Source organism: Meriones unguiculatus, chromosome 12 (assembly GCF_030254825.1).
Source record: "Meriones unguiculatus strain TT.TT164.6M chromosome 12, Bangor_MerUng_6.1, whole genome shotgun sequence".
Classification (NCBI taxonomy): domain Eukaryota; kingdom Metazoa; phylum Chordata; class Mammalia; order Rodentia; family Muridae; genus Meriones; species Meriones unguiculatus.
This window is the reverse complement of record NC_083360.1, coordinates 83222460-83341625: the sequence shown is the minus strand read 5'-3', so window position 1 is coordinate 83341625 and position 119166 is coordinate 83222460. Positions and strand designations below refer to the sequence as shown.

The 119166-nt window shown below is 43.3% G+C and overlaps 1 protein-coding gene across 1 annotated transcript; it reads right to left on the bottom strand.

Moving 5' to 3' along the window:
• Positions 1–7192: 7192 nt before the first annotated feature.
• On the bottom strand, positions 7193–113235 carry Fyb2 (FYN binding protein 2). The gene is made up of 20 exons (XM_060366064.1): positions 113094–113235; positions 75015–75708; positions 72207–72365; positions 70462–70495; positions 42178–42278; positions 35423–35457; positions 33491–33522; positions 32532–32628; positions 31291–31450; positions 25128–25242; positions 24997–25037; positions 21527–21590; positions 20400–20498; positions 18883–18914; positions 17101–17161; positions 14140–14229; positions 10909–11002; positions 8315–8471; positions 8193–8226; positions 7193–7923 (listed from the first exon to the last, which is right to left on the bottom strand). Exons 1-20 carry the CDS (start codon positions 113100–113102, stop codon positions 7911–7913), a joined length of 2121 nt encoding a protein of 706 aa, XP_060222047.1. The 5' UTR covers positions 113103–113235; the 3' UTR covers positions 7193–7910.
• Between the last annotated feature and the right edge of the window lie 5931 nt (positions 113236–119166).

Below are 119166 nucleotides of genomic sequence, written 5' to 3'. Positions count from 1 at the left end.
ATATATTACACTTACCGATTTGCATACTTTATGAACTGTGTAAATTCAATTTCATCATAGTGAATTATTTTTTTTTATATGTACTGAATTTGGCTTGCCAGTATTTTATCGAAAAATTTGCATGTGCATTCATTAAGGAGATTGGCCTATAATTATTTTGTTGTGTCTTTATTTGGTTCTCGTACCAGGGTAATACTGGCTTCATAAAATGAGTTTGATAGCATTTCTGTCTTTTTGCTTTCCAGAATGGTCTGAGGATCACAGGTGTTCTTTAAAATCTTAGTAGAATTCAGTAAGGAATCCTTTGGGCCTGTGTTTTTAAATTTTGCCTCATTGCTTGTCATGTTTCTGTTTTAAGTAGTTTATTTCTCTTGGTTTCATTTTGCTAGGTTATAGCTGTATGGAAACCTTAGTTTCCTCTAGATTTTTCAGTTTTTTTTTTCTGTGTTAGTTGTCAAAGTATGTTCTGATGATCTGAATTTCTTTGGTATCTGTTGTAATGTTTTCTCTATTTTAATTTTACCTTAATTAGCATACAGAAAAACTTATGTGTCATTTTCAAGCAAAACTTTAGTCATCTTTCCTAGCCCCCTGTTGTGCTTATAGCTCCTAGCAGCTTTCCTGCTACATACGTCCTGTGTCTATCCTCACCATTTCTTTTTACCTTCTCTTGGTTATTTTCCTGATTCTTTTATTGTTTTATTTGGCTTTAACCATATTTTCAGCCATTTATTTGCAGACATATGTTCAATATAAGCTAGGATCTACATATGAGAGAGAACATGTGGGTTTGTCTAAATTTATCACTTCTTTTAATATAATACTTCTAGACGCGTCTGTATTCCTGTAAATTTCATTTTTTTCATTTGTAATGGATTAAAATTCTGTTATGTGTAAGTACCACATTTTTATTATTCATCAGTTGGTGGGCATCTGAGCTGGCTTTTGCCCTTGCTATTGTGTGTAGTGTAGCAGTATGCATGGATGTACAGGTCTCTTCATGGGTAGGATATGGAGGAGGCCTTTGGGTATATGCTCAGGGGTCGTACATGTGGGTCCTGTGTTTAATTTTTTTGAGAAACTGCCACACTGATTTCCATAATGGCTGCACTAGTTTGCATACTCCACAGCAACGTCTTCTCCACAAACAAAGGAGTGTTTGGCGGAGTCCTGTGGCTTGTTTGTTTGTTTGTTTAACAACAACTAATATGAGATGGTATGTCAAAGTAGTTTTAATTTGTGTAACCCTGGTGGCTAGCAATGTTGAATGCTTTTTTAAAGTCTTATGAATAAATTCCTAGTAATTATTTCTGGAATAAATTGAGTGGGTGCTGTAGGAGTCCTCTTAGACATAGTTTACTTATCCATAAAGTGGACACAGCAATCTATAAACTCAAAAGGTCTATGTTTTTCTCTTAATGACACATATAAAATCCTGTCAGGTAGCTGGCCAGTGGATTAATGAGTATCACTGCCCTTAAAAAAAATGAAAGTGCTTATTGGCTATGTGTGTTCCTTTTGGGAACTGACCATTTTATTATCCCTGTGTGTTTGATTGTTTTGATTTTTGAGTGTTTAATTTTGACAGTTCTTTTTCAGTTCTGGATATTAGCTCTTGATGTGACGCATAGGTAACAGAAATCTTATTATATAGACTGTTCACCCTATGTGATAGTTTGCTCTTGAGGAAAAAAAAATTTACTTTCACATAGTTCCATGTGTTATTGCTGGGGGTGTTTCCTGTGGTACTGGAGCCCTGCTTTGAGAGTTCTTTTCCTATCCCTGTATTTTGAAGTGTTTTCTCCCAGCAGATTCAGCATTTTAGGTTTTATATCAGAGGCTTTGTTTGATCCACTTTAAATTGCTTCTTGTTCAGGGTGAAATGATGCGGCTCTGACTCCATCTGCAAGTACAGGGCTGGTTTTTCCCATCACCAGTTTTTGAGCAGGCTGCCCCTTTTCTCCCCTCTCACTGTGATTTTAAAACGTTTGTCAACAATTAGGTCGTCATAATTACTTGGTTCATTTCTGAGACCACTATTGTGTTCCACTGGCCTGTGTCTGTTTTTGTCCCCTTACTAAGCTACCTTTGTCCCAACAGCTCTGTAGTGTTTTCACTCCAGGTAGTGTGATGCCACTTTCTGTGTTCTTGCTCTTCAGGCTTGTTTTCTGGAAGGCTATTTGTGTTCCATATAAATTCTTTTATTCTTGTATCTAGTTCTGTGAAGAATGATATTAGAATTTTGATGGGAATTGCATTGAATCTGTAGATTACTTCTGGCAATGCAACTACTATAACAATATTCTGCCATTCCAGTAGCATGGAAGATATTTTGTCTATCATTTTCTATCAGTGTCTTAAAGATGTCGTTTAGAAATCTTTCATGTCTTTGGTTAAGTTTATTCCTAGGTACTTTTTTTTTTTTTTTCTGGAGCTATTGTGAATAGGATTTTTTCCCTAATTTTTTTCTCTGCAATTTTATTGCTGGTATGTAAGGAAGCTACATACATACCAGTATGTATGTTGCTTTGTATACTGCAGCCTTCTGAAAATTCTTATTAGCTGACTTTTCTGATACACTCTAAAAGGTTTTGAAATATAGACTAATATAGAATGTCATCCGGAAATGGATAATTTGATTTCTTCCTTTCCTGTTCTTATCCCTTGTATAGCTTTCACTTGTATTACTGATCTAGGTAAGATCTCAGAAATTATTTTGAGTATGAGTGGAGAACGCAGATACTATTGTTCCACAATTTGTAAGAAATGTTGTTTATAGTTTGTCATATGTAGTCTTTATTAGTTTGCAGCATGTTCTGTTCCTAAATTCTCTAAGACTTTTATTATAAAAACATGTTAAAATTTGCCAAGTCTTTTCCGCATGTATGGAAATGATCTTGCGATTTCTGTCCTTAAGATGATTTAGTTCAGTGAACGTCTACACTGTTAAAATGTCCATTTGGAAGCAATGGAGCTTCAGTGTGAGTTCTCAGCTTTCACCATGAGTTACATTTCTGTTCATTTATTATAGTGTTTTTTTTTTTTCATGTATTACAGCGGCATCAGTCCACTCTCCATAGGTTCAGATAGTTGAACGCTTGTCCCTGAATTGGTGGCCCTGTTTGGGGAGACTTGGGGTGACTTGCTGAAGGACGCACGTCCTAGAGGACAGGCCTTGAGACGTATAGCTTTGCCTGCTGTATAGGTTTGCGTTCTCCGCTCCATGCTTGCAGATCAAGATGTGAACTCTCGATTTCCTGCTCCTGCAGCTGTGCCTGCTGCTCGCCTCTGTGCCACCATGATGGCCTCTTGACCCTCTGGAACGGTAAACCCAAATAAACTTTTCCTTCTGTAAGTTGCTTCTAGTTGTGGTGTTTTATCAGCAACAGAAAAGTCATTGGTACAGAAGTTGGTACCAGGAATGGGATGTTGCTTTGAAGAGCCTGGTCATGTGGAGTCTTTTTGAAGATTGGTTGTAAGTTATCCTGGACATGATTTTTTTTTTTCTTCACAGCAATAGAAAAGTAACCAATATGCTTATCCATACCAAAAAGAAAAAAAAAAAACAAAAAACTATGGTGGAGTTGAAACTAGAAAAAAAAAAAAAAACAGCTTGATATCTTCTTTCATGTTTTATATGTCCTTTTGCCCACATTCTGCCTTTCCTCATCAGGAATCGCTGAATGTTACCTCATTTGGTCTCCTTTCTAAACTTTATTTTATACCCATACTTGGTGTGGACCGCATGGCGACCACTGTTGCTTGGCTGACTTCCAGCATGTCAACGTCACTGATAACAATTCTCCAGCATCCTCTTCACTTTCATTTTTGATGATTCTTGTTATGTTTTATGGGAGTTTCTCTGTGCTTTTTGGCTTTGGGAAATTTTGTGTGGGTTTCGGTAGAGGATGTGAATGTATACAATAGCACTCTTCCTAAACAAGATGATTCTTTAGAGAAAAATATCCACCACCATGGAACTGTACAGGGTGATAACTCTGCCTCCTCCCACACGGGAATCCCCATTAGGCGCCCCTGTTGGCACCAAGAATAGAAAAGTTAGAGATTTAGTAACTGAAAGATGGTGTCAGGAACTCTTGGGCACACCTGGTTCCAAGGAGGAAGGCACAGAATCAAGGGAAACAACGAACCCAGACCCAGAACCCGAGTCCTTAGTTGAGGGCAAGAGTTCAGTTCATAAGTCCAGGATAGTGCCCACGACTGATTCCCTGGGTGTGTGACTTATATAATGAATGGCAAGATCTGTAGTCCCCACAAGGAGCAGATTCTGTTAAGTTGTTAGACTGGGTGGTCCCCCTCTGCCGTATACAGGAATTAGGATGGTGTGGCAGAGTAGAAAAAGAGTAAGATACTAGGATCTTCTCTTTGGGGAGCATATGAGGAGAGCAGGCCCATATTGTAAGGCTAAGGCACAAAAGAACACATACACGAGTGTACCTTATAATGTGTATGCTACCCATAAGCTAACAGGCAGTATTTGAGTGTCTTAAGTTAGTTACATGTTCTTATTTGTGAGTTAATTAGGATAAAGTGACTGTCTAAATGGATTATTTAGAATATTAAATTCATATAGATTTGAGCATATTTCACCAATCTTGCGTCACTGGGACAAGGCTCCCTTGGTCATGATATATATAGTTATCTTGCTGTGTTCTTGGACTTGCTTTGCAAAGTAGTTGTTGTGGTTTTTTTTTTTTTTTAACTTAAATTTTATATGTATGAGTATTTTTTTTCTTCATGTATGTTTATGCACCACTCTCATGTCTGGTGCCAATGGAAGCCGGAAGAATGTGTTGTATCCCCTGAGCCTGGAGTTACAGATGATTGTGAGCCTCTGTGTGGGTGACTAAGAATCAAAGCCTGGTTCTCTGGAAGAGGAGCCAGTGTTTTTAACTACTGAGCCATCTCCCTAGCATCAATCTGATGACAGAGAGCTTAAAACACAGTGAGTGAGTTAATAATGTGCAAAATTGAGTAGCCTTATGTACACACACACACACACATATATATATATATATATATACACACACACACATATATATATAAAACTAAAATATTAACAAAACAGAAAACACAGCAAAACACAAAAAGACACAGGATGAAAACATGTACTAACCAATAGAGCAAAACAAAGAAAAGGGGGATAACTCTTAATCCTTTTTAGTCTGCACTGGAAAATGTTTCCAGTCCATATTTCGGTCACGGCTGCTGAGGATTGCGTCCTTCATTTCTAACACTACATCTGCATGAAATCCTGCTATGGAGACTAGACAACAGGTGCTTATTCACGGGTGAATGGCTACAGTGATGTGGCCTCGCTTAGGGCAACAGCAGGACTATGGGCACAGCTTACGCCGTGTTGAGTGCGATGAACTCTGGAGTACTGGGGACTGGAGGAAGCCTTGGCAGCACATGCTGACCTCCATGGTGATTGAAGCCTCAGTAAATGTTCACTGGCTTCTGGAGTGGTATGGCCAAAACGTTGGGGTGCTCATTGTGGACCGTGAGATGATGGGTGGGACCACCATCTTGGGCTAAATTTGTTTTATGGCTGCGCTCTTCCCACTGTAGGAAGATTTTTCAGAATAAAGCACAGGTGCTGGCATGTGTTTTCATTATGACTGGGTTCTAAAAGCCCTGACATTTTCCTCTTTTCACAGAAGTGACCCACTCATTATTCAATAATGTGTTATTTTCATGAGTTAAAATACTCTCATTCTTCTGCTATTAATTTCTAGTTTAGTCACTGTGTTGATATAGAATGAGAAAATTTTTAAGCTTGCTTTTTAGATCTGCTACGGCATGCTTTGTGTTAAAAAAAATATGGTCTATTTTTAGGCTGCTGAAATGTTATGTAGTCTGTACTCTGCAGATGTCTGGCCAGTTCATTTGCCGTGTACTTGCTGATGTGCCAGGATGAGTGTTGGTGAGAGCAGGGTGTTGAGGTGGCCTACCAACGTTAACATATGGAGCTCAGTCTCTGCCTCTGTATCCAGCGGGGTCAGTTTAATGACATTAGGTGCACTGACGGTTGCTGGGTGTATGCTTAGAATTGTCCCTGTAACCAAAATGAAGTGACGCTGGCTACCTCCTGTGACCGGCTTCAGTGTGAGTCTGTGTCAGGCATCAATATGGCTATACCTGCTTGTTTCTAGTTCCATCTACGTGTGATGCCATGCAAGCCTGCATTTGTCTTTGCCCGTTGAGGTTCATTTCCAAAGGCAACAAATAGATGAGCCATGTTTTTTGTTGTTGTTTTGTTCTTGTTTTTGTTTTTTGTTTTTTTTTGAGAATTCCATATGTGAATAGTGTAACTGGTATCATTTCTGCCATTCTTCCTTTCCCAGTTCAGGACCTCTTCTATAACTACTGCTCTCACACGCATGTGTGTGCATACAACGTAAGCCTGTTGACATTTTTTTCTAAGTTCATGTGTTTTGGGCTGACCCCTTGGGATTGTGTAACCTGAGTCTCCCTCTCTCAGCAGCCATTGATTGCCAATGTTCTTCATCTTTCCCTTATTGAATATTGCAAAGAAGTATTTTTTTTTGCTCTGAAATCTGTAGCCCTATTTACCCTGGTTTTCCCCCAAACATTGGCATTTCCTTTTAGCCTAATCCTCGAATTGGGTCCCCAGTCTTTAGAGGAAGTCATCCTACGGCTTTCCCACCAGGCTCACTGCATACCCTCAGCCTGAATTCCTCACAGCCTCCAGGAAGAACCCAGATTTTCCTACTTTATGTCTTTATTTCAACACCAGCCCTTCAGTGCCTCTTCAAGCTCTGTGACACCTCTCCTCATCCTTAAGCCAGGCCATTTATGATGTGATTAATCTACCAATTTTATTCTCTATGCTTTGAACTCCATAAATACCTTTGATTCGTCTGATTTAGAATGAAAATGCCCTTTACTGGCAAGTGCCGTCTGGACCACTTAAAGGAAGATCGAAGAATACAGAAGCTTAAGAAGTAGCTTCGATAGGACCCACCACTTAACTTGCTGAGTCAGGCTCTTACTGTAGACCTGCGTGAGCATATGCCATGCGAATGCCGGTGCCCTGGAGCTCAGAGGAGGATGTGTCATCCTGGAGGAACAGGTATTGTGAGCTACTGCATGCGGGTGCTGGGAGCTGAACAGGGGTCCTCTGGAAGATGAGGACATAATCTTAAAATTTAGTAGCTGCAAGCATATATAGAATTTATTAACATACATATCAGGCAGAACTTGAATGTTATTTACAACACTGAAATTTTACTATCATGCCAGTGAAATACATTTGGATATGCTTTCTGCATAGACAAATAATTTTCCGTATTTTAATACGATACAGCGTGTATGTATTTTCACATTTTTGTTAAACATAAACACTTCTACACAATACTTCTGGTTGAATTTAGAAAAGAACCCCTCCCCCAAACTGTTTCCCTCAGTGGCACTTATCTTCTATTTTTTACTTTGGTTAAAAAACAAACCAATAATTATGGTTCGGGTGGTTTTTGTTTTGTTTAAAGTGTCATGGTCACTGTTTTTCTACCTTGAATTGATATGAAATGTACATGTACACCGAGAAGTTACATACACTGTGGACTAACATTAGAAGCTCATTGACTGCTCCCTGGAGCGGGAGCCAAGGTTTCTAACTTGGGCTGTGGCTAATTTGGCAAATGCTTGCATACTAACGGACCGTTTCACATTCTTCTGAACCAGCGGTGAAAGAGACACTTTCATGGAGTAAAACCAACCAGCGTTGATTTGTTGAGGGTTTTCTTCTGAGTTCCCGACAGAAGTTTCCATCGCCCATCTCATGTTGAGGCAGGAACTGAAAGTGCTGTGAGCCTGACCTCACGCCTTGGGTACATCCTGACTTTATGCAGCTCTTTCTAATGGGATCAGCCCTGATGCCTGGGACAGGAAAGAAAACATGCAGGCGTTATGAAATACAATGTAATGGGACAGTTAGGAGATTTCCGAAAACTGGGAGATGGGCCCTGCATATTAGTTTGGTTAAGTATACTTGGAAGTCCAATGATAAGGCCTCCTCCTATACAATCCCAGACAGCGCACTGCATAGCTAGTTTTCAAATAAGCTCAGTAGTCTCTTAAGACTAGTAGACACAATATTACACTAAGGACTTGGAACTCATGATTAGATATAAAATTAAACAACTTACTTGAAATGTAGATGGTCAATGAGCACATATCCATCTGTAGAAACAAAAGTTACTTTATTAACCTGGGATTTCTAGAAAAAAAAATTCTTGAACATAAAAAAAAAAGTTCAGCATAAACTCACATTTGCCTTTGGAATTGCGACATATCACCAGGTTCTGCTCTGTGGTGTCGATGACTTCGAGCTGTTCTCCGGGAGTTATTGGCAGATCGAAAATTCCATTCCGTGAATTACTGGAGCATGCAACTGCTCTGTTAATGACTGAGATCTCTTTCCCATACTAAAATGAGAGATTCCTAGTAAGGGCTTGAGTGGCTATTTTAACAATTAATGAAGGATACAGGATAGCAGCTTCAAAATACAGGATGCTAGAGACTGAACTGACAAAATAAGTGGTTAGGGCATCACAGTGAAACTGCCCTAAAATAACAGCAAAATCCAAATTAAAACACTATCTAATGTGATTGTGTATTGAAACTGTTTTCACATATCCGAACAAGTCCTGGTGGGTGAGGCTGTACCATAGTTGGTACACTGTAACAAAGGTGTTTTCTAACTCAGGAGAGGAGACATTTAAACAAAGTTCTAGAGTTGACTTCCTGTTGCTGGATGATGCTTCATCCTCACCCTTGCAAAGCACATTTACTTTAAAATGGCAGTAGTTCGTGTGTGTGGTCCGTGTAGAATGAAAGACAGGCATTTGTGAAGGCGCAGTCCCTGACGGGAAATTCAGCTCCTGAACCCACAGGATGTTTTCTTTGTGATGAGCTGGCTTCTACAGGCCCTTTACCTTCTTTTGCGCTGACCGGGAAAACACAGAACTAGGAAAGGTAGCTTAGGTCATAGATGTGCGCTTCCCAGCCTAGATTGGAAGGCTTCCACTTAGAGCTGCTTGCTACCCTCAGAAATGCCCAGCAGCATTGTTTCCTCGCTCCAGGCCACTATGGGGTTTACTGTGAATCCTCAGTGGTTCCTTCAAATACAGATCTTAAGTAGGTCACCTTCCTAGCTACAAAGTTCTGAAAACTCTTGTCTTTAGGATGAGATTCATGTTTTTTAGCTTGATATCCCTGTCATTCCCTCTCCCTCCATCTCCCTTACTAAAACCCTAGGAAGCTCCATGGTACTTTGCTGCATAGTACTCGTGCTTCTCATCTCCCCAAGCCTTTATTCATGCACACTTTTTTTTTCCTGCTTGAAATACTCATCTGTCAACAACCTCATATCTTACCGCTGTAACTGTACTGAACAGATTTCTGTTGTAGAACTTAACACACTGGCTTTTACAAAGAAAGTAGAAGCTAGTGCTCCTCATCTTAGTACCTGCAATTTCTGTCACCATGAGGTACATATGAATTTTTTTTTTAATTTGAGCTGGATTGAAATGGCTTTTTTTTTTTTCTAAAGGTAACTGGAAGCCCACCCTTGAGTGATTAAGGATACACTTATATGCATACAGGGATGTGATTTGTATCCATTGTGGGATAGTCAAGGGAGAAAGCGCCAGATGGATTATAAGGGTCTTTTCAACCAGAGATTGCTATATTATTGTTTTTGATCTGATCAAATAAACAGCATTGGGTCAAGTAGATGATGTCAGTGGTTAATGTTTTATGCATATAGTCCTATTTTTTAAAAATATTTATTATGTACGTAGTATTCTGCCTGCATGTACGCCTGCACACCAAAAGAAGGCACCGGATCTCATTATAGATGTTTGCGAACACAGGACCTTTGGAAGAGCAGCGTGCTCTTAACCTCTAAGCCATGTCTAACAGCCTGTATATAGTCCTTCACTTTCAAAATAGTTTGGGATATTTATGAAGTGTGAGGTAGTGGTTCTCTGCTGGGCCGATGGATGTGCAGATAAGTACGTTAATCTGCCTCCTAGAAGCCCAGTTTAGTGTGATAAACCACACCAGAAGGTATAGGTATTTAGGGAAGCAGAACACTTTATCTTTAATCAGAAGGTTCAAGCAGGTCTTTCTGGAATGAGAAGATGCCTCAATTGAGCCTTGATAAGTGAACACACCAAATGGAGGAAGTAGCAGGGGCATGTCAGATGTAGAGTAGACCAAGCCAGTGCCTGAAGGAAGCGGAATTTGTTGCCAAAGCAGAAAGAGCAGAGTCAGAAAGGATGCAAAGAAACAGAGATGAGCTGTGCTCATCACCTGAGGAAGCTGTCAGGAGACATTGCTGGTAGAGCTCTGACTTTACAGCTTCCTCTTTACAGAGTTTGCCTCTCTTAACCCACTGTCTAGCGCATGGATCATGTTTAAAATGCTTCCTGGATTCAGAAGTTCTTACTTTGGACATCAGGAAGGACCAGTAATGGGAAATCACGTCTAATGGGAGACGTGAGTTTGAGATGCTGCCACCCTCGAATGGATGAGCCACTACTGCTCCAACACAATGTGTCCTGTACTTTGGGAACTGAAATGTGAAAGGCTCTCCTTCCAAACAGCGCGGTGCAAATGTGGTGAGGGGGTGAGGTTTGGATGCCGCCTTAAGCAACACTTTAGAACTTTTACCAGTTGGAAAAGCGATGTGCACATGCATGCCAACATAGGAACATATCAGATTGCTATAAAAAAGACCATGTCTTTATCTCAGAGTCGCTAAGACACAGCAAACCAATGGCGCCTTAGAGTGGAAGTGTGTAATTGTCAGCAGCGTTCATTTCCTGTTAATTTCCATTTTCAGAAAAGAGAACATACCTGAAATCTTTCTCTGAAAAGCTTTTCTTCTTTTTCCATTCTGTTCTTTATAAAGTTTTGCTTCTTAGTTCTGAAGAAATTTCTGGGAGAAAAACTGGCAAGAAATAGCATGGGTTAGATTAACTGTAGCATAGCAAGCCCTCAATTTGTGAGTTTATGAACTCATCCTGCTTCAGGATAAACTGGGGTACAAGTTCATGAGCGTATAATTTTTCATTATATATATTAATCACACCTATATTCACCTACCTGTATACACATAAACCTGTCTGTCTACACATAAACCCTCCTACTAAAGCAGATTGCCGTAACTACTGAAAAAGGTAATGCCGATTATTTTTCTGTTTAATACATACATATGTGTTGTTTTTCCCAGTGCTGAAGATCAAACCCAGGGCTTCAGATATACTAAGTGAGCATTCCACCACTGAGCTATATCTCTTTAAGAATATTTTTGATAGCAAGCAAGGATGGGATACAATCTTGATATATAGAGATTGATTGTGTGCAGGAGCAGTGGGATAGGAGAAAATAGCATGTTTTATAGAATAGGAGGTGTATCACTTGCTTTTATGAGTTGCTTTTCTTTTCCCATTGCAGTGAGAAAGCACCATGATTAAGGCATCTTCTAGGAGGAAGCGTTCATTTAGGCTTAATGATTCCTGGGGGATTAAAGTCTGTCATGGCAGGGAACCGGGAGGCATGGTGGCTAGAACAGCAGGCACCAGGTTGAGAACAAACTAGAAACGACGTGAGTCTTTACACTCTCAAAGTCTATCTCCAAGCGGCATACTTCCTTCAGCAATTGCCTCCTCTTCTAAATGTACCAAAATGGTGCCATCAACTGGAACTGGGTATTCACCTGCCTGAGATTATGGGGGACATTTATCATAAAACACAGCAATAAGGGAGCTAACTGGCTTTTGACAATTAGCTCTGGGTTTTGTGTGCTTTCAATGTAAAGAAACAAGATCTGGGGTGATGGACTGTACCCTTGAACTATGAGCCAAAATAAATGCTTTCTTTCTTAAGTTGGTTTTTTTTTTTGGGGGGGGGGATATTTTATCAACAGCAACAGGAAAAGTAAGGAATAGGGACAGAATGAAGACAATACAGCAGAATGCAGCAAAGGTGGGTGAGGTTTTAAGTACACAGAATAGACTAGCTTACACCAGAAGCTGACTGGAGACCCTTCCCTTGTCCTGCCTCCTGCTTTACAAATGGAGTTTGGTTCTATTTAACACATTTCATACATGGACAGAAGGGGTAATATCACCCAAGTTTTAGTCACTTTTAATGAGCAGTACCTCCTGTATTGGGGTATGCCTTCCCAAGATTCTAGTCACAGCCACATTCGTTGCAGATTATTTTGGTAGGCAAGCATATGGCATAGTTTAGCAACTTGAGACCCTACTTCATTTGGGCTGTATTACACTTGACAGCTTGAGATTCTTATCACACACACATATCTCTGAACAAATCCGCATCATACTGTGTATACCCCCACTGTGAATGACCATCAAACTTAGACTGTATTCAGTTATACTTTGCGTATGTCCCGCTACAGAAATAGGAAAGCAGATCTGGCCTGAACTGGCTTTGGGTACATGTGTGATAAAGATAGCCATGTCCCCGAGTGAACGGTTAGGGAGAATCCCTTATTTCCCATTGTATACTTATCCCATAGCTAGGCACACACATGATTAAAATCAGATGCTTTAGAGGATAGGACATGCACAGGAGACACATTATATAACCTCATCTAAGAAAGCTGCTCAAGCTACACCTGTGAGCAGCTGGCCACTCTTCTCTTGAATTTCATTAAAAAGAAAAGTCTTGAACAATAACTTGGGTCCCTTAAGATCTGCTGCTCACTTTCTGGCTCTTTGCGTTGAATAGAGTTTCCTCAGTACTTCCTCAGTAAAACAGGTGTTGGGTTTTATTTCTTTATTGAATAAGAAGCCAAGGACCTGGAAATGTCCCTCCCAGACCCTTGACCACCCTTCAGGTCTAAACTACCTCCAGCAAAATGCCAGCTCCATTAGCATCATATACATTCCCCCAACATTACAGTGTCTGTCTGAGTCATGCATGTCTTTATAGTCACCCAGACTTTGTACTTAATGGTAGAATAAGCGGCCAGTTAACTAAAGCAGGAAACACTTGAGTTATTGCTAGAGTAAGTTGCCCCAGAATCCATTATGAAAGGATCTAAGCATTGATCCATTGCTCTTCAGAAACAATGATAGCCTCATTATTGCATTTTCATGGTGAGAATGTATTAAGTCAGCTTAAGAAAAAAGTACTAGAAAATTGTTTCTCCCAAAGACAGATGTATATTGATGGCAGATAAAACTGCGTTGGACAAGGATTTAAAAGCCTTCCTGACATTGCACTTCTTGGACTTCTCTTTAGCTTTGCAAGCAAGTATGATGTGTAATGTGAGAAGAAGAAGAAAAAGAAAAAACAAACAAACAAAAAAAACTCTTCTGGTCTGAATACCTCTTTCTAAAATTGGGAAAAATAAACTCAAGGGAAGAGCTGCTTTTGCCCCTCTTGAGTTTCAGTTTGCCAAAAACAAATGTCTGACTACTCTTGGGATACCATAGGAAATCAGGCAGATACAGGCAAATCACTATTTACCAGGAGTTTCCCCAAGAAGTGTGTCAAAGTCCCCCAGATCCTGCCTCACACACTGGCTTCTGGGAAGGGGAGCACATAGCTAAGTGAGCTCTGAGGCGGTAGAGTCCGTGCCCTCCCCAGCAGCTGGCGCAGTCTGGATGGCATGAGTGAAGGTTAGCTCCCCAGCTGGTGGAGTGTTGTAATTACAGTTTAACACTAACTGCCATCATAAGTAAACTTATATTTTAGCAAAGTCAGTCCTAGCTGATATTCTACTTAAGCTCTGTCCTACTGGAGAGATGCTCCTGTGTCCTAAAAGACAAGAAGGCTGGAGGTCCTTCGTTGTTTGCTAGGGGCTACCTCCCATGCTTCCTTGTTCCTCGTCATCGACGGAGAATATGGAGGAAGTTGGGTATAAGTGTACGGAACTGTGTATTTCTGCCTTTGTCTCTTTCGGTCCTCTCAGCTATACTTGCTGTGACGCAAGCTGCTCGTTCTCACTTGCACTTGAGGAACCTGAAAATCAAAGTTATGGACTCCCCTCGGGTCAGACAGGTGGCAAGAGAAGAAACTGCAGCAGCCGAGTTTTAAGTGCATTCGTGTCCTTACCTTTTGGATCCATCACTGCCTTTCTTCCCCTTTATCCCCCTTTTTGTTGTAAAAAACTTGGCCTTCCAGGTTTTTGACTGATCTTCATCTCTGAGGAGAGAAATGTTTGAGAACATTGAGGTTGAACCAGTCAACATTTATAGACCACCTATGCTTTCTAGGCCACTGACCAGTGTATTCTAAATACCAGCTAGAAGTCTACCTCCATACTCACAGCAGGGCCATACAGGGAACACCTTCGGCTTTACAGGCTACATTCTCTATAGCAACTATTAACTCTACTGTTGTGACTTCATTTGCAAAAACAAATGGCAGATCACACTGGCCCAAAGGCCAGAATGTGCTGACTTCTCAGAGGCCCAAATTTGAAACCAGAAATGAAATTAGTCTCATATATAATATGAGTCTCTAAATGTGACTCTTACTAGTAACTGTGCTATTCCCCAATGGCTAAGGATGCACCTCACCCTGGCAGGAGTGGCTGAGGGTACTCTTCACCCCAGTAGGAATGGCTAAGGATGCTCTTTACCCTGGTAGGAATGGGTAATATAACCAAAACTGAATTCTTGTGAGTGCAAATTAGCATAACCACTCTAGAAATAAGTATGGAGGTTTCTAAAAACACTTAAAAATGAAATTGCCACACGACCAGGCTCTTAGGCATATCCCCAAAGGACTCCCGTCTGCTACAGTGACATTTGCACATTGTATTCATGGGTGCAGCATTCACAATAACAAGGAGTTGGAACCAGCCTATCAGCAGATGAGTGGAAAATGAAAATGTGGCACAGGGGCTGGAGGGAAGCTAACTGGCCAAGAGCGTGTGCCACTCTTACACAGAACCCAGTGCGGCTCCCATCCCTCAACTGCCTGTAACTCCAGCTGCATGGGATCCAGCACTTCTGGTCTCTGAGGTCACCTGAATGATCTACTGTAAGTTAGGATCAAACACCTCTCTGTGCTTACTGGGACTCAGAAAAAAAAAATCTGACCTCAAAATATAAACTGAGATCATCTCTATCATGATTATAATTGAAGTCTCAGCCATGGATGAGAGAACACCATAAAACTATAAGGAAACGAAGCCCGGGGTATCACACCTGTAATTTGAGCAGCTTGGGAATCTAAGGCAATTAATCCCAAGTTCAAGTTCAGCTTGGGCAATTTGGCAAAACCCTGAATAAAGTAAAATAACATAAAATAATGAAGGCTGTGTAGAATGCTTCCCACACACCTATATATATTTTTAAATATTCTGCTTCAACACGACCAAATTCCAATCCATAACTGTAGATTTATTTTTTTTACTCATTTATTGGACAAAAATTGTTCCTCCCCCAAACCAAGTACTATTTCTTGTCTGTGAATTACCTTATACCCAATATCTGGCACAGATTACGTGATCAGTAAGTATTTGTTAAATGAATTAGTGGTGTTGAATGCTTGAAGGTTTGAAATGTTGGACAGTTTTGGAGTTCAAGAAGCCCCAGTAGTGTGGAATGGAAGAGTATAAGTGAGGCTGAGGAGTTGCCCGGGCCAATGTGTACTGTATCTTGAGAATGATGCATAAGCACTAAATGTTAAAAGCAGGTAGATTATGGCTTTTGTGGCATAGCTATATTTGTAACTTTAAAACTTTAGAAAAAAACTGAAATGGAAGTAAAATGGCCACACAGGGACATTTGCAGGAGTCTATTTGAGAAGCAAGAAAGGACGGGGTTGTGTCTGTGTGGTGGGAGAGGAGAAGTGAGAACAGTTGCAGAGACATTAGAACAAAAATGTGAGAGGGCAGGCAGGAGAATTGAGGAAATCAGGAATAAGGCCTAAGGGCAACTATGCTTCTAATCACTACCATGGAGATTAGAAGAGAAATGTGGATAATAAAAAATTATATTCTGCATTATTACAAACCTCCTGAGCTTAGGTTGTGCTGCCCTCCAGGCTTACTGGAACTCAGAAAAAAAAAATCTAACCTTAAAATATAAATTTTGATATTTTGGTTATAATTGAAGTCTGGGGTGTAGATGAGAGAACACTAAAAAAATATACAGGAAGGAAGACTGGGATTCAGTTCAAGCCACTTGGGAATCTAAGGCAGGAATATCCCAAGTTCAAGGCCAGCTTGGTCAACTTAGCAAAACCCTGAAGAAAATGAAAGGATGAAGGCTGTAGAGAGGGCTTGCCTAGCATACATGAGGCCTCACAGCAATCCTCAGTCCTGCAGAGAGGGAAAACAAGGGAGAATAGAACTGTTGTAGGGCCATCTTAAGAACAGTTGATATTTAAGGCATGGGTGGGAGAGCCAGAACTCACACACAAGGCCTCAGACAAGCCAAGAGGAGGATGTGAAATCATTCCAGGGAAACATGAGAAGAACAAGGTGCTTTTTTCTTCTAGGGATGGCATGGCCAAGATGTGAAAACACTGTCAAAAAAATGTATGGTATGATCTTAAGAATGCCTCTTGGGTTTAACAAGGGCTTGTTAGTAGCTTTACCAAGATGCAGCATGAATCCAGGTACAGTGGGCAGAGACAGGCGAGTGAAAACGAGAGGCCTCTGTCACCAGCTGCTCGGTGGAGATGGAGCGGAAGACAGCCAGAAGCTGTGAGGGGCTGAGTCTGACGGTGGTGGCATTAATAATAGTGATTTAGTTTTGAAAACTATTCCATCAAACAGCCCTTGCTTTCCTGTGTTTTACAGTATAGGCAAAAGGTTACTATTTAAATGTGTAGAAAATTTCAATACTCAAAGAAAAGAAACAGAGACCCCAAAGCTCCAGTGCCTTTGGCTTGGCACCATTGTTGGATCAACAGTGGGTGTGTTCATTGTTTTCTCTTCAGAACGGAGGGAATAGCACCTTTTGTCCAGTCTCTCAGGAGCTGGGTCTCTGACTGTATTTAGCAAAGCATCAGGCAGTGGCTGGCCCCAGCAAGGACGGCCAGTAACGTAAACTGACTTACTTCAGTTCTTTCTCACTTGTGTCCACATCATCATAGATGATAACTTCCTGAGACCTAGGTCCTAGGGCACAGACAAGATAAAAAAATAAAAAATTAAGTATTCATCATACAGGCCGGGTTTTCCAAATTACACGCAATGACCTAATTATCCAGATGTATCCTCAAGCCTTTTATCTGATTACAGAGACAGGCTGGAGTAAAATGAGTCTCTTTGGGGCGGGGGGGGGGGGCGTTGGGGGAGCAGCCAGCTCTCTGAATATCTGACCTGCATATGCATTTACATCAAATTGATTTCATTGAATTGTAAGTTGTCCCTATTTTCTGAAACTGAAAAATGATTTATATTGCTAGAGTATTGAGGGGACTTTTCTTAATACCCAGTGGGCTGTGGGAATATATTTGCTGATTTCCCCCCACAACACACGCATGCGCACGCGCACACACACACACATTCATATTTCAAACCATTTCCTTGTTTCTTTGCAATACTGTTGCATTACATTGAGTCTGAATTAGTGCATAATGATAATTAGACATTTCCAGCTTGTAATGTTCACACTTCCACGCAATATAGAATTCCATTATTCTCAGATGATTCACTATTTCAAAAAAGCTTGGGACATTTTGATATATTCACTATTCATGTCCAATTATTCGTAATCTTTCTTAAGTTTTACTAATTTCCCTCAGGACATTTAAGCTTTAGGTGGATGTATAAGCTCAAAATTCCTTATTTTAAGCGCTTGGAGACAGAAAATATCAGACGTCAAATATTTTTGGATTTTAGAGTATTTGCATATTTACAGTGAGAAATATAGAGATGATATCATGGAAATAGAAGTCAAATATAAACTTGAAATTAGTTAATGTTTCATATACACCTACTATACATATTCTAATGGTAATTTCATACAATATTTTACTGTGCCTTGACATGTGACACACCGGTCGTATGAAGCCAGGTGTAGAAGTTTTCAGTTATGGTAGCAATAAAGTTTCAGATTGTGGAGCAAGTTTGGTTTGTGGCTTTGGAGACTAGGGCTAACCCATCTGTAAAATGAATTAATATTCCAAGTTGCCTTTTAAGTTTTTTATGACAATATTTGCGAGAGCCACAATTTCATCAGGTCAGTATAACCTTTGTTATTTAATTTGGCAGCTTCTATTTCTGAAGTATATGTTTGAATCACTGAGTCACAGTTAAAAATGAAAGTCACTAAATAGCTAGTGCCTGTGAACAAAAACCAATGAACAAAAACCACACAGTCCTCGTTTATTGACAAATTCCATGTACTGGACACGTCCTGAGAGCATCCCATATGTCAGGCACTGTGATGACTTACACATGGTTGTTTTATAGTGAAGCAAACTGTTGCAGTGACCCATCCTTAATCGGTTGGTGTGTGGACCACAACACGTTCATACTCAGTTTATCGTGTCTTAATCTGGCTATCAAATCCATCAGAGGAGTGTGGATCAGTACGGAATGCCTAATCATCATACTCAGAGAGACTTGGGTTCAAATCCCAATCACAAAGCATGGTCTGTGGGTCTTAGCGCCTCCTATACAGAGAGTAACGTCTGCTTATGGAAATGCCAGGAAAATGTCCCTCACTTCTCCAAAGGAGGAAGTGTCATTGTTTGAGATATCTTCTTTCATTCTGATGCGTCCATTTTCATTGGAAAAGCAGGACAGATTACTAATGCTCTTCCCATGCTCCTTAGTACACCAATCCTGAAGACAGCAATACTGGTGGACAACAGCAAGCGAATGTCACTTACCTAGGTCAGGCAGTGACACGGAAAATCCATTCCTAATGAAGAAAAGACAGAAAGGGTCAAGGAAAAAAAAAGCCATGCTCATTAGCAGATATATCCAAAACGCCATTCTGATGGCAGGTGTGCTGGTCCAGATGGTTACATCTAGGCAAGGATGCAAAGTGAGACTCCTGTAGCCCTGTTGTGATTACCCCTACCCCATTCCAAATGAGCTCATTTGTCCCCGTGGAATCCCCGTAACTCACTTCTTTACTAGATCAGTCAGGCTGCCCTGCGTCCATGGGATCCGGGACTAAATGACCACGAGCAATGATGAGAAGGAACAGTGTACAGAAAACACCACGGGGACTGCATACACCTCAGTCTGGGTATGTATTTTAAGCCAAAGGAAGACTTTCACAGAGAAACCCAGGTCAGACAGAAATGTAAGATGGCAAACGGCTAAGTGGAAGAGAACAGGAAGTCCAGCGTGATTTGGTTCCGTTCTTTCATTGCTAAGGAGGTCACATAGAAAGAGTTGTGTGATAGGAAAAGGGGGGAAAAAAAGAAAAACCTGTGTATTTGAAGTCTTTAATTTCAACTCAATACTACAGGTGTTTTTGTAGTGGCCACGAGACAGGCCCTTATGCTGGATGAGTAAGGTAGTTTCTGTCCTGAAGGGAGACAGAAAGTAAAGTAACAGAGTCCCTTCTGGTATAATGGGAACTACAGTAACCACACTCAGGTCTACTTGGAACTCTTGGGAAGATCTTGCTCCAGCAGACAAGTAGGATTAAAATCACAAAACTTCAAGGCTTTATAACTGGGAAAGACTTGACAAGAGAATAGCTTCATACCATCTCAATGCAGATGATGATCATGGCAAATTGCCCTCACAAAGAACAGCTCTAGACCTGCCTATCTGTATCGATGTTGCAGAACGAGAGAAATGTCTCCAAAGACCGCACAGCTCCCCCTTTCACTGCATCCATGAGGGAACCAAGTCCCATGAGTACACATGGAAGAAACTCCTGTCTCTTTCACTGCTGGTGATCTTGGAAACTTCCCAAAGTCTAAGAGTGGAGGTTACGTGAGGCGGGCTGGGGTTAAGGGTGGTGGTGGTGGTGGTTGGCTTTTTAAGTCCAAGACTGTGAGCTTCACAGACCATTCAGGACACTCACGTCTACGTCACTCACACATTGCTGCTTTCAAGGGAGACAAAGTAATGTGGTGTGCACAAGTAAGACCCCTGGAACCTGTGTAGCCAAGAGACCATGAAAGGACCTAACTACTAATATAAAATGTTTAGTGATAATGACCCGAGGTGTCAAGGATGACGACAAATTTTCCATTCTGGATTTTGCCTGCTTATTCTGGTAATGTTTTTTCTTCTCACTAGTTTCTTACGGCGTCATGTAACCGGGGTCTTTGATAATTCTTGTCACTGGTGCTGAGAACTGGATGGAAAGTAGCAACCCATGTGTCCACGAGGCCAGTGTTGCTGAAACTCTATGGGAAGAAAGGCTAAAGGGACTGTTTACCTGACATTTTCTTTTGGCTTGTTTTTTTTCATTCTGAATATACCCCTTTCTTTTCTGAAGAGCTGCTGCAGTCTTCTCAGTGCTGCTCGTCCATCTACACTAAGAGGAATGAAAAGAGAAAACAACAGGGTGTTTGAGAGAGTACTGGAATAGGGATAGAGCGCTGTTGGGTTATCAAGGATCAGAGACATCAGCCTCACGCCCAAAACAGACTCCCTCAAGGAAGGACAAGGAAATGCCTCCATAGCTAACTAAGAGTGAAGTCTGCCGAGATCCTGATAGAAAGCATATCTGAGGCAACTGTGGATAGAATAATTACAGTGTGTACAAACATTCATCTACCACAAATAGCAAACATTTTTGTAGAGCTTATGAAGCAAAATCTTCCTTTCCCAAAGAGAAAATAACTTAGGGAAACTCTCTAAATGGTACTGGAGACAGCATCAGAGGCATTACTGGCTCTGGAAATTGCCATCACTGATGTTTAACGGACTCTTCGGTAACTGAGTATACAGCAGGTGCCATATGGATGGGCCAGCTGATATCCTTTTGGTTAGGGGGATGGAGACAAAAGGGAGTTCATTCACATAACCAGCCCAGGATCACTGTACCCTTTTCCCCCAGACTCCTCACCATTGAGTATGCTGTTTTCTCTCTCTCTTTATAATTAAGCTTGACCAATGTTGGTCATTTGAACAAATGTCACCTGCAGCACCAGTGCTAAATCTCAGAGTCTTTCTGACCAGCTCACAAAGATAAGGGCTAAGTTACAGTTACTGTTTTGTCCCTGGGAAACCAGCTATAACGTCAAGGCAAAGTCTACTGTTACTTACTTTCCCTGTCTCAACTACTTAACACATGATATAAAAGTTCTCTAGTCTAGAAAATGGACATTTTTTTTTCCTCAAAGGAGAAAGCAAAGAATCTTCACTCTTATGGTGTGCGATCCTAAACAGTAACGAATACGTTGCCAATTGACAATGCCAATTGACAACAGCTTAACAGCACTTTATATCATCTTCCCTCCACAATGGTGGTGTAGGATGGGGCCATGTCTTAAGACCCGGCTTACTAGATAAACAGGAAACACCTTCAGCCTACAATCCAAATTTAAGAGAGACACTCACTCTGTTTTCAGGTCATTGTTCTTTGCTTTGTAGATGTCTTCATAAATTTCCTCACTGTTTTCTTCTGAAATTAAGGAACACACACACACACAAATGAATGAATACTTAGAGGCCGCGAAGCACTTCCAACTTTATTTAGTTAAAGTGGGTTTTGTGAAATTATGTATGTTTTCATAAGCACATGGTAAAAATCCATAAACATATATAAAGACTTGTACAAATGAGAAGAATTAGGCCTGTCTCCTGCCTGATTCCATGTGTGATCTGGTTCAGCGAAGGAAAGCTATTTCTCAACAGATCCCTTCCTTTCACCATACCTCCTTCCCACAGTTTGTACAGAACAGCTGTAGTCTTGTATGCTATTTCAGCATACTAAATGCTGGGGAAACAAAGGAAGCCCACGCATAGTGAAGAATGTTTTCCTTTGTTCCAACCTAACACGTAAGCTTAATACACACAGATGGACACTGCCTGTAACCTGGAAGCTGAGTCTAAAGGAAATAGTACTGGATTCAAGGAATGAATGTTAAGGTTTCAAACTCGACGGGAACACAGAGTTATTCAACTTCTCTGTACCTCTGTTCTCTCTTTAAAAGGTGAGTATTGGACTTAACGTTCTCTAAGACTGTTTCTTAAGGCTGTTTCTACACGTCAAATTTGTGCATTCTAAGGAGGCAGCCCAGAATAGTATCTGATTAGCTCGTGTGTGTTGTGTGTGTATGTGATCTATTACGAAGAAAGAAATTGTCTCAATCTTAAGCCCAGATTCTCCTGGAACTCACTATGTAGGTCTAAGCAGGAAATAGGAAAGAAGACAGGAGAAAAGGGAGAAAGGCAAGAGGTAACCAAAAAAATATGGAAATCTAAATATATATATATATATATATGAAAACCTGTTATTTTATAAGTTATTAGGAAATACTGCCTGAAAAACTAGCTGGAAGGTAGGTATCCTCTGTAGTTGTTTAAGAAGAGTCCCAGAGGCTCATATATTCGAATGTTTAGTCAGCAGGGAGTGGAAGGAGGTGTGGCCTTGTTGGAGGAGCTATGTCACTTGGAATGGACTTTGAAACTTCAAAACTCCATGAAAGTCTCATCTTCTCTCTTCTTCTTCTCTCTCTCTATCTCTCTGTCTGCTTGTTTCTCTCTCTCTTTCTGTACATACATTAGTCTTTTTCTTTCTCTCAGTTTCTTTCTCTCAGTTTCTTCCTCGCTGCTTCCCTTTTCTCCTTCCTACTGCCTTTGGATCCAGGATGGGAAGCTGCTGCCTCAGTGCCATGCCTGTCTGCTTCCTGCCATGATGATCAAGGACTAACCCTCTAAAACTATAAGCAAGCTTCCAGGTAAATGCTTTCTTTTATGAGCCTTGGATATGGTGTTTCTTCACAGCAACAGATCAGTAACTAACACACCCTCTATGGGTGGATAATACTTTTCCCAGAAGCCATGGTTTATTAAATGAAAATCTTATAAGTGTGGGTCATGGGAACCTCAGCGTCTTCCAGTACAATATGAGCAATTTCCATTGTTTTTGGTTGTCAAATGGAACTTGGTGATAAGACTATTCCTGAAGACAACACACGTTTTGGTCCTAGGACAAAGAAGAATCAAGCTAGAGCTGAGAGGGATGCTTTCCCCTCACTGTATAGCTTTCATGGTGCCAGAATGTGCTTTGTAGCCTATTGAGGGAGAAAAAAAAAAAGGTTTTATCTGCCTGTGAATCCTGCAAGCTACCATAATGGCCTGCCAGGCCTGACATTACTGGCATTACTGGAATAGTGGTAACTAACCACTTTCTAATTGGCTTTGATGCCCACTTCTCAGGAATAAACTCATGCTTGGTTCTATAAACCTGGTAAAGGGTAGATGTCTGGGGGCTGGGGGTCATTAGCCCTAGGGGAAACTACTGTTACTTTTTTTTTTTAAAATATTCTCTTATGTGCCCTTTCCTTTATATATTCTGTGTACTACATGTGTGCCTAGTGCCCATGAAAGACAGAAGAGGGCATGGGATAGCCTGGAATTAGAGTTACAGATGGTTGTGAGCTGCCATATGGGTGCTGGGAATTGAACCTCAGTTCTCTGGAAGAACAAGATATTTTAACCACCGAGCCATCTTCTAGCCCTACTATTTATTGTTGTGGTTCTCAAACTGCTGTCTAGATACTTGAGCTTATATCTGTAGACGAGGGCAGCACCCAGCCTTCATCAGATAAACTTCTTATAGCAACAAGTAGCTTGTAGTGTAAAACTGCGTAACTGGCCAAAGCACCAAGGTTTAGTGGTGGTGGAGGGCTTGGCCCTAAATGAGACAGCTGGATCACCATCTACAAGGCTTACAGAACACTGTGGGAAAGGGAGCTGAAACACTGCAAGAGGTGTGCCCCCAAAAGACATCTTCTGGTCACGACATGCACAAAGTAACCACAGCTGTGATCTTCACACATCTGCGTAAGATTGGGCCCATCAGTGTTTCATTGAGGAGAGGGAGGACCTGCAGGACACTCCACTTCCTAGGTGGACTGCTAGCCCATTTTGCAAGGAAGGTATGTCATGTCATAGCTACTGATAAGTCAACTTTGCTCCAGTAAATAACTCACTCAAGCTCCCGGAAGAAACTCAAACTCAGTGGTCCACACACAAAAAGAAGGCATGAAAGTAGGAGAAGGGACTTGTTGGGGAGAAAAATTTCAGTGGGGGAGGGAGGAGGAGAAAAGGGCACAGAAGCAAGTAAAATTCTTTATGCAAATGTCTGAGAGTGTCAAGAATAAAAACAAAATAAGGAAGATAAGGGCCACTTAAGGTATCCCAAGAAGGCAAGTGTAACTTTAAATGGGGGCCGCCACCTTTTGGGTAGCAATTGCAGAAGCAGAGAAAAATCAACAGGGGGAAGACACTCAAAGGGAAAAACTGAATATAGTGTGAAATGGAATCACACAGACATTGGGGAGAGGGGAAGGCCATGAAGAGCTTTTAGGCCATGTTAATATTGCTATTAAAGCAGTAGAAAGTTGGGGCTGCAGACTTTTATTGCAGAGGAGCCAAGTTCAGTCCCCACACTCACTTCAGGTGGATTTAAAAAAAAAAAAAAAAAAAGCCTGAAACTCCAGCTCCAGGGAGCCCAACTCTGACAGGCCTCTGCAGGCACCTGTACACACAGGCACATACCCTCGGCCCCACATACACGTGGTTAAAAATTAGCCAGTACTAGGAGGCGCTGGTGATATTTTAAAAACTTACAGCAACTATTGCCCTTGTGCTACGAAGACAGCACAAAAAGGGCAATTTCATGGGAAGTTGGTTTTCTGCCTCAAGAAGACCATTCCCTCCGCCGAACCCTTGCCTCGGACCGCTGCTCTTAGCTTACAATCTCGACACCCAGTTTTTAGTCACTGGGAATGTGTCCAGATGAAGGACTCTGATCACCGTCTCAGCCCGGGAAGCATTCTGCAGTTCCAAGCAGCACTTACCGCTGTCTGAGGCGAACGAGCTGGAGAAGTCCCATTTTGGTCTGTGGAGAAAGCGATGAAGACCATTACGAGTCTACCGCAGCTTCGCCCCCGCATCGCCTTCGTCGTCGTGAAGGGCAGAATGTACTTACGTGTCTGCTCTGGAACAGTCCACGTCATCGTAAGTCTTCTCTGAAGAGGAGTCTGACCTAATGGTGGTTGGACTTGGGGCTTCTTTCGTCACCTCCAAAGCCTCCATATACCCTCCTGTCAGGGAAAGAGGAACACATCTGTGCTTGTCCCCAGCAGTGGAGCAACAGCAGGAGAAGTCAGACTAGCGGGGATGAAACTGGAGTGCCATCTCCGCATTTGAGCAAGAGACGCCCCCAAGGCTTATGGGTGCAACGCCCTGTCGTCAATGGAGACACCATTTTGTTACATTCTGGAAACTTCAGCAGATGACGCCTGGTGAGAGGAAATGGGTCAGGAAGGGGCAACCCTTTAAAGGCTATCTCTTATCCCTCCCTTCCTCTCTGCTTCCTGCCCACCATGACCCACTTCCTCCTCCACATGCTTTCACCACCATGATGTTCCGCCCTACCGCAGGCCTAAACGTAGCAGAGCCAAGGGCTGTGGAGTAAAGCCTCTAAAACTATGAGCCAAAGCCAACCTTTTCTTAGTTTAGTCACTGTGCCAATGAAACTGACAACATGATCTGCATGATCCTGGCTAAGCCACTTGCTGAGCCTGCTACATCTCCCAGAAGTTAGGGCAATAATAACAGCCCCTTCCATATGGCTGTGTAAGGACTGAGTGTATATTCATAATGAGTGTTAATTACCTGGCAAACCAGAGCTCTTCCCTAGAGAAACGACTCTCTGGTTACTTCTGACCTCTGTTGAAGTCCTTCAGCCCTGGAGATTTTCTCCACCAACCAAATGGCTGTTTCTAGTCTTTTGGTAGTTTTTTTTCTTTCTTATAGTTTAAGTGAGTTAACTGAACACATGCCAACATGGAAGGTTAATGACAGAATTAACCGGAAGGTCATATGCCACTCTGAAAAGCCTATAAGGGATTGTTTGCACAGCCTGATAAATGCAGGTATTTCTCAACTGTAAACTTGCCATAGTCATAAACCTGCCTCAGCTCCTCATCAGTTGGTGTAGCTTCATATTTAGGCTGTGGGTGATTCAGAGCTATTTCCATTTCAAACATGAACTGCTTATCGTAAGAAGTGTATCTAAAAATATGCAATAAGCAAAGTGACTTGCATCTATTAATTAAATGAATCAAATGAGAAGATTTTTATCCCATTGCAAGAAGTATATGACCCCCAAACTATTTTTTCAAAGAGTCTCAGTTCCCAGAGGAAGAAGGCCTGCTTTTTCTATAGACGTTATCAGAATAGTTCCAGCAAAAATAAAGACGCTAAGCACATTAATGAGCATTTTTTATCTTTCTCTTATAAAAATGTATTTATTCTACTTTCTGGGTATAAGTGTTTTGCCCACACTCAGTATGTATGTGGGCATATCACATATGTACCAGGTGCCTGCAGAGGCCAGGAGAGGGTGTTGGATTCCCTGGAACTGCAGTTATGGATCCACCATGTGGGCGCTGGGTAACCAAACCCAGATCCTCTGAAAGACCAAGCGCTTTTAACCACTGAGCCATCTCCAACTCCCTTTCTTTGCTTTTCTTAATTTTTCTTATTGGCTTATGAAATGCATTGTGGAATCATCTTAGAAATATAATTCACAGATGTATGCCTTCAAAGGACACATCAGTCAATTCCAGATCCGCCATAATCTTTCATGGCATTTCCATTTGGTTGTCCTAGGCATATTGGATTTCAAACTATTCTCATGATTTCTTTTTAAGAAATTGCTAATCCTTACTAGTCAACAGTTGTCTAACAAGACTCTACCATAAATGCAGGCATAATTCTACCACAGAACCCTCACCAATCTCTCACCTAAATCACTATAATAATAACAGATTGACTTAGCCTATGTCCTATTCTCAGCAAGGTTGTTCTTTAAAATCAACTCTGATCATGACTTTTAGTTTGTGCTGGAAGCGCTCTCTGGCTTAAAAAGTCCTACTGAGAGCAAAAGCCAAAGCTCTTGAGGCGATTTATAAAACCCTTTGCTTGTCTTATTCCTTCCCTTCTCTCTTCTCTGGGACCTTGTTACCTCCACCAACACCTGTGGTCAGCTCTAGCCTGGAACTGTTTGCTCCCTTTTCCCTTCTCTGTAGAATATTCTTATATCAGAGACACACAAGCCTCTGCTATTTTTATTGCTAGGACAAAACACCTGACAAATGCAACTTAAGGAACGCTGAGATTAATTTGGTCTACAGCCCATCATGGCAGGAAAGCTATAGCAGTTAGGGACATGCAGTGGCTGATCACACTACATCTACAACCAGGTAGCAAAGAGAGATGGATGCTGTTGCCCAATTTGCTTTCTCTTTTTTTCTGTTTTTATTCAGTCCAGAACCCTGGAATGTGGGATGGTGAGATCAGCCTCTCCTGCTAAATCTCTCCGGAAATTCCCTCGTAGACACGCCCTGAGGTGTGTCTTCTGTGCGACTGAAAATGCAGTTCAGTTGACATGCAGGATTAGCTCTCCTGTCTGTATATACTTGAGGTCTTTGCAGTCATCCACAGGCACATTCAGGTTCCAACATCCATGGCCTCCCTAACTGTCTTTCCCTTTTTATACAATTTGCCACCATGTCACGTAAGAATATTTTATTATTTATGTGCTGTCTGCCTCATTTGATCAGAAAGCAAGCCCCATGGGGACAGGGAGTCTTTATTACTGTATATTAAGTGTACAAAAGAACGCCCTTTATTGTGGTATTTTAGTACATTTGATTTTCTCAGTCCCTCTCTGGTTCTATCCATTTCCTGCAGATAATTTTGTTCTTGTGCTAGTGTGCCTCTGTCTGTGGAAGCCAGCAGTCATATTTGGGTGTTGTTTTTTGAGGCAGGCGTTCTCGCTGGCCTGGAGCTCACTGAGCTGGCTGGTAAACCCTCAAGATTTTACCTGCCCCTGCCTCTCCAGTGCTGGAATTACAAAGCATACCACATTCCCTGTTTTTGTTGTTTCTGTTGGCTTGTTTAAACATAGGTTACAGTGTTCAAACGCAAGTTCTCATGCGTACCAAGGCAAGATATTGACTAATGGAACCATCTCCCTCTCTCCCCAGACTCCTCATTCTTCTTTAAAACATAACACTCAGTCACTCACTCACTTACTCTTCCCCTTCCTGTGTGTGTGTTTATATGTGTGTGTCCGTCTGTCCCATTTTCTTTAGCCATTCATCTGTTGACGGTGACTATGATTTGGTTGTTTTGAGCTGTGCTCTGATAAACAGGGGTGTGCCCATTTAGACCCCCTTCTGGATACAGCCAGGTATAACTCTATCATGGGCTGTTCCATCTTAGGCTTCTGAGAGGTTCTGCCGTATCAATTTCCATAGGAGCTCCCCTAATTCACATTTCCACCAGCCTGAAACATTCTCTCTACAGTTTGTTTTGTTTAGTTGTGCTAGCTGTTCTGATTGGGTAAAATGGAATCTCACTATAGTTTTGATTTACATTTCTTTGATGGTTGAGGATCTTGAATGTTTTTTAACATGTAATATTTTTATGCTTCTTTTGAGCAGTGCCAGTTGTGTTCATGTGCCATTTATTGGTTGGATTATTGGCTTTTCCATGTTGAATTTTAAACCTATATACATTCTTGATATTAATAGTCTACTATAGCTGGCAAAGATTTCTCCTCATTCTGTATGCTGTGTATTCTGCTGTTTCCTTCACTGTCAGAAGCTTTTAAATCTGTATAGTCTCATCCATCAGTTCTTGCAATTATTTTGCGTAAGTTGTTGCTTATATTTAGATTTTTAAGGTTTTCCCATGTTTTCTTCTCATGTCTTCAGGGTTTTAATTGTTTCACTGTGATTTTTGATTCATTTTGAGTTGTTTTTTGTACAGAATGAAAGATAGGATCTTCAGTCCTTTGTGCATAAAGAAAAGAGGGTTTTTTTTTGTTTTGTTTTTACTGTTTCTTTTACTGCTACATTCCCACACTTGAATTTTGAACAATCCCAATGCATATTCAAACTAGAAAATTGAGCATGCAGAACTTTACTGATATTAAAATGTTTCTGTCAACTGTCTTATATTTTACAATTTTTTTTTCTGCTTTTTAAATCTTTCCCTTTTTTGATTAACCAAGGTTTCTTCGCTGTGTTATTTGTATGTGTTATTTGTATATTTGCATGTGTTATGCTTGTGCTTTTAAAACATTTTTCTCATTTTTACTTTTGTACTTTTGTTTGTTTGTTGGCTCTTTTCTGTAGTGTTGAGGATCAAACGTGGCGTCTTGTACATGTTAGGCAAGGGCTCTACAACTGAACTGCCTCTCTAGTCCTGTTTTGAGGTTTAATGACAGCATGATACACAGGAAAACACATCACGGAACTACGGGCCAAGGGTTACCTCAAAGTGAACATCTTCACGGACACCGATGGAGAGCCAGCAGCGGCAGTATCATTTAACACTGGGTACAGATGTTCTGAATCCCAATCTGTTGGGTACAGTCTGCCTACTTGTGACCTCTGTATTAATGCAGGAATGCAGTTTGTTCTCCTTGGTGCTACACTCTTATGTTGAGCATTATGTCGACAACTTCTTCCAGCTTGTTGTAGATGGTTGTAATAGGTCCATTACTTTGGCTATGTTTTCTCTTCTAGTGTGTGAATAGGATATGATGTATTTATCCCCTGTATTTTTCTGTTGTGGTTGCATTTTCCCTCAGGAGACACGGTCCTGGTGCTGGAGAGATGGCTCAGCAGTTGGGAGCACTGTCTGCTTGCTTCTTCTAGAAGATCTGGGTTCAATTCCCAGGACCCACACGGCAGCTCACAGACTGTTTATAGCTCCAGTTCCAGGGAACCCAGCAGACACACATGCATACAGATCACCAATGCACATAAAATAAAAAAGTAAATCAGAAAAGAAAAAAAGACACATCCTTACTATGTAGTCAAGCTGCTTCAAACCTGTCATCTTCCTACCTCTGTCCCCCCAAGTGCTGAGATTTCAGGATCCTTCCATACCAACTCCTCCATTCCACTCTTCATTTGGACAATTTCTAGTCTAAGACTATTATGAAAAGTTACAGCACAAGCAATTTTCATATTTCTGTAAATTAAATACATATCTCTGTCACAGATATAGACAGCATATGTTTGAGTACTTAGTTCCCGGGTAGTAGAGCTATTTGAGAAGGATTAGAAGATGTAGCCTTGTTGGAAGAAGTGTATCTCTGGGGTGGGCTCTTTCTCACAAGCCTTATGCTTATGGGTGAGACATGAACTGTCAGCTCCTGATCCAGCACCATACCTGCCTGTCTGCTGCCATGTTTCCTGCCATGATGGTCATGAACTCTAACCCTCTGGAACTGTAAGGCCCCTATAACTCTCTCTTCCATACGTTGTCTTGGTCATGGTGTCTCTTCACAATAATAGAAAATGAATTAAGTAACTAAGAATGTTGTTTGGTATAAATTACTCTACCCACTCCTAGCTCAACAGGAATATGATATAGCTGGGTTACATCAGAGCATCATTGTTTTTTAATTGGTGATGGCATGTGACCCAGTCAAAGCCAGCATAAGAGTCATGTCTTTTTATCTTTGGAAAGACAAAAATTTACCAAAAATATACTTCGGGGATTATGGAGAATAGGTTGTATCTCTCACTGCTTGCTGCCAGTTTGACTTGATAGGAATGGGCTTTATCTGAAAAACAGAGTTGCCTCAGAGAACTCAGGATACTTTGTACTTGTGGAATTATCTGTGTCCCTGGCTAGCTTGGCTATGGCTTAGAATTTCTGCCAAGTGAGCCTCCTTTAAGTAAGTGGTTTAACGAAGTATGATTTAATTATTGTTGTTTGTATCAAGGGTTTGAGTACAAGAAGGAAGAAGATATAGTGGAAATGGTCATTAGTGATGCCGTATGATGCATCAGCTTGTCAGTGGTGACAGTAGGGGTGAGTAGATAGACAAGGCAAGAACAAGATTGTCACAGGACATGCTGGTCCTCATTACACTCCTGAGATCCATCATTGTCTCTAAATCTGGTGATCTTTCCACTGTTCTGGGGAGACAGCCCTTCCAGGTGAGTTACTAGGTACATAATAAATGTCCATTATGTATCTGTAAGTAAATTATGATCTTGGCCATCCTTCCCTTTAGAACAGTTTAGTGGTGAAGAGAGTACAGAGGAAATGCAGCTTACCCTTCTCTTGGGACTGTCTAGTCAATGTCACGTCCCTGGAGAAGAGCCTGTTCTGAGTAATATCAGTCACGGCTTCCTGGTTTCCAGCTGGCACACTCTGTCTGTCCTCATGGGCTCCAGTCCCCTGGGCTTTTTCTGGAGTCTCTTCATAGGCAACTACCTGAAAACATTGCAACAGGGGCTGATTACCAAGTCAGGTCCTTGCTCATGCATTCTGGTCTTCAGAATGTGCTCTTTAGTGAGAATGATTCTTAATGATTACTGGCTGTTGAGTGCTGCCTTACTAGACCCTACATCTGACCAGACTACACACCAGGCCCTTTACTTATTTTTGAAGAGCTAATGAGTCCCACAGAGGCCGGCCCATGGGAGTACCTGCTCTACATCAGGCTCTTTATTCCATCTCCATCATCATGGCATCCCGTGAGAAAAAAATATATACATATCATTAGTCCTTTTGATAACTGATGAGGGGGTCACACTATCAGTAAGCTACCAAGGGAATAGCTATCCCTCCATCTCTGTTCTCATCACTTCTAAGGAGGCTTCTGGGTATTCTTCCTTTCCTCCAGTGTCCCTGACATTTGTCTTCCTAGCCACTGCCTTGTGTTCCTTCTCAAGTCTGCATTTTCTGATCCATGGGATCTGTGCTGAATGTAAGACAACATGAAAAGCTCTGGGAGTAGTCCAGGTGGTTGACTGGGCATCTCAGACACTGCTCACAGGGCACACTCCCAAGGAATTATGGGTAATAAGATATTACTTATGAAAGTGTTCACAGCCATGGAAACAAGAGGATAGAAAGATTTATCCCAATCACTGGGAGATTGATTGAGTTTGGGAAATCTTCCAAAAGCAGAATTCATCAAACTCCACCTTTAAAAATATAGGTGGGAGATGGATGAAAAAGGGAATATCTGGCAGATTAAATAAGAATGAGCAAAAGTATGGGCTGTTTGGAGACATGACAGCAATGCAATAGTATGGAAGGGGGAGTGCAGAAGCTGTGATGAGAGCTAAGCCAAAGGACAAGGGGGAAGAAATGGGTAAGGAAGACCGGAGGTGAGACTAAAAGACAAGGTGGGATGTGGCTGAGTTGTGAATCATCTCATATACAAACCAAGGAATTTGGATTTCATTTCTTAGTTTTGACAAGACAAGCAGCGCAGTATGCTGATCAGATACGTACTGGAGGAAGACCCCATGTCTGAATCACATCAGGAGCCCTCGGACACAGATACCTTGGGAGGATGGTGAGGGTGTGAGTCCTTCCCTGGCTTCTGAGGTTCTAATTCACATGGCTCTTTTTCCTTCATGTTGTTTTCTTCGTCTTTGGGTCTAGGAATGAAAGATGAAGATACCAAGGAAAAATGAGTTCTTGAATGAAGATGGTAGATGTGGCCCAGTCCGAATGAGATGACTGAGGACAGTTAATGCTTTAAGATGAGGAACTAGGACCAGATGAACCAGCCGGCATGAGCTTGTGCCTACTCCAACCAGTGTGAATGTCAGTTCGTGCTTACATCTTTTGCTTCTCTGGTTCCTGTAGGACACAATCTAAGTCCTCCTGTGGTGCCAGTTTTCTTCCTTTCCAAATTCCATTTTCATTTGTCCTTCCCTCTACTTCTGTTCAGATGTAGATTTTCACAATTTCCTCCAAACCACTAGCTTCTTTGAATACTTCTCCCATTTTATTAGCTACTCGTTTTTCCAAACATGCTATTTGCCATCTTACATTGCTAACAAATCTAAGAACTCTACTGTCTGGGCTGAAAACAATCCCCCTGGAAGGCCAAGCCTGTGTCTCATGGTCATAGTTCAAATCCAAGATCTCTTTTTTTCTAAGTCTGGAGAGTCCTCCACTGATCCCCTCAGGCAGTCATGCTGTCTCCCAACTCCCAACATTCTGTCCACCTGTTTTGGATTACCACATGTTGTCTATGGATCTATTTTCAGTGACCCCTCTTTGCTTTGTCAGCTAGAGTTCGCTGCATTGAGTCCAGTATGGGCCAGGATGACAAGAGCAAGAAAGGCCAGACAGGGTCGCTGAGAACCTGCTGTGTACCAGTTACCTTACAAGGTGCCGGGGAACAGAACCAGATAATGTACTGGGAACATGGCCAGACCACAGCAAGAAAATGAGTTCGGTCATGAGTCATGAGTGGCTAGACTATGCTTTCATTTTACAGATAAAACTTACCTCTGTTTTGGATGAACTAAAGTTCTCCAAGGCTGAAAATGAAGACAGAAACAGTCAGTTCTGTGAGTTTACCCAAAGCAGGCTCTGTTGTTGGTTAGAGATCAGCCATCAGGAGGCCTGATCAAATGGGAGGTGAAGTCTGAGGGCATGGTGAAAGCAGACAATGGCCGCAGAAAGTTCCATGAACCTCTCTTGCGTGTGAGACTGAAGCTCAAGCAGAAGAGAAACCAACATTTCCGCCACTGAGTGTAAGTTACAGTATATAATATGACTTGGACAGTTTTCTCTGCAAACTGCATTCCCTTTCCAGGCATGTGTCTGAAGGAGAAGAGCTTCTAGACCCCAGAAGGGCACAACATGTGGCATTTGGGCAGTTTTGCTTGCCAAAACTGACGTAGGTCAGTGTCTGAGTCTTGCTTGTACTGTGCCCCAACTACATGCTCTCTGATCAAAACCCTAGTCTTACATGGCAGAGATTGAGTTTCGTTAAGATTATGTCCCAGTGATCACAACATAACAAAATCCCATTCCCCTTAATCACACACTTCCGCATCTGATGTCATTAATTGTTTGGATTCTAGCCAAGAACCCCGAAGAAAACAGAAAATAAGAGTCTGAAAGGCTGCCTGTGAGGCCAAGCATAGCAGCTCCCAGACAGTGCTCAGAGGAGAGCCCTGCAGGCCTTCATTCAGGGACTCGTCATTCTATGAAGAACGCTAGCAAGTCAGCACCAGAAACCAAGTCACACAGAACTTTCTGTTTGTATCTCTGCTATGTTAATTACTGACTATTTAATAGCTCTGAGCTCTCAAGGCATCATTTATATTTGGGAGCAGGGGTACTGACTCCCAGGGTAATCTTGGGGAATTGAATGTTGCTGTGTCATTCCTGGTCAAATAAAGAACTCGCTGCTAGAAACCAGCATGCCAACGGGAGGCAGACAAGGTAATTTCCAGGAAAGGGGACAACCACAGAAAACAGCTAGGGGCTCTGATGGGAGTCAACTAACCCTTCTGCAAGGATCCGGGAGCAGCTTGTCAGAACAGAAACTGGGCTCACCCAGCCCTACAGGCAAGTCATCATAAAAGATGAAATTGGACTTAGCTCACCCAGCTTAAAAATGTGCCCGCTGAAGGTGGAATAGACCCTTCACCAACCCCACAAAAGTGTTCAGGAAGTGCCTACTCTGTGTCAGACACTGTACTGAGAGCTCATGTAATTTACTGCTCTTTGCAATTTGAAGAAGTAAGTCCTGGTCTCCTCATTTTACTTAACATTTACTATGGCAAGCATGGTGATAAAACACACTTCCTGTCCCCATGGAGAAAACTCCATTTACAGAAGAACGGTGGTTCAGAGAGCCGAATGCTGAGTCTCAGGTGCTTTTCAACATACCACACCATACCTTCACAAGGACTCCAGATCTGGGTATTCTGTTCTCCCCATTTTACAGGTGAGGGTGTTGACCAATATTTAAGGTCATAGCGAGGAGCTATGACGAAGGCCGGTAGCAATTCTACTGAGGGACCCAACTGAATTGCTACATCAGTTCCAAGTTGGCACTTAACTCCAGCGGCAAGACCCAGGAAGTATGCCTTCCAGGTTCTGTTTGTTCTCTTGAAAGCATAAATTATATAAATTTGGACTGTCCTTAAGGACAGTTATCTCTGAAGGAGATAGTTATTAAAGGCCAGTTAGCCCAGACCACAGGAGATGAGAGTCCCGGAATCAATTCAGACCATGGCTGCCCATCTCAGTACACACCTAATTCTACCTGAAAGGCTCAGGGCTCAAGAGTCCTGACCTCTTGAGCCTGGAAAAACCTGATGCAGATAGGGAGCTTTCATCTTGCTGGGGAGTACTCTAGACTCACGTCTGGGGCGGGGAGTGTTATTCTCAGTCACACATTAGTAAGGACATGGGAAGGAGTACCTTTTGGAGTTCTTCAATTTCAATTTCATAAGTGGCTGAAATAAACAAAAGATATTTCAAGTCAGTTTATCTACTCATCTCTTATGCTATTCGGGATTAACACAATTCACAGGATTAAAGAGGCCTGCTCTCTCACCCTTCAGAGCATGGAGCCGTGACCTGCTCTGCCTGGGTAGGAAAATTCTAAGGTTCAAGGTCTGAGTTCTGTGGGGATTTCCAGGGTGGAATTTATAGCCAGCGAAAGCATAAGAAACTATGTCTCAAGTTTCTTGGTTTAGTAAATAGGTACCTACATCCTGCTTCAAAGAAAGCATTAAAAATCAGTGACAGCAATTAGAAGACAATTATGAAAAGTGTGGGGTAGGAGAGACGGACTAACAGGAACCTGAGTCCAATTCAGCAGATACATGCCAGGTCTTGCCTCAAGTGCTTTGTTTCCTAAACACAGCTTGAAAGAGGAGCCCGGGAGGGCGTGAATGTCCTCCGACTTTCCTCATGGCTCTGTGGGTGTTATATAATAAAGTCATGAATTGCCTAATTATTTTAAAAAGAAAATAGAAGTAGTGGCAAGAATTGGCTTCAGAGTTGAGTCCTCCTGCTTTCCTCTTGGGGGGATCCAAATGCACTCCCATGAGCCTCTGCCCACTCATCTGTGAAGCTGGCCCATCAGTGACGAGAAATGCTGCCTACAAGACACTGGACCCTGGACACTGTATGAAAAGTGTCAGATTTTCCAGAAAATTCATTCTGCTTAGCTAACATCTATGCAAGTTTTAGACTATGGGTAGAAGCGTGGTGCAGGCAGGTCTTCTGTTTTGTTTCTTCTGCTACTGTCCTGCAACTGATCAAAAAATGGCCCATTGCCCAGCTCCTGATGTAAACATATAATACACTGGCAAAATAAATGCAATTTATTTTGGGGAAAATCCCAATTTTCCCCAAAACTTAGATTTTCTTATAGCTAAGATTCGACATACATGGCAAATAATGTATAGCTCTGCGTAGGTAACTGCAGATGTTCATCTTTAGTGACTATTAGAGGAAGGTAGGTTATGCCCCTTGTCCTAGTATTTTGTTTGACAGCCACCCTTTAAAAATAATAAATCTGTTTATGGGGCTGGAGAGATGGCTTAGCACATAATAACACTTGTTGCTCTTGCGGAAGACCCATATTAGAGTCCCAGTACCCACACGGTGGCTCAGAACCACCTGTATGTCCAGTTCCAGGGAATCTGACACCCTCTTCTGAACTCCTTGGGCATCAGGCACATACATGGTACACAGACATCCATGTAAGGAAAACATTCATACACACAGAGCAAAATCAATCCAGAAAGATTAAGATGTGCTTACGAGATAAATTTTGCCCTAAGTATTGACTCATTTCCACCTTTTAAAAAAGACAATCCTCTCTTCCGTATATGTGTCTGTTTTCTTGCTTCCCCTTAGTCCCTGTGGAGAACATCAGTGCATGATATGTCTTAGAAGCAAAACAACCGGGGCTTGCAGGCACCCTGCGAATGCTTGCTCCTGCGAGTAGGCAAAGATCGTACCCCAATGTTTATTTACCTTGGAGGCTTACCAATAGGAGGCTTTGGGATCCAGACTTACTCGAAGGTAAGAATACAGGGCTTGGAAAGAGCAGGAAGGGAGGGCTTGGAGGGAGGAAATGGCAGGGAGAAATGATTTTAATCTCAAGGATAAAAGAAGAGGGGGTAGGTGGACTAGGCTCCGAAAGGATCAGCAAGGGACTTGGATGGTAACAAGACTTGACCCACAGCTTTGGAGTCTTCCTGTGCAGGGGTCTGTGTCTTGCCTCCTCTGACTTGGCTTTATCAGGGTGGTCAAAAAACCCCAGAAGAGTCTCCTCAGCCACTATCCAACTGCAGAGGTTTGTGGCCTGGAGACTCGTCCCTTCTCCATGTACCACATCCCATGTGATCTTAGACAAGTGCCTGTTTTACATCAGGAGGCAAGATGACTGTCGCTAATATTAAAGAATTCAATAATAAAAATATCTATATGGTGTAGGCAATACCCTTCCTTTTGATATTCACACTTGACCAACATGGAAATCGACACTCATGGAAGTGAAGATGCTTGCCCAGAGCCACTCAAGAGGACCAGCTTTCTAGCTTAGAACTTCATTCTCTGACGGTGGCCCCGAGGCTCCCAAGATTACTCGAGTTCCCTGGCACCCGGGAGGTACTGGTCTTGATGACCTCTGTGGATAATTATGTAGTTTCCAGAACAACCTGAATCCTGTGACCCAAGACCGAGCTCTGTAAGGTGGGCAAGCTGCTGGCTTTGTTTCAAGGGATAGACTCGCTGAAAGGAAAACAGATAGTATCTTCTATATCTTCCCCCCGCGACTTCTCCATGTCTTAGCCCACTCCCTTTAAAAAAAAAGAAATTTGATTTCCCCTCTCTCTATACATAAATATGTATATATATAAATGCAGATTTATTAGAAATGGGAGGGGAGAGGGAGGGGAAAGGAGAGGGCCCAGAAAAAGGGGCGAAGAGGAGGAGAGACACAGAAAGAGAGAGAAAGAAAGGAGAGCAGAGGAGAGGTGGGAGAGGAAGGAAGAGCAGTGGAACCAAAATCGGATTCTTCACTTTTGAGAGAAACATTATTTAAATTACATTTTATAAAAGGTGTGAGAATTATGCTCCTGTTTGCCGTTATTATTATTATTATTTTTATCTATAGATACTTACAAACTCCACCACTTTGTTAAAAGGCTACCTACATTGAGCTGTTTTTACAACATCTTTGTAAATGATTGTTTTGTGGCATTACAGTTGCCTGTTTCTGGTCTCTCAGGTCCGTTCCTTTACATGCTCTCACTCTGCCAAAGACACGTGATCTTGATTCCTGTAGTTATCAGTCTTAGAGTCGGGTGGCTGGTCCTTCCTATGTTTTCTTTCTCAAAACTGTCTGCAGCTGTTAAATGCACTCCCTCTGCATTTCCATATGCACCTGAGAATAATCTTTCCTATAGCTACAAAGTACCTTGCTGAGATTTTTATAGAACTGCCTTAATCCTATATGCCACTTGGGAAGAACTGATGTGTGTGTGTGTGTGTGTGTGTGTGTGTGTGTGTGTGTGTGTGTGTGTATATAATTTTTTTCCAGTTTTACTCTATTGGGTCTTCTAATCCACGAACACAATATGTCTCCTTGTTCATTTGGATTAGATTTGTTTTATTTAATCCGAATTCTATACTCTTTAACATGTAAGTCTTACGCATGCTGTGACAAATTTAAGTCCACATATTTATCTTTCGGGAGGAAAACTTGAAAGGCATTGCACTTTCTCAATTGCAGCATCCACGCACACATCGATAGCACATAAAGACACAACTGTGGCTGTGTCTGGGAGCCGGTGCGGTGGTGGGGGTGTTGCTCTGATCGGTTCTTGTGACCCCTTAGGAATTTCTGCAGACTGAGATGCTATCTCTCTTTGCCCTTTTATTTCCCTGTTTGCCTCTTACTGGTTAGAACTCTTAGCTCTACACTGAGTCAGACTATCAGGTTAAGGACATTCTTGACTTGTTTTACATTTTGGAGAGGGAGCGCTCACTCTTAACCATCAAGTAGCCTGTTCTGCAGGCGCCTGTAGACATCCTTTATCAAAGAGAGGGCATTTCCTCTTCCCCTACTTTTCCAAGAATTATGTATGTACACGGTAGAAATTTGCCCAGTGCCCTTTCTGAATACACTGTGGCATTTTACTGCTTCAGTCAGTGTGGTGGGTTTTGCTGAGTGACTTGTGGATGCTGGACCAGCATCGCGTTTTTGAAACAACCTGCAGTCAGTTATGCTTGCTGAATACTATTGCTAATAATTAAAGGCCTTCCCGGCCACTTTCAGGAGGGACATTGTTCCGAGGGATTGCTGCCTGTGTAGTCTTAGGGTCAGGCTTGTGCTAACTTCATGAGATGAGCCAGGAACTGCAAAGCCTCGGTGTCAGCTCTCGTTTCGGTGTTCGGCAGCGTGCTTCAGTGAAATCACTGGGGAGTCGATGCTGTTTGGGAAACTTGTGTATGTGGGGTGTGTGTGCATGTATGTATGTACATTTTCACATGTGCAGCTGCCCATGTGTGATGGAGATGGGCATGTGCATGTGGAGGCCAGAGCTTAGAGGTAGGTATCCTTAACTGCTCTTCATTTTACCTTCTGAGGCAGGTTCTCTCACTGAACCCAGAGCTCACTGACTCTCTGGGATCCCCATCTCTGCCTCCCAAATGCTGGCCTTGCAGGTAGCAGCTACACCTCCTGGCTTTCACACGTGTCCTGGGGATTAGAACTCCAGTCTCCATACTTAAACAGCAAGCTCCCTACCCGCTGAGCTATGACCTCTCAGCCCCTAGTTGGGGGCTCTTTGAGTTTTAAGTTCAGGTTTTTCCTAAGAGTTACAGGGCTGTCAAATGATTTTGGGCGATTTGCGATAGTCTGCACTTTTAGAGGAACAGTTTCACTTTGGTCTAAGTTGCCAAGTTCACACGTGCACAGGGCTTTACAGTGTTCCCTTCTCCCTTGGTGCTCACAGGGTCTGTGAGGCTATCCCTGCTTTATTCCCAAGATTGCAGATTTTCTTTGCCAGCCTGGAGATTTGTCAATCGCGTTGATCTTTGTAACAGGGTAGGATACGCCACACAGCTATTCCCCAGTTTTTAAGTTGTGTCTGGTCTACCCTCGTTTACTACAAAGATGTCCTTTACGGCAAAGATGGATGGCATCGTCCTAGCCACCTCCATCCCCTCCCACCTGACTCCCTGCAGGTCCACACAGCTGTTTCTAGTTGGACCGAGGTTCCCTTTCTATACCCTTTCTGGCTCTTTGGTCATCAGTCCTTGGCTACTTGGTGACATCACTCCTGAAGAGAGGCTTGCATTAGTAATTCTTTCTTTAGGTATGTCAAATGGTGCCCCCGGAAGGCCCACCATTGGAATTTGTACCCCTGAGTGGATGAATGGAGATCTCTTGCCCAGCTTTCCAAAGTCAACCCTCAGCTTCATCCTCTAGCATGAGTAGCCCTGAAAACAACCATATACCTCTCCTGCAGCTCAGCTTGTCATGAGGAAGATGGACCAATGGAGAATCCCTGACCAGGGTCTTGGTGAGGCATTTCCACGATGGTAGGTTCTTAGAAAGGGAGTCTCAGGGGTCCAGAGGAAAAAAAGATATAGGCTCAGACCGAAGCTTTCCTTTGACCCCGTGACCCTTTAGTCTTGTAGAAACTCAAGCAGCGAGAACTCAGCTTAGCCTCTCTGGTCAAAGCACAGTGGACAGACCAGCAGCATCAGATAGACAGTGAACTTGTTGGAGATGCAGGCTCTAAGGTCACATACTAGAACTGTGGAACAAGAATCTGTATTTTAAGGTTTCCCAAGCATCAGTGCAAACATTAGAAAGTGAAAAGCCCTGCTCTGTTCATATGGTTAGTATTTTACCACATGGGAGATTCCTGGTTTTCCACAGGTGATCTCATTTATCCCAATTCAAACTTTATCAGGGGACAGGGACAATTGTCTGACTTCTTAGACTTTTAGAACCCCACACTAGTAGGATGAGCAATGAATAAAAAAAACAAAACAAAAAGCAAACAACAACAACAACAAAATCCTACACCGAAGGCAGATATCAATAATCAATTGCAGCACTTTCATCCATGCCTGGATCTATCTTCTAAACTGTATGTATTTAAGGCAGCCCTCTGATTATAGGCTTTGCCCAACAGAGTTTTCCAGCAGCTTTTCACCTTCTCACTTCTGGGAAAGGAGAGGCAGAGCCTGTTTTACACTATTGCTCCACCACACAGAACTTGTATTGCTACATACAGCCCAACCTCCCTGCTCTTCGGTCTCCTGTCTCTAGCAGTGGGTGCGTGGAAGCATTTAATCTGCAGGTTTCTGCACAGAGGACCTAGCAGAGAAATGCAGTCTATAGCGTTGGCTCAGTAAGTTGTAGTATTTATTCTAGCAGTAACATTCATGGCTTCTTCAGAGAACTGGATGATTCTGTAGGTAGAACAAAGACATTCAAAGTTGCAGTAATATTACAAGTCTCTGCATCTTGTTCTTTTCCTCTGGGAGCTTCCTTTGCACAAAACAATCTGAGCATTGTGAGCAGCTGGAAGGCTTAGCTCTGGACTCTCTGAGGTACTATGTGAACCCCCTTTTCCTAATTAGAGTGAGCACAGAGCCTAATTCTCATGGTGTGCCATCTCTTTCATTACCCACTAAGCAATTTCAGGAGGAAATCATAAGAGCGGTGAGATTTCCATAAGTGAGGAAAACTGAATCACAATGCCCTGAGTACCAGCTAACAGAGGCCGTTGACCATGTGGATTTTGAAGGCAGTCTCATGTAAAGCATCACAATAAAGAATCTGGAGGCCTGGAAAGATGGCCGCGTCAGCACACCGAAGACTGTACAAACATGAAGCCCTCCTACACACCTACAAAGGGCAAAGCAGTTAAGATGAGTGGCGGTGAAAAGAAATGACGGGAAGGAGGAGGTACTCAGTAGGAGTCAAGTAGAAAGAGTCCAGATCAGCGCTGATGCCCATCTGGACTGATAAATATTGTTAAGAGACTAGATACAGGAGAGATAGAAAGGAAATGGGATGGCAGAGCGGAATGGATATGAAAAATCTTAACATAGCTAGTTAGCTATAGGGAAAATGCCATCTTGATACATTCTTACTCCAGACAGGGTTATAGCATTCATTGGCTTAGCACACTTACCTTCAGCACTTTCTTCTGCAGCACTCAGGTTAATGGAATTGCCAGAGTGTCTCAGATATGAAATTGTTGTGTCATAATTATGTGGTTCTTCTAACTCCACACTGAGAAAAACGGAGGGAAAGGGGTTACTTGGAATAACATATTTCTTCACGTCAACCAGGGAAGCTGGTAGGCTAACTGCAGATCTTTACCTCTCTCCCCGACTCCTCCAAATCCAACCCCCAACTCTTACACTTAGTTCTGTAGCAGACCATGTGCTGGGGTCTCTGTCCCAGTTCCCAGGGGACTAAGTAGAACCTGATGGAACACCTCATTTTCTTCCTTCTTGTGAACCTCCTCAGACACCTAGCCCATTCCCATTTCAAAAGTCAGCTCCCAACACCTAGAAACACAGTCTGTTGGAAGCCTCAGTGCCCATACCTAGCAGGATACCAGAAGAACTTCCTACCAGGGGTCACAGCTACCACTCCCTTGTAAGAACCAGAGAAGGCAACACAAACCAAGGATCAAAACACCCGCCCAACAAACACAACACCATATATCAGCCTCTAGAATTCTAGTCTTCCCAAACCTAGATGCCTAGAAGAAGCCAGCATTAGAAGAATAAATAACAGGACAATAGGTCTCCACTAGAGCCCAGCAACTCTGCCACAGTAGGTTCTGAGTATTGCAAAATAGGTGAAGCACAAGACAAAGACATTGAAACAGCCGTTATGAATATGATAGGGGTCCTTAACAAGGAAACAAATCCCTTAAAGAAATCGATAAAAACACACACAGTGGAAGGAAGCAAATGAACCAGTTTAAGACTGGAAGTGAAAGTAGAATCAATAAGGAAAACTGAAAGAAATCTGGAGATGAAAAGTTTAAGAACTTGAAAAGGAGCCTTAGAGGCAAGCCTCACCAACAAGATATAAAATATGGAAGAGAGACTCTCATACACTGAAGAAACAAACAAACAAACAAACAAACAAATTGATACGTTGATCAAAGAAAATATTAAATTCAAAGAAATCCTGGCATGAAACATTCAGGAAATCTGAGAAACTATGAAAAGAACAAATTTAAGAGTAATAGGAGGAGAGGAAGGAGAAGAAAGCCAGATTAACAGTGTAGAAAATGTTTTCAGCAAAAAAATCATAGACTATTTCCCTAAACTAAAGAAGGAGACGCATAACAAGGTATAAGAAGCATCCAGAACACCAACTAGACAGGACCAGAAAAGAAAGCACCCTTGGCACAAAATAATCCAAACACTAAAAGTACAGAACAAATAGAAAAATATCATAAGCTTTAAGGGAAAAAGACCAACTAACATATGGGGCAGACCTATTAGAATAACACCCAAGTTCTCAACAGAGACTCTAAAAGCCAGAAGGGCCAAGACAGATGCGCTACTGACTCTAAGAGAACACAGATGCTAGCCCAGACAACTATATCCAATGAAAGTTTCAATCACCATAGATGGAGAAAAGAAGAGATTCCACGATAAAAACTAATTTAAGTAGTTATCTATCAACAAATCCAGCCCTAAGGAAGGCACTAGAGGGAAAACTCAAACCAAAAGAGGTTGACAAAGCAAAACAAACAAACAAACAAAAACAAACAAACAAACAAAAACCCCATAAGAAATGAACTATTGCAGGCCAGCAAATCAAAAGACATACACACATACAACCACCACCAAATAACAGGAATTAAAAAAAAAACATTGCTCATTGATATCTCTCAACATTAATTGTCTCAATTCCCCAATAAGAACATACAGACCGACAGCATGAATGTGAAAATTGGATCCACCCTCCAGCTGCAGCCAGGAAACACATCTTAACATCAAAGATATACATCACTTCAAGGTAAAAGGATGAAAAAAAGTATTTCAAGCAAATGGACCTAAGCAGCAACCTGGCTTAGCCATTTTAACATCTGACAGAACAGACTTCAAATCAAAACTAACCCGAAGAGCTAGGGAAGAGCAGACACTCACTGACAGAAAAATCCATGAAAAGGACAATGGAATTCCTAACATCTATGCGACAAACACAAGGGTACACAGTTTATAAAGAAACACTATTACTGCTTGAATCCCAAACTGACTCTCCTACTCCAATAGTGGAAGAGTTCAACCCCCTACTTTTGTCAATAGACAGGACATCTAGACAAAAGCTACACAGGGAAATGCTGGAGCAAACTGACATTAGAAACCAGGTAGATCTGACAGATCGTTACAGAACATTTCATCCAAACAAAACAAAACAAAACAAAAAATATAACCTTGTTCTCAGCACCTTCTGGGTTTTTCTCCAAAGCTGACCACATACTCCAACACAGAGCAAGCCTCAACAGATACAAGAAAATTGAAATTACACCCTGTACCCTACCTGACCACCATAGATAAAAGCTGGATATGAGCAACAAAAATAACAGAAAGCTTACACACACATGGAAACTGCACAATGTACTATTGAATTGAAAAAAAAAAAGGGTCAAGCTGGACATGGTGGTGCATGCCTGTAATCCCAGCACTCAGGGTGGCAGAGGCAGGTGGATTGCTGTGAGTTCGAGGCCAGCCTGGTCTACAAAGCAAGTCTAGGACAGCCAAAGCTACACGGAGAAACTCCGTGTCAAAAAACCTAAAAAAAAAAAAAAAGTCGAAATAGAAATTAAGAAATTAAAGACTTTCTAGAATTGAATGAAAATGAATGCACAGCATACCCAAATGCCCAGGACATAATGAAAGAGGTTCTACCAGTCAAATCCATAGCACTAACTGCCTTCCCAGAAGCAATCCCCAATTGATAAGCACTTGCAAATGAAAATTTAGTTTTCTCCAAGGGAATCTCACTGGGCAACCAAACAACTCTTAAGGAGAGGCTGCATGCCTGGCAGGAGACGGCATCTTTGGAGGTTCCGTGTCTCGCAATGCTGTGCCAGGGCTTTCCCTTGTTTTGTTGCTGTTGTTTCTTAATTTTATTGTACTGTTTATTCATTTATTTTCTTTTCTCTTTTTACCCTACAGGTCCTCTGTGTATAAACTGTGGCTTCCAGTTTAGTGTTTTTATGGGATTCCTGAGTATGCTAATGAGGGGGGTCTCTGTTTTTCTTTTTAATTTTTTTGCCTTCTGTACTTTTCCTTATGTTTGTTTGTCTTGTCCTGTTCTGATGTGCTAGCCTTTGTTTCCTCTTGATATATTTTCTTTTATTATATTATTATCCCTTAGAAGTGTCTTTTTAAAATGAGATACAAAAAGGGGTGGATACAGATGGGAAGGAAGGGAAGAACTTAGGAGTCAAGGGACGGGAAACCATATCAAGACAGATTATGTGAGGAAAAAAAAATATTTTAAATAAATGAAAGAGTAAAGAGAAAGAACGCATCTTTAAACACATCTTAAAGCTCTTTGTATGTTTTTCTCAGTAGAGAAATAGCACCTCACTCATCTAGTCTACACAGACGTAGGCCACATACCAACCCCAACCCCAAAGTACAGGGATTCACAGTAAATATAATCACGCAAAGTATTGCAGAGAGATCACAGAGTCCACACAGAAGTCAATAAAGTAGAATCAGGTTCCACATGTGGTGAGGAAACCCACAAATAAGGAACTCAGGTGAGACCTGTTCAGAGTTCTCAAGCCAGGCAGCCAGGAGGTTAATGCCCAAGTCAGAGGGTCAAGCTGGGTCACACCTGACTGGAAAGCCACAAGTGTGCTACTAGCAGAGAGTCTATAGTGACATGACGGCGTCTAGACAAAACCTGCACACTCTCCCAAGGGAATGAGCAAGAAAGCTTTTGCTCAGTGGCCACAGAGCTGGAATACATGGCTCGAATAAACCAGAAGCTCAAAACCCAGGACCAAGAACCGGTGGGGGCGAGCACGCATTCAGTCTCTGTGTTGCAGAGATCCAACACTGAGCCTGGAGATCCAGACCCGCATTGTGTAAACTAGAGGTTCCCTAAGAAGGCTGTGCCTGTGCTGAAGGCCGCGCCTCTGATGGACTGGACAGTTAGAGCGGTGTCTGTGGAGAGCCGGGATGCAGCAGATGGGAATCCAAAAGGGTCTCTCTTGGATATCTGTTGTTATGTCCTTTTAATTTTTAATTTAAAATAAAATTGTATTTATTTGTGTTTGTGTGTAAGAGAGAAAACACATGTCACAGCACACGGGTGGCCATCAGAAGACAACGTAAGAGTCATTGTTTTTCTCCTACTATGTGGGACTCGGGGGTCAATCCTTTTTTGTCATCAGGCTTATAGGACAGGACCTTTACCTGTGGAGTCATCTCACTAGCCCCATAGTTCTCTCAATAGCTACTTGTCACCCACTTCTGTATGTGATCTAACATCACTTTGACTTCTCAGGTAGGTACACCTAGTACATTAACTTAGCGGGGCACTAGTGTCCACCCCACCCCCACCCCAAAGCTAATACTGCCATCATCTAGCCACGGAGGCCTATAGCAGAGAATTCCTTGCTTTGCTTCAACCCACGGTGTTCCCCTCAATATACTTGGCAAATGTAATGATTTGTGGCTTTCCTTTGTTCCGTGTCTATAAAACTTTCATGGAACCAGTTCCTCAGGGAAGAATGCATTTGGGGAAACATGCACCCATGCCCCCAGGCCACGCTCATTCATGTTTGGCTCAGAGTAAACTCTCTTACTCACTTGGGAAGGAGAGCTGAGTTTGCATTGCGTATTCTGGGATAGAAATCTTTCCATGCCCACAACATCTAAGATCCCAGAGGAAACAATCTTTACTTAAAACAAGCTTATTGTCAAAAGCTGAAAACCACAGAATAATGTGAGCCATGGCAAAACAGTCATGAGGTGAGCAGTGGGGAAAGTAAATTTACAGCAGTGTTCGATGTATTAAGTATATTAAGTATCCAAAGAAGACAAAGGAGTATTAGTAACTATTGGGTAAAAATAAGAGATCCCCCAAAAAAGACTTTACATGCTTAAGGGCAAGAGAAAGGAGTTATAGATAGCATAAAGACAATTCTTCATATGTATGCACGTGTGTTCACGTGTGTGGGTCAGCACATGTATGTGCCTGAATGTGGAACCCTTGGGCATCATTCCTCAGGTGCCATCTATGATGCTTTGTGAGGCAGAGACTGTCTCTTGGCGCAGAATACAATGACAAGGTTTGACTGGCTGGCAAAAGATCTGCCTGCCCTGAGAGTTCGTGTGTTTCATCATGCTTGGCTATTTTATAGGGTTCTGGAGGGTTGATTTGGTCTCCATGCTTATAAGGCAAGAACTTTGCTGGCTGAGCCATCTCCCTAGCTCACAGATGTTAATTCCTGAGATTAGTAAAGAGAATTATTATGGGCTAAGATGGGAAGCTAGAAGCTGCCTCCATGTGACTTGGTTAAAGATAAGAGTTAGCTTAAGAAAGAACAATCTCTTTCAACCAGAGGAAGAGTGTTGGAAATTCCCAAAAGTAGTGGCAAAATAGCTGAAAAGCAGAACAAAAAGCCTGGCGGCTGGCCAAGAAGCCAAGTAGACCAGGAAGCAGTTCCTCTGGCAGGTGGGTCAGCAGTAGAGAAGAGTCGTGTTGTCCCTCTGTGTGTGTAGGAGGCAGTGGCTGGGCACCATCCCGAGAGGGCATCTATTGTTCAAAGCTGAGCTACCTGGCGGGAAGGGTGGCTTAGTGGCTATTCTTCCAGAGGACCTGGCTCCCATGTTGATGCATCTGTAACTCCAGTTCTAGGGGATCGGATGCCCTCTTCTGGCCTCTGTGGAACCAGGCATGTATGTGGTACACGAAACACGCATACATAAAGAATTAAATAAAAAAACAATAAATAAAACTAAGCTATCCCAGATGCCTGAAAACAGGGAACAACCACAAGTGAGGGAGTGTGCATTTAACCTGGTAAAGTTTTACACACACACACACACACACACACACACACACACACACAGAGTTCTAAGCAATTAACTCATAGAGCCCTCATTATTGTGTTTGTCTCCCACACCCCCAGTGTACTTGCGACACACTTCCATCTAGAATATCAGCCACCTCAAAGGATTCAATCCGGGGAGATTCAGGAGGGTGGGAGTAAGGTGGCAGAGGCTCACACCTTTGATTCCGGCATTCGGGTGGTAGAAGCAGACGAGCTCTGTGAGTTCAAGGCCAGCCTGGTCTACAGAGCAGGACAGCCGGACAGGACAAACTGTCTTGAAAAACAAACAAACAAACAAACCAAAACAAGAAGGACGGGGAACCTGCCCAGGCCATCTGCTGTGAAGCTAAGTGTGGTCAGCAGAGGTCCCTGTACACAAAGAAGGGAAACTACCAAAGCAGTCAGCTCTAGCAGACAACACTTGGCCAGCGCAGGCTCGACACCAACATGAACAGGAAAGAGCAAATGCTGTTCCCCACACTCTGCAGCAGATGCCTTAGCCACTCCGCCTCCCAGCCCCTACTGACGGGGTTAAGAGAAAGCTTCAGAACACAGAAACAAGGTAAAATTACTAATATTAAGAGATCAGTATTTTCACATGAAAAGCAACATGATCAAACAATAAAAGAAAAATCAAGAGAGTGCAAATTTTACTTAGGAAGATTCAACCCAGCCCTGACTGTGAATTCCTAGGAAAATAAATTAATCTGTAAGTAACCTGGAGAACAAAAGAATTATTCCACGGTCACAAGGATGTCTCAACCTTAGGGAAGGTAGCACTCTAATTAATCACAGTTTTAATGGAAAAAACATCAGATTTTAATAAATGCCATAATCATTTCATGGGAGTTAAACCTTCTTAACTGGATTGATCTCCAACAAATGCCATATTTATGAAAAAGTGCAGCAATAAATATAAATTCTGTATAAATTCTATCAGGAATTTCAGCAATAGAAAGAGGGATTGCCCATGGAAAATTGGACAGATTCATTATTGTCACCACCGAAAAGTCGATTTGAAGAGCACACAAAATTAAACCCTTAAGCTTACAGTACACAGAAAAAAATGAAAAGGAGAACAATTTAATTCACACCATCAGATCAGCATGAATCCCAGTTTGAGAATAACACCACATTTGGTGGGAAAGCTGAGAAATGGTGAATCTTTATATTGTTTGGGAAAGACTTGACATAACCAATATGGGAGATAATATGTCAAAATCTTATAAAGCTGAAATTGCTTAATTGCTACTGCTCTGCAATTCTATTCTTTGGCAAATAAATGGCTTTGATGAACTCACTTGGATTCACCATATATGTAAAATTTTAAGACAGATTAACTGCTCCCCAGTTAACTGAACACATGAGCAAATGTCCGATGTTCATTTGAAAGACGACAACACAGCAGTCAAAATTCGCAGACTCGGCTTGCCTGAGTTTACTCGGGAAACGGCTTTCTAAGCAAGCTGCTGTGGAAGGTAGAGTGCCCTGCTGTTTAGACAGCGTAAAGTTCTGTGTTCACAAACGTGTCAATTTATAGTTCCAGTATAGGAAAGGGCAATCGGAACACATTCCCTAAACAGGTGCTTGTGCTAGAGGTGAAAAGTACAGTTGGGAAGTAAAACAAAGGAGGAGCCACCCCAACAATCATGGAGAGACTAGAGGAGAAGTAACCACACACACGCCTTCTATCTCTGCACAAATGTGGCCTGCACATGTTAGTATTCTTACTTATTTCTCCCAGCCATGTGTATATTCACTCAGGTCACAGGAATGAAAAGGTGGACATTGACCTCCCTTTGTTTCTTCCATGTAATAATATATGCACTTCCTTTTTCTCATTCAAAAATTTGACTGTTTTATTGCTTTCTATTATATTTTTAGAGGTTTAATTAATTTTTATTTGAATTTAGTGCCCCCCCCCCGTGTGTGTGTGTGTGTGTGTGTCTGCATATGACTGCCTGTGGAGGCTGGAAGATAGTATCAGATCCCCTGGAGCTGGAGTTACAGGCAGTTGTTAGCTAACTGACAAGTGTGCTCGGGATAGAACTTGAGTGCTCTGAAAGAGCAGCAAGTGCTCTTAACCTCTGAGGCCTCTTCCTGGTCTTTATTTGCATATTCCCTATAATATTTTTATGATATTTCTCGCTGAAAAAGAAAACATGAGTGAATTCTAATTCTTTAGTAACCTTATCTTTCATATTTTTGCTCATCCTTCCTGCAGGAGATAATTGAGAGAAACCTTGCTAAATTAAAGACTGTGCTGTGTATCTCATGCTCTAATGGCTTAATGATCTCATCAAATCCATGGGAAATTAACTTTATTAATAAGAAACAGTTTTCAGAGGAATTGAAAGAGGATATCTAATCAATTTCTTGCACAAACTTTGTCAGAAATGAATAAGTATCTGATTTTAGATTGTTACAAAGGATTTTAACCAAGTGTTTTTCTAAGATGAAGAGGAAGAAGAGGAAATGCAGGAAGAAGAGGAAGAGGGGGAGAAGCAGCAGCAGCATCTTTCAGATCAGTTTACAAAGAATATCCTGTAGGTCCAGAGTTAGGAGAGAGATATTGTGAGTGGTACTTAGTCCATTCCTAGATGTCTAAGACTGTTTTGTTTTCCCAGGACATTGGCGCTAGAGCTAAGATCCATTTCAGTTGTATACAGTGTGTATCAATATAGAGATCTTGGATAAGCAAGAACTAAATGATTCAATTTATTTATCTCCACATTATGAAAAATGCACCCAGAATGCTAGAACCGTGGAGAGGCAGCACAACAGCTAGGCCAGGGCTATGCCTGCAGACAGAGGGAAGCTGAGCCCTAGCTCTCTTCAAATGCCAGTCTGAAAGCACTAGATCAACAGCTTTAGCTTCCATTTCCCACTCTGTAAAATACCAAGAATGGAATCTACTTCACAGATATAGTGATGATATGGAATAAAATATTTTTGCTCTGTATAATGGTGCCGCAAAACATGTGAGTGATATTACATTGGTAACACTACTATATTTTAAAGGATGTTCTGCGCTGGCCTTCATTATATAAGATCTTTTGTTACAGATACATTAAATTTCATACTTTCCTACGGAGAAGCTCTTATCATTTAAATCCAGCATCATAAAGCTTTAATCTTTCTTAATGATGCCTTCATCATGATTATCTCTTCTCTAAGAAGCAAAAATAGCTTCTTACCTGCAATGTCAATGTTAAAGATGGCTCAAGAAACTGGAATTGTCTGAATTCTATTTGGACCCGTGGACTATTATCTTCGAAATAAAGCTTTGAGCAAATAAGGTCTCTGGCTGAAGCATGGACAAGGGACCTCTTCCTGTTGGTTCTACTGGTCCATCTACTCCTGGGCCACTAATCTGGGATGCCTGGTACAATCCCTTTGTCTTTTAGAGAAGTCTGTCCGGCCCCATACTTGGCTGTACTCTCCATAGAATGGGTTCCCGTAGTTTATCCAATGAGCCATGTGCTCAAACAGTGAGATTATTAATCACAACAATGATTAATACTTCTTGAGGGTTCATCGTCTGTTAGATTCAACTCTTGCTGCATGGTCTGTGGAACCATTCAGATTCTTGGAACCTTCCCTTCTTTACCATGAGGATTTTGTGTGAAAATAGCTGTATTACCGGGGGTGGGAGGGGGGAATAAAAATTTCCTTTCTTGTCTTTTTCCTGAGCCACACATGTAACTTGGCAGGGCAAAAATGCCACTGAAAGGAAGTTCCAGAAAAATCTAATGAAGGGTTTGCACTAACTGAAATGGTCAAAACTTTAATAATAAGACCCACCTGTGTCCTTATATATTTGCTGGGGCGGGGGGGGGCATCCCATCCATGTTTGGTTGTGATAGGACATGAGCTTTAAAGATAGAAGGAAAGGGAGCAGCTAAGCTAGTGAGCAGCCTATGACAGCCTACAGTCAGGACAGTGAAGCAATATAAGAGCGTCTGACTTCACATGAGGTCCTGAACTTGCCAAATTCCTCCTAAGAGCAATACTTCATGCAAGGCCACCCTTCCCACAGCCCTTCACCCTAAGAAATCCTCTCTCAAGTCTGATAGTGGTTAGATTTAAAAACTGACCAGTGACAGGGCTCAGTGGGTAAAGAAGCTTTCTGTGCAAGTGTGATGACTTGTTTAGCCTCCGGGACTCAGTGAAAGGAGGAAATGAGTCCCATCAGTAGTCCTCAGACCACTACATGCACTCTACATACACACACATAGACACACACACACACACACACACACACTCTAAATAAATAAATAAAACAAATAAATAAAACCTTGACATAAATTATGCTAGATTTACAGAATTATATTATCAAGGGGAGAACATTTTCCTTCTATACAGGAGATAATGGAGATAATGGTTAAACACGACAATCCATCAAACAAAAAGGTAAATGGTTAGAGAAGGGCAAAGGCTTCAGAATAGATGGGGGTGTTACCAGCTCTGCTTGGATGGGACCTTGGGCAGGTCACTTGACTGAAGGTTTATTATCCTTTTATGGGCTTTAAAAAATATTCGGGTTGATTTTAATTTAGGTGTATAAGTGTTTGCCTTTCTGCATGTATGTGCAGCACACATATGCTTGGTGGAAGTCAGAAAAAAAATATCGAATTCCCTGAGGCCTAGTCTTCTGCCGTGTTCTCTCTCATCTGTCTTTCCTAGATCTAAATCTCTGGGCTTAAGTATAGCTCTCACCCTTCATCAGAGAAGCTTCTCCTTGCAATGTAGACCATTACAGAAAAACCACAACTTGTCCAAAGATAGAGAACAGCTGATGGGTTGTTTAGCCCCAAAGGCTACATCTACAACCTAGCTCCCACACCTAAGGCTCAGGGAACACGATGGAAGATGGAGGGCAAAGACTTTAAGAGCCATGGGACCATGGCATCCTCTGTGAGATCGAATCTCCCAGAAATTACGGTGATGTTATACCCCTGAAACCTGAACAATATGGCTCCTTAAACAAGACCCGGTGAGGATAATGCCAATAGGCATGCTAAAATGGAAGGGGGGAACCTCACAGCTCTCACCTCTAACAAAGAATTGTAGTCAAGTAATGACTGTTAAGGTGGGGGACTGGCCTCTCCCCAGGGATGAACCCCCAGTTGGCACATATAAATAAATGATCATATGAATAGTCAGCCTTGAAGTCTTAAACATTTAAGCAACAATAAACAGACTCGGTGTCTGTATTTGCATATTTACACATACTTATATACACGTATATAATCCAATGAAGATTAAAGAAAAAGAATTTGTGAGGGAATGGTGGGTGGGACTTGAGAGGAGCTGGAAGGAGGGAAAGGGTAGGGAGGTGAGAAAAGCTGTTATTAAGATGTAAAGCAAAGAGGACCCCAGGGGACTGACCCAACAATTACCTGAAGTCATAAGGAGAGGTTATGTCTGCTGCAGATACAAGCGTTGAGAACCTCTGCAATTCTCATTCAGTTAAGTCACACACTTTTATTTCCATTCTGTTTAGGACAAGGTGGTTCCCAGGCTGCCGTCAAATTCCTAGACTCACACAATCCCTCTGCTTCAGGGTGCAGAGCAGCTGAGACCACAGGTACAAGACAGAACCTTGGCTCTTACTTTTGGCACAAACTATATTCATGTGGGTTATTTATATATAATAATATATAAACATTATATATAATTATAAACATTTATATATAAACAATTATATATAAACATATGGATGTTTCCTAATTTCCTCTCAGTGACATCATGAGGCATTCTTCAGATGAGGACACTGAGGCTTAGACTGCTGTGACATAAAGGACCTGCGTCTGGAAACCAGACTGCCTCATTGGTTCATTCGACTTTCCTCCTTCCTACAAGCCACTTAAAGAAGCAAGGGAGACACTGGGGAATGAAATCAGTGAAGCATTGGCTGGTGACCAAGGGCGTATGGAGAGAGCTTAGCTTATGAGGGGCTTTGAGTGTCGGTTTTCAAAAACTCTGAGGCTGATCCAACTGCCAGACATGCCGAGTCAGCCATCTGCAGGGGAGATGTGGGACAGACAAGTCATCCTCACGCCTGACATTATCGCCCGTGAAATATAACTTAGCCTGTCGCTAGAGGGACACGTTAGACTGAGTGGTAGTCTGTTAAGTGACCTTGCTGAGAGCTCTTTACCTTGTCCTCCTATGTGCTAACACAGACCCTCAGCGGAATGAATGGAAAAAAAAGGCCGAGAGCCCTATGTGATCACTCAGCTCTTATTCGTAGTCCACGGTTCACGGTGTCTGCTCTGAGCTGTGCCATAATATCCAACCCCATATTCTTAGAGCGAGGGGATGGATGGAGACCACCCCTGAGCTGGAGGGGTGGGGGTTAGTGAGGAGCCACGATCTGGACCGCCCATTGCTTCTAGCATCAGACCATCCGGCTGCCTTTTATACACCGTGATTCCGCTTTTCAGAATTTAGATATGTATCTCACTGTTCACAGCAACCCTACAAGGTAGGATGGGATTTCACTACACCCCTCGTGAGGAAGAAATGGAAGGTCCCGGGGTAAGAAAAGTTTCCAGTATTACGTAGCTAGTACGCCGAGTCCAAGAACTCCAAACTCTATGCATTTAACTTCTTTAGGGACTCTTGTCAGCCACTGTGTCCTCACACTAAGTAGCCGCAAGCTTCTGGGGACTCTTTCTCCGCCTCCCATGTTGCCGAGGGAGCAGCAGGGCTGAAGCAGCAGGGGTCTGGAAGCCCAGATTCTGGCTTGCAGTCGCCAAGCGCTCTATTGCCAAAGCCGCCAGCCCAGGAAAGAACCTTTTAACTAGGACACGGTGGCACAGGCCGGTGATCTCAGTGCTCAGGAGGTAGGGTGGGGGGTTCTCAAGTGCGAACCCGTGTGTGCAACAAAGTCTCAGGAAAGAAAATTTAGGCCAACGCCCTCTCTTTATTTACGGTGAATTTATAAGGAGGTGAGACCCGCACAGGAGAGGAAAACAAAGGATGGCAAGATAGTCTGGATGAATGGCGTCTCAGCTGAAGAACGTGTGAGTTTACCATTCAGCCAACCTTCCTTGAACAGCCGTACACGCAGCACCCCCAGCCGGCACACCCTGTGGCTACCCAGTCTAGTGACCGCCAGATCACCTACAGTTCCTACAGCCTGTTTACTGCCTCTGTGCCTTTTAAACAATGGACTTCTCGGCCTGCGGTATTAACCAATGGCCTCTTCTCAAACTCCATTAAAAACAAAAACAAAAACAAAAACAAAAAACAAACAAAAACAAAAAAACCCAACTCATTAAATGTCATTCTCTCTGACCCTTCATAAGATTCCTTGTGCTCTGTCCAAAGTTTGGCTGTGAGTTTCTGCATCTGCTTCTTTCCCCTGCTGGTTGGAAATTTTTTTAGAGGGCATCTGTCGTAGGCTCCAGTCCTGTTTCTTCTATTGCTTCCAGCGTCTATCCTGTGTTCCCTTCTGAATGAGAATTAAGCATCTTCCCAAGGATCCTCCTTGTTAGTTAGCTTCTTTAGGTCTGTAGATTTTAGTATGTTTATCCTATATGATATGGCTAATATCTACTTATGAGTGAGTATATGCCATGCATGTCTCTCTGCTTCTGGGATACCTCACTCAGGATGATCTTTTCTAGCTCCATTCATTTGCCTGCAAATTTCATGGTTTCCTTGTTTTTAAAAGCTGAGAAGTATCCCATTGTGTAAATGTACCACATTTTCTGTATCTATTCTTTGGTTAAGGGACATCTAGGTTGTTCCCAGATTCTGGCTATTACAAATAAAGCTGCTATGAACATAGCTGAAATGTCTTTGTTGTATGGTTGAGAATCTTTCAGATATATGCCCAGTAGTGGTACAGTTGAGTCTTGAGGTAACACTATTTACAGTTTTCTGAGAAAGTAACAGATTGATTTCCAAAGTCATTATACAAGTTTACATTCCCACCAGCAATGGAGGAGGGTTCCCCTTTCTCCACATCCTCTCCAACACATGTTGGCACTTGAGTTTTTGATTTTAGCCATTCTGATGGGTGTGAGATGGAATCTCAGAGTCATTTTGATTTACATTTCCCTGATAGCTAATGATGTTGAGCATTTCTTTAAGTGTTTCTCTGCCATTCGATATTCCTCTATTGAGAATTCTCTGTTTAGCTCTGTACCCCATTTTTAAAATTGAATTATTTGGTTTGTTGGAGTTTAATTTCTTCAGTTCTTTATATATTCTGAATATCAGCCCTCTGTCAGATGTAGGGTTGGTGAAGATCTTTTCCCAGTCTGTAGGCTGTTGTTTTGTTCTGTTGATGGTGCCCTTTGCTTTCCAGAAGCTTTTCAGTTTCATGTGGTCCCATTTATTGATTGTTGCTCTTAGAGCCTAAACTCTTGGTATACTGTCCAGAAGTTTTCTCCTGTGCCAATGAGTTCAAGGCTCTTCCCCACTTTTTCTTCTAACAGGTTTAGTGCCTGGTTTTATGTTGAGGTCTTTGATCCACTTGGACTTTACTTTTGTGCAGGGTGATAAATATGGATCTATTTGCATTTTTCTACATGTGGACATCCAGTTACACCAGCACCATTTGTTGAAGATGCTATCTTTTTTCCATTGCATGGTCTTGGCTTCTTTGTCAAAAATCAAGTACCTGTAAGTGTGTGGGTTTATTTCTGGGTCTTCTATTCAATTTCATTGATCCACCATTCTGTTTCTATGCCAGTACCATGCAGTTTTTAACACTATTGCTCTATAGTACAGCTTGAGATCAAGGATAGAGATACTTCCAGACGATCTATTGTAGAGGATTGTTTTAGCAATTCTGGGTTTTTTTGTTTTTGAATATGAAACTGAGAACTGTTCTTTCATGTTCTGTAATGAATTGTATTGGTATTTTGATGGGAATTGCATTGAATCAATCTGTAGATTGCTTTTGGCAGGATGGCTATTTTCACTGTTAATCCTACCAATCCATGAACATGGGAGATCTTTCCATCTTCTGATATCTTCAATTTCTTTCTCCAGAAACTTGAAATTCTTTTCAAACAGGTCTTTCACCTGCGTGGTTAGAGTCACACCAAGGTGCTTTATGTTAGTGGCTATTGTGAAGGGTGTGGTTTCCCTAATTTCATTCTTGGCTCTTTTGTCCTTTTTATATAGGAGGGCTACTGACTTTTTTGAGTTAATTTTGTATCTAGCCACTTTGCTGAAGGTGTTTATCAGCTGAAGGCATTCTCTGGTAGAATTTTGGGTATCACTCATGTATACTATCATATCATCTGTGAATAGTGATACTTTGATTTCTTCCTTTCCCATTTGTATCCCATTGATTTCCTTTAGTTGTCTTATGCTCTAGCAAGGCTTCAAGTATGTTGAAGATATATGGAGTGAGTGGGCAGCCTTGCCTCGTCCCTAATTTTGGTGGGATCGATTTTCTCCACTTAGTCTGATGTTGCTGTATATTGTCTTTACTGTGTTTAGGTATGTGCCTTGTATTCCTGATCTCTCCAAAACTTTAAACGTGAATGGTGTTGGATTTTGTCAAATGCTTTATCAGCATCTAAAGAGATGATCATGTGGTTTTTCTCCTTCAGTTTGTTTATATGGTGGATCACATTGATGGATATACATATATTGAACCACTCCTGCATGCCTGGGATGAAGTCTACTTGGTCATGGTGGATGATATCTTTGATGTGTTCTTGTATTCGGTTTGTGAGTATTTTATTGAGTATTTTTATGTCAATGTTCATAAAAGACATTGGTCTGAATTTCTTTGTTGGGTTTTTGTGCAGTTTAGGTATCAAAGTGACTGTGGATTAATAGAATGAGTTTGGTAATGTTCCTTTTATTTCTATTTTGTGGAATAGTTTGAAGAGTATTGGTGTTAGCTCTTCTTTGAAGATCTGATAGAATTCTGCCCTGAAACCATCTGGCCCTAAGCTGTTTTTAGATGGGAGACTTTTGATGACAGCTTCTATTTCCTTAGGGGATATAGGACTATTTAATTTATTTACCTGATCTTGATTTAGCTTTGGTAAATGGAATCTATCAAGAAAATGGTCCATTTCATTTATATTTTTAAATTTTGTTGTGTATAGGGTTTTGAAGTAGGACCTAATGATTCTTTGCATTTCCTCAGTGTCTGTCATTATGTCCCCCTTTTCATTTTTGATTTTGTTGATTTGGATACTGTCTTTCTGCCTTTTAGTTATTTTGGTTAAGGGTTTGTCTATCTTGTTGACTTTCTCAAAGAACCAGCTCTTGGTTTCCTTGATTCTTTGAACTGTTCTTTGTTTCTAATTTATTGATTTCAGCTGAGTTTGATTATTTCCAGCTGTCTACTCCTCTTGGGTGTGTCTGCTTCTTTTTTTTTCTGTTGATTTTAGGTATGTCATTAAGTTGCTTATAGGAGATGTCTCAAAAAATTTTTATGAAGGCATTTAGTGCTATGAACTCTCCTCTTAGCACTGCTTTCATTGTGTCCCATAAGTTTGAGTAAGTTGTGCCTTCATTTGCAAGGAAATCTAGGAAGTCTTTAATATCTGTCTTTATTTCTTCTTTGACTCAGCTGTCATCGAGTAAGGATTTGTTCACTTTCCATGTATGTGTAGGCTTTTTGCTATTTCTGTTATTATTGAGGTCGTTTTAGACCATGGTGGTCTGATATGATACAAGGGATTAATTCAGTCTTCTTGTACCTGTTTAGGCTTGCTTTGTGCCTTACTATATGGTCAATTTTGGAAAAGGTTCCATGAGGTGCTGAGAAGAAGGTATACTATTTTGTGTTTAGGTGAAAAGTTCTGTATACATCTATTAGGTCCATTTGATTTAAGACCCCTCTGTAAGTGGCATTATTTCTTTATTTAGCTCTGTCTCAATGATCTGCCCCTTGGTGAGAGTAGGGTGTTGAAGTCTCCCATTATTAAGATGTTGGGATTGGTGCATGTTTTAAGCTTTAATAATGTTTCTTTGACAAATGCAGGAGCCCTTGTGTTTCAGGCATAGATGGTCAGGAATATGATGTCCTCCTGCTGGATTTTTTCTTGGGTGAGAATGAAGTGTCCCTCCCCATCTCTTTGATTAATTTTATTAGATATTAGGATGACTACTCTAGCTTGCTTCTTGGGTCCGTTTGCTTGACAAACCTTTTTCTAGCCCTTTACTCTGAGGTAGTGTCTATCTTTGTTGCAGAGGTGTGTTTCCTCAATGCAGCAGAATGTTAGATCCTGTTTCTGCAACCATTCTGTTAGTCTGTCTTTTTAGCAGAGAGTTGAGTCCACTGATGTTGTTTGATATTAGTAACCAATGACTATTAGTTCCTTTTATTGTAGAATTGGTGGTGATTGTGTGCTTGTGTGTTTTCTTTTGCTTTTTTTTTGTTGTGAAGGTATATTTATCCCATGTTTTCTTGGGTGTAGTTGATGTCATTGGGTTGGTGTTTTCCTTCTAGTATCTTCTGTAGGACTGGGTTGCTGCATATACATTGTTTAAATTTAGTTATGTCATGAAATATTTTGTTTTTTCCATCTATGTTGATTGAAAGTTTTGCTGGGTATAGTAATTTGGGTTGGCATCTGTGGTCTTTTAGTGTCTGCATGCTATCTTCCCAGGCCCTTCCAGCCTCAATAGTCCCTGTTGAGAAGTCTGGTGTGATTCTATAGGTCTGCTTATATATGTTACTTGGTCTTTTTCCCTTGCCACTTTTAATATTTTTTCTTTGTTGTGTAGATTTAGTGTTTTGATTATTATGTGGCAGGAGGAATTTCTTTTCTGGTCTAGTGTATTTGTTGTTCTGTAAGCCTCTTGAATGTTTAAGTGTATCTCTTAAGGTTGGGGAAATTTTCTTCTATGATTTTCTTGAAAATATTTTCTGGGCCTTGGAGTCTGGCATCTTCTTTTTCATCTATTCCTATTATTCTTAGTTTTCTTATTTGTTGTTTTGTTTTTGTTTTTGTTTTTGTTTTTTTTTCTTTTCATGGTGTCCATGATTTCTTGGATGTTTTTTGTCAGGAACTTTTCTGTTTTTATGTTTTCTTTGAGAGATATATCAATTGTTTTTATGTTTTCTTTGAGAGATGTATCAATTGTTTTTATGTTTTCTTTGAGAGATGTATCAATTTCTGCAACTGTAGCTTCAGTGCTTGAGATTCTCTTCTCCACCTTTTCTTTGTGTTCTGTTGGTGATGCTTACCTTTGTGGTTCCTGATCTGTTCTCTAAGTTCTTCAACTCCAGGGGTTTCTCTGTTTGTGTTTTATTTATTGATTATAATTCTGTTTTTATGTCTTGAAAGAATCTATTCATTTCCTTCACCTGTTTGATTATGGATTCTTTTCTGTCCATGATGGCTTCTATTTTTTTCTGTTGTGTGTTTTCTCTTAATGTGCCTCAAATATCTGAATAATCATGGATTTAAGATAATTTTCTTGTGTTCCAGTTGCATTAGAATAACCACTAATTTTTGGAGATTCTGATGAAGCTATGATGTCCTGATTTTTGTTGGTTGTATTCTTACACTGGCCTCTAGCCATCTGGTTGTCTCTAGCCTTGACTGTTTGTTCCTGAAGCTTCTACTGCAGACTGGGTTCACCTATCTCTGGAGTCTGGAGTAGTCTGAGAAATGCAGACATCAGCATTTTTGGGGTCCGAAATACGGCCTGCCAGTCACTCTGTCCTCACTGCCAAGCTGCTTTTCAGATACTCTGCCTGGTCAGTGCCACGATCCTGGATCAGCTCTCTTGATTTCTAATAAAAATAATAAAAGTAGTGAATGAAATAGCCCTAGAGGGTGGTTCACTTGGTAAAGTGTTTGCAGTTCAGAAATGAGGGCTGGAGTTCAGGTCACCAGCACTCACATGAAAAACCAGATGTGGTGGCAAATGCCTGTAATTCCAACGCTATGGAGGCAGATTCAGGAGGATACCTGGGACTTGCTGTCAGCCAGTCTAGCAGAATAGGAAGCTCCAGGTTCAGTGAGACATCGTGTCTCAAATACTAAGGTGGCAAGCATCTGAAGAACACATTCACCATTGACGTCTGGTCTATATACACACGTGTACATATACATACAACCTTGAACTCCCCACTTCATCTCATCCCTGGGCACGTCTCCAGGGTGGACTCTGTCCTCCCCACTGCCTGCCAAGCTTTAACCATGTGGGTCTGTTTTCTGCTTTGCAAGGACACCAGATTTGCTGCTAACCGCGAGGCTTTGAAGGGCTGCCCCTGAACCTGGGATGGTTTCTGTATGGTCAGCTCCTTTCCACACCAGAGCTCACATCTGTGCTTCTCCAGCTACCTTTTCTAGCAGCCCTCCCCCCCCACCTAGGCCTACATACCATTATATTTCACTTTGAACCTGTAAGTCATGGGAATAATATAAATTATGTTTATAATTTATACATTTTTTGGAATGTGATTTTTTTAATTAAAGTTTTATTTTTATATTGATTACTTTAGTTTACTTTGTATCCCAGCTATAGCCCCCTCCCTCATACCCTCCCAATCCCACCCTCCCTTCCTCCTCTCCTCTCTGACCCTCTCTAAGTTCACTGATAGGGAGCTCCTTCTCACCTTCCATCTGACCCTAGTTTATCAAGTCTCATCAGGACTGGCTGCAATGTTGTAATTTATAACTTCAAATTATAATTATAAAACTATAAATTATTTATGCACTTTTAAAACTAGTTTAATTTGATCTGTTACTATGGGATCACATGACACCTTGTATCATGCTGGGTCTGTAGTTGGCAAGCTGAAGATCGCCAGTTGACAACTGTATCACCTTCTGGTGCATGAAGTAACAGAGACCCAGTACACCATATCAGAAAACCGTGGGGTCAGAACTGACTCAGATTTCAGTGTTTCTCATGTTTTGAATATTTGCGTAAGTTTTATCAGTTGGGCCTTCTAAATTTGATAATTTTAAATCAGAAATGCTCTAAAACCTCAAAGTTTGGGGCCACTGTGCCAATGCTCAAAACCACATTGCATCATTTCAGATATTCCCAGGTAGGGGAAGATAATGTCGCATCATTGTATTTTCCCTACTTAGTTCCTCCTGTCACAAACTGTTCTAGAACACGAAGTATTACAAAGTGCCTCATGATCTGAACACTACAAAAGCACAATAATTCATTGTTAGGGGCAGAAATCCTCCTTTCTTTCCATCTATGAGCTCAGAACCTTGGGTAAGGAACCTGAGCTGGAGGCTGGAAAGTTGGTGTTGATGCATTTGACACTGCTTTGTAGTATGTCATGACTAGCTGGTTTGTCTTTCTTCCAACTGAGAAAAAACATTCTTTATGAAGGCAGACTCTAAACAGTGGCTGATACATATGTGGGATTGATAAATACTGAATTACCTAATTGATAAAAAGGAATCATGTATGACGAGCAGGAGCCACAGGAGATGATGTGGAAGGAGAAGACCCTTCCACACATAGGAGGCAGCTGGTATTTCTGCACACTTGCAGCAAGCCTGCTTGAATAGCTGCCAGTAGGCTCCTTTCTAGATTGGAAGGCAGCAGTCAAGGGAAAGCGGAACTAGGAGGGAAGCATGGAGAAGCAATGGCCTGAATATACAAAGGACCTCCTAGACTCTGGCAAAAGGTTTAATTTTTTTTTAAGTTTTTACTTTAAATTCAAATGGATGACAAATTTCCTGGTGTATTCATAGAGCAATGAGTTCACAGAAAAAGAGGAATATCGAATGGCAGAGAAACACTTAAAGAAATGCTCAACATCATTAGCCACCAGGGAAATGCAAATCAAAAAGAACCAGAGATTTCACCTTACACCCATCAGAATGGCCAAGATCAAAAACTCAAGTGACAATACATGCTGGAGAGGTTGTGGAGAAAGGGGAACCCTCCTCCATTGCTAGTGGGAATGTAAACTTGTACAACCACTCTGGAAATCCAGCTGGCGCTTTCTCAGACAACTAGGAATAGCACTTCCTCAAGATCCAGCTATACCACTCCTAGGCATATATCCAAAAGAGGCTCAAGTACACAATAAGGACATTTGCTCAACCATGTTTAGCAGTTTTATTTGCAATAGCCAGAAGCTGGAAACAACCCAGATGCCCCTCAAGTGAAGAATGGATACAGAAATCGTGGTACCTCTACACAATGGAATATTACTCAGCAATGAAAATCAAGGAAATCATGAAATTTGTAAATGGTGGAAACTGGAAAGGACCATCTTGAATGAGCTATCTCAGAAGCAGAAAGACACACATGGTATATACTCACTCATATAGACATATAATATAGGATAAACCTACTACAATCTGTACACCTAAAGAAACTAATCTAGAGGGAGGACTCTGGCTAAAATGCTCAATCCCCATTCAAAAAGGCAAAGAGGATGAACATCAGAAGAAGAAGAAAACAGGGAACAAGTTAGGAACCTGCCACAGAGGGCCTCTGAAAGGCTCTGCCCTGCAGACTATCAAAGCAGATGTTGAGACTTATGGCCAAACTTTGGGCAGAATGCAGGGAATCTTATGAAAGAAGTGGGAAATAGTAAGATCTGGAGAGGACAGGAGCTCCACAAGGCGAGTAACAGAACCAAAAAATTTGAACACAGGGGTCTTTCCTGAGACTCATACTCCAACCACGTACCATGCATGGAGATAACCTAGAACCCCTGCATAGATGTAGCCCATGGCAGTTCAGTGTCCAAGTAGGTTCTATAGTAATGGGAACAGGAACTGCTTCTGATATGAACTGATTGGCCTGCTCTTTGATCACCTCCCCCTGAGGCGGGAGCAGCCTTACCAGGCCACAGAGGAAGACAATGCAGCCACTACTGATGAGACCTAACAGACTAGGATCAGAAGGAAGGAAAAGAAAACCTCCCCTACCAGTGGACTTGGGGAGGGACATGTGTGGAGAAGGGAGAGGAAGGGAGGGATTGGGAGGGGAGGAGGGAGGGAACTAGAGGGGGTATACAAAGTAAATAAAGTGTAATTAAAAATAAAATAAAATAAAAAAAATTAAAAAGCTGAGAAGAAGTTTTTGAAGTGACTTAAACTGAAGCTTAAATCAGAATGTTTTGGACCTAAAACGCTATAGGATACAGATCTCAAAAAAAGAAAAATTCCTCCTTCACATTTGCTCTTCCCTAACCCCAAGCACTCCAATTGAGCAAACTGGGGTTCCGAGGTGTTCTGTACTCCCAAATATCAGGACAGAACAAAGAGGCGCTTCCTTCCCTGTTGTTTATTCATTTTAATTTCCTGCAGTGCAACTTCTCAGGGAAGAAACTAAGAAATTAAAAAAAAAATGCCTCGAGAGGCCTGTGACACCAACAAAAAGCACCTTGACATGTGCTGTGTTATTCTTCCTACAAAGCAGAAACAGTACAAGCAGCTTCTGGAAGAATTGTTCTTGCCTTGTGCTAAACATGGGCTATGTGCCAAGCGCTCATCTGTGAAAACAGGAAGCCCAAGGGAAGTCATGCTAGACGTCCCGACCCCTGTGTGTCCTCACGTGACTTCCTACACCTGAGCCAGCAATGCTGGTTTTTACCCCAGTATCAATTAAGTGACTTCTTTCACCTCATTTCTATCCCATGGTCTAGGTCTGGTTGTTTAACCTCTCTGGGATTTAGTTTCCTCGCCTCTAAAGAGGGATATGACCACCTGGTATGGGAATGGGACACAGAAGTGAAATAACTGAAATACTCCACAAATGTTGCTACCTTGGTTGTTTTAAGGACTTCTTGGGCTGTCTTTCCATTTCCTCCCGAAATTTATTATTCATACAACACTAACGGCGAACTTTACAAGAGAAGTGTCAGCTCACATCACTCCTTAGCTCGAAACTCCCATGCCTTTCCAGTATGTGTAGGACAAACACCAAAATTAACCTGACTGGCAAGATTGTCCTCTCCTGCACTGTCTGTGCCCTTTCTCACTTGGCTGGAGCCATGTCTGTTTTTTCTTTCTTTCTTTCTTTCTTTCTTTCTTTCTTTCTTTCTTTCTTTCTTTCTTTCTTTCTTTCTTTTCTTTTCTTTTCTTTTCAACATGTGGAGGGTGTGGGGTGTGTCTCCCTCGTGACTCTGAGTCTTTGAGAACACTCCCTCTCCTGGAGTGTTGTTTTTCTAGACCTTTCTATGAGTACACAGGATTCTCACTCGGGTGCTAAGCCAACTGTCATCACCTATAGGCCTTTCTTGGCCATTCTAAACGTCTTCTGGTCCTCTCAGTTCCCAGTTCTGTGCTAATACCCTGTAAAATCTTTCTCTGTGGCTGTTCCAGGTAAGGGCTGTGACTGCATTTGGCTGCTCTTTGTACTGTTGTTATCATTATTCTTTTTTACCTCCTGACCCAACGTGAGGCACCTGTCCCCACTCCCATGGGACCAACCACTACTCCCTGCTGCCAGTGCAGAGTGCCCAGACACAGTTAGATAACCCACCAGCCCTTGAAGACTTTGTGTTTCACTTGGCATGGGGTAGGCATACCAAAAGCATAAATATAAAAGTATGTTCCAAAATACCAGGTATGAAAGATACCAGCCACTTGAGTTGAAGTGCCAGTATTTTAATACTTTTGTGAAACAGAGACATAAAAAGCTTCTCTTAGCAGCTCGGGGATTAAGAGCACATAGTACTCTTCCAGAGGACTAAGTCTGATTTCCAGCACCCATGTCAGCAGCTAGCTCCAACTCCAGAGTGATCTGACGCCTCTAGCTTCAGTGGCTACCTGCACACACAGTGGCATGTGTGCGCACACACACTCTTTCTCTCTCTCTCTCTCTCTCACACACACACACACACACATACATACATATATATGATTAAAATAATAACAATAAATCTTCAAAATTTTTAAAGCTCTCTTGCAAGGTAGAGGCACAGGCTAACTTGGAGTGGACAGTAGGACTCTGTCTCAAAGACACACACACATGAAGACCCAAGTGAGAAAAGGGTAGAGTACTAAGAACACACCTGCAGGCTCTTCAGAGGCCCTATATGTGGGCGTTTTCTCTACTTTGCCTCCTCATTCATTCCCTCTCATCTAAGTCAGACCTTCTCTGAATCAGGATTACCCTCTGTCACTTTTTAATGGGAGAAAGCCATATTTCTAGCTCATGAATAAAACATTAGCCAACCCTGCTAAGTACTGACAGTGACCTAAAACTAATGGTTGCCCAGGGACCAACCTACTTTGCTCACACAAACTCTTGACTTGCTGATTCAAGTGGGATGCCAGCCAGATTGGTTTGCATGAAAGAGTGATGAGAAGGCATATCTTCTAAAGAGCGCTATCCCCGTTGGGAGCTTATGAGATATTAACATTTCAGATACAGAAAGGATGGTGAGGTCTGGTGTGGAAGAAATAGCTGGGACTCACTGGGCATCATCTATCTTGTATATGCTTTGCATATACAAGGGTCTCCTCAACACGAACAAAATCTTATCTTATGCCCATTTGTAGCATCAAAGCTCTGGAGTGTTACGACTTCCCTCAAGTGTGGAGGATGGGTTTGACCTTCTACTGCTCTGACTCCAGAAGTATTCCTCTTGTGTTAGACAGCCTTGTGTCTCATCTCAGGTTTAGCACAGGGAAGAGGTACAGAAATGGTGGATGGCTCCCTTTGAAAGCACGGAGTTCTTGGCAAGATGCTTTCCATCTCTTCTTCCCACCAATAGGGAAAGAAAATACAAAACTTCATCCATAAAGATCAAAGACAAGAAGTGTTTTCACTTAGAGAAAACTGTTGTTCTGTACTTTAAGCCCTGACCTGAGAAGGGGGTTAAAGGTCCCGTTTATTGCACACAAGAATCAAGTTTAGATGGGATAAGTGGTTGAAACTTTGGGTTATGGGGGCCAATTTTCCCCCAGCTTAATTTGAAACATTTAAGAGTGCTCAGTACACAGAAAGTACTGGAAAAGTATGTATTAAGTAAATTGAAATCTGATCTAACAACAATAACAACAACAAAAAAGCCCCCCTCCAAAAAAAAACCCAAACAAGCAAACAAAGCAAACAAAAACAAAACAGGTACTGAGTTTTCTAGCTCCCCATTGATAGATGTTTGGAAAATAAGGTTCTCACATTATTCTTATCCTTGGGATGTTATGTAATAGCTAAAGAAGCTACTCTCTTGATGCCAGACACGATCAGAGACACTTTGCAATGCTCATCTCATCTAACTGTTGCACAAGAACAGAAGAGGTTTGCAGAGCTTAAGGCATGCTCAGTATTACAGACACTACGTGGAAGTGCTGGGATTCAAAACCCAGGCTCTTGTCTCATTAACATCTTATTCTGTGGTCTGGCTAGATCCAAAAATTTACAGGTCCTTTCCCGGTTATGATAAATCTACGCCTAAATCTAATATCTGCACTGAAGGTTAGTATTTGAACAAGGGAGATATTCTTCTCCAGCAAATGCCAGTTTCCATGGAAATTGTATCTAAGGCTGTTGGGCATCACGACAGTTATGTGTTCAAGCAAACGCCTGATTTGTCACTGACAAGACGAAATTCAAGCTTCTTAGCACGTTATTTAATATGTAGCTGCCTGCTCCACACCCCTCCTCCCCCAGGATCTATGGGGAATTTCTTCTAGAATCCCTTGGGAACAACAAAGGCTGCAAATGCCCATGTTGCTTTATAAAATGCTTCGCATGTGCATAGGACTGACACACCTCCTCCCGCACACTAACCTCACCTCTGGCTTATTAGCATGCCTGGTGTGGTACCAATGCGCTTACACCATATGCTCAGAGAATGAGGATGAGAAAATGCTTTTATATGCTCAGCAGACAGACCTTTTCCAAACTTTTTTTCACCTAAGGTTTATTTGCATCTATAGATCAGAACCCAGAGGTAGAGATGTCTAAGTGTGTTTTATAATAAGAAGGTATCGATTATTTTTCTATATCAGAATACTTTCTGTCTGTTTATCTCTCTGTATTACTGCCTATATTCAACACATTTTTTTTCTATCTTATTTTTCTTTTGTTTTTTTTTTTTGTTAGTTTTTTCCTTCAGTTTTTGAGACAGGGTCTCACTATGTAGCCCAGGCTATCCCTGGACTCATGCATGTCAATTCTCCTGCCTCATCCTTCTTTGTGGTTGAGTTACAAGCGTGTGCTATCGTACCTAATTGTGTTTCCATTTTAACTGATCATCAATCCATCCATCCATCAACATGTCAGGGGGGTGGTTATTCGCAGGAGGAACACCCTGCTCATATCTCATATCTATCCAACAGTATCATGAGAGAGAATGAAAGGTAGGCCTACTCCACTCCTGCTTTTATTGTGTAGGAAGTTCCTCAAATTAGTTCCTCTTTCTAGAAGCCACCTGAATACTATGGTCCCTCTTTATCTCCTCTGCCTTTCATTCTCATCATACGTGCCTAGATCATAATTCACATATTACAAAACCTCAGTTCAGATGGGAGTTGTGTTCTAAAGCATGCGTGACAGGACAGACTGGTCAAAATTTTCGAAATCCTCATATAGCCTCTAGGAAGATTATGCTGTACAGGAGACAATCTCCCAACAGGCTCCTCGCAGCTCTCGGTGTGAAATGACTTGCTGTTGCTGTGGTTAAAATGGCAGAGAAGTCTTCATTGAGCGCCAGTAGGCTCGCTGTGGTTCACAGATCCAGAGATGTTTCCAGAATAACACCTATGAGACCAGACGGAGCCTGGGCACTGCAGAGGGGCCCTGCCACCTCAGCTGTCGCTCTGGGCCTGTGAGCACTGAGGGGCTGGTGTAAACCGCTGCTAGAGCCATCCACAACGTTGTCTCTTTCACATAATTGCACGCAGAACACAGCTCCGCTGGCCCACCTGGCACTCAACTCTCTCAAGTGGATGTTGAACTAGGGATTTCTTGAGCAAGCACATGGATCACATCTAATGTAGCCTAGGCAGAGCCTGCTTGACCAGGGCTACCTCGACTAGCCTTGGGTGTATAAGATGCCTCACAATGCTCCTCAATCCTATTTCTTTACTCTCTACATTCTTATTCCCCTCACCTCTCTTGTTCCACCAACATGACCGTTTATGTCACACTTCCTGCTCCATCCTTTAGCATTTCTTCACTTTCTACCGAGCAAGCATTCATCCTCAACACTTGGCTCAAGTGTTTCCTCTTCACTGATGGGTTGACTGGGCTAGCATCCCTATTTGCCTCCCTTCCTTCAACCCATCATCCTTTGGCATGTGTGTCTTCAATGCTCCTCCAGCCTGACTCTGGACTTGGCCAGGAAGGTGTTTTGAGCAATAGATCATCAGTGCTGGTGAAGTGTGAGTGTGCTGCTGTCCTGCTTATCTGCTTCCACAGAGAACATTTCTGTCTGTGGTGATGGTCAAGGCTAAGCCTAGGTGTCCAGATTCTCCATCAGCCAGCTTCCAGAGCTGCAGACGTGTGAGCAACTCCATCCAGCAACACAAATAGTCTGCAAACACGTGAACTAGTCTGGAGTCCAGATCAGCTGTCCCCAAGGACTCACAGTACAAAAATTCTGCTTTCAGTAAGCATTGCTAATGGCGAACTGGAGGAGTACTTCTCTAAAGACTTGCTGGTCCCTCCTGAGGAAACGCAGCTGCCCTCTCACTGGTGCAACCTCTGAGTCACGTGCTTCCTTTATCACAGACGGCATCCTTGGCCACTGTGAGCATCCGATGGCTGAATCACAATAGGCCTGTGTTTGCTAGCTTGCTTCTCCTCCTAAGACTGTCCTTGCCAAGAGAACATCTTTGTGAGCGAGTGAAGCTCAGTCAAAACAGTTTGGGCACATCAGAACTGGAATCATGGCTTGGCTGGTAGAACATTTCTGAAGCTGCGCATCTGGGGCTGTGAAAGGAGGGCTGCAGCAGCAGCAATTTTATAGTCCCCAAGAGACATGCAAAAGAGCAAACCCACAAAACCCGGGCGGCTCAGAGTAGGCCATTTCAAAGGGCTCAAGAGATATTATTTGGCTAAGTGAATTAATGACCCTTCTATAGCAAAATTCTTAGGGGGGAGGGAACACCAGAAATAGAACATCTTTTATCCCATTTCCAGCTCCTAATACCATAGCTGCCCAGAGCATTCTTCAGCCTCTTATTTGATTTATAACCAAGAAGGGTAATGTTTTAAAGTCCTAAGCCCACTTGTACAATTAAGAAGTACCAAGTACCTCAGAGGATAATGTTTTCAACTTAACATCAGCACAGAAGTTAAATGCATCTTACTTAATCTTTTATTTGAAAGCAGGAGGATGCTGTTTGCTTTGTGAGTCTGTTCTTTCGGCAGTCCTTCTGGGGGCTACGCATACTGGCTTTGAGCTTCTTGCCAGTGCTTGAAAAGACCCATGAGTACCCCCAGTGGGGTGCACTCCTCCACAGTAGGGGAACAGGTACTCACCCATCTGAAGACAGGGTGCCCTCTTTCACAGTCACTGCAAGAGCAAGAGGCAGAAGGAAAAAGGGGTGTTGGTAGCAGGCTGGTTAAAATGAACGACTCTTCCACCCTGGTACCCAGAGGACTGTCTGTTCCCAAACAGCAGCACATACCTACATTTTCTGGTGCAATTTATGGGCACTTTGACCACTTTATGGGCAGGATTCCCTGTGCAGGTTTAATCTAATTGCTTGTTTTTACCACATGGCCCGGCAGAGAGAACTATTCAACGAGTGTTCTAAATGACACTCCGATTTTCCGAGCATGTGCAGTGTTCTGAGCATGGTCAAAATACTTCTCCCAACAATCCCACAAGATGAGAGGTACCACGGTCTTCTCTTCATGGGGCAGGAAAATGAGGCTCAATGAGTACTGTGCTCAAGCTGAAATGGCTACCAGTAAGGAACTGAGCCCCTCAAAGCCTGCTTTAGTACAACAGACTTATGTGTTTTGTTCTAGACAGCCATCTTCCCTTTTGGGGCAATAGTTTGATGTCTGAGTTTTTAATATTTGTAAAAATCACACCTCTCATCCCAGCACTTAGAGGAAGCAGAAGGAAGCAGGTATCTGAATTGGAGACAGCCTGGGCTACCTAGCAAGTTCCAGGACAGCCAGGGCTACACAGAGAAACCTTATCTCAAAAAACAAAACAAACATTCAAAAAACGAAAAAAGAAAAGGAGAAAAAAAATAATGCTTAATCTTTTCTGTTGAGGAGCTGGCCACATTACCACTGTACATGGTCCAGAGGCTTCTGTGCCTGCATGTGGACTTTTCTTAAAGGGTAAGCCTGGAGGTGACCTCAGTGTGTGGTTTCCTGGGCCAGCACGCCACTATCTGCTTAAAAGGCAAATGCTGAGGCTCCCCGAAGATGGGGAGGGAGCTCTAGGAATGAATTTTAAAAATCCTCAGGTGATTCTGATACTGGCTTCGGTGTGATAGCCACTGAGTTAGGGAAACACAACTGTGATATTGCCCCAGGCAGAAAAATGAACAACCAAAGCCTGTATCAGCTCTGCTAGCACACCATCTGTTGGTACGGATGGTCACGGCAACACAGGCATTAGCACAACGCCCACTGTTTAGCGCCCCAAAGTATGCATGTCCCTCATGCTCACTGGAGGAACAAGAAAAGGTGTTTAAGAAGTCAGGAAGATGACTTCTTAAGGGTAAGAATGAAAAGGATGTAGGAGGTTTTGTTTTTTGTTTTTTGTTTTTTAAATAACAGACATAGAGATAAAATAACACAGAAAAATGGCTTCCAAGGAGGCTCCTCATGCTACTGAGGATGCAGGTTACAGGGGGCCGAGGGGACCCCAGTAAGTATGTCAGGTCAAGCTGACTCTCCCCTTTCCCTTTGTCCTCCTGCACTGACTAGCTTGCAGCGTGGGTTGGGTAGTATACACAAAGGTTCGCTGCTTCCTCACTTGTAGACTTTTCATTTTCTTCCTCTTGGACAGATTCCCAGTGATGCAATGCGGTACTCTTGGGGGAAGTGGACTGGCTCGGGAGCGATAAGGGGCCAGTTCCTACACGGGTGTCGTTTCACGGGCAAGCTACCACAGCCTGTGCGTGCAAACAGCAGTAATAACGTTGTGCCCCTTCGAAAAGGAGTTTGTTACGTGGGAGTGGGGTAGAGGGGAAGGGGCTTGTGATCCAGGCACTGGACTATGACTGGCTGGTGAGGGTGGGCCGTGTGCATCTTCTTACCTTCTTTCGGGGTCTTGGGGACAGCAGCTGGCTGCCTGTGGAAGGCCTGGAGGTTCACGTGTGGGGGCTTTGAAGGCTTCGGGGGAGGCGGGCCCAGGGTCTCAATGGAAGGCAGTGGCTTTGCTGTGGGAAGCTGGTGATGCCTGCTCTCTGGCTTTTCTGAGTATGGGTTGGAAAACATGTAGGGCATTATTTACATTTGTTGGGCAAAACTGACCAGGTTTGCTGGCCTCGACCCCCTACCCCCTCTCCCTTCTGACTAGTCAACATCCAGGAGGGAGAACACTCTGACCCAAACACACACCTGATTTTATATCACTATCTTGCTGATCTTCTGCTATTTCAGCAAAACCTGGATTCCCACCTCCAGATTCTTTTCTCAGCGAATGACACTATCCTACCTTTCCACCTTAAGCTGACACATATTCCTCTCATGCCGCCGGCTTCTCGGTGCTCTCCCACTGGCTTGGAAAGCCTTCATTGACTTTTCCGTATCTGAGACTTCCGGCGGACTCCTGACTATGGAAGGCTGATTCCTTTCTTAGGAATTTCCACTTGTTTTCAGGTTGGACTCTAGTGACAGATCCCCTAAAATAGTTCTGACTTTTCCTGGAATCAAGGCTAGGACTAACCACTCTCCAGTCTGCAGTGTACAGCCTGAAAACACAGTGTGGGACCATAAAGCAGAGTAGGAATTGATGTCTGAATTTCCAGGGCTCTGGTTTCCAGGATCTTAGAACCTATGAGTTCAGTGTCTTAGAATTTTCTAAACTTCCCCAGTAATGTGTATTTCTGCTTTCTGTACTCATAAATAGAACTCTAACAGGAATTCCATTATTACATTTGAAAATCACATGTGATTTCTCTGGACAGAAAAGGACACAAAATTTTAAATAAATAGGGCATCTCCATTCTTAGTTAACACAGCACAGTAACTGTCTGTACAGGTCATCCATGCTAAAACTAACCAAAGAGAAAGGGTTGCAAAGGTGCCTCTGGGACAAATGAACTCATGTCCTCTACAAGCTAAGACGGCAGAAAATAGATGCTATTCTTTCCCTTCCACTAGATGCCACATCTTGAGCAGCTTATAGCCAAATTACTCTTCTTCTTAGTCTTTTAATTGGAAGTTCATTGAAATGTTGGGGATTTTAGTCTTAACCAAACCAAGAAGGAAACACAGTAAAAATGAAAAATCACTTACTAAGTACTTTTTTTTTCCTCCCAAGCATTGTGCTAAGCTAATACATGGTTACCTCATTAACCTCTCTCCATAGTTTTGCCTGGGAGATGACCCATTCTTTTTTACTTTTTCCCATACATCTTTCTTTTCATTCATCTTGTTTTCCATCTTTCATCAGTACCTGTTTTACTATATACATCAGTACTGTTATACTATTCCAAGCATTATTTGTAGGAGCTGGAGCTAGAACTGAGAAGAGAAACAAGTGTTCAGCTTCAGAAATTTTCATTATAAGAGGCAATTAATGATAAAGAAAGAACAAAGAGAGAATTCTGGAGGTCTACCTGGCATGTAGACCATGAGATGGTGAGTTAGGGGAAGAGAAGTCAGTCAGAGATGGAAGGACTATCATGTGAGGACAATAGGATCATAGTAATTACTTTAGTTTCTAGTCTAAGTATAAGGAAAAGCCATAGGACTGTGTGCAGGTGATTCATTCATGTGTCAAGCCATTTGTCTGTCTATCCATCTACCCATCCAATCAAGCACTAAATACTTTCTGAAGACTTATTCAACCTGATCTTGTTTTAGGGGGAATAAAGTTGTGAAGAAGATAAATTTTATCCTCTGAAAATCTCCATCTTATAGACACAAACAAGTATATGGCAATTTTCACTGGGGAGAGGCAAGTGACATGAGAAAACCGAAGAACTGCAAGAAGCCCATGGGTCACAGGGACAGCAGAGATGATTTAAACAGTGTCCCCTCCCAGAAGGGGACACGGCAACAGAGATTGCAAAGGAGGAAGAGGTCATGTGGCCATTAAGAACCTGGCAGAAGAGTTCTTTTGGCAGGTGGCTTGACAGTGCTCAGGCCTGGGGTGGAACCAGTGTCTTCTATCTAAAGACTGCGCAGGCAATGGATGGTGAGACAAGAGGGAAGGAGATGCAGACAAGGACCAAACTGTGTGAGGCATTGTTGAAAGGCTGAGCAGATTTTGAGCAGTGTGATGTGGTCTGGTTCGTGCCAGTTTAGAGGCCCACACTATCTGTGGGGAGGAAAATAGAATTCAAGTAGGCAACAGTGTGAAAGCAGGGAGATCAGCTGGTAATGGCCCAGTAAGAAAAAGATGTTGTAGAGACTAACGTAGGACAGAGATAGAAGTTGAGGGGTTCTGAACATACTTTTAAGGTAGAGCCAAAGAGCCGGCTGATGGGGTCATAGCATAGAATAAGAAGGACAGAGATTTGCAAATCCCACTAGGTTACTACCCGGGGGGGGGGGGAGAAATGAGTTCTGTGCTGTTCTTCAACACAGAGATAGCTGGTAATGGATTTGATTCATAGAGTATACTAAGCATCAAGAAGCTTGTAAGTCATCAATACTCATGCAGTTTGTGGTAGATAGAGCTGGGGTGCAAGTCCAACCTCAGCCAGGCTCTGCCGCCATGGAATTCTGGATGCAACGCTTGTTCAAACCTGAGACTACAGTTTAACAGATAGGTCTACCACAGCCACCTTCTATTGCTAATTGCGCTGGCCACAAACACTTCAAGTCTGCAGGCTTGGAATTAAAGAAAACACAATGGTCTCACTTCCAGTCCCATGGGGGACTTGATTTCTTACCTGGAACCAGGCTGCCAAGCTCACACTCATAAACAGGCTGGCACGCGCTGCTCCTGGGGCTCCCCTCAGCCCCAAGGTCTTCTGGGCTATCGCTGCCATACCAAGGAAGTGATGAAGGGGAGTCTTCAGAGGCCATGGGTGATCTCTGGGCCATCAAATGGCTCTGCGGAGGAAGAGTCTGAACTCCCGTTGCCTCCAGGCTCTTCTCTAGTTTTCCCTGAGCAAGCCCCGTGGCTTTCTGACCTTCCAGGTGGAGAGTTTTATTCCCAGAATTGGTGAGGTGCAGAGCTGGGGACGTATCAGCCTTCTGAGACGAAACTTTCTCCCAGTTCCAAAGCTTGTATCTGAAGCTGCTGATAGTCATTCTTTTCTCCTTGTTGGACGTCTCAGCTCTCGCTTTATTCGCATCCAGTGGTGTGTCAGCTTCGTGGGCATTTCTTGCAGGGCACTCAGCAGATTTTTCTGGAGGTCCCGAGGAACTTGAAGCTGTCTGAAGTTCACCTCTCTGGGCCGATAGGGGCCGATGCTGGTGGGTTGAGAGGCACTTCCTGTTAGCCGGACTCTGAGTTGGCTGTGTGTGGCCCCTGCCATCCTTCTGGGAAACACCAGCTGGGAACTTAATAGGACCTGGAAGAGGTGGGTCTTCGAACTTTTGAAATTTGGCTCGGAGTTCCTTGAAGTTTCTTACCCCTTCCTAAAGCACAAAGAGGAACAAAAGTATCTGGGTTAACCTGGGAAAACGTCTGGCCTGATTGGCTGGCTTCGGCGTACATGTGAAAGGTCTCCAGTGGCAGATGTGACAGTGCTCTTCCCCAGCTGAGCAACGTTAGCTCGTGCTGCTGCCCCCTCTGTGAGATGGGTGAAACAGGTTCTCCCTCTTAAATTTGGCCAATTTTGGATGTTCTCGAAGCATGGAAAGGCCAAACAGAGACGGTACGAGCAATGGATCATAAACCTTTTGGGTGTTTTGTTGAGACAGGGTCTCACCATGCAGCCCCGCCTGGTCTGAAACTTTATGTAGACGAGGATCACAGAGGTTGATGTCTCTGCTGGGATTCAAGTCATGTACCACCACCTCTGGCTGATAAGTCTTTTGATGCCTCATCCCCAAAGTTTAAATCTGCTTTGGCATAGAAAAATTGTCTTCATGATATAGTCTCACGTTTGCTCAGAAGATAATGGAATTTTATCTCTACATAAAACAATTAAAACATAACTGGTCTTACAGCAAATGAGTGGTTTACTACTGATCCGGAATACTATCGATTTTGCCCTGCCCAGGCTCCTGGCCTACTCGAATCACAAAGTACATTGCCGTGTCCATGTCAAATGCTCCTTGCACTTCCTGATTGATCTGAAGCTCCCTCTTCATCAAGACTGCCGCTAGGAAGACCAGCTGGGGGCCGGCAGTTTCCCTGCTTGCTCAGTGTGCTCCTATCTTGTTTCCCTGCTTCCTCAGTGTGCTCCTATCTCTTTCTAACTTGGCTGTTGAGTTTCACGCTGTGCAGAAGCAAACTGGAGAAAGCTTACGCCTGCATTCCGACTCTGACTTTTCTCATCCAGACAAACACCATGTCTTAACTTTCGCACGCAGTCGTGTGATAATATGAACACTGGAAGGACTGGGGTTGCTACACAGGAAGTGTTCGGTACAGGGCCTGACACATAGTGGGACTGTGACGAAATAAAAGCCACAAGAAGCCAGATAATACTCTTGTGCTATTGGTTCCCTTTGGAGAACAAGTCAAATCAAGCATATGAAAAGCTACCATATACCACTTGGTAATGATAGCCCTGGCCTAGGGCAGAAGGTAGGGGTGGGGGATAGTGAGGGAGTGTCCAGGACTACATAGTAAGCTGGCTGTTAGTCTAGCCAAACATGCTTGATGCTTTTTTCTATTGTTCCCACCTTCCACTACTGTAGCTCATTTATTTTTGTAAATGCACCCAGCCATCTTTTGCCTGCATGGGAGGTGGGTGGACATTTAATGGAGTCATTTCAAAAGTAAGAGCCACTATCCTTTCCTGTTCACATTTCAAGTTTTCTTTTCCTTCTTCTATCCTCCTTTCCTCCCTCCCTGCCTTCCTCCTTTCCTTTAATTTTTTTTTTTTTAAATTGCATGTGCATAGGCCATTCCCATGGCAGTGACTTTGGATTTTGCCAGCGGAGGGAATGCTCTGACCTTTCCTCACCGTGTTTATAGTTGCCTCACACCTGCCCTCTGAAGACTTAGGAAGGGGGGGAGTTGCCGATGGGCAGAAGGCAGGTGGCTGCAGGCTGGTTTGTGTGCTATCCATTGCTACTTTTCTTCCTCTCGCTCCCACTGTACACATCTGCCCCAGAGCTCACTTAGAGTTCTTTCCACAAATCACCAAGGGTTCGATTCTTATACTTGAGCCAACTAAATACTTGACCAGCTAAATCATACACAAACCCATTCTCCCAATGTGGCAGAAGCCTGTATGGGGAGTGAGATCAGGGATCCTGGAGTTGAAGTCTCAGATGGGTCCTTCTGTAGTCAGGTACCTTATGAAATCCTTTAGATGACTCTAAGCCAGTTTTCCTTACTATAACACAGGACTTATTCTGGTGAGATGGAGGGTTAGGAGTTCATGGCCAGCCTGGGTTCCTCAAGGAGACCTGTTCTCATAAAAAGAACAGATATGTGTGTGTGTGTGTGTGTGTGTGTGTGTGTGTGTGTGTGTGTGTGAAAGAGAGAGAGAGAGAGAGAGAGAGAGAGAGAGAGAGAGAGAGAGAGAGAGATATTGAGGCGGACAGAGAAGCACTTCTCAGAACAGTTCAGGATCAAATAAAATAACAAATGGACATACTCCATGGTAAACATTTTTAACGTAAAATACATGACCTTGACTACTGAGAGATTTCAGTTCAGAACCATAAAAAGGATTGATACTTCTGTGCAGCCAGTCTCTAGTACTCTTCACCTTACAAAATCGAGATGCTATACCCCTCAAACAATAGCTCTGTGATCCCTTCCCACTTCACATTCAGACTCTCTAAGTTTGACTCTTCTGGGTATTTAAATAAGTTAAGAAAGTACAACATTTGTCTCATTATGATTGGTTATTTAACTTAGCGCAGTATCTTTAAAGTTAGCCATGATGTGGTAAGTGTCAGCATTTCCTTTGTCCCAGTCAGACAAGCTGGTGCTCCTGTGAAGTCCTACCACCTCTCCTAAAGGCCAAGCCAGCTTATGTACGTAAGGCCTTTGCGTATTTTAGTTACTGGGTATTAGACTTCTGGACCACTCTGTGTATAGACATTATTTGGATAGCTTGCTTTCAGTTCTCTTGGGTGTGTTCCCAGATGCTGTGTTGCTGGATCATATGGTAATTCTATTTTTAACTTGTTAGAAACCTCCATACTGTTTTCCATGGCAATCGCATCATTTTACGTTTCCACCGCTGGTACACGGAAACTATTAATTCATCAAAATGCTCACCAACTCTTCTTTTTCTGTATCAGCCATCCAAATGGATGTGAACTGGCCAGTGGTTAATGGTTTTGAAATAATGTAATAATGACTCTTTTCTTTTCTACTATGAAGCCATGTGAACTAAAAAGCTATTACTTAGAAGGATGTAAGCTCTGTAGAAATGATTATGCAAAGATTAGGAAAGAGAATTGTGCATTTTAAAGCCAGGGCTTATGCAAAGATCACTGGCTCAGGGTGGGGGCAAGCTTGATTAGGCTTGGCTCGTTTCCTTGTCCAATAAATGTTTAAGTGCCTGCTGTGGGGACAAGATACGATTCTCAACACTGAACAGCTCTTCTCTCGGATGCTATAGTCTAATATTCGGGAAACATGGACTGTGAAGTATAACATACAAGAAAATCTTGGAGGCAGGAGCTACGTGGAGAATTAGGTAGGTGGAAGAGTGTGTGGTCCCACTTCTGATCTTCAGAGGTGCTTTCGATAAGTCATTGTTTCACTCAATCATGTACTAGAGTGGGTGTTGGCCCTACCTCATCTTCAAAGCCTCTTCCAGCACCACAGTTTCCTTCTTCATGGTCTGCACTGAAAATGGGTGGGACTTGGGCTTTACTCTTAATCACCTCTGAGGATTCGGAGTTGAGGACCTGAGGATCGCAGTACAGGGATGGGCTGGGAGCTGACAGTGGGTTAGAGCCTTCTGGCCGAAACCACAGTCTATTTTTTTGTGTGTGTGTGTGGACTTCATATCCTCATGATCTTAAGTCTCCTTTAGCCAGCAAGCTTTTCCTGTCTTCTTGCTTTTGTCCCTACCTTGAAGCCTTTCTCATTTATTTGGAGATGACTTTTTTTGTGGTCTCTTTGTTTTGACGCAGGGCTCTTCTAATCCTTCATTTACCCAGCTGTTAGACAAATCTGTTTAGCAACACAAATCTGATTAAGTAAGTCCCTTATGTGCTGAAAATCCTTCAAATTGGCTTTCTCAAGCTCCCAAACCAGCTCAAGTACATTTTCTGATTGGCTCAGAAGACTCCTAACCCCCATCCTGTTAATCTTCTGACGTCCCTGTGGCCCCTCCCCAGCAGAGCGCCTGGCTTCTTACCTCATTGCATTGTGAACATTGCCCTGTCACATCTCTCTACTTTTTAAAGGTACTATTCCTTCTGCCCGGAATGTCCATCTTTCTCCTAATTTCTCGAATTAGCCAATCCCGTTCATGTTACTTTAGGAGCTAGACACTGAAGTTACAGTGATCCACAGACCAGGCCTTTTCAGAACCACGAAAGAAGAGAAAAAGACATCAGAGGATCACTGTACTCCAGGAGCACATTGCAGTGTATACAGGAGACTGTTGCATACACAGCACAATGGAGGCTTGTGCTGCAATGGAGGTACAAAGAAAAGCTTCCTGGATGGGAGCCGTGAGAGGATGTCCGGGGCACAGGGACCCCAGGCCTAGAGGCACAGAGCAGCCTGCTGTAGGTGGAAGACTGAAAACTCCCACTCATTCTTGCTCCCAGTGTCAGAGGGTGAGGCCACAGCCGGGCTTCTATGAGTGCCTGAGGCGTGCTCTAGAGCAGGGAGCATGACCGACGGCTCTGCCACCGAGGAGCCAAACACAATTTACAGCGGATACGCCTTCCGCCTCCCCTGTGTGCAAACCAGCCACACAGCCTTCACCCTCTGCCTGCCTTCCCCTGAGGAGAGCCTGACTCACCCAGCTCAGTGCAGTGAACCTGCCCTCCACACAGAGGCTGCAAAGGCCAGAGTAACATCCCCAGGCAGTCTCTCTGTGGAAATGTTCTAAGCAGCGGCATCCAAGTTCCCAGGCCCCGGAGAGGGAGCTGAGTACAAGAGCCCCTTTGGGGAGCTAAGCGTGGCAGAGGTGGCCATACTGTGCAGTGGATGGCGATGCCCACGGCTTCCCAGGTGTGGTACATGACATTCTTCCTAGTGCTCTTGGTAACTCCCAAAGCAATCTATAATAAACCCCTTGCAGTTTGCTCTAGTGACCACAGATTTGGTCCTCTGCAATGGGAAACACTGACAGATTCACCCTGCTAGACTTTTCTCCATAGCACCATGGAGCACCCAGCATACTGTCCATCTCCCTCAGTAAGGGCAGAGACTCCACGGACACAGGCCCCTGCTCAGATTTTGGTTTTTGTTCACTGCTGTAATGTCGGAACCTAATGAATATTTGTCTTACAGCAGCTGCTCAATAAAAATGTGGTGAAGCAATGAAGATTTACAAGTCTTTCAGAATCTAGATGATACAAACACGGAGTCCTACTTATTTTGGCCCACCTCTAGTCCCGTGGTTCGCAAAGCCTGGGGTGAGTGAAGTGAATGCATGCCTGGGAAAGATAGCAGGTTCCTAAGATATGTGAATGGGAACTGTAGAATTTTAAACTTTCCTTGTGCCATCTTCGCGAGGTCAGCTTCGAATGTCCACAGAGACAGACGATCCCCTTATGATGGCAGAAGACAGTTCTGAAAATAGCTTTGGAAACAATCCCGGGCCCTTCTCTTCTGGATGGACCAGGTGAGGCACAAATGCTTCATTGGGAAGCACATGGCAAAGCCACGCCTGAGCTATTGTGGGAACAATCAAAGATGAAAGGTGCACTGTCCCCTAAACAGAAGCGGCTTACCTCCAATACGAAAAGGAGGGGCAGCCAGCCACCATAAACAAAGAAAGCACCACAGCAGGAGGAGGAGGCATCCAGGGCCAAAAACTTCTAAGGTCAGTTCCCTGCATGTGATGTTATGACATGTCAGTTTAGCCAAACTTGGAGAGCGACGCTCAGGTGTCTCTCCTTCGCTTTTCGTTTTATAGATTCCAGGAGAGCTAATGCCAGTGCTGTCTGAGGGGTGAATACTTCTCCCTTTGTGTCCGAAAGCCACACACCTATCTGAGTGGTTCTCACCTGTTCACCTGCTCACAGCTGTGGGATTCCCAGAGGGGGCCGACAGACATCCAACACAGAAAGCCTAGGTGACTCCCTCAAGGTCACGGAAGGTCAACACGGAAGGGATGCAATTGGTGCAGCCTGGCTTTGGAGTTCATGGTCAGCCCTGGCTCCTGAGCCCCTTTGTACATCTCAGACACATTTGATAGCGGTGTTTTCTGTCCTCTTTAGCCTCATTATAATCTCTGCAATGGCTCCACAGTGCAGATAAGCTTATGGATAACAAGAGGTTAATTAACTCATCAAGTTTACATAGAGCAGTGGTTCTCAACCTTCCCAGTGCTGTGACCCTTCAATCCAGTTCCTCATGTTGAGGTGACCCCCAACCACACAATTATTTTTGTTGCTGCTTCATAACTGTAATTTGGCTACTGTTATGCATCGCAATGTAAATAACTGATAAGCCGGATATTAGATTTATGTGACCCCTGTGAGAATGTCATTCACCCCTCGAAGGGGCTGAGAAACACTGATATAGAACACCACACAGGAATTCAAATCCCACACTGTATAATCCCAGGACTGCTTTCAGCCATTCTGATAACATGCTTATAAGTTTTGCAGTGGCTTATGATTCTTCCGCTGTCTCACAGACATCCCATAATTAATCTCGTGTATGTCACTGAAAATTGTATAGTAATCACAGCCAGCTGGAAGTTTTGATAGGTAACATGGCCTCCTGAGCAAACCCCAAGACCAGAGTTTGAGTCTCAGAACCCAGAAGGAGATAGCCCTGAAAATCTTCATCTGACCACAAGCACACTGTGGCATGTATCACATATGCCTGCCCGCTCACAGCCACCACACCAGACCACATAGGCAATGACACCAAATCAAACAAGTTAGAACAGAAATTGTCTAATCTTTAGTTTATGGAAGCAATTTAAAATTCCAGGAAACCCATCTTAATTTTTTTTTTCAGCCAGGTGGTGATGGTGGTACATGCCTTTAATCCCACCAAGGTCAGCCTAGTCTACAGAGCAAGTTCTAGGACAGCTAGGGCTACACCAAGAAACCCCGTCTCAAAAACAGCAAACAAACAAACTCACAACTAACCAAACAACAACAACAAACCCTCTAAAATGTATATTTTATGTGTGTGAGTGCTTTGCCTGCATATCTGTGTGTACACTATGCTCATGCCTGAAGAAGTCAGAAAATGCTGGAACTGGAGGTAACGCACTGCCTTGTGGGTACTAGGAACCGAACTCAGATCCTCTGCGCAAGCAGCCAGTGCTCTTAACCACTGAGCCATCTCTCCAGCCCTCAGGAAACCTGTCTTCATTTCCTTGTTAGCTCAGATTTTGGTGCAATTTTAAAAACACAAAAGTGCAAAACTAAGTAACCAAATGTAATTCGGTGACATAATATTTTAAAAGTAAATTTGCAAATGAGAAGAGTCTGGCATCAAATCACACATCTCTCCCTGAGGTTTACAAAGTGCGGCCACATTTCTCTGCTGGGTAGAGTGTCTCGGTACTCTAGCTGTCCATCAGTGGCGTCTACATCACATCTCAATTGCCCCACAACTCAATGTGAGAAAGAACTATAGGCGTCTCATGAATTAGCCATGGCTTCACGTGTGAACACTGACATAGAAAAAAAATGTACCGGCTGAGTCCCCCAAATGCCACTATTTTCTGTTTCTATAGATTGCTCAGTCTTGTTCACCATAGGGCAACATTAATGGCAAAGGTTTATCATGAGCCTGAGAGGTAGTCATAGTTGTTAGCTAACACAGAAAGAAGGAAAAGCCTTTAAAATAGGATGTGGTCACCTTTCATGAATATTCATGAATATTCAGGATTCACCACTCCAAGTGCTGGACAGTGGAGACATTGCTTGTGTTCCTCAGACCCCTAGGACAGAATACAAATGGCGCAGGGCATGCTGATGTCATTTTGGCTGCCCAGGGAACAAGTTCGGAGTGAAAGTTTAAAGCTCCCATGACACAGGTATAAGGGCTGACGATTGCTTCCTGTCCTCCTCAGGCGCCTGAGCCTGAAGGAGTGTTCCCACACGCTGAAACGAAGGAATCTCCGATTTCTGGAGCTACTGGCCAAACTCCTCTCTTCTCATGCCTCCAGCCATGCAGACAGGAAGGCAGTTCCCAGTGTCCAGGGTGGTCATGTGCCTTTGGGCACTCATCTGGGTCAGTTCTGCTTGCTTATCACCACCTCCTAGCTTATCTCAGCTGCCCACTGGCCTCCCTCAGCCCTTCATTCTTTACAGCGCCAAATCCTATTCATCTCTGTTATCTTCAGCTGATAGCTGGGCCAGCGAAGCAGAGCCAACCCCAAACATTCAATGCCCCTTCAGCGACGGCAGTTATGGAAACAGCCACCTAACCACACGGCTGAATGTTTTGTCAATAAATATGCAGTGGCATCACGGATCAGTGTGGGGCCCTCGAGGTGGCTCAGTGGGTAAAAGCGCTTGCCTCTCGAGTCTGATGGCCTGAGTTCAGCCTGCAGAACTCACAGGGTCAGAGGCGGGGGCTTGAACCTGGACTCACAGTCCTCTCCCATGGAGACCAGAAGCAGACAGGAGACTCTCCCAGAATGGCCCAGACTAGCTGACTAGCCCTGGAATTTGCTTAGGGGCAGAAATTGTAAGGTGGGGAGAACTGATTCTTTTTAACTGCCACACACACACACACACACACACACACACACACACACACACACACACACCCCGGCAAAAGCCATGCTCACTGAAGGCTTTTAGAAGCCTTTACTCAAGGAAGAAATAATCTTGGTTGTTTTTCTAGGGCAATTAGAGAAAGAAAGTATTTTGGTGCAGAGAGCCTTTGAGAGGACAGAGATGATGTTTAGTCTGTTATCTATGGACAACTTTTCTTCAAGAAGCCCTTCTTGTTCACCCACCAAGAGAAACACTGGGACTGGAACTCAAAGTCCTAATGGTCCTTTGGTACCAATATAAATAATCATCTCTCCAGTGCCCAAAATGTATACTAAATGAACCAACTTTTCCTTCATCAAACCCTGCCCGTGCAGGTCTTACAGGTCACAGAAGCCAGGCGGCATTTCTTTCTCTGTCTTTGGGAAGTTTCTTGGAATTCTGTCTTAGCTAGAGTTACTAATGCTATGATGAAGCACCATGACCTAAAGAACCAGGGGAGGAAAGGGTTTATCTACTTCACACTTCCATATCACTGTTCGTCACCAAAGAAGTCAGGATGGGAACTCAAACAGGGCAGGAACCTGGGGGCAGGAGCTGATCCAGAGGCCATGGGGTAGTGCTGCTTAATGGTTTGCCGCTCACGGCTTGCTCAGCCTGCTTTCTTATAGAACCCAGGGCCACCTGTCAAGGGATGGCACCACCCAGAATGGGCTGTGCAATCCCCCATCAATCACTAATTTTAAAAAAATGCCATATAGGCCTGCCTACACCTCGATCTTATGGAAGCATTTTCTTTTCTTTTCTTTTCTTTGTCCTTTTAATTTAAATAATTTATTCATTTTATGTCCTGATTGTAGCCCTCTCCCTTACCTCCTCCCAGTTTCCCCCTCCCATAGTCCTTAGAAAGGGGAGCTCCCTTACCATCTGATCCTTGCCTATCAAGTCTCATCAGAACTGCCTGCATCTTCTTTCTCTGTGGCCTGGCAAGCCTCCCCCCTCCACTACCAGGGAGAAGCGATCAAAGAGCTCACAACAGAGTCTGTGTCAGAGACAGCCCCTGCTTCCCTTACTAGGGAACCCACATGGAGACTGAGCTGTCTATCGGCTACATATAAGCAGAGGTTCTAGGTCCTCTCCATGCATGGTCCTTGGTTGGTGCATCAGTCTCTGCAGCGCCCCCCCCCCCCGCCTCCCAGGCCCAGATTTGTTGGTTTTGTTGGTCTTTTATGGAGCTCCTGTCCCCTCCGAGTCCCTCTATTCCCCCACTCTTTTCCTGCACTCCCTGCACTCTTCCCATAGTTGGGTTGTGAGTCTCAGCATTTGCTTCCATCCCCTGCTGGGTGAAGTCTTTCAGGGGACATCTATGGTAGGCTCCCATCCTGTTCCCTCTCTTCAACCACTTCCGGTGCCTATTCTGTTTGCCCTTCTGAGTGAAAATTAAGCATCCTCCCTAGGGTCCTCCTTGTTAGCTTCTTTTGATCTATGGATCTTAGTACGGTTGTCCTGTATTACATGGCTAATATTCACTGAGAAGTGAGTATATACCACATGTGTCTCTCTGCTTCTGGGTTACCTCACTCAGGATGATCTTTTCTAGTTCCACAAGGCTTTTTCTTAATTGAAGCTCCACCCTTCTCAGATGACTTAAGCTTGTGTCAGGTTGACTTAAAACTATCCAGCACAATTTCTGAGATTCTGCATTTTACATGTGGATGTATGATGTGTGTGAGATGAGTGTGCATGTGGGTGTGCATGCCACTGCACACGTGTGGATGTCAGAGGTCAACATCCGGTGTCACTTCTTGATTTCCATTCTTTGAGATCTGGTTTCTTTGCAGCTTCATACACAAAGGCTAACTGGTCCACTAACCTTCAGGCTTGTTTCCACCTTGCATCTCACCATGGGGGTGCTTGCATTACAGATTCATGCTACCATATCTGACATTATATCATTATATTGGTCCCTAGGAATCAAATTCAGATCCTCATGATTGCATGACAAGCCCATTCTTTACTTCTTGAGCTATCTGCCCAGTCTGAGATTTAGACTCTATGTTAGTAAGAATAAATGTCTATAATCTTTATGCAAAAATGCTGGTCCAGATGTACTTAGAAATTTTCTGATGTCAGAAGGGCAGCATATCACAAATTCTGCACACCTAAGCTCTGATGTGGTTTGCACGTGATGCTCAGACCTGCTACTCTTTCCATAGGGAAACATGCAAGTGCTTACCAAAGGTACCGTAAACTAACCAGAAACTGTCTTGGAATGATCCAGACTGGGTTCTGATACCAAGACACTTATGACAAATTAGTCATCCTAAAAGCATGCTGTGCTTGGGAAATGTCCGTAGGACATTATGGATGAGTGCCTATCCGTTTTCCAGGAAAAGGCTGGAGCAAGAAGAGCAAGGCAGTCAGTCGGTGCCAGGTACAGCAAATGGTAGCCACGGCTGTAGGTTAACTCCTAGCAGATAGTCCAGGTGGCCGTCTGCTTCAGCTCATATTTTTGCAATTATTTTCTCACTGACAATCAGCTTCACCCAAACGAATCTTCAGTGAGTCAGTGGCTCTAGAATACAGTGCCATTCTATTTTCACAAATCAGCATTTTCCCCCATAACTACCCATCGGATAAGATACTATGTTAGGGTTTCTATTGCTATGGTGAAATGCCATGACCAAAAGCAACCTGGAGAGGAAATGATTTACTTCACTTCTCCATCACAGTCCACTGTCAAAACAAGTCAGGCAGGGGCTCAAGAAGGGTAGGAACCTGGAGGCAGGAGCTGATGGAGAGGCCATGGAGAATTGCTGCTTCCTGGCTTGCTCTGCCTTCCTTCTTATAGTACCCAGGACCACCAACCTAGGGATGTGCCACCAACAAAGGGCTGGGCCCTTCTATATCAATTACTAATTACTAATTAAGGCCCTACAACCTGATCTGATGGAGGCATTTTTTTTCAACTGCTGTGTCCTCTTTCAGATGACTTTAGCTTGTGTCAAGTTGACATAAAGCTAGCCAGCACAAACGCTAAATCATTCAGCTCCTGGCTCTGGTCTCAAGCCACATGTCCTTTTCCCTCCCACTCTCCCTCATACTGAGACTCTAAGCTGAGAGCTTATATAATACAGTGCTAGACAAGCACTGTAACACCGACTTTCTGCCATCCGCCCCTTTATTCTGTGATCACATGGACCTGCTGGGCTTCCAGAATGAGGGCCACGATTTTCGGCATCCTCATTCCCTGTGCTTTACTCGCTCTCTGAAATGGCTGGGGTGTCTTTGCTAGACACTCCACTGTTCAAATCATACTTATTTCTTGTACGTGTGGCACAGAAACTTCCATGAGGCTGTTATCACTGCCCTTCAAAACCTCTTGCACCTCAGACCTCTTCTGGCAATGGCTCTTGGTCTTGGGTGTGTCCTAGAATGGCCCTGGGGACCTCTGAACACACCCCCACTGAACAGAATCTCTGTGTGTTTGCAGTGCTTTTTGTATGGCCAATCTTATCCTTGCATCCAACAACATGTCTGGATCCAGAGCTCTCCAGGTGCCATTCTCTTCCTGTCTTATTCTTTATCGCTTCCTGTGTCCTATGGTGATTACTCAAGTGAATACTTTGTTCTTCCTGGATGCCATGAGCTTCTTGATGGCAGATAGAGAAGTACACTCATCTTTGCAGAGCCCATGGGTTCGACGATGAGTGATTCCAAGTACTCAATATTTACCAAAGCAATCCTGAACAGAATGAATGAGCAGGTTTCAGATAGTGGCCTAGAGGGGATTCTCATTTCAGAAAGGGCTTTCTCGGAGAGCTACCAATTAATTTCCTGCCAACAATGCATCTAAATTACTCCCCCAATCACGCCACTACCTTATTAAAAGCCTTCAAGAGTCCCCCGTGGCCTGATGCTAAGTTAGATATTCCTGGGCCACATGCACAAGGCCCTGCCTGCTCTTTTCTTGTCTTCCCCCTCATTTTCTTCCCCCACTACTTCCTACTCCATTAGACTCAGCCCACCAGAAAAACCAAGTTGTCTCTGTGCGTTTGTTCAGAGTCTTCCCTCTGCCTGGAACACTCTCTTCATACTTATTTCCCGGGCTCATATTCATCGTTTGACATAAAGTCTGTGTCAGTTCCCAGAAGTGTCTCACAGAAGGGTCAGGCAAAGCACGCTTGATCCCTGCTGTTACAGCAGCCTCTGATCACTCCTATTTTTCCAGCTTCCTAATTTTATCACAGTCATCTAGCTGTACAACTGTCTGCTCTAACCTCACCCCACCTCAAGCCGAGGTCTGTAGAGGCCAGGATCGCATTTTTTTTTTCCCAACTCCTGTTTCTGTCACTGTGCTTAGGCAGACAGATGTTACGTAGACAATGCATGTACTTGTAATTATGCATTCATTCATGTGGAGCTTGAGAACAACTGGACTTCATTTGAGGTAAAAGAAAAGGGTACCCTAGATTTCTAGTACAGCACATTTGCCTTTCTGAATGTGTAGAGCAATATGTCTCTGCTGCCAGTTTCTGTAGCTCCAACAGGCCTCTGAGCTTGCTCCTAAAGAGGACAGAGCAAAGGGTCGGCACTTTCTGAGGTTTTGTCAGGTCAACATGAGCCAAGGTCTGAACCAGCAACAACGTGAAGACTGTGGTGTTTCGGAAGAACTCCACTGTGCACACCTTCTCCTCAATGATATGGTCTCCCATATTTTCCTGGAGCATCCAACGCTTCATGGACATGAGCCTTGTTTTTTTGTTTTGTTTTTGGTTTTCCTTGTCCTGTGGAAGAGGCCACATACGGTAACACAGACAGCACCCAAGGAGACCACCAGGACAGAGCTGCAGGAGGGCAGGCAGGACAAAGCAAGCTTAACTGGGTTTGAGTAACAAGTGAGTTCTCAGAGAAAAGGCAGAGTGAAGAACATAGGAACGTGCCTGCCCTAAGGAAGTGGAAACGACTGGTTGTTTGCAAGTTGTGAAGCAAGGAGAGATAGCTTTAAAAGGCCTGAGGCCTAGAGAGTCCAGCAGGCAGAGAATCCTGCCCTGGGAGGATTATTGTAGCTATGGCTGGAGTGTAAGGTGAGAAATGGGGCTGGCTGTACCCCCAAGTCCTGCAAGCCATTAAACAAACATGCAGCAGGTTTTCATGGTTGGAAATGCCTTCAGAGATGCTGAGATATGGTAACAAGAAAGTGATATGTGTGTGTGTGTGTGTGTGTGTGTGTGTGTAAGCCCAAAGTTGACACTGGTTGTCTCCTTCAGTGTCTACTTTATTTATTCAAAGACTTCACTGGACCCCAGGCATTCCTTATCTCCGCCTTTTGGTTTGGCAACAAGCAGGCACTAAGACTGCCTGTGTTTCTGTGGGGGGTTCCTGGAAATCCAAATTCCAGACTTCACACCTGTGTGGCAACTGCTTCATACACTGAGCCATCTCTCCAGGCCAAGAAATTGATAGTTTTGGGCTGCTAGATCCCCTCTTCAAGGCCCAGGCCTGTAGAGCAACCAAGCAGAATGACCCAGCAAAGCAAACCACAGCTCACTGCAGACATGAGATTTACGATGCCTTTCAGGAAATTGGCCAAAACAGCGGCAGTTCAGCACTGCTTCCAGATAGCCAAATGTTGCTGAGCAGTGACAATGTATTGGTGCTAAGGGTCTCTGAGGGAAAATTGGACCATATGCCTATGAGATCCATATCAAATTGAAGCCCCCAGCAAAGCAGCCTAGGTTTTAATTATATGAGCAGGCAGGGGATCACGGCATCAAACTGGAATTTCCAATCTCTGCAAAGGCACCGCAGCCTGTCAACTGCCCCAATAACGGCCATTCTTCATTACCTGTCCCACACTCATTTGGGACTGGAGCTTGGAGGGCAAGAATGGAGTTTCTGAGCCAACAGGATGCTTTGGGGGGAAGCCCTTGCTAGATCCTGAGCTTTCACAGTGGAAGTGAACAAACAAATCTCTCCTGAGAGTATCCCTCTGGCATGTGTGTACCTCCATACACAGATATACAATTTAGGAGGGGGAGGAGGAAAAGGGAGAGGAAGAAGAGAAGGAGGGAAAGGGGGAGGAGGAAACAGAAGCTGCCTATGGGGGGGGGGGAGGGAAGCTGAGAAACGGACCACAGAGCCTGTTTCTCTGAGAGGGTTCCGTGCATACCCGGATGCCCTCTCCTGCTCTTCTTCAGACAGAACAGCCGGTTGCTGTCCACCAGCTGATGGTGGACATAAAGTTTTACGTAATTTACCAGACACTTAAAGGAGAAGGGTTAGATAGCCTTTCTGAGTTGCTTCATTAGTCTTGCCCTCCACTCTATGGTGTAAATGCCTCACCCAATGGGGCCATTTAAATTTATTAGGTTTGGAATCCCAGCCAAATGAAGAAACTTGGAAAGAAATCGAACCTTATTCTAGCTTACTGGTGTTAGTGTATTTTAAAGAGGGAGAAAATAACCTCCTCCCAGGTTTTCTGTCTATTTCACGTCTCCTTTATGCATTAATTTCAGAAAACTTGTTTTTAAGATACGAAGTACCAGTCACCAGTGTCCTGAAAATATCTCCTCCATCATCTCTACTGCTTCCTCCTCTATCCCCACTGTACAGCTGCCGACACTGGTGTGTATAAACTACCGAGTTTTAGACACAACCTTCGAACCCCTTAGCAAGCTGGCATGGTATGTATCATTACCTTCGTTTTACAGCTTTAGGATCTGGCTAGGAGAGAGAACAGTTTAGTCAAGGGTTAAAAAAAATCCACTCTGTGGACTTGGGAGGTGAAAGAGCTGTATTTGGGTGACCTTCAGTGGAATCTTTGTCACCTCAGGTCCCATCAATAAAGCGGTATTAATAATAGTATTCAGTACCCAAAGAACCAAGACAATCCATGATAAATGTTCATCATAGTACCTGGCACTGACTATAATGCCTAGGAAAACTAGTTGATTCTCACTCGTTTTGTCACTTTGTACTGTTATTAAGAGACAGTTTCAATTTAACAAAAAGTCTTCTACATTTGAGTGTGTGTCCCCCAAACTTCATGTGCCAGAAACCTAATTACTAAATTTATATATTAGTAGAACTTAAAGGTGAGGTTTGAGGTTGGATGAGATTGGGTTGAATGAAGTCATGAGGGTGTGGCCTCCTGGACCACATCAGTAGCTTTGTAGAATGAGGATGCGAGACCTAAGCACTCATTTTCTTACTTGCTATGTTATAATTCAACAAAAAAGGCCCTTCACCAGTGCTGAGATGAGGCCAATGCTGTGCTCTAGGCCTCCCTGTTTCTAGAATACAAGATAAAATTTTCTCTTCTTAAAAATGTACTCAGTTTCATGTAGTTTGTCATAGCTACCTCACAATGATCAGCATGAGGTCTGAGTCCCATGATTCCAGATCTTTTCAGTCACAGGCCCTTCTCAACATGGTTTTGTTTATTCAGACTCCAAGCTGTCATGGAGAAGTTATCAACTCCATGTTACAAAAGAGAAAAGTAAAGCTGAAGGGGGCATGACCCTTGCTTAAGATGGAAGAGCTGATATTAAGTAGCAGACCCCTTGAAAACCATCTCCAAGATTTTTGCTACTCGTTAACACAGGTTTGGCTTTGAACAGACAAGGAATGCAATGGAAGTGTGATCAGCCCTTCATCTGGGACAAGATCAGCCAATGAGAACTAGTGCTCTACAGTCCCTGTTATGTCCACATGCATTCTGCTAAGTCACTCAGTCAAGCCATCACTCAGCCTCAGGACCTTCTTCACCTGAAAGAGCAGCTAATCCCTCAGAGTCCCACAACAGCATCAGTGTGGTGGTTTGAATAATAATAACAGCCTCCCTTATTATAAATAGCCCCTAGATTTGAATGCTTGGTCACCAGAAAATGCCACTATCAGGAGGCATGGCTTTGTTGGAGGAAGTGTGTCACTGGGGATGGACTTTGAGGTTTCAATAGCTCAAGCCAGGCCCAGTGTCACGCTCTCTTCCTGCTGCCTGTCAATCTAGATGTAGAACTTTCAGTTCCTTTTCCAGAACCATGTCTGCCTTCCTGCCATGACAATCAACAATGGACTAAACCTCTGAACCTGTAAACCAGTCCCAATTAAATGTTTTCCTTTATAAGAGTTGCTATGGTCATGGTGTCTCTTCACAGCAATAGAAAGCCTAGCTAAGACAATCGGTGACACACCAGTCCCTGATGAATACTCCTAGCACCAGCTCACAATGTCCTCCATCTTTGGAAGTGGACAATTATGTGGGACTGATAACACCTTCTATTCAGCTGTTTCTGGGGAAACAGCTTTGGAGGACACTCTGCACTGATGGCTAGGAAACCCTATGCTGTGCCAGGAACTATGGCCTCTACTGTGGCCTTCCCCTCACTAAATGTGTGTTTCAATAGTTACTATACATCTTGCTTACCTGCTAAGCCTCCCAAAGGGATTGGTGGTAAAGACCCTGTACTCTTGGGAGCCTCATACCTCCTTTATTCATGTGTTTACTGTGCTGTTACTGTGGCCCAGATTTCACTTTCCTGCCTCGGCTGAGAATTACTTTTGATAATAGAACAGGACTAAAAGCATGATGCCTTACGTTGGCATCCTGATGCTGACACCTTAACAAAACTGTTTCAGTTCTGTTTCCTATTTTCTGACACATGACATGGGAAACCAACCACTCCCATCACGGCAATAATGTTGGCCTGGTGCCTCGTACAATGGAGGCCCCCAAGCAATGGTGTTGGGATAGACAGTTGCAATGTGAGTAATGATGATGATGATGGTAATGTTGGTTCGCTCATGATTATGATGTTAATACTGGCAGGGTGATCATCTGGGGTTAAAAAAAAAAGTGCTGAAGTTAATCAGCCTGGTATTTTCTTTTCTTTTCTTTTTTTTCAATGCAGTTTATTCAGGAACCTTGAACAATCCTCGGACCCTGGGGAAAGCCAGCCCAAGCTTAAATAGCCTCTGGGTAGCCAACCCAGGCATGCCACGTGGGCAATGCAGATAGGTCCACATACATGGAAGCAAGCCAGATCCTCAGCCTTAGCCAAATGTGGAATTGTTCGTGACAGAGAGCCCTCACCATCGGGAAGGTGGAAGGCAGAAACCAGCTCCATCTTTAAGGCATAGCATTCCGCAGCTCTCTACAGTTCCCCCTTTCTGTTTTAGACGCATCAGGCAAGAGTAGAGGTCTGATCTCTGATATTAGAAATAAATTGGGACTTTGTACTGATGTTCATTTAGGTGTCATCCACCCAAAGAGCATCAGACCCGTCCGATACCTTTTTCTCAGAGGCGGGACCTGGGGCATCAACCCGCATGCAATCAGACATGCTTTTCTCTGGGTCCAAAGCGGCTGACCCTGAGTGCAGTACTTAGCCTTGCATCCTGAGCGTAACATTTTAGCTTTTTATGGTATCCAACCATGCTTGGGGAGAATGTCCTGCTTCAATGGCTGTAAAGGCCTGAATGATCATGGCTGCATCACACTGTTGTGAGACTCTAATCTTGCATATATACCACAGGCAAACCAAGAAGACCAACACCAGAAGGAAGCTTGATGGTGTTCAATCAGAGGATTGACCTCGTGCAGGAGCAAATTGATACCCTATGGCAAATCGCTCAACTTGGCTGTCAATGAAAATATGCTGGACTTTGAGTCACTAGCATATAACATGAGAATTTTTCCTGTGCTGCAAATCTGTCTAAACAATTGTCGAGCTATATTTTAGGTAATTGGACTGGAGAATTCGATACTACAATGGAGCAGCTGAGAGTGGCCATTGTCACAGTAAATTCTACCAGAGTGGATGCAGGACTAGCCACAGGATTATCATCATGGATTGCTGCAACCATGAATCATCTGAAGGAATGGGCGGGCATGGGAGCGTCAGCCTGGTATTTTCTAATGGGAAGACCATTTACCTGTTCTGATATGTGGCGTTTTACTTTCCAGTAACAGAGATGCTTCAGTCTTGGGCCCTCTTTTTCCACATTCATCATAGACACTCTTTTTATCTTCATCTTCAATTTTAAATGTTCTAGTGGTAATATTTATTTACTTATTTTATTAGCATTGAACAGTATAACGTAAACTTTATTTTGTTTCTAAAACAATTGTTAACATAGGAGTGAGAGCTCACATGACCATGAAAGTAACACAATGGAAAATGAAGACAACTTATTAAGATATAATGATTACCACAGACCAAGATATAAAAATCCAGAATGTTTCCTTTTAGCTTCCCTAGCTTGGGGCATGCATGCTCTTCTATAATCTTAATACTTTGCTAATAATTTGTTGTACAGTATTAATGTACTGTGAAGTATGAATAAAAAATCCATTCTGAAATAAAATTTCAGTGTAACAATTCTCAAAAGCAATGCAATAATATATACAACCCAGATTTTTAAAAATTCACTTCATATGCTAATCATATCCCCCTTCTTTTATCTCCTCCTGGTCCCACCTCCCTCCCTCTTCCCCCATCCCCCTTCCCTAGTCCTCAGAAAGAGGGAGCCCTTCTCCCTTACCAGACTATCAAGTCTCTTCAGGACCGCTTGCATCTTCTTCCTCTGTGGCCTGTAAAGCCCCCGCCCCCCACCACCACCAGCAGGAAGTGATCAAAGAGCAGGCAACAGAGTCCATGTCAGAGACAGCTCCTTTTATTCAAGGACCCACATGGAGACTGAGCTGCCTATCAGCTACATTTGAGCAGGGGGCCTAGGTCCTCTCCATGCATGGTCCCTTTACAACCTAGGTAATAACGCTTAGTATATTATATGATGTGCTTAAAAAAAAATAAATGTTTTAACAATTAAAAATGAATTATGATCTATAGATAAAAGGAAAGAGGTATTTATTGATGATTAATTGGAAATATGTAACAATTATGCTGCAACAATTTTCATGGTATCATTGTTTAGAGATTTATTTTTATGTGTTTTGTGTGAATGTTTTATTTTAAAAAAATATTATTTTTCTTTTTTGTGTGTGTGTGTACATGTGTGTATGCACACATGCATGAAGATGTTTGTAGAGACCAGAGGAGGGTTTTAGATATCTTTGGGCTAGAGTTATGGGTGGTTGTAAGCTACCATGTTGGTGCTGGGAACTGAACTCCAGTCTTCTGCAAGAGCAACAAATGGTCTTAACTATTAAACCACCTCTCCAGTCCTTCTGACCTACAGTCTAGGTCAGAATTTTTTCTTTTATTGTTTTTTTTTTTGAGTTTATATCATTTCCTGTGCCTGTTTCCTCTCTCCAAACCTTCCTACATATCCTTCCTTGCTCTCTTTAAAAGTCATGGCCTCATTTTTCATGGCTTGTTGTTACATATGTGAATATATGCATACATATATATTCCTAAATATATAAATACAACCTGCTCGGTCTGCATAATGTTACTTGTATGTATGTTCTCAGAGCTGACTATTTGGTATGTGACAACCTATGTGCTCTTCCCTGAGGAAGACAATTCTTTGCTTTTGGCACTCCTTAGTGGTCTATAGTTCTTTATGTACGATTGAGGGCTCATGGGCTCTCCAAACCCAGTCCATGTTAACATGTCTGTTGTTGTCCTTGTTCATCTCATGTTTAGGTAGTCATGTTACTGATCTACATCTCTTAACACTTTACCTCAAATCTGCAAAATCACCCTTGACTTTACTCTCTCCTCCTCTTCTTTCTGCTTTCAGCTTAAACCGAGGCCTGCTAAAGGTGCTCACTCAGAATAATAGCACCAGACCCCTTCTGCAAGCTGTATTCTGCTGATTTCTGCTCTGTTCTGGGGGGGGGGGGAAGTCCCTCTTTAAGTGTAGTCAGCGAAATGTCGGGGATAACAAAGAGAGCCCTGATGAGGAAAGAAGCTGACAAAGCCATCAGCTGGAGATGGACTTGAATTTTCTCATGGATGCTGGGACAGATCAGAACTTGGCTCAGAAACCAGCTTGAGGTAAACGGTCAGAATAGTGGGAGAGTGGAGTAACACAAGCAATCTGTGTAGCATGCTTGGCTCCAAGAGTGATGGCTGGGTTTTTCTGTGCGTTAAGAAACAAGAAGAACAAATAAGACCTTTAAAGCCACAGTATACCACAAAAAGTTAAAAAAAAAAAATCACAGGCAATCATTTAACTTTGAGAGAATAGAATGTGTGAAGTGATTGCTTTCTGAGCCTGTGGTACATGTAAGCTTTGGCTTCTCAAAAGGATCTGATTCCCTGGAGACTAAGCTGAAAGAAGAAATAACTCTAGACTAGTATCTCAGAGACTTAGTTTACTCCTCTAGAGCAGTGGCTCTCAGCCTTCCTAATAATGCTACAGCCCTATAAAACAGTTCCTCATCACAATGGAATACTACTCAGCAATTAAAAACAATGAAATCATAAAATTTGCAGACAAACGGTGAGACCTAGAAAGGATCATTCTGAGTGAGGTATCCCAGAAGCAGAAAGACACATATGGTATATACTCACTTATAAGTGGATATTAGACATATAATATAGGATAAACATATTAAAATCTGCACACCTAAAGAAGCTAAGCAAGAAGGAGGACCCTGGGTAATATGAACAATCCTCACTCAGAAAGCCAAACAGGATGGAAATCAGAAGAGGGAGAAAACAGGAAAAAAGACAGGAGCCTATCACAGAGGGCCTCTGAAAGACTCTACCCAGCAGGGTATCAAAGAAGATGCTGAGGCTCATAACCAAACTTTGGGCAGAGTGCAGGGAATCGTATGAAATAAGGGAGAGATAGAAAGACCTGGAAGGGACAGGAGCTCCACAGGAGAGTAACAGAACAAAAAAATCTGGGCCTAGGGGTATTTGCTGAGACTGATACTGTAACCAAGGACCATGCATGGAGATAACCTAGAACCCCTGCACAGATGTAGCCCATGGCAGCTCAGTATCCAAGTGCGTTCTCTAATAAGGGGAACATGTCAGAGACATCTGACATGAACTTAGTGGCTGGCTCTTTGATCACCTTCCCCTGAGAGGGGAGCAGCTTTACCAGGCCAAAGAAGGCGGCAATGCAGCCAGTCCTGATGGGACCTGTTAGGGTAGGTTCAGAGGGAAGGTGAGGAGGACCTCCCTTATCAGTGGACTTGGAGAGGGCCATAGGAGATGAGGCAGGAAGGGTGGGATTGGGAGGGAATGAGGGAAGGGACTGACTACATCTGGGATACAAAGTAAATAAATTGTAACTAATTAATATAAAAAATAAAAAATACATTTCCTCATGTTGTGCTGACCTCCAACCATAAAATTGTTTCATTGCTACTTTATAATTGTAATGATGCCACTGTTATAAATTGTGTATCTGTGCTTTCTGATGTTGCTAGGTAACCACCATGAAAGTGTCACTCAACCCCCAGATTGAGGACCATTGACTTATAACATGAGCTTTCCTCTGGTTTGGGAAGTTTGTGGTAGGGATTAGAAACCCCAGGGTCTATCGTGACACTAGAGTAAAAATTAATAGGTTCATGTTGATTAGTTCTCACAGAATATGTCAGTGCTTGAGGAAGTTAGTTAGAATATTTGTTGACCAATTAAAAATACACAATCTCTCTTTATCTTGGTAATAGCTAAAATGGAAATAATCATATTTATTCTTTCTCATTAGTAAGGTTCTTATAAATATCAAATCAAGAGAAGTTGGAAGATGTTTTGAATAGAATAGAACGCAATCCAGGCTGAAGGCATTCTCTTTAGATGCGTGCAGTGGTGTGTCTACCATGATAGGATGGTGGAAAGAGCTGAATACATAGACCTAGATTAGCAAAGGACATCAGTATCCAGAGCAGCACACTCTGTCTGTGGAAGATCAAAAGTAACTTTGAATTGATGACTGGATGAATAACGCTCACTGAAGTCTGGAGAAGAGTGGGACAGCTGAACATCCGACCCACAGTGATTCTGTGAAATGGTTTCAGATCTGAAAACCAGTCCCTAACCATGTCCTTACTGGCTCACGAACAGCCCAGCAGAGGACAAAGTGGAGGAGAAAGACTTAGTGAATTCCAGATCTGCTATGATCATCATAGGCTCCTCACACTCCTCGCCTAAGAGTCTTATTCAGTCCTCAACAGAGGTGCACAAGTCCTCGTTTCTGTTCTGCGCCATGCCACACTCTACACTGCAGATACACACTCAGCCCGAGGCTCCTCCAGGCACCTTTTTTCCTGCCACCGGTGGATGGGGACACACTCATTGGCCAGAATGCATGTCCCACTCCTGTCCTCCATTGCTTGAACTATGTCACGCTGTCCTTTTAGCATAACGGCCATCACGTTCATCAGAGTAGCCATGGCTACTCTCGAGAGACTTCAAGATCCAGCCTGTAGATTGTTGACATTCTTTCACAGAAGAAGGGGTTGGGAAAGTGGAGAAAGTCGATCCTCACTTGAGGTTCAGTTACTTCCTCCCACACTCTGCTACCTATTGTTTGTACTTCTGTCCCAATTACACAAGGCCTTGTGGTCTCAGAAGGCGCTAGACGGTACAGCGTGTGGAAGGTCAGCAAAAGGGTAGACTCCCTCAATGCGGCTGTTGGGAAGTCATTGTTCATTCTGGCTCAGGCTTCCTGATAGGGTGACTGCTTTGGGGTACCCACAGAGATCAGAGCCCCTCACTCGTGTTCTGTAAGTGAGCCCAGTGAAGGCATGGGTTCCCGAGTTAGACTTTGGTAGAATTATACTTTGGTTTATTGGCGCCCAGAAGAAGAGCATAGGTAGGTGTGTGTTTACTCCTGGTTGGGGAAAACCTTCCTGGAGTGACGTCATCCTTTAAAGCCTGAGTCAGAGATGATCTCGCCTTTTCTGACTCACCCAACTGAGTCCAGTCGCTCGAGTGTGGTGTTATTGTCCCTGCTGCAAGGAAGGATAGGATATTGTTGCTGTGTATCTTCCTTATTTAAAGTCACACCAAACTGAGAAAGGCCTAAATTGTTTTATTTTGTAGGCTTTTGGCAGCCTGCCCATTAAAGGAATGATCTCTGAGATCACACGGACACAGTTTTAACCACTGGATCCATGACTTTGTCCCTCTGCTGTCTCAAGATGTGACTACTTAAACTCACTAGGGTTCAGTTTTTCTACTTGATATTTTCTACAGTGATTATTGATCCCTGTCAGATTGCCAGGTGGTACAGTCATATTCTTCACAGAAAGAGAACAGTGCCCATGACTCTGAACACACCTGTTATCATTGTAGCTATCATCATTCTTTTTTATTAATTAATTTATTTTTTATTCACTTTACATCCTGGTTGTAGCTCCATCCCTCTATCTTTCTTATTGATCATATAAATTAGCAGACAAGATAACAGTAAGAAAAAAACTCTGCTTTTACAGAATGGAATTCAATATATGGTAAATATATTGTATAGGGAAGGATTTTTCCACTTGGATGACTACTCTGAAAACAACTGGGCCAAGATGGACTAGGAAAGGAGGAGGCTAAATAATACCCTCCATGCTCCTAAAGATGCCCATGTACTAACTCTGGGGACCTGTGAATATATTTTATTATGATGTCTTACATGCGAAGTGACTTTGGAAATGAGGCCTTGGCTCATCCAGGTGGGTTTAGCATATTCTCAAGGCCATTATGGAAGAGGGGTGAGAAACTCATTGTTTTAAAAGACATAAGGCTGGCAGCCACCATTGCAGAGAAGAGAAGAAGCCATGCTGCTGGCCTTGATGCTGAAGCAGCCTACAAACAATGACAGCAAGTGGTTTCTAAGCTGAAAAGGGTGGGGGAGACAGATTCTTCTCTTGGCCACAGGAGGTGTGCGGCCCTGTGGCCCCGCTTGTTACAACATCCATAGGAAAGCAGTACTCATGCTCTGATGACAATGGGGTGAGTAATGGTAGGTATAGGATAGGTTTTGTTGACCCCAGAGCTCACTGGCTTAATACAATGTCTTTCCTCCTCTTCTCTAGCCCTCTCTTCCATATGCTCAACCTGATTTAGAGGAGGATTCTCTGCTCTTCATGTTAGCTCAGAGATCCACCACGCAGCATGTCACACCTCCACACCTGAGGCAGGTTCAGAAGGAAAAGAGATTCATACACACTTGCAGGTGCCTGGAGCATCACTTCCATTCTCAGCCCACTGGCCAGTACCTGTCACATGACTCCAATATAACTTGAAAAGAAGCTGGGAATTGTTAAGAGAGCAAAGTAAGTACTAAGCAGTATTGGAAAGTCATGGCAAGACTTTCCCAAGAGAAAGGCTTTTAGAGTGGAAACTAGAGAACAAGAGAGGCATGCTAGGTAAAGGGAGATGAACACAAGCCAACGTTGGACAAACTTGCAGAATGAAGGGAAAAATGGAGGAGGGAAGCATGTTTAATCGCTCTACAGTCAGATGGACATGAACATTCATACTGAATTTAACATATGCCCAAACGAGACAAGCCACAAAGGCACCGAAATTGTACTTTTGCATCAAATTTCTGTTTTGCACAAAATCTCTACTTGTCTGTTGGAAAGGCTATTGATATCTTTTTTTATTTTTCCCCCAAATGGATTCCTACAGAGTCTTTAGATTAACAGACACTTATATTTGCCTTCTTCCTTTTCAAAATCTTCCTAGTTAGAGGCTGGGAAGGATGATAATATTTCCTATATGAACATTTCACCAGTGGAAGCCTATGACCCTTCATGCTTCTACTTAATTTATGCTTGGGCTTACTGACTTAAAAACACGCCTTTATGAACCTAGATGCTACACCAGTAATGAGGGCTGATCTTGACTTCCCCTTGGTAGGATTCAGAGCCAGCAGGGCAAGGTCTGTGAGGGATTATCTAGATTACATGAATTGAGGCAGGAAGACTCACCCTAGTCTAGCTTTATTTCTGTCTCTGTGGTAAAGCACTCTGACCTAAAGCTATAAAGGTGAGTCAATGGTTTGTTTCAGTTTGCAGGTTACAGGTCTATGAGGGAAATCAGGTCAGGAGTTCAAGGAGGAACTTGAAGTAGAAAAAATGGAGGAACACTTTTTTGTTTGTTTGTTTGTTTATTTGTTTTTCTGTGTCTCTAGCCAAATCCATGCTTAATTAGCTTCTTTACATAGGCCAAGACTACCTGTACTGACCATTTACAGTGCCATCCATGATGGGCGGGGCCATCCTACATCAGTTAACAATCCAGACAACTCCCCCTAGAGGTGTCCACAGGCCAATGCAATCTAGGCAGTTCCTCAATGGACTTCCTTCCCAGATGATACACAGTAAATGTGAGGGGTACCATTACAGGAGCTGTTGTCCTGGACAATAGAAAAGAATCTGAATACCAGTATTAGTTACTGTGTTTGAGGCTGTTTGGATACGATGTGACCAGCAGCCTCTTGTTCCTGCTGACATATTTCCCTGTCATCATGGACTGCATTCTCTGGAACTGTAAGCCCAGCTCAAAGAAACCTTTTTTTATTTATTTTTATTTATTTATTTATTTATTTCAGTTACTTTTGTCAAAGACATGAGATACGTAACTAATGATCTGAAGATTAAACAGAGTAGGGGAGAGCTGCCCTAGGTCCTGTCCTCATCCTACCTTACCTATTTACCCAGTCTATACATCACTTCTCTGTCATAATTTCCTTCTGTTTCTATCTTGCATCATAACTCACGAAACCGTTTCCTCATGGATGTCATCTGCTCTCCATAATCATCCGGAAAAAGGTGGGTGATGTGTTGTTGATTCCAGTCAACCTAAGAGAAACTTAACCTCAAAAGCCTTTAGGAACTTGGCCGTGTGGGTCTGCTTTATGACTGTAGTTCATGCTCTCTTCTGTAATACAATTCCCTTGTCGCCCCCCCACCCCCGCAGACAACCACAGTCAAATATGCCAGTGCCGTGCCTTCTGTGACAATTCACACCTACAAGTCCCGCCACACCATACCCCATAAAAATGTAGAAGATACAGGGATTTTATCACTAACAGCCAGTGCTGAAGGAATAATAGGTTATGCAACAAGTTAAGCGCTTTCTATATAAAACTCCGTTTTCTTTTACAGAAACACCCATGAGACAAGCTCCATTCTTATGACATATTTTGTAGATGAAGCAAGTACAGCACACAGCAGTGGAGCAGGGTTTTCAAGGCCGTGTAGCTGGGCTGAGAGCACTGCCCAGTGAATCCAGCCTTAGAGTCTTCATTTAAAAACAAACCAACCAACAGGCAAACAAAACACTTCTCCAGCTCTCTTTTTTTTTTTCCTCCCTTCTCCCAACTCAGGAACTCAACACGTTAGACAACCGTTTTGCCTCTGAGGTACTCTCCCTCTGCATTTCTAACTATTCTCAGTGACATTTCTAGTACAGCCAGGAGGACGTTGTACAGCTGTCTGGCCCTGCCTCACTCATTTGCTTCTTTAGATTTCGGCTTAAGGTCATCTGTTCTCAGGTCTTCCACGCCTCTTCACCTGGTTTGATCAAGCACATGTGTGTTTATCGCTTTATTTAGCACGTCTGCTCTTCTGTCGCTCTATAGGCTGTGAGTTTTCTCTCAGTGTGCTATCAGCAGCACCAGCTAAAGGCGCCTTCGCATTCATAGCACAGGGCACCATTCTAGGTGTTCTGTAGACACAGATGAGCTCAAGAAAATGTAGGCACTGTCAGTAGGTGGGCAGAAACCTCCACTGAGGGGCTTGGAGAAGCTGAGTAACAGGCTGAAGATCAGACAGCTAGTGGGAGGTAGTTCTGCGATTTAGACTCAGGGGCTGAGGGTTCCTCGCTTTTGTGGAGCTGAGGATGGAAAACAGGGCCTCACACATGTGTCACAAATGCTCTACCCCTGAGCTTCCCCTTGAATAAAAGGTACTTGGGGACCATTCTACAAGAGTTCTTTTCTCTCTTAGTCCCTGGAGCAATGCAAACAGGGCAGTCACAGCTGGACGTGAAGGGTCTCAACACAGCAACACCACAAAATACAAGGGTACAACTTGCCTAGGAGTCTCTATGGAAATGGCATGGCCAAACTAGTCTCACCGTTCCTAAAATTTCTTTTAGAAAAGACGTTTCTTCATAGTTAACAGGACAGTAATAAATCTCACAGAATGGTAGCCACCTAAGAGTTGTGCTAAGCCAGGCTTGCTGGCCTACGTGAGTAATCCCAGTACTCTCGGAGGCAAATGCAAGTGGATCTCTGAGATCAAGGCCAGCCTAGTCTACAAAGTGAGTCCAGAACACCCAAGGCTACACAGAGAAACCCTGTCTCAACAAAACAAGACAAAACACAAAGAGTTGAGCTAAAGTATGGCTGCAGTTGTTTGAGCATTTTCCAGCTAAGCCCTGGAACCATCCATGGGTGTACATGCTCATCACTGCCTGGTGATATATGAATCCCCGACACTCTCCCCAGCTGAAGAAGTGCTGCTGTTGATGCAGTTTCATCAGAGCCTGATTAGGAGATGGTATTTAACTTCAAGGGTCACCGCTGGGGGACATTTATCAAGAAACTCCCTGTTTAACATAGGAATGTGATGAAGAGTGAGGGGCGGGAGGCATAAGAAGGAACTCTACTTATTCCCTTTCCTTGCTGCCAGCCTGGGATGAGCAAGACCCAGAGCCACCCCCTGAGGATGCTGCAGTGCAGGCTGGGAGCATGAGCAGGAGCCCCAGAGCTTCAGCTTATATCCACGCCTTGGGATATCCCTTAATTCTCAGAGCTTCTCTTTTCCTATAAAAGTTGGGGTAGTGATTCCTGGACATAATAGAACATCTTAAAAATTCATAGACCATGCATGTCTTTGGTCCAGCACTCTTATACAGAAAGATTTAGGAAGCTTTAAGGGTTAGGCTTGGTCCTGGCGGTTTTCAGGATCTCTCTGAAAGGCTGGATAGTGCCAGAGTCTCTCTTTCCCCTGTGACCAATGATTGACGCTCGAGAAATTGTAAACCTGACTGCAAGAAATCATTTCTGGCTCATGGAGAAGTTAAGACAATTAGTGATGGCTATTTTATTTCTTGGTAAGTGTATTGACCAGTGTTTTCTAGAGGAACAAAACTGATAGGATGAATATACACTTAAAGGGCCACTCATAGGAATGCCTAGTAGGTTGATTTCAGATTCAGTCAAGTTGATGACCAAGACCAACCATGATAGTAAACATACTATTCTACTGCAAATAGAAATGTAAAGTTACAGTACATAAGCTATGCCTCAATGTTTGTGCTGAGCATCTAGGGGCTTCAAGTAAAGCATATGCTTCAAAGGTTGGCTCCCTGGCTCTTGGTCCATGAGACTTTGAACAAAACCAGGCAACCTGAAGAACCGTTTCCTTGTCTGTAAAAGAGAGATAGACTCTTTCTAGTGGGAGTGGTGAGGCTTTACTGAAATTGTGTCTCAAAGGAGTAGACATGTCCTAAATATCTCCTATCCTTCCCAGGACATAAAGTTCATTAAAATAGTCACTAAGGAAAGAAATGCAGTGAGTGTCAAGGAGAATCAAGAATGTAGAACACACATCTGCTGGAATAATTGGTTTATGATAGGGTACAGCACCAGACTTTGGGGTCCTTGGTCTATGACCTGAAGATCAAACAAGGCAGAAGACTTATGCAGTTAAGCATCCCTTATTCAAACTATGTGAGCACAGCAGTATATTGGATCTCAGATTTCCTGGGAGTTTAGAATATTCTATATATGTATTGTGATATTAAATCTAAATACAAGATTCATGTGTGTGTCATATATACCTTATATGCACAGCCTGAAGGTAGTCTAAATAGTTCTGTGCATGAACCAAAAGATGGTGGTGTGAAAAATCTCTATTTGTGATAATATGTCAGTGCTCAGACTAGTTCAGATGTGAGAAAACTTCTGACTCAGAGTTTTCAGATCAGGGCCACTCTGCCTGCACCACATTCTTCAGCAGCTCCTTACAGCTCTCAGACAGCACAGACAGTTCTGCTGCTAGGTGCTCTTAGCTGTCTGCTCTCCATATCTAAATCCTCCTTCACAAGCGACTGAGGCAAAGGCCACAGAGCTGAAATAATTCATCTTCAGGCCTTAGAGGTGGACATCAGATTAGATAAGAGTCCCGACACTCTCCGCCTTGTCGTATTCTTTGCTCACACCACGTAAGACAAAATAAACTCACAGTACACACAATTCACATACTCAAAATAGCATTATTGCAGGTCCTGGTGGTATAGGCCTATGATAACAGCTACTCTGGAGGCTGAGGCAGGAGGCCTGAAAGTTCCAGGACTTCCTGGGCTACAGAGTGAGTTCAATACTAGCCTAGGCACCTAAATGTTAATGAGAGCCTGCCTTTAAAAAGAGATATGAAAAGAAAGAAGAAAGGTTTGGTAAGGTAGCATACAAAAAGTGGTAGGTTCATCCTTATTACTCAAAATAGAACACAACAGTTTTTAAAAAGCAGCAGGAGCAACAAACAATAATAAAAACAACCAGTAACAGCAATAACCAACCGAACAAGAAAGCCCCTATTGAGAAAGAGCAGAACAGCCGTGGGTACTTGGTTTTTAAAAGGGCACTTGAAGCTGGCCTGTCTCCATCGGTCCTTTAAAACGTGAAATGATACTGCCAGTCCTCAAAATAATTAGAAACAAACCTAGCTTCCAAGCCCTTTTCTTTTCTCTGGCCTTCAGCCACGGCCAATCTTGGAGGCGAGCTGTGAGCTAGTCCAAAGGTGTGTGTGTGTGGAGCCACAGGGCTTAAAAAATGGTTTGCACGCCTATGGTGGCTCTGCCATAATTCTGTGGATGGGAGACCTTGACAATATCATCAACCGTAGGAATAGCGTTGTAAATTTTCAGTTTATTCAAATATACTATTCAGAATGTAATCCTTACTGACAAAGTTGACAGGTATTTCTATACACACATACAGATAAGAAAGATTAAAGTCACAGAAGACAACTGACTTGTCTGGGGACAAATGGCAAGTGCGTGGCAGATGGTGGCTCACAGGCAGGTCTCCGGGATTCACATTCTGTCCTCTGTCCCATACAACATCCCCTGTCATTATGACGAAAGGGACGAAGCCAGTCATCAAGAACTGCAACTAGAAGACCAGCAAGATGGCTTACGGCAGTGGTTCTCAAACCCGTGGGTCACGACCCCCTCGGGAGCCTGCATATCAGCTATTTATATTGTGATTCGTAATAGTAGCAAAATCACGGTTAGGAAGTAGCAATGAAATAATTTTAAGGTTGGGGTCGCGACAATATGAGGAACTGGGTTCAAGGGTCGCGGTGTTAAGAAGGTTGGGAATCACTGGCTTAGTTCGTAGAGGCACTTTCTGCCAAGCCTAATCACCTGAGATTGACTCCTAGGATCCACATGGTGGAAGAAAAGCAGCAGCTCTCACTAGTTAGTTGTCCTCTGACCTCCACACTTGTGTACCATGAAAACACACACACACACAATAAATAAGTAAATAAGATGTAAAAAAAAAAAAATCACACAAGAAGGACACTTAGAGTTAATCAGTCTTAGTTTGCACCAGGATCCTGCCCTATCTATAAAATGGGAAGATGATGATAAGAATAGTCAGGAGACCAGAGAAATTCAAGTTTTGAACTCTGTCCATGGTCAGGGTGGAAACTCACTTGATAGTTCTGAAGCAGAGTCTATACAGCTTGTCTGTATTTAACGAGCCCCAGCAAATGGGGTGTTTTGATTGACCTTTGAAAATGGTTCCAGGGATGTGCTGACTTTGATATCAACCTTACTTCTGTCCAGTCCCCATGTAGCACTTTCTCAGGGTCCTTCTCTAAAGAGCTAAGCATGGCTGCTGTTTGGGGGGCTGCTGATCCAAAGAGCGACAGAAAATAGCACCGTGAGTATTGAAAAACGTTAACATCAACTTTCTTTGTTACCGTGTGTATATGGGCTCCTGCAGAGTTTTGCTGGGGCCTCCGTGATTATGCCATGGGTTATGGCTTTAAGCAAGAGACATTTGTTGTGTGATGGTTCTGGGAAGTAAATGTCCAAGTTCCAGCTGTGGGTAGGGTCAGTTGGTGCTTGAGGACTGTAGGTCCTTCCTCTCAGCTTGGACTTTGACGGAAGTCTTGATGCTCACATGGTGTCCTCACTGTCCAACCTCTGCATATTTCCCTGTTTGACTCCCCCCCCCCCCCAGGATGTCACTCATGCTGGATTAAAACAGACTCAAATGGCCTCACTTCAATTTGACTAAATTCGATAAATAGCCCTCAAAATAAGACACGTGCTCCCCAAGGAATGCAGGCCTGGCCTTCGACTCTGGAGAAGAATGACACACTCCAACGGCAACAGCCACTGTCCACCATTTCCCCCATGAGTTACTGTCATGTCAGGTGTGGCATTGTCTGCCCTTTGAGGCCGGTGGGCTGGTCTGAGTTCTTTGTATGTATGAACATTCTTAAGCCTCTATGGAATGCTAAGCAACAGACATTATGTTCTCTCCTTGACAAAGGGAGCACCTGGGGCACTGAGAAATTAAATATCTTGCTCAAAGAACTGGTGTTTGTCAGAGCTAGGGACAGACCAGTCAGTCTGCCTCAGGGGCTATGCCTTTAAGAGGCAAGCTTTCTCTTACAGCATGACAATGCCTTCCTTCACGGGACCCCAGAGTGCCATGGGACATTTGGATCTCCTCAAGGTCTGGGGTCTTGCAAGCAGAGGAGAGACCAACTGTGGCCAAGGAGCTGGGGAAGAATCCTTGGGAAAGCGGGGCCTGATTTGAGTCACACCAGCCAAGAGGCCATACCTCTGGGTGAAGATGCTTACAGAAACATCTGGCTGGAACAGGCATAGTCCAGGGATCATGGCTAAAGTGGGAGGACGCTGTGTGGGTACGAAGACCACCAGCCTTGTCAGCTGAGTTTAACCTCACAGGCACTGAGACAGCTCACAAGATACAGCAGCAGAATGACAGGACCAGCGCTGCCCGCTGGGAACATTTCTCTCAGGAGAAATGTAGGTGAATGATTTGGAGAAGGGAGATTTAACTCTTCCCTTTGAAGTGATGATTGGATGAGGGTGAGGATCACTATAAGGGATGAATGGGCAATGACCTGTGTCTTTTCCTGTCTCACCAAAAAGGACCAAACAACATAGTCCAAGAGGATGCTTCCCACAGCCTCCTAGCCAAGACAGATGTGACAGATGTGAGCTGCGCAGCCTTTTATTCAGTGACTTATTGGGTAAACTTCTTTTTTTTAAGACAGGGTCTTACCCATAACCCAGACTAGCCTGGAACTCACAGGAGTCCTCCTGCCTCAGCCTTCTTTGTACTGGGATTTCAAGTATGCACCACTAAACTCTGCTTGGATGACAACCTCTTAATCGCAGCTGTTTCTTCTTTCTGCAGACAAGCTCACCAGCCAGAGGCTGTCATTGCTGGGATCCCCAGGAATTAATCCTTGTGGACTGGAGAGGTATACAGACAGGAAACAGCTGGCACTTCCATTATTTAATTATTAGATGCTCCCTTAGGACCTTTTCCTTAAACATCAGATTATCGAGGCTTAAAATAAAAAACCCAAACATTTCTCTTGAAGCTTTACCAAGCCGTGTTTCATAGGCGTTAGGGCCTAAATTCTATCCACATCAGGCAAATGTGATCTTGGTAACATCTTACTGCCTCAGGACCACCACAGGGTCTCAGAGAAAAAGCAACCTGCCCCCAACCCCACCCAGCAGCTCCTTCAGTTCTCAGAATAAAACATGTGCATTGGCAAAGGCCTTTTAACTCTAGGTCTATCTAGATCTTAGGATTCCATTTTGGCAACTCATTTTCATTAAAAAAAAAAAAAAATCCTACCCCATTAACGCTTAGCTTCAAGAATATCCCCGGATTCACCCTACCACTCTGTGTCCCTCTGAGCTACTGCTCTCCATCCCGCCCCACTCTTCTCCCTCTCCTCTTCCTCTGCTACATTGCTACCCACTCCTCTGACAACCAGCTCAGACAGCAGCTCCTGAAATGAGCCTCCAGGTGGGTGACGGTCATCATTCTACTTTACATCATTTATTTTCTTTGACACTTGTCTGAAATGCTAAGCAACTAAATGGCACCATAAGACAGGTCTCTCTCAGATGCTAATGCCGGGCCTGGAACATGGAAGATGCCTGCTCCATGACCACAAGATGATGAGAGCTGGGTCTAAGGAATGGATCTTCCCAACTCAACCCACATAAGAACATTTACAGGACATCCAAAGTATAGACACTGGATGGGTAGTCAGAAAACTTTTGCCAATTTTCTGCCCCTGGCACTCAGTTTTCCTTGTAAATTGTGAGTTGTTATACTGATTTGACTTTGAGAAATTTCCCAGTTCCAGCACTTGCTCAAATCACTGGGCAATGGTGAGCTTCACTGTGGCTTGATTCATAATGGGGTTCAAGCTCATCCATCCAACAGTCAAGCCCCGCATGGTGACTCCTTGACTGATGAGCTCAAAACGTCCTACAAATTCTCTCCTGCCAAGACTGGACCCAACTGAAAACACCTGACTAATGGCGCGGAGTGGGCTACCACTGAACTCTGAGTTTGAAAGAGAACTTAGCATCCTGTCAGTAGGAGGCTCAATAAAGCAGCCCCCCTCATGAATGTGTGTGCATGAGATGTAGGTGTAGGTATACATTTGTGTTTATATGTACAGACAAACATATGCACATGGAGACCAGAGGTCAGCCTCGGCTGTGGTTCCTGAGGAGCTGCCCACTTTGTTGTTCTTGAGGCTCTCTCACTGAGCCTGGAGCTCACGGATTCTGCCGGACTACTGTCCATCAAATCCCCTGGGATCCTCCAGCCTCTCCCTTCCCAGTTTGGGAATTATAGGTATATACGACAATACCTAGCATTTTGACATGCTGTGGATTGAATTCAGCTCTCAACGCTTGCGTGGCAAGAACTTTATCAAGTGAGCCAGCTCAAAACATACTCCTACAGAATTCCCCCAAACCATATATTTATATAAGAAAGAATACTTTTTTGTTGTTGTTTGTTTGGGACAGGGTATGGCTGTGTAAGCTTGAATGGTCTGGAACTGCTGTGTAGATAAGGCTGGCCTTGAGCTCGGAGATCTGTATTCTCTGCCTCCAGAGTGCTGAGATTAAAGGTGTGTGGCACCAGTTCACCCCTAACTTCTTTTTAAAGAACAGAATCTCACTATATAGTACAGGCTGGTCTCGAATTTAGTCCTCCTGCCTTGGCTTCCCAAATGCTAGGATTACAAGTGTGTACCACCATGCCCAGATAAAAATAACTTTTCTTTTAATAACTGAAAAGAACTAAAAATTCCCATTTCTTTTAATACCTACTAACATAGGACCAGACAACTGAAACTTGAGTGGCCTAAAACAAACATGAACCCCAGTTTCTGCATCTTCCAGTTGTGTAGAAGGGGGAGTATTAAATGGCCCAGGTGGGTGAGTTTTCCAGCCACGGGATGTGGATGAGAGCCATTCTAAGGTGTCTGCCTGGTGCTGGTGGGGGTCTGCGGGGCTCTGAGGGGTAACACTGAGGGAAGGCTAGCAAGCTAGGCTCAGCCCGAACTGTCAGTCAGGGTCCACATGAGCTTATGTTCAGCATGAAAGCTGTGGGGAGAAGGCTGCTGATCTGGCTCAGGGCTGCAAGAACCAGCTCTCAAAACAAGGTGGGAACAACATGGCTTCTTGGGAGTCTGTTAAGTCCCACAGTGCCAAGCGTGGCAACCTGTGATGTTCAAGGCAGCCTGCAGTTGGGCCCAGATGCTGTACAGGGAGCACGCTTTCGCCTCTTGAGAATGTTGGAGAATGTGAGGTCAGTATTAACACTATGCGGTCTGAAACACCTACGTGTGTCAGCACTTTTCTAACATGGATAGATCTTCTTCTGCTTGTTCTCCTGCTTCAACCTCTCCCTTGAACTCTGTATAATTAGCCCTTCAATGATTCCATGTCTAAAACTGTCTCCTGGTCCCCTCAATACTCAGTATTGAGTCTTCTCTGAAGATACCGGCTCCATCCTCCTGCAATTCAGCCTTCATGTCTTTGGGTCATCAACACTCTTCTTCCTTCCTCCCTTCTCTACTCAGTATATCATGTTGACTCTACCTTTAATATACAGGTGCACCTTGACTTACCACAGGATAATGGCACAATCATCCCATGGTAAGGTGAAAATACCATATTCTAAGGTAAAAATGCAGTTAATATACCCCACCTACTAAAACCCATTGCTTAGCAACAGAGAACAGATAGAATATTCATTTACCTGTCTAGCACCACACAGGGCTAACCCAGGAAGAGATCAAAAAATTCACAGCTCAAAGTAGTTTTTACCAAGTGAGTACCACTTCTGTGCATCATAAGGCCGAAACACCATTAGTTCAGTCATCCAAAGTCAGAGACCAGGAATCTGACACTAACCACCATCCCTGCTAAGACTGGCTGGAGCCACTCTACTTCCTGCTTAGATCCCTGCACCATCCCTCTACTGGGTAATCTAACTACTGTTCTCACGCTTCTGGCCATTTAGTTTCCAAACTAAACCCCAACCCTAACCCTAACCCTAATCACAGTGATTCACCAGCCTGAGCCTAGGCCCTAGCCCTGCTTCTGACTGGCAGTGTCATACTGTGTAGCAGTGATGTTCTGTCCTTCAGCTGCTTCACCTAAAAAACCCGGGGTCAATGACCTCAAGGCCTCTGTCCCATCAGGGTGACAAGCAGAAATAGTGGTGGATAGTTCAGATCCTGGCTAGCCAGAGAGGGCAGAACGTAAGTTCACTTTCCTTTTGCCGAGCCCACACAGGTAGATTCAGCTTGGCAAGTTGCCATCATGGAAGAGGGTCCCCCAAATTGATGAATAGAGCCCAACATGCTGGTAATCCAAGCATCTGAGAGGCTAAGGCTAGCCTGTGCTATAAAGTTAGAAAAGTTGGACCTTTTCTACCATAAAAAGCTCCCTCTCCTCCCCCCAAAAAAGAATAAGTTTATAAACACCATAGTGCTGCAGGTGGGACAGTAGAAGGACTTCTCCAGGGGATGGAACTGGCTTCCTTGCCTCCCCTTTTCCAAGACTCAGCTAACCAGATGGAATGAGTTACAGGGACACAGCTGTCCCTTTAACACTCCAGAGCCGTCCTTGCTCAGCCCCAGCTGAATGGATCCACCATCCGATTGTAAAACGGAACATCTGGGTGGGGAGGGGCACAATTTCAGGAGTAAATGATTTGCTTCCAAATACTTAATAGAGACAGTACTACATGCACGTGTGCATCTGCCAAAAGCAAGCCACTGAGAGAGAGAACAGCAAGGCAAGAATGAGGGGAAGGAAAGGGAAGGAAGGAAAGGTTAGCCAGGCAAAATCTCGGAATATGCCAACAGCATTCAGCCCATTCGAAGGCATTCAAAACTTTTGTTGCTTTTGTCAGAAACAAAAACCACCAGCGTTTCCCTGTGGGGCTCAGACTGGCTTTAGCCTTTCAATTCTCCTGCCTCTGCTTTTGGGGTACCACCACCACCACCACCCTGGGCTCTATTTTTTTCATGCAACTCCAGTTTTACAAGTTGGTGTAATTCTGTTTCAGAATTGAGAACCCTAGTCAGTGCTTAAGGGCTCAAGGGCAGAAGCACTTTTGCCCCAGCCCACAGTTAATAGGGAACGGCGATGTAAAGCCACGGGGCACACCACGAGGCCACCTCTTCCCAGAGTCACCCTCTGTCCTTGGACCTGGACACCCAGCTGCCACCGCAAAGGTCAGACAGAGAGGGAAAGTCAACAACGAAGAGACAAACACTTGAACTGTGGCCTGGGTTACAGAGCGCGCCCCGGGGGCTGTAGAGGGGCAGGACGCTGGCTGCCCAAGCAAGGCCAGCATGCCAGGTTCATAGCGGGACACCTAGCATGTTTGTTCCGGACCCAGCAGCCCGGACAAACAGGCAGCTCTTTCTCCAGAGCTCCCTCCTTCGTCCCTCCTTCGGAAGGAACTTAAATCCGCGAGGTGGCACCCAGACAGCCCATACCGAAGCGGAGGTGTGGGGGGCTTACCTCTTCCATGGTGGTCCTCCGAGGCAGCACCCCGATCCCAGCTTCCCCAGGGGGCCAACAATGCTCTAACCTCCGTCCGCCAGCTTGCAATCACTTCCCCTCCTCCGGGACACGCGGGAGCCTGGGCTCCTCACCTGCTCCACCTGTGCTGTGGCTCCTCCCTCCCTCGGGGCTGGGAGCGGGGCGGGCCTCCATCTTCCCAAAGGGACCTAATGCCTAGGGGGTAAGGGGCGGAGTGTGGGCTGAAGGCTGTGCCCGCAGCTCCCAAGGCTCCAAGGCTCCCACCACTCCCCCCTGAAAGGGGTTCACTTTGTGCCTGCGTTGGGTCCTCTCCCATGACATCCCGCCCGGGGGAGTTGCTGGGAGCCGGGCACATGAGCACATCTTGTCTCTAAAGTTAGAAGGAAAAGCTCCCGGACACCAATCTCCTTTAGTGACACCCTCTTCCAACTCCGCCCCTGCTGATGGCTACTTAATTTCGGAAAAGCTGCTCAGGGCCAGAGAAAAGAGAGCAGACATGTGCGTTTAATAAGGGGTGAGAGGAAGTTAAAATACCTACACCTGTTTTAAGACAGGCACGGTCATGGTGTTTGAATGCATGGCTCCCTTTAACCCTTACAAGTAGCCCGGGAAGTTCTGCTGTGCTCATTTTAGCAGGAGAGGACCTGGGGCTCAGAGAGATGGCCTTAACTAGCCTAGAGTGACCGGGAGGGTGCTGAAAGAAAGCTGCTCTGATGGACTTGAAGGTGACTTCGGGTTCTGATTTCTTGGCTGTTTCCGCACAGAGCTGGTCCTGGCTGGAAAGCCAAACTTCGGTTCCTAGATTTGCGGGGAGAGGAGAGGGGGTGTCTCATAGCTGTCGTGGAAATTGGAGGTGCCCTGATTTATATGCAGCCTGCTGAGTGTTCTTGCTTTTTTGGACTAAAGTTCTGTTTATGCGTTTATTTATTTATGTATTTATTTATTGTTTGACGCAGGGTCTCACACTCAGGCTGGCTTCCACCTCACTAACTTGGAATGGCATCAAACCAAATTATTATTATTGCTGTTATCATACGCCACAGAGAAAGCTCTGGACCCCAGGGGACTTTGGGCTTCCCACTTCACCCTGCGCCCAACGGAAGGGCTCCCCCTGCTGGCGGCGGGACAGCCCCAAAGGGCGGAAGGATGGGTAAGCAAGGCTGCAGGGTTTCTCAAGAGAGAAGAGTGAGGCTTGGCCCCCTTTTCCGTCCCTTGGGGTCCTTTTAAATTTCTTGGCCCTTTCCTATGCTTGCTCCTGTCGCTAACCATAGTTAGATTTAGAAGCTAGGATCTGTATATGAGCAAGGAGGTGGTATTTTTCTTTCTAAGCCTGGGTTACCAATATGTTTTCTAGTTGTATCCATTTTCCTATGGATTTCATAACTTAGTTTTGTTGTACAACTGAATAAAATTCCACCATGTATATGTGCTCCACTTCATTATCAGTTCCTCTTGGTGAACATATAGGCTGCTTTTGTGTTTGAGAGAGAAAGAATTTGATATTGGGTGAGTAGGGATGGCAAGATCTGGGGGGAGTGGGCAGAGGGGAAAGAATTTACCAAGATATGTTACATAAAATTGAAAGGAATTAACGGTTTCTGTGTATTTTTTCCTCCATGTATTTACACACAGGACAGGTCTAAAATGCCTGCCGAGCCAGAAGAGGGGTTTCTAATCTCCTGGGACTGGAGTCATAGAACTTTGTAAGCCACGGCATGGGTGCCGGAAACCAAAACCAAGTCCTCTGTGAAAGCAAGTGCTTTTAAGCACAGAATCATCTCACTAGCCCCACTCATTCATTTCTTGATGATAAACATTCTGTCAGCAGTGAGGCCAGAAGAACGTAGGGAGAACAACAGGACAAGAGGAAATTATACGGGCAGAAGGATACAGTGGGAAGGAGGTCAGGGAAACGGGGAGGAACAGGATTACATCTGCATGTTTGGGGTGTTATCTCTTCAATACCGTATTTATCTATCATTTACATTATATTAGAAATTATAAATGATAAAAATACAAAGTAAATAAACAGGAAGGACAAAAAGAGAATTATGCTTGGAATTAAAGGTAATCCCATTAATTGAGATCTGAAACAGATGCTAAACACAGTTTGCTCACTAATGGTTGGCCTTGAGAGGGTCCACAAGTCCCTCCCTCTGAGATGCTCTTTGTCTTTAAAACGAAGGCTGACGGAGGCTGACGGCGTTAGCTTCAGGACTAATGGCTGTTTGAACCCTGGTACTGTGCTTGGCACTTCACAAGATCCCACATGCCACTCCCCTCTTCCGGTTTCCTCTTCCCTCAGCCCACTGTATCAGTGTCAAAATGCATGGGCCACACCTTGCTGTGAAAGTGAGGTAGCACTGTCTCATCCTCCATCCCCACCCTCACCCCCACGCTCAGTGATCTCAAATCACTCACTGAGCCTCCATCTTGTGAGTGAATAGGTCCTTGCACCCAGCTTGATGAAAAGAGAAACTGACACATGCTGACACGGGAGCATGAAGGCAGCAAACACAGGCTTTCTGAAGAATCGAGTACGTGAAATTTGAGTTTGGGCCTGAATAAAGCTAGATCTCACTGGACCTTAGGAATGAACACAATTCGGTCAACAAAGATGAGATCTGACCCAGTACCTGGTACTCTGAGAATCTGCTCTAGCCCCAGGGCCAGGAGGAATTTCCTCATGAGTTCCAGTTAATCGGGGACAAGGAAATGGCTACCTGGTGTCTCTGCCTATTGCCTGCCAAGAACAGGACCACAGGCCTTGCAGACCTTTCCTTATCTTTATTGTGAGCCCTGCTTTCTAGCTGAGAACAGAGGCACACATAAGTGAAACAGCTTCCTCTGGGCAACATTTAGCAAATGGAAAAACAGAAATTCCAGTCCAGGCAGCCTGGCTCCAGACCCCATCCTCAAAGCTAACCTGTTTGCTCCTCTTCTAATTTTCAAGAGATACCAAAACATAAGCTCATGGGGGCCAAGAGCTTGAAGGTTTAAAGCAGTTTCACCCAATCTAATTAAGTTGTAAAAGTGGTGTTTAGAGATCTTAACAGATAGGCTGAAGTTGGGCTCAAAAATCTTCTAGATATTTCTTTTAAGTCTCTTGCTTTGGTTTGTTTTTCCTATAGGGGAGATGATATGACCCCTGTCGTAGTTAGAGCTTCAATTGCTGTGAAAGGACACCATGATCATGGCAACTCTTATGGGAGAAAACATTTCATTGAGGCTGGCATACAGTTCAGAAGTTTAGTCCATTATCAGAGCAGGAAGCATAGTGGCATGAAGGCAGACATGGTGCTGGAAAAAGAGCTGAGGGTTCTACAGCTTGATCTGTAGGCATCAGGAGGGCACAGTGAGCCACTAGCCTGAGCTTCTGAGACCTCAAAGCCCACCCCTGAGTGATACGCTTCCTCCAACAAGGCCACACCTACTTCACCAAGGCCACACCTCCTAATAGTGCCGTTCCCTATGAATCTGTGGGGGCCATTTTTATTCGAACCACCACACCCCCCCATTAAGGTCCTATCTGTTCTTTGGGACACTGCCCTCCAAACAAATCAGCCGTTACCATCTTCTCCAGAGAGCCTTTGACTACCTACAAAAGACAAGATCAGGCCTGTTTAGCTTATCTTCCCTCATAGAAGGAGGGGTTAAGGAAGGGTCTTAAGACCCTATCCTAAGATTCTAGCCATTCCCTTTTGTGCCCTGTGGCCTAGGGAGGTCTGTAAGAGGCAGAAAGTTAACTGAAGAAATTCCATCTACAGCGTGGGGAAAGTCACCACTCATGCTGGGGTGGGGCTTTCCTTTAGTGAAGCTCTTTAGGGGCCATCTACAGGCCTCCAGATGATGTCTCAGTTCTGTGAGTAAGCTCAGTGGACGCCTTGCTTCGCAGAGTTAGACTTGGGCACGATCATTACTTTGGTCCATGGCTGCGGCCTATCTGGAGTGAACAAACCTTCCTTCCTAAGTTCCCAGGAAAAGACAAGGCAACAGGCAGTGAAGCAGCAGACATCTGTATTCCGGCACATTTTTTGATTGTTCCAAACCTTTCAGCCTCGGATATTACTTGAAGCTTCTTACAGTTTCCTATCACACCACTGTTTGGTCATTTCTTGGCAAATATATCACTTACACTTTGTGCTGTAAGTAATAGCTTATCCACAAGACCCTAATGTGAGAAGAGGATTTTTTTTTAAATGGGAAAATGGGGAAGCCAGTGCATTTCCCAGTTCCCCGGGTAAACCCTGAGTGCTATCTTTCTTGTGGTGACAAGGCTGGGGTGCACAGATTGATTGTCAGTCAGGGTGCCGCTGTTGGAGTAACCCGCTATTAATATTAACGCTATTATTGGTTACATTAATCATGTCTGAGGACTTTCAGCAGAACACGTAATTTGTTTATGTATAATTTATGTCCGAACTACTTTCAGAGGGAAGGAAGGAAAGAGGAAAGGAAGTTAAATTTATTGGAAGTCTATGGTATAACAAGCGACACAGCATCTATTTCATTCTGTTTTTCATGATAGTATTTTCAGGGCTGTTTTCATTCTTCCCGCTGAAGGCAGTGAGGCTCAGAAAGATCATGGCAGATGCCCTGGCTGTGCAAGTACACAGGTTTGATTCTCCCTTTTCATTTTTTTTAATCATCCCCACTCCTGGTGGTGGTGGTGGTGGTGGTGTGTGTGTGTGTGTGTGTGTGTAGGTGCATGTAGAGGCCAGATGTTGACATCAGGTGTCTGTATCTGTCATTCTCTGATTGACATCAGGTGTCTGTATCTGTCATTTTCTGAGACAGGGCTCACATTGAACTTGAACCACGTGGCTAGACTGCCTGGCCTTCCAGCCCTTGGCATACTCCCATCTCTGCCTGTCAGCACTGGATTACAGGCATTCACTTGACCATCTGGCTTTTTATGTGATCATGAAGGATCCAAACTCAGGTCCTCGAACTCTACTGAGCCAATTCCTCCCAGACATCAGTTCCCCCTTTGAATTGCTTTCCCTTCCTTCCATGATGGGCTCAAAGTCTTGAGTGATAAGATATCAAGTAAAATAAGATGGTTAGAAATGAGGATTAAGGTTCTATAGAGGACAGGCAGATGAGTGGGTAGGAAGGGATGGACAACCAATAAGAAGGATGGTTTCTATATGGTGAAACATGTATTCACTACATGGTATCCGCCTATCCATACATTATATATATATATATATATATATATATATATATATATATATGGATGGATGGAATGTCTGGAGACTTATGAAGGTCTTGCTTGCTCTTTGTTTGCTTGAGAAAAGTATATAATCCAGTATTTAGCGGTTCCATTTCCTGCTTATGTTAATCAGTAGGATACTAACATGTTTTAGCAAGACAAGTTTTTTTCTTTAGAGAATTTCATAGTGCATATAGTGAAATATGGTCATACCTACTCCCCGATTAAAGTGGTTCCTAATGACGTATTGTTCTACGCATAGATTAGCACATCTCTCAAACCTTTCTCGAAGAAAGTTCCTTTTTGCAGTAGATGGCAATTAAGAGAACACAACTGGTCAATGTACAGAGACTAAGAAGAAACTTTCAGGTGTTCAGCCCTAAATGGGATATGTATACCAAACCCCTCCCCAGAAGGCTCAGGGATCTGTGAAAATGAGGGGACAGAAAGACTGTAAGCACTGTGAATGGTAAATGGCTTTCAGAAAAACAAAACTAGTTTCTTGACACAACAGGACAGTTGCTCATATGAATTTATGGTCATCAAGACCAGAATGCACAAGACCTGTATAAGCGCAAGCCAGACAAAACCCAAGATGGGGGTGGCACAAAGTCCCTCCCATAGCTATTGGCATCTGATAGCTACCAGGAAAAGAAATCCATCTTCTTTAAGGATGTGACCCTGGTCAGTTGACCACCCGCCCGGGCAAGCCTCATATACAAGAGTATACTGGGTTATGCAAATTGAACTTGTGCTGTTTAGTTTTATGTCAACTCATCTGAAACGAAGGAACCTCAACAGAGAAAATGATCTGGTTGTAGGGCATTTTCTCAATTA

Bases quoted from the DNA above. Each gene is read 5' to 3' on its own strand.
- Fyb2 (XM_060366064.1), bottom strand. The intron at 33,523-35,422 runs GTACTCCTTCCC...CTTCATTTTCAG, and splicing joins AAATTGAAGAACTCCAAAAG to CCTTGGAGAACTTTAGTTCA. The intron at 18,915-20,399 runs GTAAACAGTCCC...TTTCTTCATTAG, and splicing joins AAGCCAAAAGAAAATGTCAG to GAATGGATTTTCCGTGTCAC.